General features: G+C 48.2%; 9 protein-coding genes, 1 long non-coding RNA gene and 2 other non-coding genes across 32 annotated transcripts in view; 8 read left to right on the plus strand and 4 right to left on the minus strand.

Moving 5' to 3' along the window:
• The window catches only part of Usp19 (ubiquitin specific peptidase 19), a 12,077-nt gene extending 6,650 nt beyond the window's left edge, over positions 1–5,427 (plus strand). For 4 of the 10 annotated variants that reach the window (XM_027414575.2, XM_027414577.2, XM_027414576.2 and 1 more), the window contains exons 18-27: positions 999–1,139; positions 1,227–1,345; positions 1,576–1,713; positions 1,811–2,124; positions 2,227–2,337; positions 2,426–2,642; positions 2,722–2,874; positions 2,969–3,129; positions 3,210–3,388; positions 4,943–5,427. In XM_027414575.2, coding sequence (XP_027270376.1) covers positions 999–1,139; positions 1,227–1,345; positions 1,576–1,713; positions 1,811–2,124; positions 2,227–2,337; positions 2,426–2,642; positions 2,722–2,874; positions 2,969–3,129; positions 3,210–3,388; positions 4,943–5,059 — 1,650 coding nt within the window. In that variant the 3' untranslated portion in view covers positions 5,060–5,427. Of the gene's footprint in view, positions 1–998; positions 1,140–1,226; positions 1,346–1,575; positions 1,714–1,810; positions 2,125–2,226; positions 2,338–2,425; positions 2,643–2,721; positions 2,875–2,968; positions 3,130–3,209; positions 3,389–4,291; positions 4,799–4,942 lie in introns of those variants that run through there. The other 6 variants (XM_027414570.1, XM_027414573.2, XM_027414572.2 and 3 more) reach the window with 3 other exon arrangements.
• Positions 5,428–10,093: 4,666 nt separating this feature from the next.
• Positions 10,094–17,676, plus strand: Qars1 (glutaminyl-tRNA synthetase 1). The gene is made up of 24 exons (XM_027414579.2): positions 10,094–10,252; positions 10,414–10,561; positions 10,877–10,986; positions 11,138–11,213; positions 11,442–11,506; positions 12,102–12,155; positions 12,298–12,358; positions 12,689–12,760; positions 12,872–12,957; positions 13,108–13,194; positions 14,405–14,504; positions 14,617–14,695; positions 14,777–14,885; positions 14,984–15,114; positions 15,206–15,298; positions 15,586–15,723; positions 15,813–15,900; positions 15,984–16,127; positions 16,231–16,335; positions 16,490–16,582; positions 16,697–16,824; positions 16,921–16,987; positions 17,061–17,186; positions 17,537–17,676. The coding sequence occupies exons 1-24, from the start codon at positions 10,136–10,138 to the stop codon at positions 17,585–17,587; spliced, it is 2,328 nt and encodes a 775-aa protein (XP_027270380.1). The 5' UTR covers positions 10,094–10,135; the 3' UTR covers positions 17,588–17,676.
• Positions 17,677–19,472: 1,796 nt separating this feature from the next.
• On the plus strand, positions 19,473–55,322 carry Qrich1 (glutamine rich 1). The gene is made up of 11 exons (XM_027414582.2): positions 19,473–19,667; positions 20,423–20,482; positions 31,326–31,655; positions 34,421–35,452; positions 41,990–42,167; positions 42,715–42,869; positions 43,744–43,858; positions 51,345–51,453; positions 51,801–51,952; positions 52,409–52,499; positions 54,349–55,322. Exons 3-11 carry the CDS (start codon positions 31,347–31,349, stop codon positions 54,539–54,541), a joined length of 2,334 nt encoding a protein of 777 aa, XP_027270383.1. The 5' UTR covers positions 19,473–19,667; positions 20,423–20,482; positions 31,326–31,346; the 3' UTR covers positions 54,542–55,322.
• A 319-nt stretch (positions 55,323–55,641) lies between these two features.
• On the plus strand, positions 55,642–60,619 carry Impdh2 (inosine monophosphate dehydrogenase 2). Its single transcript, NM_001246822.1, has 14 exons — positions 55,642–55,764; positions 56,193–56,241; positions 56,741–56,842; positions 56,943–57,017; positions 57,474–57,680; positions 58,053–58,140; positions 58,211–58,410; positions 58,495–58,585; positions 58,670–58,765; positions 59,688–59,831; positions 59,917–60,061; positions 60,152–60,295; positions 60,380–60,463; positions 60,554–60,619. Exons 1-14 carry the CDS (start codon positions 55,667–55,669, stop codon positions 60,573–60,575), a joined length of 1,545 nt encoding a protein of 514 aa, NP_001233751.1. The 5' UTR covers positions 55,642–55,666; the 3' UTR covers positions 60,576–60,619.
• Positions 60,620–60,651: 32 nt separating this feature from the next.
• Positions 60,652–62,404, minus strand: Ndufaf3 (NADH:ubiquinone oxidoreductase complex assembly factor 3). The gene is made up of 5 exons (XM_027414584.2): positions 61,862–62,404; positions 61,580–61,775; positions 61,373–61,439; positions 61,169–61,269; positions 60,652–61,088 (listed from the first exon to the last, which is right to left on the minus strand). Exons 1-5 carry the CDS (start codon positions 62,068–62,070, stop codon positions 60,975–60,977), a joined length of 687 nt encoding a protein of 228 aa, XP_027270385.1. The 5' UTR covers positions 62,071–62,404; the 3' UTR covers positions 60,652–60,974.
• A 965-nt stretch (positions 62,405–63,369) lies between these two features.
• Mir191 (microRNA mir-191) lies at positions 63,370–63,452 on the plus strand. Its single transcript, NR_105154.1, has one exon. It is a non-coding gene; the product is annotated as a microRNA mir-191 (primary transcript).
• A 360-nt stretch (positions 63,453–63,812) lies between these two features.
• Mir425 (microRNA mir-425) lies at positions 63,813–63,892 on the plus strand. The gene has a single exon (NR_105238.1). It is a non-coding gene; the product is annotated as a microRNA mir-425 (primary transcript).
• A 998-nt stretch (positions 63,893–64,890) lies between these two features.
• Positions 64,891–67,820, plus strand: Dalrd3 (DALR anticodon binding domain containing 3). Of its 3 annotated transcripts, XM_027414583.2 has the most exons (12): positions 64,892–65,080; positions 65,158–65,453; positions 65,568–65,821; positions 65,900–65,979; positions 66,056–66,184; positions 66,460–66,533; positions 66,630–66,691; positions 66,802–66,884; positions 66,968–67,144; positions 67,220–67,330; positions 67,429–67,497; positions 67,593–67,820. In XM_027414583.2, the coding sequence occupies exons 1-12, from the start codon at positions 64,916–64,918 to the stop codon at positions 67,710–67,712; spliced, it is 1,620 nt and encodes a 539-aa protein (XP_027270384.1). In that variant the 5' UTR covers positions 64,892–64,915; the 3' UTR covers positions 67,713–67,820. The 3 variants fall into 3 exon arrangements, with proteins under 3 accessions (XP_035299858.1, XP_035299859.1, XP_027270384.1); XM_035443967.1 differs by having other exon boundaries at positions 64,891–65,080; positions 67,429–67,820; XM_035443968.1 differs by having other exon boundaries at positions 64,891–65,080; positions 67,061–67,144; positions 67,429–67,820.
• Positions 67,344–73,720, minus strand: Wdr6 (WD repeat domain 6). The gene is made up of 6 exons (XM_027414580.2): positions 73,511–73,720; positions 69,133–71,614; positions 68,949–69,038; positions 68,744–68,860; positions 68,537–68,655; positions 67,344–68,457 (listed from the first exon to the last, which is right to left on the minus strand). The coding sequence occupies exons 1-6, from the start codon at positions 73,608–73,610 to the stop codon at positions 67,994–67,996; spliced, it is 3,372 nt and encodes a 1,123-aa protein (XP_027270381.1). The 5' UTR covers positions 73,611–73,720; the 3' UTR covers positions 67,344–67,993.
• Positions 73,721–73,907: 187 nt separating this feature from the next.
• Positions 73,908–90,544, minus strand: P4htm (prolyl 4-hydroxylase, transmembrane). Of its 2 annotated transcripts, XM_027414593.2 has the most exons (9): positions 90,163–90,544; positions 89,856–89,937; positions 79,216–79,406; positions 78,338–78,434; positions 77,134–77,296; positions 75,723–75,908; positions 75,020–75,110; positions 74,723–74,846; positions 73,908–74,334 (listed from the first exon to the last, which is right to left on the minus strand). In XM_027414593.2, the coding sequence occupies exons 1-9, from the start codon at positions 90,526–90,528 to the stop codon at positions 74,114–74,116; spliced, it is 1,521 nt and encodes a 506-aa protein (XP_027270394.1). In that variant the 5' UTR covers positions 90,529–90,544; the 3' UTR covers positions 73,908–74,113. The 2 variants fall into 2 exon arrangements, 1 of the variants encoding a protein (XP_027270394.1); XR_003485136.2 differs by lacking the exons at positions 73,908–74,334; positions 74,723–74,846; positions 75,020–75,110; positions 75,723–75,908 and adding an exon at positions 77,375–77,477 and having other exon boundaries at positions 77,157–77,296.
• A 2,450-nt stretch (positions 90,545–92,994) lies between these two features.
• LOC103163071 lies at positions 92,995–97,544 on the plus strand. The gene is made up of 2 exons (XR_004769761.1): positions 92,995–93,793; positions 95,536–97,544. It is a non-coding gene; the product is annotated as an uncharacterized LOC103163071 (long non-coding RNA).
• Arih2 (ariadne RBR E3 ubiquitin protein ligase 2) overlaps positions 97,393–105,113 on the minus strand; it is a 54,133-nt gene continuing 46,412 nt past the window's right edge. For 8 of the 9 annotated variants that reach the window (XM_035443969.1, XM_027414588.2, XM_027414587.2 and 5 more), the window contains 5 exons: positions 102,293–102,444; positions 101,815–101,958; positions 101,251–101,319; positions 98,082–98,165; positions 97,393–97,868 (listed from right to left, as the gene is read on the minus strand). In XM_035443969.1, coding sequence (XP_035299860.1) covers positions 97,797–97,868; positions 98,082–98,165; positions 101,251–101,319; positions 101,815–101,958; positions 102,293–102,444 — 521 coding nt within the window. In that variant the 3' untranslated portion in view covers positions 97,393–97,796. Of the gene's footprint in view, positions 97,869–98,081; positions 98,221–101,250; positions 101,320–101,814; positions 101,959–102,292; positions 102,445–105,113 lie in introns of those variants that run through there. The other variant, XM_027414590.2, reaches the window with a different exon arrangement.

Below are 105,113 nucleotides of genomic sequence, written 5' to 3' on the forward strand. Positions count from 1 at the left end.
GTGTGTGTGTGTGTGTGTGTGTGTGTGTGTGTGTGTGTGTGTGTATACCATGTTATGTATCTGGTACCCATAGAGGCCAGGAGATAGGAAGTTGGATGTCTTGGGAAAGGAATTATGGATGGTTGTGAGCTGCCAAGTATGTGCTGGGAATGGACACTGCCTTCACCCCACCCCGCCCTTCTTGAAGAGCAGCCTTAACTGCTGAGCCATTTCTCCAGCCCCACATATGTATTGAAGCACTGACAGACATGTACCATTAGTGGCATCTAAACACATGTATATGAATATAAATACTTCTGCAGAAACTTAGATTGTGTGTTTTTATTTGAGACATTATTGAAACCAGGCATTGGTCTATGTAACATAGGTTCCCTGAGTTCTCAGCTACCGTTAGTCCCTCCCCTCCCTCCCTCCCTCCTTCCCTCTTTTTGATTTTTCAAGACTGGGTTTCTCAGTAGCATTGGAACCTGTCCTGGAACTTGCTCTGTAGATCAGGCTGGCCTGGACTCACAGAGATCCCCCTGCCTCTGTCTCCTGAGTGCTGGGATTAAAGGCGTGCTCCACCAACGCCCAGCTTATTTTCTCCATTCTTTCTCTGTTTTCTCTCATTTCATCCCAGATCTGCATGCCAGTCTTCCCTGAAAGTTCTTAGCCTTTCAGCAGTTCCCATATTTCCTCTGAGTGTGAGTGTGGAAGTGGCTCTTTGAAACGTGGACCTTCCCTGATAACACCTTGTAGTCTTAGGGACTTGTTAGTTATCATAGGGGTAGAGGCCCTCAGTATGGAGGGTCAGTGGAGTTGACTCTTGCTCAGGCACTGTCTCTCAAGTACTCTAATGTACTCTCTGCCACTGGGCAAGCGTATTCCTCTTTTAGGCCATAGGTCCTGTTCTTCCTCATCCCAGTAGACTCCATTACAGGACTAAGCTCTTCCTGGGCTGAGAAGCAGGCCTAGGGAAAAGGCTTATCTCATGGCATCTTTATGGTCTTTATCACTAGGTAATTAAGAATCGTTTCCATCGTGTTTTCTTACCCTCCCACTCACTGGACGCTGTGTCCCCAACTGACATGCTCCTCTGCTTTGAGCTGCTCTCCCCAGAATTGGCTAAGGAGCGGGTAGTGGTGCTGGAGGTGCAGCAGGTGAGTGGGGCCAGCCTGATGCCACAGGGCCCTGGTGGGGGCTGGTCACTCCTGCCTGGCTTTGCTGAGCCAGATGACCCACCCTAGCGCCCCCAGGTACCCAGCATCCCTATCTCCAAGTGTGCAGCCTGCCAGCGGAAGCAGCAATCAGAAGATGAAAAACTGAAGCGTTGTACCCGTTGCTACCGTGTGGGCTACTGCAACCAGTGAGGAACCCCATGGCCTTCCCTTCCCATTTTCTCCACCTGTTACTTGCTGCTCTGCCCTCCTCTCCACACAGGCACACATTTTAAGCCCTCCACCACTTGTCCATTTTATCAGACCTTGGGGGAGGCAGGGCTGGCATACTTAACTCCCAGAGCTCCAGATAAGCCCCTAATATATAGTTATAGCACTTAGGGGTAAAGCCCTAGTCTTACCTTCTCCTTCCCTCCAGGTTCTGCCAGAAAACCCATTGGCCTGACCACAAAGGCCTCTGCCGCCCTGAGAACATTGGCTACCCCTTCCTGGTCAGTGTTCCTGCCTCACGCCTCACTTACTCCCGTCTTGCCCAGCTACTAGAAGGCTATGCCCGGTAAGAGCTCAGAGGACTAGTAAGGGTGGGGAGCAGAGGTGCCCAGGTGTCAGCCCAGCAGGTCAGAATTCTTATTTGCCTTGTTGTCTGCTGCCAGATACTCCGTGAGTGTATTCCAGCCACCCTTCCAGCCTGGCCGTATGGCCTTGGAATCACAGAGCCCTGGCTGTACCACATTGCTTTCAAACAGCTCCCTGGAGGCTGGAGATAGTGAGAGAGAACCCATTCAGCCTTCTGAGCTCCAGTTGGTTTCTCCTGTGGCTGAGGGGGATACAGGGGCTCTCCGTATATGGGCACCCCCTGATCGGGGTCCTGTACCTAGCACCAGTGGAATTTCTTCTGAGATGCTGGCCAGTGGGCCTATTGAAGGTTGTTCGTTGCTTGCTAGTGAGAGGGTGTCCCGGCCTGAAGGTAAGATCTGCTGAAATGTTTTGGATGCTGCAGTAAAAAGTTGGGGAAGGTTGTTTAGATCGTAGTGGACAGATAAGCATCGATTATCATGCTTTGTCTTAGCTGCTGTGCCTGGATACCAACACTCAAGTGAAGCCATGAATACCCACACACCCCAGTTTTTCATCTATAAAATTGATGCATCAAACCGAGAGCAGCGGCTTGAGGACAAAGGTGTCTGGTGCTGTGGGTGGAAATTGTAGGGTAGCTTGGGTTGGCTGCTATGCACAGCTGCATGACTCCTGTCTCTGCTCATCCTCAGGGGAAACACCACTGGAGCTAGGTGATGATTGTAGCCTGGCTCTTGTGTGGCGCAACAATGAGCGCCTACAGGAGTTTGTGTTAGTAGCCTCCAAGGAGCTGGAGTGTGCTGAAGATCCAGGCTCTGCCGGAGAGGCTGCCCGTGCTGGCCACTTTACCCTGGACCAGTGCCTCAACCTCTTTACTCGGCCTGAAGTGCTAGCACCTGAGGAGGCCTGGTGAGGATGGGGCAGCAAGCAGGTAGTGGGGCAGGGTGGAGGAAAACTTGTGGTTCTGACTTTTTCTGTCCCCTACCAGGTACTGCCCACAGTGCAAACAGCATCGTGAGGCTTCCAAACAGCTGTTGCTATGGCGCCTACCAAATGTACTCATTGTGCAGCTAAAGCGCTTCTCCTTTCGTAGTTTCATTTGGCGTGACAAGATCAATGACTTGGTGGAGTTTCCTGTTCGGTGAGCAATGAGTGAGCCCTGGTGACTGTGGACAGGGAATGGGGACCACATGGGGCATACTAAGTGCCTCACCCTTCTCTGACTGGGACTACAGGAACCTGGACTTGAGCAAGTTCTGTATTGGCCAGAAAGAGGAGCAGCTGCCTAGCTATGACCTGTATGCTGTCATCAACCATTATGGAGGCATGATTGGTGGCCACTATACTGCCTGTGCACGCCTGCCCAACGACCGCAGTAGCCAGCGCAGTGACGTGGGTGAGGGCACACACAACCAGGAGGATAGGTGGTGGGGTGGTGGTGCAGGCTGTGTTCATACTCTTCCCGCCCTACTGTAGGCTGGCGCTTGTTTGATGACAGCACAGTGACAACGGTAGACGAGAGCCAGGTGGTGACACGGTATGCTTATGTGCTCTTCTACCGTCGGCGGAACTCTCCTGTGGAGAGACCCCCCAGGGCAGGCCACTCTGAACACCACCCAGACCTAGGCCCTGCAGCTGAAGCTGCTGCCAGCCAGGTGAGGCACGGGGGAGGCCTTACAGGCTAGTTGGGGACAGGGCTGGAGAACATAGCTTTCTTTCCTTGAGTTATAAACCCTTCAAGCATACAGAAGTTAGAGATGGGGTTCCTTGACATTCGGGCCTCACCTAGGGGCATCCTGGAAGATACCCTAGGAACACAGTCAAAGGTGTACATATAAAAACATGTTGCCACCAGTGTGCACAAAATTACAGGTCAGAGACCTGCCCTGAACCTCAGCAGGCATGGTACTAAACATGACTTCTAGCTCTTCCCCACATTCTTCATGTGCCAGCCTCGAGACTCTCCTGTGTGATCACCCTTGTGCTGTGTGTACTCAAGACACACATCCCTGTCAGAGATGGCTGTCATCTCCAGTGGCTGTCAACTTCCTGTGGTGACAGCTGTCCCCACTGAACCTTCAGAGTCTTCTGTCTCATTTGCTGGCAGTGTTCATAGGTCCATGAGACGGTCACTTCACTTTCTAGACCATCAACCTCCTTTCTGTCACCTATACTCCCTTGAGACCTCTCTGTCAGGCTCGAGAGACACCACACAGTGGTCAGGATCTGGACATGGGTAATCCTGAGGAGAATGCCATGGGTTGGCTACTTATCCTCTGTAAGCTGGTCCCTTCTGTGGGAGGTTTGAACTAAAGTCTGACCAGGTAACTCCACTCCCTTGCCTGTGAAAAGCTAAATGTGGATGGAAAGCCGTCTGGAGGAAGTCAAAGGTTGTCAGGATTCTCATACCTAATGCTCTGCCTACTTCCTGCTACTTGATCTGGAACGTGGGGGCTTAGGCCCAGTCACCTTGACGTGACTGTCTTGGCTAGGGGGTCTCAGGGAAACTGGGGCCTCCCCATCCTCTGGGTGCTGATGGCCCTTTCCACATACCATAGGCTTCCCGGATTTGGCAGGAGCTCGAGGCCGAGGAGGAGATGGTGCCCGAGGGGCCTGGGCCTCTGGGTCCTTGGGGGCCCCAAGACTGGGTGGGGCCCCCGCCACGTGGCTCTACCACACCAGACGAGGGCTGTCTGCGATACTTTGTCCTGGGTACCGTGGCGGCTTTGGTGGCCCTTGTGCTCAACGTATTCTATCCTCTGGTATCTCAGAGTCGCTGGAGATGAGCTCACCTGCAGGCACCTCTTGTGAGCTGGCCTACCTGCCTGCTCACCAGGCCATGCCTACCTTTGTGGTGGGGAACAACTCTGGGCTCTGGGCCTCAGTGTATGTATGTGATGGGAGATCTGTGGGGACTCCAGCCTCTGCAGGGGCAGAATATCCTAGGGTATGTGTCCATCCAGTTGTCTGTTCCTCCTGTTTCTCTGACCCTTGTCCTAGGGCTTGGCCCTGCTGGAACTATTTCCTGTATTTAAAGTGTTAATAAAGTGAGTATTCAGGCCCGATCTCGTCTCTCTGTCTAAACGCCGCTGCTGTCTGCGCCTGCCTAGGGGCCCTCCCTTGGGTGCCGGGGCTCTGAGCCAGCACCCCCGGGATGCCAGGCAGTATGCTGGGCAACCCCCAACCCCTGTCCTCGTATTCTGTTGCAGGGACTAGGCCCTGGCCAGGCCCCCGAGGTGGCCCCCACGCGGACAGCCCCTGAACGCTTCGCCCCCTCTGTGGACCGCCCAGCCCCCACGTACAGCAACATGGAGGAGGTCGATTAGCAGGTCCCTGGCTGATGGAGGGACTGGGTTTGGGGATCCCCTTCAGAAGGCCATCTCTTTGCCACTTTTCCTTCTGTCACTCAGAGGACACTGGTTCCACCAATGGGAAGTTGGGGGGCGTGATTTGGGGGTGGGAACCTCACAAATTGTGACCATGTCAACTTGGTCCCCAGATTAGTGGGCCTTGGCTTTTTCAGCTGCCTTCAGTGCTGCGTGTTTCTGAGTTGTACCTTTGATTCTTTCTGACCTGCATTATAAACATTATAATTTTATTCTAAAAATTGTAATTTTTTTGCATTTTGGAAGTGATTGCTGCTGTTTAAATATATTTTAAAAATAAATAATAAATAAGCAGACTTAGTGACTGATCCACAACATGTGGCTCCCCCCCTCCCTCCCTCATTATCTGGAATATGTGTGTGTTTGTATTCCTCATTATCTGGAATATGTGTGTGTTTGTATTCCTCATTATCTGGTATATGTGTGTGTTTGTATTCAAGATCCTGACCTTCTCTGATCTGATCACAGCTCATTTTCTCTGGGTCATTGTAGGACTTTAATTGTTGCTATGACAAACTGTCTGCCAAAAGCAACTTAAGGAAGAAAAAGTTTATTGAGGCTCATCATTTGAGGGTACAGTGGTCATGGTAGAAAAGGCATGATACAGTTGGTTTCATTACCTCTGATGTAAGGAAGCAGAGAGCAATGAGTGCTGGCAGCTCAGCTCACCTTCCTTTTTATTCAGACCCTAGCCTAGGGGGTAAACAGTGCTGCCCATACTTACACGGTGAGTCTCCTAGGTGATTCTAGATTGTGTCAAGTTGACAGTGTTAGCCATCACAATGATGGAAGTGCTCCCCCACGCCCCCCCACACACACACACACACTACAATCTGTGGTATCCTATCCCTGGAGGCTGCCTGCTACCTGGCATCCCATTGGTTCTGGCTCCCATGTTGCAGTGGCTGTAATTGGCATTAGTTAAGATTGTACGGCATCCAGAAAGAGAGGAGATGTAGGGCTTACAACATGGGTTAAAAGATGCAAATCCAGTCGGGGAGTGGTAGTGCATGCCCTGAATTCCAGCGCTAACCCAGTCGGGCAGTGGTAGTTCATGCCCTGAATTCCAGCGCTTAGAGGAGGCAAAAGCAGGCAGATCTCTAAGTTTCAGGCTAGCCTGGTCTACAGTGAGTTCAGGACAGCCAGGGCTGTTAACACAGAGAAACCATGTTTGGGGGGTAGAGAGGAAGATACAAACCCTGGAGCACGCTGGGGATAACCAAACAGCAGGTTAGAGACTACCTGCAGGGTAGGAGACCCACCCCCCAGGGGAGCTCTCACTCCTTTCTTCTCTAGGCCCTACAGTTTAAAAACACCTTCATCCCTTGAGAGAAAAGACGAGGAACATCCTGCTTGGAAAAGAGGATAAGCAGAGGACCAGAACAACCATATTTGACTTCCTAGAGGGGTTCTGGGCTCTCAGACCATAGCTTTGCCAGTTGCCCAAGTTACTCACCCATAGGCCAGCAGGCATACCTGACTTCAAGGTCTCCACCCTTGTACACTTTCTTCCAGTACCAGGGATTTGTGTAGTCAAATGCTCTACCACTGAGCTAAGTCCCCAACTCCTGTACAAACACAAGAAACGGCCGGGTGTTGGTGGCACACGCCTTTAATCCCAGCACTCTGCTGAGAGGCAGAGGCAGGTGGATCTCTCTGAGTTAGAGGCCAACCAGGTCTACAAAGCAAGTGCCAGGATAGGCTCCAAAGCTACACAGAGACCTTGCTTCTGTCTGGATCATACTGTCCCTCTGAAACTTCCAATTACTTGAAAGTAGAATGGGCCTCTTTACAGAATGGTGGGGAGCAAAGGTAGGAAGCAGGTATTTGGGAACAGAGCTGGAGAGATGGCTCAGTGGTTAAGTGCTTGCTTGCCAGGCTTTCTGAGGACCCAAGTCTGATTTCCAACACCCAGCACACATTAGGTATCTCACAACTGCTTAAAACTCCAGCTTCAGGGAATCTGACCCTTCCTGTCCTCCTTGGGCACCAATTGCCCACCTCCTACCCCCACCCCTGCATGAAGTTAGACCTAGAGAAGCCAGAAACAGACAAGAGGCCACGGTGTGAATGAGCCAGCAGCATCCTCAAGCCCATAGAGCCAGTTACATGAAGCTCAGTCTACAGATCTCACTAGTTCTCCCCTTAGAGTTGGGAGTTTGGGGTAGCAGCGAGCTACTCGAGAACCTTATCACATGATCACAATTGGCTTTTCCCAGTGGGGACCCTTTGTCTGTGCTGTCAGCTATGACTGCTGGAGGACCTGGTAGGTATAACAGGATTGTATTGGGTCTGTAGTGTGTGCAGCACTGTTACTCTTGAACCCATGACACTGCCATTCTGTGGCCTCTCATACCTGTATGAGAGTCTATGCTATTTAGACTTGTTTATGCACCTGGCTGCCACATAGCTTTTGTTTTTTGTTTTTTTAAGACAGGGTTTCTCTGTATAGCTTTGGAGCCTATCCTGGCTCTTGCTCTGTAGACCAGGCTGGCCTTGAACTCACAGAGATCCGACTGCTTCTGCCCCCCACCCCCCACCCCAGTGCTGGGATTAAAGGCGTGTCACCAATGTCCGTCGATATGTAGCTTTTCTACTTGGCCATTTCATGAGTGAGCTCTTCTTGCAGGAAGGGTACCAAATAGGCTAGGGCCATATAACTGCTTCTCATTTCTGCTCTGTGTAAGTCATGGTTCCTGAGGTCTGTTGCCACTTATCACTTATGACATGGCACTGGTGGAGCTACTATCTCATGCTGTTACTCTGAGGTATTGAACCCATGGGGTGTCATGACCCTCTTCAGGAGGCCATTGCCAGGCCTGCAGGGTTTAGTGATGGCAGCAACTGAGTTGTAATGATAATTCTTGGGGTGGCATCAGGTATTAGCAAACATTGGCAGTGGCAAGTTATTTGCTTTTTGTTTTGAGACAGGGTCTTGCTACGCAGTTGAGGCTTGCCTTAATCCCATGGAAATTCTGTCTTGGCCTCTTAAATGCTAGGATAACAGGCGATGCCTGGCAAGGTGGTCTGTATGGCTTTGCTCATTGTGGGCACCTTTGTGTTGTGTTGGCTGGGTCTCTGCAGCTGCACACTTTGTCACAGTGCTGGTGCCTGTCTGCTATCACTGTCCGGCATCATTTATCCAGCTTCTAAACCTGGCCTTTCACATGAATGCACTCTAGGGTAAGATGGTGGCCTCAAGACACAGGATTGGATCTAGACAGCAGTTTAACGTGTGACTGGTGAGAACCTGGCAAGGCGGTCATTATGTGAGGCTCATATATAAACTCAGACATGAAATTTGGTCATTGGTGGAATTTCAGCACAAAGCAGGTCACAGGATGTGGTTACAGCCTGTCAGACTCCTGTCCAGCCCTTGATTCAGAACGTCAAGGCTGAACTCCAGGTCTGAATTTGGGAATTCCTTCATCATTCAAGGCCTGTGCTTCCACAAATGCTGATTTATTTTTACTGTATGTGTGTTTGCAGAGGAGGCCAGAAGAGGGCGTTAGGTGTCCTGGAACTGGAGTAATAGGTAGTTGTGAGCCATCATGTGAACCCAAACCTTGATCTTACAGAAGCAAGACCATGAAAGTGCTATCAATTCAATTTAAAAAAATTAAGTGTGTGTGTGTGTATGCAGTACTCTGTCTGAGTCAGTTCTCCAATGCCACTGTGAGGGGTTTGAGAATCTAGAACTCAGTTTGTCAGACTTTTGCACAGGCCTGTATCTACATGCTGACCCACTCACTCACTGACTATGCTTTGAGACCGGTCTCCTTGTGTTGCCCAGGTTAGCTTCTGTTAGTATTCTAGCCTCAGTTTTCAGGGGAATCGTGGATTACAGGCGCAGGTCACAACACCTGGCACAAGGTTTTTGTTTGTTTTTTTGTTTTTTTATTTTTCAAAAATAGACTCTTATTTTTAGTGTTATTTTTTTCATTTAAAATTTTATATTATGTATATAGGTATTTTGCCTTTATGTGTGTGGTGCCTGTGGAGGCCAGAAAAGGGCATTAGATCCCCTGCAACTGGAGATATAAATGCTTAACAGGTAGCAATGAGGGTGCTAGGAATCCAACCCAGGTCTTTTGGAAGAGCATTGAGTGTTCTTAACTGCTGAGACATCTCCCCAGCCCCCAGATTATCTTCTATTTATTCCTTGACAATTTCAAACATGTAAACAATGTATCTTTTTGTTTTCTTATTTCTTGAGACAGTTTCACTGTGTAACCCTGGCTGGCTTTGAACTCACATGGAATCCATCTGCCTCTGCCTCTGGTATTAAAGGTGTGTATGCAGCCTCTCCCAGCAACAATGTATCCCACTCCCCAACTCCCCCTCCCTCTTACTATCCCCAGGAGCGTCAACACGGTTGTTGTTTTGGTAACCCAAAGGATTCAATGCTGCCTGTGGCATGTTGATGGATCTTGTTGGCATGAGATTTAAGAACTCGTTTAAGAACTTGCTAGGAAGTCGCGCCTGGTCTTTCTTTCCCTTCCCTCTCTGTGCTATGTCCCAGTAGGCACCTAAAAAATGCTAGGTTTATGTGGCCCCAAATAGGCCATTTTACACATTTTCTGCAGAGATTTGGACTAGGAAATTAAGGGAAGTCACTTTATCATGTTTCCATGACAACTCAAAAGCTGTGACGTTGAAAAACGCGACCGGAACTCACTTTTGCTCTCTGAGAACAGGATGGGGTTGCATTCCTAGGGTTGGGAGAGAAGAGGCCAAGGCTGAGTCTCCCAAGGGCTTTGTTTCTAATCACTTTCACTATCCCGCCCGAGGCAGATTTTCTAAGTCGCGGGGACCCCACCCTGCCAGCTGTCCGGAAAAGCCGGTCGGGACGCTCTCCGGCTCCTAAAGGGCGGTGACTAGCTGTTGGGCCCGCCCCTCCCTCTGAGGAAGGCCACCATTGGTTCTCTTCCAGGCTTCTCATTCTGATTGGTTAGTGAGCGAAGGTCGCTGTGCAGATGCGGCCTAAAGTTTCTTTTGGTTTCCGGTGTCCCTGCTATGGCTACTCCGGATTCGCTGGCGCTGTTCACCGGCCTCGGCCTGAGCGAAAACAAGGCGCGCGAGACGCTCAAGAACGCGGCTCTGAGCACTCAGCTGCGGGAGGCGGCCACGCAGGTGCCTCTCCCTTTCCCCGTGGCCTCCGCTGCCTCCCGTGCGGGGTCCGCATCTCCATTTGCTCCGGGTTTCCCGCTGTAGTGTGGGGCGAGGAAACTGAGCGTCACAGTAAAGGGATTCTTCCTAACTCGCTGGGCATGGGGCTTTTTCTCTGACTCCAGGCTCAGCGGACTCTGGGCTCCGCCATTGACAAGGCTACTGGGACTCTGCTATACGGTTTGGCCTCTCGACTCAGGGATACCCGGCGTCTGTCTTTCCTTGTGAGCTATATAGCCAATAAGAAGATCCACACTGAGCTCCAGCTGAGCGGTGAGACCCCCGCCCGTTGCACCTTCAATCCCTTCCTTCTGCCAAGACTCCTGTTTGCTTTTTCTGTCAAGTTGCTTTCCGGACATCAGGTTCTGGACAGGCACTGGGGCATGGAGGGAGAGACCTGGTATGGACAGGAGAATTCTCACAGAGAGAGAGGCCTGCTTCAGAACACATGCTTCTCTTTCCTGTGGCCTCAGGGCTTAACCTCTTAAGCACCCAAATAGCCAAAATAGTTGCAGTTTCGAGGCATTAAAGCCCTATCTATCCGCTTCTCACTCGAATCTGCGATGTCCAATTGCCTTTCGTTTTTAGCTGCTCTTGAATACGTGCGGAGTCATCCCCTGGATCCCATTGACACTGAGGACTTCGAGCAGGAATGTGGCGTGAATGTGGTGCTGACACCAGAACAGATTGAGGAAGCTGTGAGTCCTTTCCCCCAGGCTCCAGGTGTCTCCGGGTTCTGGCCCCTGGGAAAGAGTGCTGTAGCTTCTCTGCCCAGACCTAGAGTGCGGGTCTCTAGAGTGTTTCTGAAGAGAGAGGCATTCCTGAACCATATGGTTTGACCTTCTGCAGGTGGAGGCCACCATAAATAGACATCGTTCCCAGCTCCTGGTGGAACGGTACCATTTCAATATGGGGCTGTTGATGGGTGAGTACAATCTAAGGCAGGGAGTTACTTACAGGTTGACTGTTCTGGTCCATATATGTCTTCTGTTTGGGGCATATATGAAAGGGAGTTGGGAGGATGAGCAAGGGCACATTAAGTGTTCTGACTGGGCCAAGGTTCTGATCCCTGTGTCAGCTAGGACTTCCTTGGGGAGGAGGGGAAGAAGTACCCCCTTTGCCTCCTTGCAGCTTCTTGTGCCCATACTCTTAGGAGAGGCTCGGGCTGCACTCAAATGGGCAGATGGCAAAATGATCAAGCACGAAGTGGATATGCAGGTGGGTACCTCCCTAAGTGAGGGGGGGAGGGGGAGGAAACAGAGATAGTGGAGCCCAGTGTGGAGGGGATAGCACCTGAGTTGGGCCTCTGAGTTAGCATAAATCACTTTCTGTGAAGCTGTTTCCTCAGCCCACAAATGGGTGATGTGGCTTTCATCTTGATACATTGGCAAAGAACCACGAGAGGTTGATGACTGAGGTAGACTGTTTATCTTGATGCTGGGCCCACATTATTCCTCTGTAAATGGTAACATTTGTTACCTGATTCCAGGATAAGTCTTCAGAAAGGGTAAAGCATTCAAGACCAGTAGAAACGCATGAGGAAGCCTCATGGGTAGAGGCAGGTGGGTCTTTATGAGTTCAAGGAAAGCCTGGTCAACAAAGTGAGGCCAGCCAAGGCTACATAATGAGATCCTATCTCAAATAAGAACAAAAGAAACACATGAGGAGATAAGGTAGGATGGGTTATATAGTATATGGGCTCTTGTGGTGGTGCTGGCAGAGGCCAGGAAGCCCTTGATTAGGTGGGAAGGACTCCATCAGGAGATTCTTGAGAGGCCACTTCTGTCTACGCTTGACTCTGCTGTATGCTCAGGTCCTCCACCTTCTGGGTCCCAAGATGGAAGCTGATCTGGAGAAGAAGCCCAAGGTGAGGCTATGCACCTCTCAGGATCCCTGAGGGTGAAGTAGAAACAGAGTGAGACTTTTGGCTGCAGAAGGGAGTGCCTGAATCCATTTCATCAGCAGATTTCTCCAGACAGAGTCTGACACAATTTCTGTGCTTCTCTTAGGCAGCAAAGGCTCGGCTGGAAGACACACACCGGAAGACAGCAAAAGATGTGGTAGAGAATGGTGAGAAGCCTGAGGCTCCTGTGGTACAGCTTCTGACTTGTGGACATTCTGTCTGAAGGACCTTACTGCATAGGCTTCTCAGGCCCTTGTCTTATTTATCCACCTCTTTTTTTTTTTTTTTTAAGACTGTGATTCCTGGAGTTTCCGTTATTCCCTTTGCCCAGAGACTGGCATTAAAGACCTGAAGAGTTTGGCTCTATAGCTCTTGTCTCTGGAGAAGAGGTGCCTGCTCAGATCTGGTTTCAGGATGTTGATAGCAGCCATGGATATTTTCCTGAGTTGGGTATGGTAGTTATGTAATAGGCAAGGTTCTTGATTTCTTCCCTGTAGGTGAGGTTGCTGGCCAGACCCTGTCTCTAATGGAGCAGCTCCGGGGGGAGGCTCTTAAGTTTCATAAACCAGGTAAGAGGCTACCTTGAAACTCTGGGGTGGGCTGGTGATTAGCATTATAGCGAGTAGAATCAGGATCCTTAGCCGACAGCCTAGTCATCAGATTTGTTTTGATCCTGGCAGGTGAGAACTATAAGACTCCAGGCTATGTAACCACTCCATATACTATGGATCTGCTGAGACAACACCTGGAGATCACTGGGGGACAGGTGTGTGTGTGGAGGGATGTGGCCAGGCAAACACTGGCTTGAGTGCCAAGCTGCCTCTACTCTGCCATGACCTCCCTAGGAAGGGGCGTCTGTTTCTGCAGGGTGGTCTGAGCTCTTAGTCTGTTCTTCTGTCCTGTTCCCTTCACTCAGGTACGCACACGATTCCCCCCAGAGCCCAATGGAATCCTGCATATTGGACATGCCAAAGCCATCAATTTCAACTTTGGTTATGCCAAGGTAAGTATGTGTCTATGTCCCTGGCAAGTAGTATGATTACTGGTTACTCTTACTACTGGATTCTAGAAAGCTATATTTCTGTCTTGCCTTTTGTACCCGATGACAGAGGCCATAGAGGGAAGGCATATGTAACAGGTATCCTCAGGAAATGCTGGGTTCATTGGGAAAAAAACTAAAATGATTTTTTTTTTTTTTTCCTGTTTTTTCAAGACAGGGTTTCTCTGTGGCTTTGGAGGCTATCCTAGAACTAGTGCTTGTAGACCAGGCTGGTCTTGAACTCACAGATATCCGCCTGCCTCTGCCTCCTGAGTGCTGGGGTTAAAGGCATTCGCCACCAACGCCCTACTAAAATGGTTCTTTAGATAGGGCTTTTACTATATATAGCTCTGGCTGTTTTTGAACTCACAGAGATCCACTTGCCTCTGCTTCTCAAGTGCTGGGATTAAAAATGTGTGTCACTATGCCCTTTGGATAGTGGGAGAATTTCTTGAATTCCTTTTAACTTTTTAATTTTTTTAGTGCTGATCATCAAAAGAAGACACTAATTAAAAAATATTCTTTGAGCCAGGCATTGCTGGCGCACGCCTTTAATCCCAGGAAGAAAAACCAAAGGAAAAAAAATATATATTCTTTGGCTAGGTGGTCATGGTGCATTGCCTTTAATCCCAGCACTCGAGAGGCAGAGTCAGGTGGATCTCTGTGAGTTTGAGGCCAGCTTGGTCTACAAAGCTATCCAGAGAAACCCTGTCTCAAAAAACAAAAAACAAAAACAAACAATTCTTCGGTCTGGGAGATGGTGGCATATACCTTTAATTCCAGCACTCAGGAGGCAGAGACAGGCAGATCTCTGGGTTTGTGCCAGCCTGGTCTAAGAGTAAGTTCCCAGGACATTCAGCGCTGTTACACAGAAAGAACTAATTGTGTATGTGTGTCCACATACCTGTACTCATGCATGCACTCAGGCACACTGAGGCTATTGCACATATGTGGATGCCAAAGAAAAGACTGAGTGAGTTCTTCCCATCATGATTTTTCAGATCAAACTCAGGTCCTAAGGATTGTGTAGCAACTGCTTTTGTCTGCTGAACTATCTCTCTGGCTATATTTTACGTTTTGATAAGCTCGAGCTCTGAGTGTGTCGGAGTTTGATGATGTGGACTGTAGGGGCTGATGGCTATGTGGGAGCTCACAGATGCTCCAACTCTTCTAGGCCAACAATGGTATCTGTTTTCTGCGCTTTGATGACACCAACCCTGAGAAGGAAGAAGCAAAATTCTTCACTGCTATTTATGACATGGTGACCTGGCTGGGTATGGACTGGGTGAGGCCTGGACAGGGCTGGTGGTGAGTGGACTTTTTTGTGGGCCATGGCTTTGCTAGTTACTGTTTCTTGCTGGCCATACTATGTCTCTGCTATTCCAGGTTACACACCTTACAAAGTGACATACGCCTCTGACTATTTTGACCAGCTGTATGCTTGGGCTGTGGAACTCATCCACAGGTGAGGCCAGGCCCACAATGTTGAGCCAGGTAAGCTGACCAGGTCATGGGCCACCTGCACATTCGTGTCCCTTTTTCACAGGGGTCAAGCTTATGTGTGTCACCAGAGAGTGGAGGAGCTTAAAGGCCACAACTCTTTACCTTCACCATGGAGGGAACGGCCTATTGAGGAATCACTGCTGCTCTTTGAGGTGGTGTCCCAGAAGGGCAGCTTGGTTTGGGTAGGCCAGTGTGCCAAGGACGAGATGCTCCTGTGTTTAGAGGTAGCCTGAGCTCTTGTTCTCCTCAGGCCATGCGCAAAGGCAAGTTTGCAGAGGGTGAGGCCACACTTCGAATGAAGTTGGTGATGGAGGATGGCAAGATGGACCCTGTGGCCTATCGAGTCAAGTATACACCGCACCATCGCACAGGGGACAAATGGTACACATTGGCGTGGGGGTGTGGATAGGGCCATAGCCAATGGGAGAGGGCAGGGCACTGGCTGGTGGGATTCACTGCCTCTGTTCCACAGGTGCATCTATCCCACCTACGACTACACGCACTGTCTTTGTGACTCCATTGAGCACATCACCCACTCACTGTGTACCAAGGAATTCCAGGCTCGGTGAGGAGGCTGAGGTGATGGGGTGGGTAGGGTCAAGGGGTTCCTTTTTTGTTTAGAGTGTGTATGTGCATGTGAGTGGTTATGTGTGTTCAGATCAGAGGACAACTTGTGAGAGTCAGCTCTCTTCTTCCATTAAGTAGGTTCCAGGGATACAACTCAGTTCTTCAGACTTGGCTGGCATTCAGTGTCTTTACCCGTCGAACCCTCTCACTGGCTTCTAGTGCCTTTTCTATGGTCTCTTCCTGGCCACACAGGTGGCCAGTTCTAACCCTACTCTTCCATCCTAGACGGTCTTCCTACTTTTGGTTATGTAATGCGCTGGATGTCTATTGCCCTGTTCAGTGGGAATATGGCCGTCTCAACTTGCACTACGCTGTTGTTTCAAAGCGGAAGATTCTCCAGCTTGTAGCAGCTGGTGCTGTTCGGTAGGTATGGACTCTGGGTTCACCAGAGGTTGTAGTACTAGTGACTTGTGCTGTTTAAGGTCTTCTGACTATCCTCTGACTATTTATAGGGACTGGGATGATCCACGACTCTTCACACTTACAGCCCTACGACGCAGGGGTTTTCCACCTGAGGCCATCAATAACTTCTGTGCTCGGGTATAATCCAGTGGACTGACTGGGTACAAAGAGGCTAAGTGTGGCTTTGTGGTGTGGCTATGACTGATGAGTTTTCCTGGCAGGTGGGCGTGACAGTGGCACAGACCACAATGGAACCACATCTTCTGGAAGCCTGTGTGCGTGATGTGCTGAATAACACAGCTCCACGAGCCATGGCTGTGCTAGAGCCACTAAAAGTTGTCATCACTAACTTTCCTGCTCCCAAGGTGGGCCTACTTCAGTGTAAGCGTGAGTGCACGGGCATGTGAATGCCTGGACATGGGGGGTCCTAGTATCTGGGATGACTCAGAGACTTATCTCCCGCTATAGCCCTTGGACATCCAAGTGCCAAACTTCCCAGCTGATGAGACCAAGGGCTTCCACCAGGTTCCTTTTGCTTCCACTGTCTTCATTGAGAGAACAGACTTCAAGGAGGTAAATAGGGGTTTACTACTATGTCTGTTTTTGGCATCTTTTAGTATCCTCATCCCTTCTGTAAGTCCATCCCCTTCCTGCTCTACCATGACCCAATCCCTAACAGACATGGGGTTGGGAGAAGCCTTGTATCTTCTATGCTTCTTTTCTCCAGGAGTCAGAACCAGGCTATAAGCGCCTGGCTTTGGGCCAGCCTGTGGGCCTGAGACATACTGGCTACGTCATTGAGCTGCAGCATGTTGTCAAGGTAAGAGGCAGCTGCAGTGTTTCTGGACTGTGTCTGCTAGGGCCAAGATTGATTTGTGTGTAGACAGGAGTCTTAGTCCTAGTCCCTGGTCTGATTGCATCTTCTTACTTCTAGGGTTCTAGTGGCTGTGTGGAATGCTTGGAGGTGACCTGTAGAAGAGCTGATTCTGGAGAGAAGCCCAAGGCCTTTATTCACTGGGTGTCACAACCTCTGGTGTGTGAGATACGCCTCTATGAGCGACTGTGAGTGACATAACTGGCATTGGGGCAGTCACAAGGTGGACTTGCATGCTGTGGTTTGATTCTTGTGTTGCGGTCTGATTCCCACTCTGGCCGCAGATTCCAGCACAAGAACCCTGAAGACCCTGTTGAAGTGCCTGGTGGATTCCTAAGTGACCTGAACCCGGTAGGCTCATGGAGTAGTTGTTGAGGGTGGTGGCTCCCTGAGCTGGATAGCTACTTGAATTCTTTGTCTGCAGGCATCGCTACAGGTGGTGGAAGGAGCATTAGTGGACCGCTCTGTGGTGTTGGCAAAGTCTTTTGACAAGTTTCAGTTTGAGCGCCTTGGATACTTCTCTGTAGATCCCGACAGCCAACAAGGACAGGTGCTTAACTGTACCCCCTACACCGCTACTACAGTGTGCCCTGCAGCTGTGCCCTGTCGTCAACTCCCTACATTCCTTTAGCTTTCACCAGTTAAGGGATGGGATTCATGAGGAATACCATCTAGAGGAAACTGGCTCAGAGGGTTGTTAGGTCCAAGCGCAAAATTTTATAGGGACCCTAACTTTTTTACTCTTCAAAGTAGCATGCGTGCATTGTTATAATCATCATGAAACTAAGGCACCGCACAGTTGTCTAGCCCCTTATCCAGTATTACAGTTATTCAGAACCATACAGGAGGGAGAGTAAGGGGCCTGGTTCTGGGCTGTTGGTCATTTTTCTTGCCTTTCAGCTTGTCTTCAACCGAACTGTCACACTGAAGGAAGATCCAGGAAAGGTGTGAACTGAAAACATGTGGACCTACCTCATCCTGGAGGCTGGGGGTGCCTCACCACCCCATACTCCATTTCAATAAAGAGTACTAAATCTCCATGGAGTCCAGTGTGCTATTTACCTTTCTAGTATTTGAGGCCCCTGGAGACATGCTGTGTGCGTTGGTGGTGATGGTGTGTGCACATGTGATCTGGAAGACTGGGCATCCCCCACAACAGAGGACAGAGGTGGTGACAGAACCACTAGTGCACTTCTTGGTTCTCAAGGGCAGGTGCAGGCCTGCACTTAGTGTGATAACCCTGAGGGCTCCAGAGAGGCTGCTCCACAGTTGTCAGCCCGAGGGAGGGATTTGTGTTTGCGCCTGTGGGGCAGGCAGATCAAGAAAGGCATGACCCCAGGATGATCATTCAGAAAAAAGGCAGCTACTGCTGGAGAACAGTGAGATCAAGCATAAGTGCTGCTGTGGCCTTGTAAGTTTAGAAACCCAAGTCTCCCTGGATGTCTATGCGGGGCTGAGTGAGGTTCCTGACCAGGCTGGACTTCAGCTCAGAAAATGACTTGTGAGGAGTGTTAGGTTGGAGTTTGCCGGGTCAGGGACAAGTGCAGAAGGCAGAAAGGATCGACCACAGGCTGACTGTTGCCTGGGTTGGTGCGAGCTGCTGGTGAGGCTGTAGGTGAGCGCCTGCAGCTTTAAAGCTTTCCACATTTTCCCTGTATACAAACACGAGGCTGCCCAGGGCCCGCTTTAAGGTGGACCTGACTGTGGCAGACTGATGGCAGATGGGAGCCGACGGTGCGCGTTCCAGAAGCTGTTTTCTCCAGAGCAGCAGCAGCCCCGAGCGTTTTCCAGGGGCGGCACAACTGTTAAGCCTGGGCCCAGCCTTGCGGTTTGGGGGGCCACCTTAACCACGAGGCCGAGGTAGGCCGGGCCACGCCTCGCGCGGAACCGTGCGGCCAGGGGAGGCGCACGCGGGACGCCGTAGGTGTGTTCAAGAAGCGCGCTCCTAGACCTCGGGCAGGAGCAAAATAACCCCGGGGCGTCGAACCCCGGGCCTAAGCCCCTCCCCGCCATGCAGGGGCGTCCGTGGGCGTGGCGCTCCTTCGGACAATCAGGGATGCACGCTCCGCGCCACCAGCCTCCCTCTCGGGCAGAAGCGTTCCCTTTAAGTCCGACCGGCAACTCTCGCGGGATCCGACGCCTAGATTCTCGCGAGAGGGGCACTCAGCTCCCATTGGTTGTGAGGGTTGAATGTAAGATGGCGCCCAGGGAGCTGTGAGGAGAAAATCCTGTCGGTCTTGGAGCGGCGACGGCAGAACCGAGGCCCCGGGCGGTGGAGCGGGGCCGGCGGGTAGCGCGGAGGCGGCGGGCGGTGGCGTCGTGGCGGGTGAGGGCTCTGGCGGGGCGGGGAAGCAGGGAGGGCTGTGGCCCGGGGCGGCGGGCCCACTCCACACAACGGCGAGCGGGCGGCGGGCGAGCGGGCGGGCGGGCGGCGCTGCCGCTGGCCCCGGCGGCTTGGGAAGAGAGCGTCCGGGCTCGCGCGCGGGCGGGGGCGGGGAGGCGCGCGCACGAGAGCGCGCGGCGGCGGCGGGCGAGCGGGCGCGCGCACGAGAGCGCGTGTGGTTTTTTTTTTTTGCTCGCGGTAACGCGCGCGCTGTGCGGTCCTCCCGTTGCGCGTAGCCGCTCGACGTGCGCGTCCCCGCTGACTCTCCGCCGCGGCCCGTGGGCTAGAGCGGCTTCCGGGGCGCGCGCGCGCGTCTTGGCGACCCCCGGCTGTGCGGCGCGCGCCCTGCTGTTGGTCGGTCGCGCTGTCCCGTCCGGGGCCCCGGGTGCGCGCAGGGCAGGGCGCCCCTTGTGAAGCGAGGGCCGGCCGGCCGGCAGGCAGCCTGGGGGACGACCGACTCGCTGCGCGGGGAAGGCGGAGGGCCGGGCCCTTCCCGCTCTGGTGACGTCCGGGGCAGCCGCGGCCGAGGTCTGCAGAGGGACGTAGCGGCTTCGCCGTCCGGCTCGCGGCTCCGCGCCGCTGTGAGGCTGACGAGACCGCTCGTACCAACCGAAGAATGCGCCTGTCTAAGCGAGGCCCGTGTACTGGGTGGGCGCTCGGGGAGGGTGCCGCCCGGCTTCGGAAGCCCAGTCCTGCGGGTCCCCTCGGGGTTTCACCTTGTGCTGGTGCCTTGTGCCAAGCAGAGAAGGGGGACCTCACAGGGCCCCTCGTTAGTACCTGCTTCTCTTCCCTCAGAAACCCACTCGTCCATAAGCGCAGTTGATACACGTCACCTCTGCGTGCTCCTGAAAGAGATCTTGTAATGTGTGTGGTACCAAACTCTCTGAGCTCTAAAAAATTCCGCTTTAGACCCTTAGATGCTGCCCCCCACGCCCCCGCCCGGGTGGGAGGGCCTTGCTTTTCAGTGTGGAATAAGGGCCGCTTCTTCACATTGATAAACTCGATCAATGATCTGCCTTTTTTTTTTCTTTTTAATTTCTAAAGTATCCGGCAGAAATTACTAAAATCTGCCCGTGTCACGGTAAAAACCAAGTGACCGTTATAACTCCTTAGCTTTTCTTTTTTTTTTTTTTTTTTTGTCCCAGCGCTGTGATCTGGTGTCAAGGAAATTCTAGGTTTGTGAAGGAGAAATATGCACCTCTTTTCCAACACAAAACATCTGCTAGTTTATTAGACAGCTTTGCTCTGCTAAGGTAGAGGAAAAGCAAGCTAAAGGGAGTAATAGTAGAAATCAAATTTGATAGTAATGTTTTTTTTTAATACAATGTATTTTTTTAAGAACAAAGTTAAAACTTAAAAAGAGGCTGAGGATGGAAGGAACTTCTTTGTTCTGTCTTCTTCAGAATGTTAGAAGTCTTAAGAACTCAGGACAAGCTGCAGACATACATGCAACATGGTGACTGGTGAGTTAAAATCATTCATATGCTGGAAGTATGTGTGCAGTCCGTTACCCCTTCCTCCCTTGGTAATACTGCAGCTTTACAAATCCTGTCATTCATTCTTGGTGTTGTCTGCTAGAAACCACTAGCTAGCTACTAGAGGGCTGCAGATGTGGGAAACTGTTGCTTGGACGATGGTCCCTTAAAAATCTAAATAGACGAGCATGCAGGATTAACATTACATTACAAAGCATCAAGTAAGAACCTAAATTTTTGGGGGTTTTTGTCTTTTTTTTTTTTTTTTTTTTTTTTTTTTTTTTGTTTTGTTTTTTGAGACAGGGTTTCTCTGTTTATTTCTGGCTGTCCTGGAACTCGTTCTGTAGACCAGGCTGGCCTGGAACTCAGCGATTCTCCTGTGTCTTCGTGTGTGCTGGGATTAAAGGCACGCTTTGTCTGCAAGTACATCCGCACATCAGAAGAGGATATTAGACAGTTGTGAGCTGCTATGCCGGTGCTGGGAATTGAACTCAGGATCTTAGGAAGAGCAATGAGTACTCTTAACCACTGAGCTATCTTTCCAGCTCCCTAAATGGTTTTTCAAACAAAAAACAAAACAAAACCAAAAATTGTCTGATTTATTGAGGATGTGTTTATAAACTTTTTGTACCTTTTAAGCTTACTTACTCTGGATTATCTTTTTTAAAATTCCATCAACTATTATTACCTGGTAGATACCTTTTAGTCCTCTGGGATAAGCTTTTCTATTTCTCCAAGAACTTACACAGTTCTGTATCTCCTTACAAAAGCTTATGTTGATGTTGTAGCTCCAAACAAAAGCTCAAAAAGTGGTTGAATTCTGCTGTGAATTTAAGTTACTTGCAAAAACAAAAACAACACAAATCAAAACCCAGTTAGGGACTTTGGGTGGGGCTGTTCTTTTTTAACAGCAGCTTCAAAATCAAGGGTGTCTTCTGTGAGCTTGCATGCTTTTAGTCAATAGTGGTTTGTACTTGATGTGCCATGCTTCTTACTTCTCTGCTGTTTAAATGGCCATGCTTTATCTCTCTGACTTAGAATGAGGTATTACCTTTTCTTTGCCCCTCCTGCATTTGGTCCCAGGTGTAAGTCCTCTGAGCTTCAAATTTTCCCCTATAAGATTTGATTGTGATTTCTGTTTTTTAGTAGGCTTTTGTCTGTCTGTTTTCGTTGTTTGGTGCAGGGGCTTGAACCTAGAGTCTGCATATGCTGAGCACGCACTTAACACTAAACTACTTCTCTGGCTCTGGGTTGTGATTTGTCTTACTAAGCTGACTTGACTGCATGAAGAGAGAAGATGTGAATTTTTGTTTCCTTTAAACGGGAAAGGAATGGTTCTTTGGACCCACTTAGAAAGTTGATCTTTTTCTCTTTGAGACGGGGTTTTAGGAATTTGGGGCTGACCTGTTGCTGTAGAACAAGATCTTGACCTTCTGATCCTCTTGTCTCTGCCTCCCAGGTGCTGCGATTATAAGTATGTTAACACCAAACCCATTCTATGTGGGTTGGAGAGCAAACCCTGGGCTTTGTACATACTAGACAAGCACATTCTCTCTTAAGGTTGTGAAATATTTATGCACTGTTTACAGATCAGATTAGTGTAACTACATCTAAGAAGTAGAATGCCATCATCCCTGTATCCATTCCTCCTCATAGCATCTCAGTTTTTGGAGACAGCTAAACTCAATCTCATATTTTAAAAATGTGTATGGGTGTTTTGTCTGCATGTATGTCTGTGCACTATTTACATGCAGTGTCATCAGAACCAGAATAGGGTAGGGTGTTAGATCCCCTGGGACTGGAGTTAGAGACAATTATGAGATGCTATTTGGGTGCCAGGAATCAAACCCGGGGCTTCTGGAAGAGCAGCCAATGTGATTAGCTACTGTTAAACCATTTCTTCAGCTTGATAATCTTGTTTTTTTGTCTTTATATTTACCACCTTTGTATCCCTACACACATTTTTAAAAAATCTGTGTATACACATGATTATTTATGATTATTATTGTTTTCAAGACAGGGTATCACTATGTACTCTGGCTGCTGTTGAATTTACCGTGTAGACCAGGCTGGCTTTGAACTCACAGAGATGCACCTGTCTCTGCCTCCCGAGCTTATTTTATTATTGTTTAATGTGTGCAACTCTGGTAATTGATGTCCATTTCTGTATTGTTTTGTTGATACTCCATAATTTTCTGTCTCATGCTGGTAAATATCTGAATTGCTTCTAGTTTATAGATATTAGTGCAAATAATTTGCATGTATTTGGCTGTCATATACATTTAAGGTTAGGGTTGCTTGGTTTTATGGACAGGGTATTTTCAACTTTACTAGTCAATGTTGGTGGTTGTACCAATTTACGGCCAATCGGTATTTGGTAAAAATATGGATTTTAAAAGTGTGTGTTGTTTAAAAATGTAACAATGATGAAAATGCCCTTAAATCTCAGTAAAGGCGTGGGATGGATGAGTGGCCCCAGGCCACTCATGTATGACAAACTTTGTGTGGTGGGTTACTATCTGTAATAAAAGAAATAGGTTTTCCACTGTGCTTCTTTGGCAGTTAATGCCTTGCCTTATTTAGAATAAATAGGATTGTCGTCTTAAAAATTATTTTTTTAACGTGAAGATGCAATTTATTTATTTATTGGTTTTTCGAGACAGGGTTTCTCTGTGGTTTTGGATGCTGTCCTGGAACTAGCTCTTGTAGACCAGTCAGGCTGGTCTCGAACTCACAGAGATCCATCCACCTGCCTCTGCCTCCTGAGTGCTGGGATTAAAGGTGTGCGCCGCCAATGCCCGGCTGTGAAAATGCAATTTTTAAATCAGACTAAGCTATGAGGAACCATTGTCAGAGTTAGGTACCGTGAGAGAGGTTTGGGTCTCAAGAAAGAGGCAAGACTGAGGCAACTTGGGCTGTCTTCTCTTAGAATTTCAGAACCTCAAAAAAACTTGGCTATTTCAAAGGTAGTGAGTTACATTGATTGTTGCAGTCAGTCATGGGTTGACCTCCTTGTTATACGATTCCCCCTTTACTGCTGTACTGACTAATACAAACAAATCCTAAACAGCAGAAATAAATGGCTCAAGAAGGGGTGAGTTTGGGGAGTACTAGAATCATCTCCTCTTGGTTTTTTGAGACAGGGTTTCTTTGTGTGACAACCCTAGTTGTCCTGGAGCTCACTCTGTGTAGACCAGGCTGGCCTCGAACTCACAGAGATCCATCTTCATCTGCCTTTGGTGTACTGGAATTAAAGGTGTGGCACCACCACCTCCTGGCTAGAATCCTCTCTTAATGCATAAATGGAAAGAAAGAAATGAATTGGGGAAAGCACCCTTGGAAATGTTTTTTGAGTAATTGTTTCTGTGAGTACTGTTGTGTTCTAGTAATGATATAACAGCTTGTATATTAAACTTCAGTCAGGTGCCCTGTTAATAGTTCTGCTAAACCAAGTAGAGTGAGGCAAATAACTAGCCTAGAAAAAGTGAGTGAGTGCCTTGGATCTATTGGTGGGAGCTGGTTTGTCTTTATTGTTCTTCAAAGCCCCTGTTTATAGTCTCTACCTATTGGGAGCGCTACTGTGTTTTCTCTTTCCATTGTTCATCTCACCTGATTGCAGATACTGGGGGTACTCAATATATTTCCACAGCTTTGTGTTTTTTACAAGTCTTACAATTTCTCTGCTGCTTTTCATCTTGGCTTTGGCTTGGCACTAATTAGGAGTCTTTTGTCTCTGAGTATTGTGGTGGGTGGTTTATCTATTATGGAGACTCAGCCTTTGTGTCTTGTAAGCAACATCTTGAAGATTTTAACACCCCTCATTATGTAAATTTTGGTGTTTGATGATTTTGTTAGTAAGAGTTGAAGATTTTTAGGGAAAAGCATACTACTCACAGAAAGAATTGTTTCTGTCTTACTGTTGCAATATAACCATGGGGATAGGGGATGATGACTTGTTAAGTATGTTGCTTGTTAATGCAACTTGTGAAGTAGAGCATTGCATAAAGGAAACCTACATTTATCATCTAATTGGTAGTGTCCTGATATTTGGACTTTTTTTCTCTTAATATATAAATTATTAGCTATTGTTTTGTTTTGTATTTACACATCTAATGTATGTTTCTGTGTCATGAAATATTTTCATAATTGTATGTGGCATTGGGGTAAGAAACAACTTCCTCATTCCTTTTTTGGATTTGTTTTGTTTTTTTCTTTTTCTTTTTTTTTTTTTTTTTTCCTTTGAGACGGGGTTTCTTTGTGTAGCCCTGGCTGTTTTGGAACTTGCTCTGTAGACCAGGCTGGTCTAACTCAGAGATCCCCCTGCCTCTGCCTCCAGAGTGGTGTGTGCACCACCACTACCTGGCTTCCTCATTTCATTTTTTTTAAAGATTTTATTTATTTGTTATGTATACAACATTCTGCTTCCGTGTATAAATGCACACCAGAAGAGGGCACCAGATCTCATAACAACAGATGGTTGTGAGCCACTATGTGGTTGCTGGGAATTGAACTCAGGACCTCTGGAAGAGCAGTCAGTGCTCTTAACTTCTCAGCCATCTCTCCAGCCCTCATTTCATTTTTGACAGACCTTTTTCTTAGTTTAATTAATTTTTTTGTTTGTTTGTTTAGCCAGGCTGGTGTAACCTAGGCTTGCTTCAAACTTGCTATGTAGATTTGTAGACCAGGTTGGCCTTGAATTCACAGAGATCAACCTGTTTCTCTACCTCTGGAGTGCTGGGAATCCGGCTGTGTAAGACATTTTTTAAAATGAAGTTCTCCCTTGAATCTATTTGTTAAAAGTGTTTTAGCTTCCTTTGATTCTTTGTTTTATTTTATTTCATTTGTGTGTTTTTGTTTTGTTTTGTTTTGTTTCAAGGTAGTTTCTCTGTGTAGCCCTAGCTGTACTGGAACTTGTTCTGAACTGGATCAGGCTGACCTTGAACTCAGAGATCCTTCTGTCTCTACCTCCTATGAGTTCTGGGATTAAAGATGTACACCACCACGCCCTGCTGGGTTCTCTGATTTTATTTGTAGTGAATTAGCCTAGAACGTTATTATCATTGGGGATCTGAGTGTCCTATTTTAAGCTATATCCCCCATATAATGGAGATGAAAAACTGATACTTCAGCATTGTAGAAGACATGCTAATAGGTTCTTATGTAACCTCACTCTAGTCCCCTTTAGAGTAGAAGGTTGTTTGTGATTAGATAACAGTCCTACATGTTGTGAACTTTATAATATTGAGGTATTGAGGGTTTTTGGTTGGTTGGGTTTTCAAGACAGGGTTTCTCTGTATAGCCCTGGTTGTCCTGGAACTCACAGAGAGCTGCCTGCCTCTGCCTTTTCTGAGTGCTGAGACTATTAAAGATGTATGCTCCCACTGTGAGATACTGAGTATTTTTGAGACAAGGTTTCCTGTATCCCAAATTTCTTTGTAGTTGAGGATGACCTTGTGCTTCTGATTTTCCTGCTTTATACCTCCCTAATGAACCACTGTGTCCGGTTTATGAAATTTTGGAGATTGAACCCCTGAAAGACAAGCACTTTACCAACATGCCTAGCCCTGCTATTGGGTTTTTATTATGAGAGACATCTTAAGGAAATTCCAGGATTGATAGATTTTGGGTCTCTAGAGTGAGTCAGTAAATTTGGGTCAGTCACACTGAAAACCTGCTTTGAATCTAATGAAGCTGGGCATGGACATTTTAATCCCAGCACCTAGAAAGGAGATACAAGAGGGAGGCAGAGGCAGATGTATCTCTGTGAGTTCCAGTACAGCCAGAGCAACACAGAGGAACCCTGTCTCGGAAAAAAAAAACCAAAACCAACCATACAAAAAAGATGTGTAAGAAGGGCAAAAGAGTAATTTTCAGGGCAGGTGTGGTATCCCATGCCTTTAATCCCACTCCTAAGGGTAGTGGCCTGGAAATGTTGAGTTTCTATAGGATAAAGGCATATCTATTCTTGTGTTGTTTTTCTCCTTCTATTTTTCTTTTTTAAATTAAGGGCCAGGTATGATAGTGTATACCTTTGATTCCAACACATGGACTACAGAGACAGGCAAATCTCCAGCTTGCTCTACATAGTGAGTTCCATGCCAGCCAAGGCTACGTAGTGAGACCCTGTCTCAACATTTTTTTTTCTTTTAAATGTTTATATGTTTATGTGCTTCTCTTTGGTTTCACTGTTGGCACTGGATATGTAGTTTTTATTCCTCCCAAGATGTGTACCAACAATTTGAGAAAAGTAGTACACTTCTTAGTGTATTCAACTAGATCGTTCAATTTGTGGTCATGAGTTAAAGATGTAACAAGAAGAAAGAATCTTTCATTTTATTCATGTGTGTATGTGTCTGCCAGTGTCAGTAGGGGGTCAGAAGACAGCATTGAATCTCCTGAAGCTGGAATTGCAAGCGGTTGTAAGCTGCCTCACGTGGGTGCTGGGATCTGAAACTGCATTCTCTGGAAGAGCAACAAGTGCTGTTAATCACTCAGCCATCTCTCCAGCCCCAGAAGAGTTTTAATTCTCCCGCTTACACCTTGAATTATAAATATAAAATGTATATGTGCACCTGTCAAAAGTGAACTATTTAAAGAGGAGTGGAACACAGTTTTGTCTTCCAGGAGTTTTAAAGTCAGATGGAAGAAAGTAGATGATTATACCCACAAACATGAAATCTGTAACATAAGGTCGAACGTCTCAGTAGTAAAAGAGAGACTAGTGTTTATTGCTTGACAGCTCAGGGGAATAAATCACTTTTCCAGACATTTGAGATCAACTGAGAGCCCTTTTTGGCAAGAAGCTTCACTTGGCTTGTGTTACTCTTTCACCTGTGGCTGCTTTTGATGGGACTTAAGATGGGGCTACCTAAAAGAGGACACTGCAGATAGTGTTGACAGTCAACTTAGTGTCCATAGGTCATTGTGCTTTTTGTTCTTGTTAGCTTGTTTTTAAACTTTCATTCATTCATTCATTCATTCATTCATTGTGTGCATGCGTATGGAGGTCAGAGGATGATTTGTGGGAGCTGGTTCCTTTCTTCAATAGTATATGTTGTGGGGATTGAACTCAGGTCACAGGTCTTGAATTTTACTCTTTAGCCATTGTTGGCTCTTTTGTTTTGAAAGTCTTGTTGGTTGATTTTGCTGGTCTTGCAGATGACCTTGAACTTCTGGTTCCCTGGATTCTCCTGAGTGCTGAAAGTAACATGGCAGACCTGAAACTTTCTGTCATTCTTTTTAGTGTTGAGGACTAAACCCTGGGCTTTGTGCATGCTAGGCAAACAAGCATCTGCCAACTGAGTTACATCCCCATCCCTTATTTTTGTTTTTGGAGGCAGAGTCGAATGATGTAGTCCAACCTGGCCTTAAACTTGTGATCCTCCTGATTTGGCTTCCCGAGTACTGGATTGTGGCTCTGCCTGGACCCAGGTCATTTTTGTCTTAGATACTTGATGAAAAAAATGTACAAAATTGATTTCTGAATTTTAGTAGTAACTTAGTTATTTAAGGTACTAATCAATTCCTCTCAGTTATTTTAAACTTATTTTTATTTTATGTGGATATGAGTGTTTTGCCTACACGTACCACATGCATGCCTCCTGCCTGCCACACAGGCTAGAAGGGGTGTCATTGTCGGATCCCCTGGAAGTGGAGTTACAGATGCTTGTGAGCTATCATGTGGGGGCTGGGAATTGAACCCTGGCCCTCTGCAAGTGCTTTTAACCACTGAGCCATCTCACCAGCCCCACTTAACAGTTATTTTAATAAAATTAGTTAATATTACATGGTACTACTGCCTGTTTCTCAAGTATTTTTCCAAGCACTACACACGCATATATTCTCTCTCATGTTAACTCTGAGGTAAGTGCTATTTTATTCATTTAATAGAAAGAAAAAAATGAGTTTAACAGGTTTGCCTAGAGTTGACACATTTGATGTCAAGATGCAATATGGAATCAAGTAATATTGCTCCAGAGACAATGTTTTTTAGCCAAACTGCAAAGGATATGAGCAGTGGGTGGCAAAATGAGATTTGGTCTTTCCTTTTTCTTTTCCTTTCCTTTGCTCTTTTCTTAATGGTGTGTGGGTATATGAAGTATGTAGTTCTCACTGCCCTCTGACTTGGCCATTCTCTTGGCTCACTCAGCTGGGATTACATGTGAATAGGTGAACAAGAAGTGCACTAAGTCCAGCAGATTTTTGGTGTTTTTCTTGTGTATTTGTTTGTGTGTTTTCAAGGCAGGGTTTCTCTGTGTAACAGTCCTAGAACTCACTCTGTAGACCAGGCTGGCCTTTAACTCAGAGATCCACCTGTCTCTGCCTCCTGAGTGCTGAGATGAAAGGTGTGTGCCACTATAGCTCAGTGATTTTTGGTGTTTTTAGATTTTATTTATTTATTATGTACACAGTCTTCTGCCTGCACTCCAGCAGAGGGCACCAGATCTCATTCAAGGTTGTCGGGAATTGAACTCAGGACCTCTGGAAGAACAGTCAGTGCTCTTAACCGTTGAGCCATCTTTCTGTCCCGATTTTTGGTGTTTATAATGGGAGATAAAAAGGTGTACACCTTTAATCCTAACACTCCGGGAGGCACAGGCATGTGGATCACTGAGTTCAAGGGCAGCCTAGTCTACCAAGTGAGTTCCAGGACAGGCTCTAAAACAATACAGAGAAACTCTGTCTCAAAATAAATAAATAAAATAAAATAAAAATAAAAAACATGCCCCTGGCTCTTTGTTCTTGCTAGATGGTATACATAACTAACTCTGTACGATACCTAGTAGTGGAAATAAAACATTAATAGGGCCAAGTGGCCAGCTTAAGTTACATAGTGAGACCCTGTCTCAAAAAGCAAAGAAAGACATGTCAATAAGTATCTGCTCCTTACTCCCCTCCCCTTGTTTGGTAGTCTTTTTTGTGATGATAAGAGAAGCAGAGTCTCACTCTGTAGACCTGACTGGCCTGTAATTTCCTATGTAGACTACATTGGTCTGGCTCCCAAGTTCTGAGACTAAGAAAGGTATGTGCCACCAGGCATGGCAGTGAGTGACTTTGCTTGCCACATGACTGTCCTAATTCTTGTTGTAGAAGGGATGTGATTGGCCTGGTACTGGATGGAAAATGTCATTTCAGCCTGTTCTGTCTAGTACTTAAAGAATGTGTTTTGAGTTTTGTTTTAGTGTGATAGTTTGGTTTAAGAAATGTGGAAGGGAGCTGAAGAGATGGCTCAGTGGTTAAGAGCACTGGCTGTTCTTCCAGAGATCCTGAGTTCAATTTCTAGCACCTACATGGTGGCTCACAGCCATCTGTAATGAGATCTGGCCTGCAGGGATACATGCAGGCAGAACACTATATACATAAAACATAAATAAAACTTAAGGGAAAAGAAAAGAAATGCTGAAGAAAGGCATATTACACTGGCTTATACTTGTAATCCCAGCACAGTGGTTAAGAGCACTGGCTGTTCTTCCAGAGATCCTGAGTTCAATTTCTAGCACCTACATGGTGGCTCACAGCCATCTGTAATGAGATCTGGCCTGCAGGGATACATGCAGGCAGAACACTATATACATAAAACATAAATAAAACTTAAGGGAAAAGAAAAGAAATGCTGAAGAAAGGCATATTACACTGGCTTATACTTGTAATCCCAGCACTCAGAAAGCTGGAGGAGGAAGACTACCTTAAATTCAAAACCAGCCCAGCTACATAGAATTGTAGATGTGTCTATACATTATCTTGTATGTATACTACTGATAATAATGAGAAATCTAAACATTAAAAACAATACCGCCAGGCGTTGGTGGCACATGGCTTTAATCCCAGCACTCGGGAGGCAGAGGCAGGTGGATCTCTGTGAGTTCGAGACCAGCCTGGTCTACAAGAGCTAGTTCCAAGACAGCCTCCAAAGCAATACAGAGAAACCCTGTCTCGAAAAACCAAAAATAAAAAAATAAAATAAAAACAAAAATACCTCACAGAGGCCAGGCATAGCACTCTCAAGGCAGATGTAGGTGAATCTCTCTGTGGGTTTAAGGCCAACCAAAACCAAAGGTTCATGGTGAGATCTTACCTTTTTTTTTTTTTGAGTTTTCAAGACAGGGTTTCTCTGTAGCTTTTTAGACCAGGCTAATTTTTTGTTTTGTTTTTTGAGACAGGGTTTCTCTGTAACAGCCCTAGCTGTCCTGGAATTAGCTCTGTAGAGCAGGTTGTCCTCGGACTCACAGAGATCCACCTGCTTCTGCTTCCCAAGTGCTAGAACTAAAGGCGTTTGCCTCCACTGCCTGGTATAAGATCCTATCTTGTAAACAAACAAAAAACCCTACAGTTTATTTTGGGGGTAGGGAAAGATGGTATAATAAAACATTTATTTGGAATATACACACATTCCATTTTCACTGTCATTGTGTCTGTGCATTTCAAGACACATAAACAGTGGGGTTTGCCTGGCATTGGTGACACATGCTTTTAAGCCCAGAACTCGGGAGGCAGAGACAGGCGGAACTCTGTGGTTTCAAGGTCAATCTGGTATTCAAAGAGTTCCAGGACAATCTCTAAACCTTCAGAGAAACTCTTGTCTGGAAAAAACAAAAAACAGTAGAATGGTTGGTAAGATGGCTCAACAGATAAAGCCATCTATTGCAAACCCGATGACCTGAGTTTGATCCCTGAGATCCACATGGTGGAGAGAACCAACTCCAGTGGGTTATCCTCTGACCTCTACACGCATGCCTTGGCATGTGCATGCTCCCCTCCCAATAAATCAATGTTAAAAAAAAATCAGCAATGTTAACAATAGCAAAATGTTGACTGTCCATTTTAATTCTAGGAACCCTAAGGACTCTGCAATATGAATAATTCTCTGGAGAACACCATCTCGTTTGAAGAGTACATCCGAGTGAAGGCGAGGTCTGTCCCGCAACACAGGATGAAGGAATTTCTGGACTCACTGGCTTCTAAGGGACCAGAAGCTCTTCAGGAGTTCCAGCAGACTGCTACCACCACCATGGTGTACCAACAGGGTGGGAACTGCATTTACACAGACAGTACTGAAGTAGCTGGGTCTTTGCTTGAACTTGCTTGTCCAGTCACAACCAGTGTTCAGCCACAAACTCAGCAAGAGCAGCAGATCCAGGTTCAGCAGCCACAACAGGTTCAGGTAAGAGAAAATATTTAGTTGAAGCCTGTTAGTAAACTTTTCTCTCACAGGTTTTGGTAATTACAATATACCTATACAGATATTAGAAATGTTGGAAGTTATTTAACCAAATGGGGAATTCTCCCCCCTCCCCCCAGGGTTTCTCTTTGTAGCTTTGGAGGCTGTCCTGGAACTAGCTCTGTAGACAGGCTGGCCTCAAACTCACAGAGATCCGCCTGCTTCTGCCTCCCAAGTGCTGAAATTAAAGGTGTGTACCACTGCCCAATGGGGAGAATCATTCATATTTAATGTGGATTGATGATATCTTTGGTCACAGTAAACTATAAAAACTGCACAGTAAACTAAAAACTGTAGGTACTTGCTGTTTGCTTTAGAGAGCACAAACTACAGAAAGTAGAGGCTAGCAATGAATTTGGATGTGACAACTTCTGTGATTGGGTCTTTCTTTCTTTCTGTGGACAGTCTGAGCAAAAAGCACAGAAAAGCTAGTTTTGGCTCATTGTGGAAAGTGGCATTTGGAACTTGCTTTAAAATTAAAACTGATATGGTGATCTTAATTTAGCTTATACATCTCAAATAACCTATAGATTTCTAGGTTGGCATTTTTTAAATATTTATTTATTATGTATACAATATTCTGCTTCCACTAGAAGAGGGCACCAGATCAGATGGTTGTGAGCCACCATGTGGTTGCTGGGAATTGAACTCAGGACCTATGGAAGAGCAGTCAGTGCTCTTAACCTCTGAGCCATCTCTCCAGCCCCTAGGTTGGCATTTTCTACCTGTTAGCCTCAGATAATGCTAACATTAAGCTTACTCAGAATGGAGGAATGAGCTGGGCGTTGGTGGCGCACGCCTTTAGTCCCAGCACTTGTAGGCAGAGGCAGGTGGATCTCTGTGAGTTTGAGACCAGCCTGGTCTACAAGAGCTAGTTCCAGGACAGGCTCCAAAGCCACAGAGAAACCCTGTCTCAAAAAAAAAAAAAAAAAAAAAAAAAAAAAAAAAAAAAAAAACAGAATGGAGGAATGAATACAATGGCTGATGAGACAAAGTTTTTCTTTTTGGGGATCTCTAGATGAAACAGTAGTCTCCTCCGAGTAGTTTTCTTGGCATTGTATTGTGGCAGGGTTTCATTTTACTTGGGATGCATGAGTGTGAGGGTGTCAGATCTCCTGGAACTGGAATTATAGACGGTTGTGAGCCCCCATGTGGTGCTGGGAGTTGAACTTGTGTCCCCTGGAAGAATAGTCAGTGCTCTTAACTGCCTAACCATCTCTTCAGCTCCACCCCCCCCCTTTTTTTTTTTCTTTCACTTTTTAATTTTAGAGAAACTAAGTTTCCTGAGGAAGCCAAGCTGGATGGGTCTGCTTACTTCAGGTTCCTGAGTAGCTAGCATTACAGATCTGAGACAAAATACAGCTTTAGGGACTGGGTACCTACTACTTCCGGATGTGTGCCATGTGTTTATGCACTCCTCTCCCCCACATCATATACTCAGGATAATAATTTTATTTATTTTTTTGTTGTTTTTTGAGACAGTGTTTCTCCGTGTAACAATCCAACTGTCCTGGCACTCGCTCTGTAGACCAGGCTGGCTTTGAACTCAGAGATCTGCCTGCCTCTACCTCCCAAGTGCTGGGTGCACACCACCACACATGACGATAATAATATTTTTTAATTTAAATAACTTTTCACTTATTTTACATACCGACCACAATTTCCCCTCCCGTCCTCACCACCCAGTCACCCCCCCATAATTTTTTTAAAATTAATATTGTATATAAATACTTGAAGACATATGTTTTGTTTTTGTTTTGTTTTGTTTTTGTTTTTCCGAGACAGGGTTTCTCTGTGGCTTTGGAGACTATCCTGGAACTAGCTCTTTAGACAGGCTGGCTTCAAACTTACTGAGATTCGACTGCTTCTGCCTCCCTGAGTGTTGGGATTAAAAGGCGTGCACCACCACCACCCGCTTTGAAGATATAATTTTATTTAGTTTTGTTTATGAATGACATCAGATTCAAACATTGGCTAGTAGTATAACAGTTATTGTGTACTTGCTAATTTCTGTTCTTTGGTGATGGTAATCATGTTTATTTATTTTGTTTTTTTTTTTTTTTTTTTGGTTCTTTTTTTTAACTAATTATTTATTGGGGGGGGGGTTCTCTGTGTAGCTTTGGAAGTCTGTCCTGGAACTTGCTCAGTAGACCCGCCTGGCCTCAAACTTACAGAGATCTGCCTGCCTCTGCCCGTCAGATTTTTACTCACGCTGTACATAAAATTTTAATTTATAAGATTTAATGTTTTTTAATTCATGTATGTAGGTGTTTTGCCTACATGTATGTCTGTGTAACGTGTGTGTGGTGCTCTCAGAGTACAGAAGAGGGCGTCACATCTGGAACTGGTTATAAAGGGTTGTGAGCCGCCATGTGGGTACTAGGAATAGAACTTAGATCCTGAAAGAGGAGCCCATGCTTTTAAACTACTGAGTCAACACTCCAACCTTAATAAAAATGTTTAAATACATTCTTAAGTATATCCTTATACACTCTACTCTTAGGCAAAAACCAAAGGGGCACATTTTCAAAGAAAAAAAGTTAAAAGTTGAACAAAGTTCTAATGTTTTGTTCTTGGGGGCACTATGACTGCAGATGCCTTGACTGATGCAGTTCCCTTTGCTCACATTATACAGGGCCCTGCCTAAAAATTGTCTTTGAGATCTGGATGTTGCTTGCGTTACTCACTGGTGAATCTTGTTCCTGCAGGTACAGGTGCAGGTACAGCAGTCTCCACAGCAGGTCTCGGCTCAGCAACTTTCTCCTCAGTTTACTGTTCACCAGCCTGCTGAGCAACCCATCCAGGTCCAAGTGCAGATCCAGGGCCAACCACCGCAGTCAGCAGCCCCTTCCATCCAGACCCCATCTCTGCAGAGCCCCAGCCCTTCACAGCTGCAGGCAGCCCAGATCCAAGTGCAGCACGTGCAGGCAGCCCAACAGATCCAGGCTGCAGAAATCCCAGAGGATCATATCCCACATCAACAAATCCAGGCTCAGCTGGTGGCTGGCCAGTCTCTTGCTGGGGGCCAGCAAATTCAAATCCAGACCGTGGGTGCCCTTTCCCCACCACCATCCCAGCAGGGCTCACCCCGGGAAGGGGAACGGCGGGTTGGCACAGCCAGTGTCCTTCAACCAGTGAAGAAACGCAAAGTGGACATGCCCATCACCGTGTCCTATGCCATCTCAGGGCAGCCAGTGGCCACTGTGCTGGCCATTCCACAGGGCCAGCAACAGAGTTACGTGTCTTTGAGGCCAGATTTACTGACAGTAGACAGTGCCCACCTGTACAGTGCCACTGGGACCATAACTAGCCCTACAGGAGAAACTTGGACCATCCCTGTTTATTCTGCCCAGCCCCGGGGGGACCCTCAGCAGCAGAGCATTACCCACATTGCCATTCCCCAGGAAGCCTACAATGCAGTTCATGTCAGTGGCTCACCCACAGCTCTGGCTGCTGTAAAACTGGAGGATGACAAGGAGAAGATGGTGGGCGCCACATCTGTAGTGAAAAACTCCCATGAAGAGGTGGTGCAGACCCTTGCAAACTCTCTGTTTCCAGCACAGTTCATGAATGGCAACATCCATATTCCAGTGGCTGTGCAGGCCGTTGCAGGCACATACCAGAATACGGCTCAGACTGTACATATATGGGACCCACAGCAGCAGCCACAACAGCAAACTGCACAAGAACAGACACCACCACCACCCCAACAGCAACAGCAGCTCCAGGTTACTTGTTCAGTAAGTGAGACTTAATTTGTAGGGCATTTTCCTTCCTTGGTTTCTAGTGTACCATAGAACTTACCTATAGTGTGTGGATTGTTTAATTCCCTCCTGTTTGTCTTAACAGTGACAGTATTGAGGGAAGGAAGAGAAGCAGCAGATGAGACTGGATAAGCAGACAGGAAGTTTATCATTCTTGGAATTCAAAAAAATGATCAGTAATTCTTTTGTAGTTTTAGAGAGTATTTGGGGTGGGATGCCTGTAATATTTCTTTGTAATTTCTTTTTATGATGAGTAAAGTTAATGCTATGATGAGTGGAAGACCCCAAAGTGTGTGTGTGTGTATTGGGGGGGGGGTCTTTGGGCTACTTATATAAACAGCTGCAGTTGAACCGTTAACGTAGCACATAGGTTGTAAATTCATGGTGGAGAGCTTGTGAGATAGATTTTTCTTTGAGTATAGTGTAAAAAGTTTAAAAACCTAAAATACCTCTTAGTAGATCTATTGAAACGTTCTGGATGTGGGGGTACACGCTTGTAATGCTGGCACTTGGGAGGAAGAGGCCAGTGGATCTCTGAGTTCAAAGGCAGCTTGTTCGATATAGCAAGTTTCAGGCCATCCAGCACTACGAAATGATACCTTGTCTCAGAAAACAAAGGAAGAAAGAAATGGCAAAAATAAGAAAATTATCAAACTGGTCTGTTGTACATATCTGTTGAAACCAGAAACTGAGGCTGTAAGGATTCAGGCATTATGCTGGCCGGCCCCTGTCACCTGGCAGAATACATTTAGGCAGTACCCTGGTCAGCCCAGGATTCCATGACTACTGTAGCATGCATGCAGGTGCAAAGGATCCCTTTAAAAGAGAGACCCCTGCCCACTATTCTCTCTCTGCCTATCTTTCCTGCTGTTCCCCTGGGTCAGACAGGACTTTTCCTGTCTCCCTCTTCTCTCTGTCTCTGTCTCTTTACCTCTTCCACCCTCCCCTTTCTAAATAAAACCTCTCACTAAATTCTGTCTGGCAGAAACCTTACTCCTTTGATCTCTCTCTTTTTGGGGGGGGGCTCGAGACAGGGTTTCTCTGTGTAGCTTTGGAGCCTATCCTGGCACTCGCTCTGGAGACCAGGCTGGCCTCAAACTCACAGAGATCAGCCTCCCGAGTGCTGGGATTAAAGACGTGCGCCACCAATGCCCGACTCTTTGATCTCATTTTCGTCTCCATCTGTTTTATTCTCAGTACTTTGAAGACATTATCTGTAGAAATTAGCTCTGCTTTTATCTAGTAGAGAGATCGACCTGCCTCTGTCTCCCCAAGTGCTGGGATTAAAGGAAGAGCACCATCATCACCCCTTGCTTATCTAGTTTTCTTTTTTTTTTTTTTTTTAAGAATTTATTTATTTATTGTGTATACAACATTCTGTTTCCATATATATCTGCACACCAGAAGAGGGCACCAGATCTCATTGTAGATGGTTGTGATCCACCATGTGGTTGCTGGGAATTGAACTCAGGACCTTTGGAAGAGCAGCCAGTGCTCTGAGCCATCTCTCCAGCCCTTATCTAATTTTCTTTTGAGGTAGGAGTGTTACTGGTTGCCTAGGCTGATTTAATGTGTTTACCTTGTTCTCTGCCTCAGCCTCTCACGTAGTTGGAAACAGATGTGTGTACCACTGCATGTATCTGGTTCAGTTATGGGTTTCTATTCTTAAATCACATCCGATTATTTTTTGTTTGTGTTTTGAGGCACAGTTTCTCTAGGTGGCCCTGACTGTCCTGGAACTTGCTCTTAGATCAGGCTGGCCTCCAGATCTGCCTCACAAGTGCTGGGATTAAAGAAAGGCATGGTCCACTTTGGCACAACTGTTTGGTTTATTTTATGTGTATGGGTATAGGTGTTTTGCCAGTATATCTGTCTATGCATCATGTGTGTGTGTTGCCTGTAGAGACCAGAAGAGGGTGTGTATAATCCTCTGAACCTGGAATTATATGGTTATTAGTTTTGTTGTTTTGTTTTGTTTTTTTATGGTTTTTCAAGACAATGTCTCTGTGAAAGTCCTTGCTGTCCTGGAACTTGCTTTGTAAACCAGGCTGGCCTGGAACTCACTGAGATTCACCTGCCTCTTCCTCCCAAATGTCTTTCTTTTTTAATAAAGATTTATTTATTATGTATGCAGTGTTCTGCTTGCATATATACCTTCAGGCCAGAAGAGGGCACCAGATCTCATTATAGATGGCTGTGAGCCACCATGTGGTTCCTGGGAATTGAACTCAGGACTTCTGGAAGACCAGCCAGTGCTCTTAACCTCTGAGCCATCTCTCCAGCCCCTTTACCACAGTTCTTTTTCTTTTCTTCTCCCTCCCTTCTGTCTGTCCATGTAGCCCTGGCTGTCCTGGAACTCACTCTGTAGACCAAGCTGGCCATAAACTCATGAGATCCACCCTCCTCTGCCTCTCTAGTGTTGGGATTAAAGGTGTGCACCACCACTGTCTGACTCCACAGTTATTAATTTGGGATAAAAAGAACATTTGTGAACTATTCCATTACAGGAATTTTGATTTTTTGTTTTTGTTCTTTTGTTTTTCAAGACAGGATTTCTCTGTAGCTTTGGAGGCTGTCTTGGAACTATCCTCTGCATCCTGAGTGCTGGGACTAAGGCATGTGCCAACACTGCCTGGTCCTTACAGGAATGTTAGAAAAACACAAAAAGGATGATGGGTGTGGTAGAGCAGAGGCAGAAGTCTGAGTTTAAGTAGTGTTGAAGATTGGGCTAGATATATACCTCAGCAGTTAAGAGCACTGCTCTCCCAGAGGACTTAGGTTCAATTCCTCGCACTCTCATGTGTGGCTCACAGTTGTCTGCAACTCCATATCTAGGGAAACTGACCACCTCTTAATGGCCTCCAAGGGCACCTTCATTCATAAGCACATATAAATACACAGACATATACACATAATTATTTTTGAATAAAGAAAAAGGTCTGGAGAATGGCTCAGCAGTTAAGAGCCCTGGTTGCCTTTCCAAAGGACCCTGGGTTTGATTCTTAGTACACACATGGTAGTTCACAACTGTCTATAATTTGCATTCCATGGTGTCCATGCCCTCTTCTGCCTCCTTTCACCACCCCTTATTTTTGTTTTTGTTTATTTGAGACAGGGTCTCTCTATATAGTTCTGACTATCCTGGAACTTGGTATGTAGACCAGGCTGGCTTTAACTCACAGGTCCTCCTGCCACTGCCTTCTGGGTGCTGGAATTAAAGGTCTGGCCTCTCTTCAAGCCTCTCGAGGGTACCAGGCACATACATAGTGTGTGTGCAGACATGCATACAAGCAGAGCACCCATATGCATAAAATTAAATTTAAATTAAAAAGAGGTGTTGGAGATTGCCTAGCACTCACATAAAAATACCAGGCATGGCAAAGACATGTCACTGGGATCAGAGACAAAGTGAATTCTAGGAATTCATTGGCTGACCAGCCTAGCAGAAACTGATGAACTTGAAGTTCAGTGAGAGAACCTGTCACAAGGGAGTGATGATAAGATTAGAACCCTCTCTTTTTCCCTGTCCTCCTAAGGTATGCACATAGGTGTGTGTTCCTGTGTGAGCACACACACAAAATGATTTGAGCCAGGCAAGGTGGTGCATGCCTTTAATTCCAGCACTGGGGAGGCAGAGACAGGCAGATCTCTGAGTTTGTGGCTAGCCAGGTATACAGAGCAAGTTCTAGGACAGTCAGTGTGGTCACACAGAGAAACTGTGTCCGAAAAAAAAAAGAAAAGAAAACACAGTATCTTGTCAAAGCTAATAGAATTGTGTGTGAGCAAATTTTCAAGCATGTAGAAACAATTTTGCCTTCAACTGAAATTATTTGATATTGGGGCTGGAGAGAATTTGAGCAGTTAAGATCACTGTCTGCTCTTCCAGGGAACCTAGAGTTCAATTCCCAGCACTCAGAACTGCCTGTGACTCTAGCTCCAGGGGACCTGGCATTCTCACACAGAAATGCATGCAGACAAAACAACAATACATAAAAAATTTTAAAAAATTATAAAGAAAAATAAATCACTTGATATCCTTCAGATTTTAGAGGTGTTTAGGGGTAAGGGTCTGATAGGGTTGCTTCAGGAGCATTGTTCAGACTTGGATATGTTGTAACATCTAAGAGCCTATATTAGGGATCTGTTTTGAGGTTGTTTAACCTTTTGGAAATTGTAACTAATGCTCACAGATGTCGTCACTTCTCCTACATGGCTTACCTTCAAGACCATGATGATGGACCCATTCTTTAGTGGTGATGCATGCCCCTAATCCCAGCCCTGCTGGGGGAGGCAGAGGCAGGAGGTCAGCCTGGTCTATAGAGCAAGTTCCAGGACAGCTAGGACAACACAGAGAAACACTGTCTCATAGAAAAGAGAAAATTGATTATATTCTTATGGGTAAGAGTATTACTTGAGAAGAATCATAAAAAGTATAACTTGAAGCTGGCATGGTGTCACATGCCTGTAGTTCCAGCATACTTAGGATGCTAAAGCGGGAAGATCAAGGGATTGAAGCCAGCCTTAAACTGTCTGAAAAAATAACAAAAATCTTATAAACTGGAAATAGCATGAAGATTCTCAAGTCTTACTCTGATTTTACAGTGGCAACAGAATCTTCACTATTGCTTTACTATTCTTTGTCTTATGAAAAACTGATGTAGACTGGAATCATCAGGGGAACATTGCTTCCTCACTCCCTGAATGCTGGGATTATATGCATGGGTCATGCCCACCCCACCAGGCAAACTTCTTTTTGGATGGGTTTTTTCTGGAACTTGATCTGTAGTTATTGAAAGCCTGTCTATTCTTGCAGGTTTCACTTTTGCACTTACAAGCAGGATTATACTTTTGTTGTTGTTTGAGACAGGGTTTCTCTGTGTAGCTTTGAAGCCTGTCCTGGAACTTGCTCTGTAGACCAGGTTGGCCTTAATTCACAGAGATCCACCTGCCTCTGCCTCCCAAGTGTTGGGATTAAAGGCGTGCACCACTGTCCAGCAGGATTATACTTCTACATATCCAGTCTCCTAAAGTACTGGACACTGACTCTAGGTCTTTATATGACTAGTAAACCAGCACTCTCTCCCTACTGCTCCAGCCTCCAGTGCTGATTCCAGTCCTTCATCATAAAAGACAACTCAGATTACAGCCTGGGAACAGGGCACAGACATGGGTATTTTTCTACCGGTTTACTTGATTTTTTTTAAGGGAGAACAAAGGTTTTTTTGTTATTGGTTGATATTGGGTCTTATGTAACATACTTGGCCTTGAAGTCATAATGTAGCTAAGTGTTTCCTTGACCTCTTTATTTCCCCTCATCCCCCCTTTCTTTTCCTGTCTTCCAGCTGTTGGAATTACTGATTTTTACCACTAGGTTTGCAACTAAATTTTAAGAATCCCTACTGTGCACCTTTGAAATTGGATATGTAATCTACGGTTTAGCAACCTTGTTTCTACTTGGGAGCTTTTGAGATGTGTGGTCTTCTCAGATCCCAACCCAGAAGTCTTCAGTCACTTTATAAGCATTTAATAAAATGCCTAGGTGTTTTATTTGCAGTGAATTTTGAAGCAGTGCTTGAAAATAAACCTTTTAACTTAGAAAGTTTTTAAAAGACTGAAATGTGGGCCCTACCCTTTGGAGAGATTCTAGGGCAATTTGGGGTATTGGCATTGCAGGTTTTTGGGTGTGTGTGTGTGTGTGTGTGTGTGTGTGTGTGTGTGTGTGTGTGTGTGTGTGTGTTTCTTTCTTTTTCCTTTGGGAGGGAAGGTTGGTACAGGGCTTCTCTATGTATGTTTCTTTAGGTTTCTCCTTGGTTGTCCTAGAACTCACTCTGCAGATCAGGCTAGCCTTGAAATCAGAGATCTTCCTGCCTCTGTCTTGGGTGCTGGGATTAAAGGTGTGTGCCACCACTACCCACTTTTCTTTTTTGGTGGATTTGGTTTTTGGAGACTATGTCCTACTTACAGCCCTGGCTGGCCTTGCATTTGCCATAAAGGTGGGGTTGGTCCAAACTTTTGTGACCCTGCAACCCTGCCTCACACTCCTAAGTACTGGCATTACAATCATGTATTATCATGCTTGGTTTATACTATTGTTTTTAATGAGAATTAGAAACTAGCAAAGTGGCTTAGTGGGTTACAGTGCTTGTTCCAAGCGTGTCATCCTGAATTCAGTCCCTCAGAACCCCATGGTAGAAAACCAACTCCCACAACTTGTTTTCTGCCCTCCACAGGCACACCAATGGCACATATGCAAGAATACAATTTAAAAATCTATTCAAATATTAAATAAGAACTGGTGTAGTCAGAGCTGAGAAACATTGCATTGGCCCAGTTATATTCCTGCCTTTGCTGTCCTTCCAGTAAGATAAGCTCTCCAAAGTGTGAAAATAGGATAGCAAGAAGAGCTGGTTTTTGTTTTTCCCAGTTGAATGAGTGGTGAAGTTTCATTTCTAGCCTTTATATTAAACTGATGAAAACCAATACTGACATATTCTGATGGTTTCTATCTCCTAGGCACAAACTGTTCAGGTTGCTGAAGTTGAGCCACAGTCACAACCACAGCCTTCACCAGAACTTTTGCTTCCAAATTCTTTGAAGCCAGAAGAAGGGCTTGAAGTATGGAAAAACTGGGCTCAGACCAAGAATGCTGAACTAGAGAAGGATGCTCAGAACAGATTGGCCCCCATTGGGAGTGAGTGTTTGGGAAGGAGGGAAGGCTTGGATGTGTCTAAACTTTTAAGTAGAAGAAAAACAGAGTGTCAGGCAGGTAGGCTCTGAGGACTCGAGAATATACTTCAAAGTGTACTTTGTGTAGCCATGCAGAGGATGTAGTCTTCACCCTGTGAAATGAGCAGAGTTAATGGGAATTGCCTAAGACCAGATTTTCAGATCTGTGGGTTTCTAGAGTCAACAAAAGACTAAGGAAGGATGACTTTTGGGAAGAACTGGGAAGTGATTTGGGCTCATTAACTTGCTCGTATCACATAGTGTGGTTTCTGGTTTCTGGGCTTTTCTGCTTTAAGTTCTTGGCCCTTAGGGAAAGGAAACCTATTGGTGTAATAGCATAGTAACATATGTTACTGCATTAATTGAGAATTCCGATCACAGATGCAAATGGGCATTCCAAGGCCAAACTCTGGGCAGTATCCTCTCTGTGCCCTCCTTTCAACAATGTAAGCAGCCAGTTAAGACATCACTATTGCCAGAACTCGCATTCACCATTAGGACTTGTGTCACAGGGCGACAGTTGCTACGATTCCAAGAAGATCTAATCTCCTCTGCTGTGGCTGAATTGAATTATGGCCTCTGTTTAATGACACGGGAAGCTCGAAATGGAGAAGGTGAACCCTATGACCCAGATGTACTCTACTACATTTTCTTGTGTATACAAAAGGTAGGAAGCGGATCTTCACAGGAGCATGTTTGAACTGTTTTCCCATTGGATGCTTTTACATTACTCTAAGTTAGGAAAATGACAAAAGGGGGGGGACTGTAGTGGTACACCTTTAATCCTAGGACGTGGGAGGCAGAGATAGGCTGATTTTTATGAGTTCCTGCTGGCCAAAGTTACATTGATGCTGCCTGGTTTTTTATATATTCACTTTAGAAAAGAATAAATGCAAATAACTGTATAATTCTACCTAGAAAACCATGTTTAATGAGGGCCAGTGAAAGGGCTCAACTCATGAAAGTGCTTGCTCTCCAAACCTAGTGACCCAAATCTGATCCCCAGAAATAATAGTGGAAAGTATTTAATGATTAACTTTTCTTTCTTTCTTTCTTTCTTTCTTTCTTTTTTTTTTTTTAAGATTTTATTTATTATGTATACAAGATTCTGCTTCCATGTATATCTGCACACCAGAAGAGGGCAGTAGATCTCATAACGGATGGTTGTGAGCCACCATGTGGTTGCTGGGAATTGAACTCAGGACCTCTGGGAGAGCAGTTGGTGCTCTTAACCTCTGAGCCATCTCTCCAGCCCTATCTTTTTGGTTTTTCAAGACAGGGTTTCTCTGTAATTTTGGAGGCTGTTCTGGACTCGCTCTGTAGACCAGACTGGCCTCGAACTCACAGAGATCCACCTGCCCCTGCCCCCTGGGTGCTGGGATTAAAGCAGTGTGCCACCACCACCTGGCCCTAGACAATTCTTTTGTAATACATTTTTTTTGTTGGACAGAATGGGTAGGGTAAGGAAATAGTGAAAAAAAAAATGTTTTGTTTTTTTCAAAGGGATTACCAGTAACATTTGTCAATTACTTTTCTTTTAGTACCTTTTTGAAAATGGAAGAGTAGATGACATATTTTCTGATCTTTACTATGTTCGTTTCACTGAGTGGTTACATGAAGTTCTGAAGGATGTACAGCCCAGAGTCACTCCACTTGGTAAGAGTTTCCTTGTCTTTGACTTTCTTTTTCACTTGAATTTCTTTCTTTTCTCCTTCTCCCTCCCTACCTCCCTCCCTCCCTCTCTCCCAAGTACATTGGTGTTTTGCCTGCATGTGTATCTGTGTGAGGATATTATAAGCAGAGAATTGTGAGCTGTCACATGGGTTCTGGGAATTGAACCCAGGTCCTTCAGAAGAGCAGCCCATGTTTTTAACCACTGAGGTCTCTGTCCTTAAAGCCTCTACTTGGGCTTTAAGAAAGATGGGTAGCTTAGCCGATGTGGTGAAACCAGAACTCAGGAGGCAGAGTCAGGTGGATCTCTCTCTGAGTTCCAGGCTAGCCAAGGCTACAGAGAAAGATCTTGTCTCAAAAACTAAAACAACTACAAGAAACCCTAACAAAAACAAAAACATGGACAGAATCTTTGGTTGTGAAGGGAACGGGACTATGATTTACAAGCAACAGTTTGAGCCTCTGAGACTTTCCCTAATAAGAAAGGAACCCTGGCATGGCATTGGTGGCGCACGCCTTTAATCCCAGCACTCGGGAGGCAGAGGCAGGCGGATCTCTGTGAGTTCGAGGCCAGACTGGTCTCCAGAGTGAGTGCCAGGATAGGCTCCAAAGCTTCACAGAGAAACCCTGTCTCTAACCCACCACCCACCACCCCCAAAAAAAGAAAGGAACCCTGTTCACCAGGCATGCACAACTGGTGGTGATATGATTACTAACAACTTTTCTTCTTGTTTAAATTTATTAATCAAAATAAGAATCATAGCCAGGAGTAATAGAATGTACTTGTCATCCCAACGAGTAGGGAAGCTAAAACAGAAAGTTTGCTTGAGTCAAAAACTGTAAGGCCAGCGTTGGCAAAATTGTAACTCTTTGACAAAAACCTAAGTGAATGAAATAAACTTGGAATCACCATTACCTACTAATAAAATATATTTTTCAGGGGCTGGAGAGATGGCTCAGTGGTTAAGAGTATTTGTTCTTGGAAAGAACTGAGATTTTATTTTTGGCACCCACATGGTAACTCACAACCATTTGTAACTCAATTTCTAGGGAATCCAGTGCCTTCTTCTGTCTTGGGAACTGAAATTACAAATGGTTGTCAACCATGTGGGTGCTGGACATTGATTACAGACAGGTCTACTGCTCTGAACCACCAAACCATCTCTTCCTGCCTCTATGGTTTATTTTGTTTGGGTGTGTGTGTGTGTGCAACGCGTTCTTTTTTTCAGATAGGCATGCTATAGTCCTAGCAATTGGGAGGCAGAGGCATGCTGATTTTTGTGAGTTCCAACAACAAACTATCTTCACTGTTTGGAACATCAGATCCTGTTGACCTATTTAGTCAAGGCCCTTCCTTCAAGGCTATGAATTATTTAATTAAAAGCAAGCCAGTTGGTAATGGCACAAATCTTTAGTCATAGCTCTCCAAAGGCAGAGGTGGGCAGATCTCTGTGAGTTCCAGGACTATACAGAGAAATGGTCTTAAAAAAAAATAATTAAGCTGGCATAGTGATTCATTGTCTTCTGAATATTCAGGATGCTAGCCAGGCATAGGTGACTCATGCCTTTAATCCCAGCACTCGGGAGGCAGAAGCAGGCGGATCTCTGTGAGTTCGAGGACAGCATAGTTTCCAGAGTGAGTGCCAGGATAGGCTCCAAAGCTACACAGAGAAACCCTGTCTCAAAAAAACAAAAACAAACAAACAAAAAAAATTCAGGATGCCGGTGTTTTGCCTATATATGCACTCTATATGAGTGTTGGGTCTCCTGAACTGGAGTTAGATGGTTGTGAACTTTCATGTGAATGCTGGGAATTGAACCTGGGTTCTCTAGAAGAGTGCTGTTAACCACTAAGCCAACTCTCCAGCCCTGATAGGATGACCTTGAATTCAAAGCCTGCTTGAGCTACGTATGAAGACCCTGATTGAAAAGAAAGAGCTATGGACCATTGTTCCTGTGGAATATAGCTGGATTTATTCAAAGCCAGCATCCTGAATAATATTTATGTCAAAAGAATGCAAGTTTTCAGTGGATTTTTTGTTTGTTTGTTTGTTTGTTTTGTTTTTTCGAGACAGGGTTTCTCTGTGTAGCTTTGGAGCCTATCCTGGCATTCACTCTGGAGACCAGGCTGGCCTCGAACTCACAGAGATTCGCCTGCCTTTGCCCGAGTGCTGGGATTAAAGGTGTGTGCCACCAACGCCCGGCCTCAGTGGAATATCTTAATGTTTATTTTCCCTGGGTAGTTTTTGAGGTCCAGCACCTCCTGAGTACTTTGCAGGTAGATTTAGGAGATCACAAAATCTTCAAGCCAACCTGAACAACCTAACTCAGTGACAGAGTATTCATTTGCCTACTTGCACTTAGCCTTGTGTTAAATGATTCCCCCCTCCCCAATTAGTAACTATTTAATGCAGACATCAGAGAGATGGTTCAGTGGTTACGAGTGCTTACTGCTGTTGCAGGGGATCTGAATCCCTCTTCTGAATTCTGGGATACTAGGCATGCATGTGCCACATAAACATAGATGCAGACAAACTCCCATACATATAAAGTAAAATTTATATATGTGAAATATATAAAAACTTAATACACACACATACAATATATCTCAGACTTGGGGGTGAGGTCTTTGTAGTGATGTAGGGATAACATAGTTGGTAAACCATTTACCTTAGAAGTACAAGGACATGATTTTGTTCCTCCAGAACCCATGTAAAAGTTTCAGGGCATGACAGTGTGTGCTTGCTGGCTACTCTTTCTAGCCTAATTGGTAACCTCTAGGCCAATGAGAGGTACTGTTAGAAAAGAGGTAAACAGTGTTCCCAAGGAAAGCTCCAGAGATGATCTTCTGCATCCCACAAAATATGCACATGCATACCCACACACACATGAACATACACACTACATACATGCATTTTAAGGAAAAAAATATTTGTAAGCTGGTATGGTAGTACACTTAGGAGTCGGGTGGATCTCTTAAGTTCAAGTCCAGCATGGTCTCTGTAGCCAGTTCCAGGACAGCCGTCGCTACATAGTGAGACCCTGTCTCAAAATAAAGGAAGGGGAAATGAATGAGAGAGAGAGAGAGAGAGAGAGAGAGAGAGAGAGAGAGAGAGAGAGAGAGAGAGAGAGAGAGAGAGAGAGAGAATTTTTCTAAACATGCATTAGTTTTCTTATATTCATGGGGTTCTGGGGATTCAACTTGTCTTCATGCATATCACCAAGTAAATGGTTTACTGTGGAGCTACCCGAACCTCTACAAAGTGTTTATTTTTGCGACAGGGTTTCTCTATATAGCCCTCAAACTCACTCTGTAGACCAAATTGGGATTAAAGCTGTGTGCCACCACTGACCAGCCAAGAATTTTTTTTTTTAAGATTTATTTATGGGCTGGAGAGATGGCTCAGCAGTTAAGAGCACTGATTGCTCTTCCAGAGGACCTGAGTTCATGGTGGCTCACAACCATCTGTAATGAGATCGGGTGCCCTCTTCTGGTATGGATGAAAACAAAGCACTCATATACATAAAATATTTTTTTTTAAGATTTATTTATTTATTTATTTATTTATTTATTTATTTATTTATTTATTTGCAAGACCTACTTCCAGGACAGCCTCCAAAGCCATGGAGAAGCCTGTCACGAAAAACAAAAGCAAACAAAAAAAAGATTTATTTATTATGTATACAGTGTTCTGCTTGCATGTATCCCTGCAGGCCAGAAGAGGGCACCAGATCTCATTAGAGGTAGTTGTGAGCCACCATGTGGTTGCTGGGAATTGAACTCAGGATCTATGGAAGCACAGCCAGTGCTTTTAACCTCCAGCCACCTCTCCAGCCCCAGCCAAGAAATGTTTTAATATTCATGATAAGAAAGTACAATTTTTTTTATAAGTCTAGGTTGTGTGCTTTAATCCAGGCAGTTAGGAGACAGAGGCAGGCAGATCTCTTGAGTTTGAGGACAGCCTGGTCTACAGTCCATTTTTTATTTTTAGTTCATTAGCAGTTAAAAGAATGAGTCAGGGCAGGCAGTGGTGGTACATGCGTTCAATACCATCAATCAGCAAGACAGAGGCAGGTGGATTTCTGTGAGTTCGAGACCAGCCTGATCTACAGAGTGAGTTCCCAGACAGCAGGGGCTTTCACAGAGCAGCCCTGTCTCAAAAAACCAAAGAAAGAGAAGAAAGATTTATTGTTGGGGGCATGCCCCTATTCCCAGCACTCCTAGGAGAAGAAGGCAGGTGAATCCTTATAAATCTGAGGCCTCCAGCTGTACATAATGACTTCCTGTGAACTACTATACTGTGTATAAGTTCCAGACCAGCCAGAGCTACATGATGAGACCCTGTCTCAAAATGTAAAAGTAAATAAATAAAATTTCCACACCAAAAATAACAAAATGGTCTTTTTTTTTTCTTTTAAATAGGTCTTCTTTTTTAATGTAAAGGAATTTTATTTATTTTTATTTTCTGTACATTGGTATTTTTCCTTTGGTGTCAGGTCCCCTGGAACTGGAGTTACAAACAGTTGTGAGCTGGCTTGTGGGTGCTGGCTATTGAACCCTGTTTGTCAGTGCTCTTAACTACCAAGCCATCTTTCCAGCCCCAACAAAATGATCTTTAAAAAGAATAATTGTAGCCTTGGTTGGTGGCGCACTGCTTTAATCATAGCACTCGGGAGGCAGAGGCAGACAATCTCTGTGACTTCCAGACCATCCTGGTCTACAAGAGCTAGTTCCAGGACAGCCTCCAAAGCCACAGAGAAACCCTATCTCGAAAAATCAAAGTGGGGGGCAGACATTGTGAGGGTCAAATGTGGTGGTGTACGCCTTTAATCCCAGTAGAGGCAGGTGATCTCTGGAGTTCAAGCCTAGCCTAGTCTACATAATGAGTTCCAGGACAACCAAAGCTACATATGACACACAAAATAGAATCAGTGTGAACTGTGGAATATAACATTTGATAAGATTCAGACCTTGCGTACTGGCTATCTGATCTTTGGACATTTGGAACTTTTTTTTAAGATTTATTTATTTATTATGTACACAGTGTTCTGCCTGCATGTATGTCTGCAGGCCAGAAGAGAGTACCAGATTTCACTACAGATGGTTGTGAGCCACCATGTGGTTGCTGGGAATTGAACTCAGGACCTTTGGAAGAGCAGACAAGCGCTCTTAACCACTGAGCCAGCTCTAGCCCACTTTTTTTTTTTTTTTTAAGACACCTTATTATGTATACAGTGTGCTATCTGCATGCCAGAGGAGGACACCAGGTCTCATTATAGGTGGTGTCAGCCAACATGTGGTTGCTGGGAATTGAACTAAGGAACAACAGACAGTGCTCTTAGCCTCTATGCCATCTCTCCAGTCCCCCATCGTCCCGGTTTTTGACCTTTTAATATTATAATGGTCTGTGGTAGCTCCCTTGACCTGATTTAGCCAAATATTACTGTTTCATCTGTGGCGTTTCTCTCATTATAGAGTCTGTCAGTTCTACTTATAGTGGGAGGTGGTATTTTATCAGTGTGATCAGATGCTGTGGGTGATAATTTCTTCTCAATTAAATTTGAATCTCCTTTCTACTATGCTGGGAAGTCCTGGTTCTTAGCCATTAAATTCCTTTTTTGGTTTTTCAACTCAGTGATTTTCTTTGTAGCCTTGGCTGTGCTGGAGCTGACTCTGTAGACTAGGCTGACATGGAACTCACAGAGATCAGCCTGCCTCTGCCTATTGAGTGCTTCTGGGAGTGTAGACATGCACTACCACCACCCTTAATTGCCTAGATGAGAATAAAGTTAGGGGGGAACAAAAAAACTAAATTGTTGAGGCAGGTGGCAGAGTAACCAAGAAGAGTAAAATATGCTGTGGTTTCCCTGAGGAGAAGGCTGTGTTGTGCCACTCATCTTGTGTGACGGGGACATCTGATATGGTGAGAAGAAAGCACTTCCGTTGCTGCTTTACTGTAGTATAGACAGTAAATAGACCAGAATGAAGCCAGAGGTAGTCATAGTTGTACACTGTGATTCCTGTACTCCTGTAGTGGTAAAGTTTTAATTTCCATGTCAGCCTGGGGTACATACTGAGTTGCAGGGTAGTCTAGGCATCAGGGAGAGACACTGCCTTGAATGAATCAAAGAAACTTATGAGCCACAAATGCCTTCAAGAAACAGAAATGCGTTAAAAAATAATAGCTGGGCAGTGTGGTGCACACCTTTAATTCCAGCACTCAGGCAGAGGCGGGTGGATCTCTGTGAGTTCCTGGAGAGCTGTTACACTGACAATCCCGTCTCACAAACCAAAAGAAAAGAGGACTGTATAGGGCACAGTGTAGTCCCACCTTTACTTCCTGACATTTGCTTCTTGAAAGTCTTGAAGTAGGTGGTGTCAGCTCATCTGCTAGGCATGTCCCCAGTATACAAATACTCGCACATCTCTAAAGGACTTGAGAACGTAGGTGCCATAGTGCTCAAATCAAATAGCACCTTACTACTTATCCATGTTCAGACTGTTGGCCTTTTGAACCCTGTAGCTATATGTTTACTTCAGTATGAGAGTAATAACCTGGTGTTTTGGAGGAAATGTGTACTAATTCAAGTGTCAGCCTCCCGTTTTTGTTCATGAAATTGCCTTGCTTTCCGAAGATGGTGGATTTTTATGTTCCATGTCTCTATCCCCTAAACACCCTGAAAATAAAAATCTAAGGGGGATACAGATGATTCTGGGTTTTAAAGCACTTGTTGCTTTTGCAGAGGACCTGGGTTCAATTTCCAACACCCACATGATGGTTCATACCCATCCATAACTCCCATTTCTTGGGGATCAGATACCTTCTGACCTTTACAGGTACTAGGCATTCACACAGTGCATATACATACAAGGAAAACACTCAAATGCATAAAAACAATCTAAAAGGCAAAATATGGGGGCTGGATAGATCGCTCAGCAGTTAAGAGCACTGGCTGCTCTTCCAGAGGTCCTGAGTTCAATTCCCAGCAACCACATTGTGGCTCACAACCATCTATAATGAGACCTGGTGCCCTCTTCTGACCTGGGCAGAACACTGTATACATAATTAATTAATTAATAAAAGGAAAATGTGAATCTGTAAGTTTTCTTAGAGTATATAAGCAGGGTTGGGTTACAGCTTTATGTAGTTTATTTTCCTTAAGCACACTCCTTTTACCCTAATCATTTTGATGGGGGTAGGGAGATCAAATGTCAACAGTCATAGAAACTTGTGGCTCTTCATAGCAGCAGCAACAAAGGTATCACCTTGAAGCTTAATGAGAAACAAATAGTCATTTTCAGGTTTTGCAACCCAAGGGCCTGTGCTTTAACTAGCTCTAGATTATTTAGCCGTGGCCTAGGGATAGCCCCCGTTAGGATTGTGTTCCTGTGTTGTCCTTGTCACTTCTGGTCCTAGTGTTTGTGGACCTCTGTCATCCGGTTGCTGCAGTGGTATTCTATTCCACCTAGGCTATGTCCTGCCCAGCCACGTGACTGAAGAGATGCTGTGGGAATGCAAGCAGCTTGGGGCACACTCCCCTTCCACACTGCTGACCACACTCATGTTCTTCAACACCAAGTAAGTGCTCTAGCAACTACACACTTCCTACTGCTATCTACCCAGTTCAGGGGGTGGAAAGACCAGGAGGACTTCTGTGTTCCTTTGCTACATTTCAGAAATTTTCAGCTAGTTTGGGTTCCATCTGGCTATATTTTTGTATAGTTAATGGTAAAGTGCAAACAGCCTTGTTGGACCCCTTCAGTCCATTTTAACATGGCCCTTTCTCTGGACAATGTGCTTAGACGTGGCCTTGCCCAGGTCTTGGGAGTGGGGAATGGTTCGTCTGAGTCACCAGTGGGCTTGAAGGTAAGTCATCATATCCTCCTGGCATCCCTCTTTTTGCCTTGCTTGTGCTTGTGGTCCAGGTACTTCCTGTTGAAGACAGTAGATCAGCACATGAAGCTGGCTTTCTCCAAGGTTCTTCGACAGACAAAGAAGAACCCCTCAAATCCTAAGGATAAAAGCACGAGTATCCGCTATCTGAAGGCCCTCGGGATCCATCAGACTGGCCAGAAAGGTAGTAAAAGGAACTAGGAATGACAGCAACCAGTGCTGCTTATCATGCTGATTTTGTCCTTATGGGGATGGGTCTAAGTTGAGGTTGTTTGGACAGAAATTGTCTACTTCCTTCTCCTTGCCTAAAAACTCTGAACATTTCTCACACAATTAGGGATGCTATGGAGAACAAGAACATAGCTGTTTCCCTTTTTGTCAGTGTCCTTGCCTTGTGCCCCTTTCCTCTTACCCAGTATTTCCTTGTTGGGGTGGTTACTGATCTAGGCTTACACTAGTGCCAGGTCTGTCCTGTGTGTGTGCGTTTCTGATTATTTGTGTGTGCATACATGTGCGTGTTTATGCCCATGTGCGCGTTCTTGCACAGGTGCCACCTTGTAAGTGATCAAAGGACAGCTTGAAGAAGTCAGTTTTCTCTTTCTGTTGAGTCCTGTTGACTGAACTCATAATTGTTTAATAGTTACAGATGACATGTATGCAGAACAGACAGAGAATCCAGAGAATCCATTGAGGTGTCCCATCAAGCTATACGATTTCTACCTCTTCAAATGGTGAGGAGGCTTTGTATACTAACCATTCTTGTGAATGTGTGTGTTGTGTGTTAATAGGATGGGAATGAACTCCTCCCAAGCGCTGGAATTATAGGTGTGTACTACTAAGTCTCACTTTCATATTTAGCTTTTGTAAATGATTTGCTCTCAGACCAGAACCACAAAATGCCATGACAAGATGGATATTCAAAATAGGCATGCACACAGATACTGAAAGGGAAGTTTGGTGGGGAGGAAGGGGGGAGGTTGCTCAGGGTTAGCGTGCTTGTCTGGTTTGCCCTGAATTGAATCCTCAGTACTGCCAAAGACATAACTGTCTGTCGGTCTGTCTGTCTGCTTTTAAACAGAGTCTCTTTGTAACCCAGGCTGTCCTGGAATTCACTTAGACTAGATTGGCCCCAAACTTGATCTCAGCAATCTATCTGCCACTTGAATGCTGGGAGTGGTGTGTGCCACCACACCTGGCCAAAGAAATAACTTGTTTGCTTTTACAAAATGTGTGATATACACAACACTGATATACAAGGGGTCACTCTGACAGCCACTTTTTTGGACCCAGTGTCTCTCCATGTAGCTTTGGCTGCCTAGAATTTAGTAAACCAGGCTGGCCTTCCACTCATAAGAGATCTGTGCCTTTGATCTACGGGTGCTTGGATTAAATGTGTGCACCACCATGTTGGACTCTGATAGTGACTGTTCATAGAGGAGGTATACAAATACAAAGCCTATTTTTTTCCTATCACGTAGTGAACATAGTACCTTTCTCTCTCTCATTTGGTTGCTGCTGCCATCAACAGCAGGTGTTGATGATCATTTTAGCTTTTTTTTTTTTTTTTCTCCTTGTCCCAGCAATTTGGCATATCCTCTTCATTATCAGTGTCAAAAGGAGCTTTTGTGGTTAGTGGTGTTTCTATTACCTTAGATTAAAACCCTGACAGGAGCCAGGCGTTGGTAGCACTCGCCTTTAATCCCAGCACTTGGGAGGCAGAGGCAGGCAGATCTCTGTGAGTTCAAGGCCAGCCTGGTCTACACAGTGAGTGCCAGGATAGGCTCCAATGCTACACAGAGAAGCCCTGTCTCGAAAAACAAAAAAATAAAATAAAATACAATAAAATAAAATAAAAAAAAAAACACAACCCTGACTGGTTTCTCACTACTCTACAAATAATCTTGTATCGTGAATAGTACCTCTATCTAGTGCACGCCCGTTGCTGGTTGGAGTCTGCTGCTTTGGCCGGTTACCCCACACTTTGCTCCTAGAGCATTAAGCTTTCTCTTCTCGACTGGACACTTCAGGGAAGTGTTGTCTTTGCCCCTGACTAAATCCTCTGTAGCACTCAACTTGTAGCAGTTGTTGGGTATTTGTGTAACTTTGTTAGTCAGGAACTATCTAGTAATTTTTCCTGCTCACATCTTTAACATCTGAGCTCAATATAGATCTAGTACACAAAGCCCTTCCATCTGGAATGGATGGATAAACAATTGTTTGATGAAGGAGTGTGGGGGGGTAGATAGAGAACACTGTTTAAAGGGAGATCTAGGTGGTGAAGCCTGCTGAAAGTGGGACGTAAATAGATGTAAGTAGTCGAGCCTGTGGTGTAGGTAAGAACAGCCAGGGATTTAATCACAGTGTGTTCATATAAAGGACGAAAAAGAAACCTTGTTACTGGCATTTACAGTGGCCCCGATTGGGTTCCTGGTGTGGTATGTGGTGTTTGTGGGACTCTACCTATGTTACACCTTCAGATCTCCTACCTCAAGGGCTTTTCATAGAATGTGTGTTTTGGAAGCTCAAGCTGGAAGAGTTAAAATTATGCTATTATCCATTGTTTACTGATTTATTTTTCAGCCCCCAGAGTGTGAAAGGCCGAAATGACACCTTTTATCTGACACCTGAGCCGGTGGTGGCTCCCAACAGCCCAATTTGGTACTCAGTCCAGCCTATCAGCAGAGAGCAGATGGGACAAATGCTGACCCGGATCTTGGTTATACGGGAAATTCAAGAAGCCATTGCCGTGGCCAGCGCAACCACCATGCACTGAGGTGCCTCAGCCACAGCAAACGAATCCAGGAAAAACCAGACAGACTTTTACACTAAAGAAGAGGCCTCCATTTTTTTCTTTTTCTTTTTTTCCTTTCTTTTTTTTCCCCCCTAATTTTAGTTATGATGCTTTTCAGGCTACTTCTGTTAAAAATGTAAAAGACAATGTTGGGGCTTTGCATCTTCATAGACCTGAACAGACCCCTTGGTTCATGGGGCTCTCTCTGGGTTTTCTGAGAGCCAGATGTTCTAGGAAGTGGCTGGCTTTTTCTTTCTCTTTTTTTCTTTTGTCTGGGGCATGGGGAAAGAGGCTTGGACTGTTGGGACAAGTATGGGCCCTTCCCTTTCTCAAGGAAAATGGAGCTGCTGATGGATGAATCCTCCTGGTTTTCTCCAGCTGACCTTCACTTTGGACTGGCAGGCTTTACTGACTACATGGAGCCACGATTTTTTCTTCATGCTCAGACATAAGCTTAGCATCTTAATGAAAGAAAAATGAGGGGAACTTCAATTATGATTTTATTAAAGACAATTTCTATTCCACCCTCCTTTATGACAAGTGACATAGATATTAAAGTAAAAACTTTACCATGCCTTTTTTTTTTTCCTTTTTTCTTTTTTTCTTTTTTTCGGCCTGACATTGAGGCCTTAACCTTGAGGCTCCTGTGCCTGACGGAACTCTTGTAACATACACTTGTGTATCATATAAAGATACCACTCTTTCTCTTATGTATTCTTATTCTAGTTGTTTATTAAGAATGACAAGCACGTCTTTTCAACACGCTAGTGGATAACGTGTCTTTATTTGGGGGAGGAGCTTCTCGGGCAAGTGGAAATAAAACTGTTAATTGAATGGGCCAAGATCCTGCGGGGCGGGGCGCAGGGAGGGATGGGGCGGGAAACAGCTCTCCATTATAAGGCCCTGTGAATGCTGTGAGCATGGGGTCCTTCCTCCCAGCTAACTCCGCCTTCTTGTGGGCGTGTCTCTAGTACGCGCGCCTACGCTCTGGCGTCAGCGACGCACGGCGTAGTGACGAAATCGTGTGGTTTATATTGGCGCGGTCCTGACGGCAGAGGCCTCTGCGGCGCGGTCCTCGGAGGCACGCGTCCGTGCTCCTCGTTGGCCATGGCGGACTACCTGATTAGCGGAGGCACATCTTACGTGCCCGACGACGGGCTCACAGCGCAGCAGCTCTTCAACTGCGGGGATGGCCTCACCTACAAGTGCGGGTCTGGGGCACCCATCTGGGCGCGGGGCGGCGGCGAGGGGCCGCACGCTGGGCGAGGGGGCCGGATGCGGGATTCCTTGAGCTCCTGGGAGCGGACTTGGGGAACGGGTCAGGGGATGAATGGCCTGTCTCTGGAGAATAACTTTGACAGGTGTGGAGCCAGGCCGGCCTGGAAAGGGTAGTTTCAACCGTACTGAGTCTTAGCCTTTCTCTGGACATACGGGATTGTCAGTGTGCAGGAGCACTAATGACAGCTAGCTCGTTGGCAGAAAGACCCCCTGTCCCTAATCCACCCAGTGCCATCTTGCCTGGGGCACACGCGCTCAGTACAACTCCCAGCCCAGAGCTTTATGGGATATATGGAGTCGGAGTCTCTTGGTGTTAGAGGGAAGCCTGAGCGTTCTGCCTAATTCCCTCCTACAGCGATTTTCTCATTCTTCCTGGGTATATCGACTTCACTGCCGACCAAGTGGTGAGTGTAATAACGGACTGGGTTTTTCTACTTTGTTTTTGATATCGTCTCATATGTCTTTGTGGCGCGTCTGGAACTAGTTATGTTGACCAGGCTGACCCCAAACTGCGCTGGCTTCTTGTGAGTGCTGAGAGTACTGTAGACGTGTGCCACTATGCCCACTCTATGAACTGGGTTGTGAACACAAGGAGTGGGGAAGGTGTTGCTGGTTGCTACTTTGTTTTCGAGACAGGATTTTTCTGTAGCACTGACTGTTGGCCTCAAACTCGGAGATCCACCTGCCTCTGCATCCCAAGTGGGGAGATTATAGGTGTGTGGTCATCACTCCCAGCTGGTGCTGGTATTTGTTGATGTCAGCTCCAAGAGAATTAGCTTTGGGAAGTGGGGTAGAGTCGATGGAATGATCTTTCTGGTGAACTTACAGGTCAGCCAGGGCCATTTTATGGACTCTGAGGAATAAGCTGTGTTTTTCCTTTAGTGTGGTCCTTTATCTCCTCAGGATTTGACCTCTGCTCTAACTAAGAAGATCACCCTGAAGACCCCACTGGTTTCCTCACCTATGGACACTGTCACAGAGGCTGGAATGGCCATTGCAATGGCGGTGAGCCTAGAGGGTCATGGGAGGACAAGGCAGGTTGCCATCTCTGCCAAATGTTGTGTCTTGTAGTCATCACTTACTGACTTGTGTGTTCATCTTGTAGCTTACAGGAGGTATTGGCTTCATCCACCACAACTGTACACCTGAATTCCAGGCCAATGAAGTTCGGAAAGTAAAGGTCAGAAGGACAAGCCATGGCTAGAGTCTCCTGGGAATTACAGAGGTGGAGTGGGTTGGGAGTGGAGGATTTGTTCTGCTAAGGGTCCTTTCTTACCACTGCCGGGTTCAGTTACTGAGAAGAAAGAGTCAAGCTTTTTTTTTTTTTAATTGTTTCTATTTTTATGTGCATTGTTGTTGGACCCTGCCTGGAGTTGCAGACAGTTGTGAGCTGCCATGTGGGTGCTGGGAATTGAACCCAGGTCCTCTGGAAGAGCAGTCATTGCTCTTAACAGCTGAGCCATCTCTCCAGCCCCAAAAACCCTGTTTCTTAAGCTAGTGCACAGTGCTTCCAGGCCACCCATGTCATTATTAGAAGGGTTGGTTTGGTTCTGGATACTGCTATGCAGGACACTTAGGCATGGACGTTGATAAAAGTGATTCCAAAGATGCAATGACCTTTCCCCATCTCTTCCAGAAATATGAACAGGGATTCATAACTGATCCTGTAGTCCTTAGCCCCAAGGATCGTGTGAGGGATGTTTTTGAAGCCAAAGCCAGGCATGGCTTCTGTGGTATCCCCATCACAGATACAGGCCGGATGGGGAGTCGACTGGTGGGCATCATTTCTTCAAGGGATATTGATTTTCTCAAGGAGGAAGAGCATGACCGTTTCTTGGAGGAGGTATGTGCCAATAGCGTCTAACAACCCAGGCTCAAGGCCTTTTTTTTAACCAGTGTGAATTACTGATGATCTCCCCGCCATGTTTCTTCATGCCTTCTACCTGTAGGGACCCTGATGAGAAAATGCCTGCTGTGTGCTAGCATCCATGCTTTCAAGTGGGGGCTAGCTCTGGAGGGTTTTTCTGCTCATGTGTGGTTTTTCCTTCTTTGAGAGGTTTCTCCCTATTCCGTGTTCCTACTCAAATTTCACTAATTTGAATGGTATAAGGGCTACTGAGTGCCTGTCTGGAGGGGTGGTTGTGACTCTTGGATGATGATGCCTGTGGGGAAGGTAGGTCCTGGTCTGACTCTTCTGTCCTCATGACCCATCTAGATCATGACAAAGAGGGAAGATTTGGTGGTGGCCCCTGCAGGCATCACTCTGAAGGAGGCAAATGAAATTCTGCAGCGCAGTAAAAAGGGTAAGTCCTGGAGGTGGGAAGGGGCACAGAAACATTCAGGGTCCTGATTCACATCCTGGCTTGTCTTCAGGAAAGTTGCCCATTGTGAATGAAAATGATGAGCTGGTAGCCATCATTGCTCGGACAGACCTGAAGAAGAATCGTGATTACCCATTGGCTTCCAAAGATGCCAAAAAGCAGCTACTATGTGGGGCAGCCATTGGTACTCATGAGGATGACAAGTATAGGCTGGACTTACTGGCTCTTGCTGGTGTGGATGTAGTGGTTTTGGTAAGCTACAACATGAAGCAGGATGGGCCTGTAGGGGTGATTGCCATATCATGATGTAGCTGGCTAAACTTCTTCCTGTCCTAGGACTCTTCCCAGGGAAACTCCATTTTCCAAATCAATATGATCAAATACATGAAAGAGAAATACCCCAATCTCCAAGTCATTGGAGGCAATGGTAAGAGAAGACAGCACTCTGGTGGGTAAGAATTTTTGTGCTCTCACCACCTGAGCCCTCATTATCTTTTCTGTTTCACTGTAGTAGTCACTGCTGCTCAAGCCAAGAACCTCATAGACGCAGGTGTGGATGCTCTGCGAGTTGGCATGGGGTGTGGTTCCATCTGCATTACTCAGGAAGGTAAAAATACGCTTTGATTGGGGCCAACGGCTCTTAGGGGAACTTGAGTTCTACATGGGCAATTCTAGGGCCAAACAGGCCTTTTGGATGGGTGACATGGCTGGAAGCAAGACAAGTTCTTGTCACCCCTCACCTGCCACTCTTTGCCTAGCCTGGCCTCCTTGCTCCTGCTCTGTGCCCTCTCTAAACTCTGGTCTGTTTGTTTTATTTAGCGGCTCCCAAGATCCCACCAGACATAAAGTCCCACAGCCCCAAATGCCCTTCTACTGTCACGGGCTGCTATAGTAAGTCCGGCCCGGCGCACTGGCCCGGCCTAGCTGCCCACTGCCCGGCTGCTTGGTTGACTGTAGCTGTAGCTCCCAGGGTTGTGGTGCTGTTGGGTGGGCAGGGCAAAAAGATGTACAGACCATGGTTTGGGGGCTGCTTGACATCACAGCTCCTTCCTAGGGTGCTCATAGAGCAGGACCTCCTTCCTGAGGTAGGCCCTGCTCTGCCCACAATTCTCTGCAGTAGGCGTGGCTCAACAACCAATTCTTGAGTCTCTCTTCTCCATTCCCACTGCCCCAATCTTGCCTGAGCTGCCCACTATGCAGGAAGGGCTAGGCCTGACTTGGTGCCTCTGAATACTACTAACTGCACGGGTACTCTTTCCCCATCTGATACCAGCTGGGCGGGGCTTCCCGGTTGCAATAAACTGCATGTGCCTGAGGCTGCATTGGGCCCTGCGCACGTGCACTCAGTAGAGGCGAAGCAGTCACAGCTATTTGTACTATTCAAAGCAGATGAGTAGCAGCCATCCCAGACACTTCTCTTTCAGCTACTGACTTGGTATAGGTGTCTTTCAGAGCTCCTGGGTCCTGTAAGTGACCCCTTGTATCCCATCTCAACACCACACATCATCTGTTGTTCCATCTCTCAACAGTGTTGGCCTGTGGTCGGCCCCAAGCAACAGCAGTGTACAAGGTTTCTGAGTATGCTCGGCGCTTTGGTGTTCCTGTTATTGCTGATGGAGGAATCCAAAATGTGGGTCATATTGCCAAAGCTTTGGCTCTTGGAGCTTCTACAGGTGAGGCCTAGTCACCTGAGGGCCAAGTGGCGTCCCCTTTTTTGTACTGCTCAGATTCAGCCCTAGCTCACTTATCTGTCCACAGTCATGATGGGCTCCCTCTTGGCTGCCACCACCGAAGCCCCTGGTGAGTACTTCTTCTCAGATGGGATCCGGCTAAAAAAGTACCGTGGTATGGGTTCTCTTGATGCCATGGACAAGCATCTCAGCAGCCAGAACCGATATTTCAGGTAGGACAGGCAAACAAGTCGCCCCACCAAACCCTGCTTTTAGTCTTATCCCTGTGGTAACTTTGCCTATTTCTTTGCCTATTCCAACAGTGAAGCTGACAAAATCAAAGTGGCCCAAGGAGTTTCAGGAGCTGTGCAGGACAAAGGGTCTATCCACAAGTTCGTCCCTTATTTGATTGCTGGCATCCAGCATTCCTGTCAGGACATTGGTGCCAAGAGTTTAACCCAAGTCAGGTGAGCTTGGGTAGCTGGGGCATGAGTAGAGGGGGGTGGGACTGGCCAGCTCCGACCCTTTGCATCTAACCTGCCCTTCTGCAGAGCCATGATGTACTCTGGGGAACTCAAGTTTGAGAAGAGAACATCCTCAGCTCAGGTGGAAGGTGGTGTCCACAGCCTTCATTCGTAAGTAGCCCTGTGCTGGGGTGGGAATCTCAGCCAGCCTCAGACCACCTCTTTTCTGCCCTGAACTCACAGATGGGTCTCTGCCTACAGGTATGAGAAGCGGCTTTTCTGAAAAGAGATCCAGTATATGCCTTGAATTTTTCAATAAAAGTTTTGAAAAAAAAAAAAAATGACAACTGATCTTTGAGTTCAATAGATACACGTAATTTTACACCAATCACACCATAAAAAGTATAGTCCTTGTTAGGTCAGGACAGCTATTGGGGTCTCCTTGAATCTGCATATGAGCAAGTAAGAACCCTGCTTCCCACCCTGTCAGAGGGCAAGAAACCCTACACTGTGTGGAAGACAATTAACCCTTGCATTTCCAAACTCCCAGTCCACAGCCACATCAGCTATTGATACTTGTAAGCTATTATCCTGGTAAACATGACAGGTGTTGAAAGTGCCAACAGGCAGGGGGCTGGGAAAGCACTGGAGCCCCTGCACTCTGCAAAGTGTTCCTGCTGTTTCATTCTGCAGTCTCACTCAGAGTGGGCATGGTCTCTCCAGGAGGGGGAATAAGGGCGGCTCCTGTCACTCGACCTTCGTGGCACAGGAAGTTGAAAGTGGCACAGGCATTGGGCTGCAAGGAAAACACCACAATTAGCATGCCTGGGCTAAGTAGGCCTGAACTGGGTAGGATTTCCATGTCTTTAGACCTACCGTATCCTGCACCTCCACAGCGATGCCTCGCTGCCTCATGGCCTGTAGCACTTGGGGGTGAAGCCGCTCAGTCTTGTTTCCAGTGCCCACCACAACAATCTCTAAGGAAGGGGGAGAAGGTTAACTAAGTGTTGGTTTGCAACCCAGTGTTGAGGGTCTGAGGCAGGTGGCTAGTAGGACCCAGCGCTACCCACTCCCCCATACCTATTCTAGGCTCCAGCATCCAGAAAAGGGAGAAGCTCTCTTCGGTGATATCCCGATGGGATCCCACCTGCATGGGAGCAGAGGCCGTTCAACATGTCAAATCCACACAGTCTACCCACAGAGATACTAAACAGGCCACAAAATAAAGCTAAATTTGCTAGGAGGGAATGGCTTTTGGCTTAAATTTCACTGCAGGGTGGGGCTCACATTCCACTGGACCACCGTCTGCGGGAGCAGCGCGCACGGGCCAAGCACGCGGTTTCCGTTGATCGTGAAGCCTCTGCTGTTGTAGCTGTCGATGTACACAGCCTGAGGGAACTCGTTTTGGAGCAGAGAGATGCGCGTCCGCTGGTACAGCTCGTCATCCGCGGGAGAGAGCCGGTGGCCCCGTCGAGGTGTCCTCCTGCGGAGGGCTAAGGTCAGGGACTCGTGGCTAGGCCGCACGACTGGGGGAGACGGAAAGGTGAGGGGCGAGGCAGGGGCGCTCACCACAGCAGATCCACGCGCCGACAGAGACGGGAAGGTAGCGCTCGGCACAGGTGGCGAAACGCAAGAGCGGTGGCCATGGCTGCCCCGCGCGTAGTAACCGGGTCGCAGGCGTGATGGGATCGCAGCGTCGTCCGTGTCAGCGCAGCCGCAGCGCCCCTGGCGGCCCGGAGGACGCCGCGCAGCTCGGCCCGCACAGAGGGCGCTGACATCTGTCCGGGTAGACTTTGTCCCCCGGTGCGGCTCCTGTGTCAGCACCTGTTGCCCACCCCGCCCCAGGCCTGCACCGACTGTCCCTGGGGGAGGGTGGGGAGACACCTGCCAGCTCGGGTGCCCTCCCGGTATTGTTTAGGCACAGCTGCGGCCGGCTCCTCGCGCTCTCGGCCATTATTCAGGGCTCCCGGGGCCGGGGCGGGGCAGCGGCGCACCTGGCCCTGGTAGGAACACCTGGCCGGGGTGTGGTGCCAGCCTCCAGGGCCCTAATCCCAGGCTTTGGAGAGCGGGCTCCGTGGGCGGGGCGGACGGCTAAGGTTTCCCTCGCTGCTCTCGAAATCGCTGCCCTCCCCAACCGTCACCCGCGCGACCGTTGGCGGCGGCGCGGCGCCCCACCAGAGGCGTGGCCGGGCGTGGATTGGCTTCCCGGGAGCGCGAGGGGGTGTGGCCAGACGGCTTCTCCTTAAAATGGCTCCAAGTCCGCGGACAGCTAGAGCCAGCGGAAGGGCACGCCGTGGCCGTGCTCGAGCAGCCGTTCGGGCGGGACCGACCGGGCCGAGCCGGACCCGACGTGCAGGAGCCAGCGCCCGGAGCCTCGCCCCGTCCTCGCGCGCTCTCGTGCGCGCGCCGAGCCTCCCTCCCCTGTCCAGAGCCGCGTCTAGGGCCTACTGGCCGGGCAAGGGTGGCCGAGGGCGCGCGGCTTGGGCATCTGTGCGCGCCGGCCGGGCCCGGCCCCGGCCCCGACCCCGGCCCCGGCCCGGGGGAACTTTGTCGCGGTGTCTGTCCGCTGGACTAGACGGGCGGGATGCTCGACAGCCTCGGGGCTGGGGCTGTGGGGCTCGAGCAGGGCCGGCTGCAGCGGGTTGTTTGTGGCGGAGGCTGTCCTGCCGCTGCTGTGCGGGCCGGTTTGGCCCCTGGCACTTCGTGAGCTGGCGGCGTCACCGGACAAAGAGCCCCGAGCCTTGGGGTGTCCCAGAAGTGGACGCGAGGGTTCACTTCCTCTCGGGTCCCACGGGGCCGCTGCCCTCTGGGCAGATTCCGAAGCCCGCCCGTCACGGAACCAGTGGCCCCTGCTGCCTGGGACTCGGGCTAATCCTGCCTTCTGATCTAATCCGGATCGGGACTGGTCCCGGGGGCGGCCCCCTCCTTCTCCTATTGTTGTGGGGCCCAGGTGAGCTCCTCACTCTCCCGAGGCTGGATTACACCTCAGACTTGTCGGCCCACTGCAAAGGGATGGGCGGGTTCCGGTTGGGCCCCAGGGCGAGTGACCAGGGGCAGGAGCCCTCCTCCAACGGCTGGACAGCGGGCAACGGAATCCCAAAAGCAGCTGTTGTCTCGAGAGCATTCCAGCTGCGCTTGGATTTCGTTCCCTGCTCTCCTGCCTGAGCAGCGCCCTGGCCCACATGAGGTGGTCTCTACCCTCAGGACAGCTGGGCGTTCCAACCTCCGTGTCTCAGGTGCACCCTCAGGCTGATGGTGGCAGGCAGAGACGACGAAAGAGTCGGGCTGGTGGCCCCCTGGGATCCCGGAGAACACTGACGAGGGAGGTCCCGGTCCTCTGTGCAGGGCCGCCATGGCGGTGAGTCCCGCAGGGCCGCCCAGCCCGCCGCTCGCTAAAGATAGCGCTTCACTTCCTGGGGAAAAACCACCCAACCGTCTTGCCGGAGGGAGAGAGTAACCCACATCGCCAACTCGCCGGTGGGTCCCAGCCCGGCGAGCAGCCATGCCCACAGCATGGAAAGTGCTTTGGAATGACACGATCACTCCCGTTGAGTGGGCACCCAAGAAGCCATCGGGAATGTCGTGTCCGCCCAGTGCTCTTTCTGCACCTCCCGAGCAGAGCAGGGCCTCAGAGAGGAGCCTGGCCAGACCTTCTTATTCCTAGATTTCACTCTTCTCCGGAGCAAAGTCCACTAGGTGGATTCATTCATTCCTGTGGGAAATGGAGACTTACGTTAAATTGAAATGAAAGCGTTTGGACAGAGGAAGGCTTTCCAAGCAGCGTGCTCCACCTGAGATCTCTGATTGGTTGGGTCTTCTCATGATCACATGTAATTGTCTCAAGCTGGCCAGTTATCTAAAGAACAATCAAAGGTGCCGGCAACACCAGGATTGGAAATTATGATGACTAATTCCTCAGGTATCAAGAGGTGCAATTCTATCAGATTGATTGGACTTTTATTGCAAATAAAGACATCACATAGCGCAATCAAGGAGAGGTGTGCAAATGATGGGAAAGAACTCAAGGGTTTTTGTTTTGTTTTTTTTAAGTGGGCAGTAAAGTGTCTTTAGTGAAAGATGGGCGTGGTGGCCAAGGCTTAATCCCCGCACTCAGAGGCAGAGGCTGCGATCTCTGAGCAACTCCCCAGTCTGGCCTACTGGGCCAAGCTAGTTCCGGGACAACCAAGGCTGTTACACAGAGAAACCCTGTCTTAAAAAACCAAATAAAACCAGTGTTTTTAATGATACAGCCTTATTCCATTGCCAATTTGTCTGTCGTTTTAATCTTGTTTAAATGGGGCAAAAAATTGAAACATCAAATAAGCACAAAGATGTGAAACTTTGATGACAAAGTGTCTAGCCTGGTGACAAAGACCCAGTACCAAATTAATAATTCAGGGTGACGATGAAAAAAAAACCCTTGGCGCAAAAATGAGCCCTAGATTTTGGGTCTAGGGCTGACGAATGCAGGAAAGACTGTCGGGAGGGAACCCTCGGCGTGCTCCAGCGCTTGGTCCACTCCGGAGGGTCCGCAGCCGGATCTCCGCCCCTGCCAGGCCAGGCGGACCTCCCGGAAGCTCTACGGTTAATTTACTTCCTGTTCCTCTCACTCTTCCGGTCGTCATGGCGACAGGGCGCCTTGGCGTGGGGGAGACGCTGGAGGCCCTTAACGCCGCGGTGGGTCCTGGCAGCCCCGTGTGGTTCAAGGAAACGAACGCCCGGCACCTGCGTGTCCGAGACTTCTTGGCGCCGCGGAGCGCGCTACAGGCGCGCTTCAGGGACGGGCAGGTGGGTGCCGGCTGGCCGGGGACCTGCAGCCTGCTCCAGGCGCACCCCGGTCCGCCCACACGCCCATCTGCCCGCAGGTGCCGGAACGCGTGTTCAGTGCGGTCACCTGCCTGCAGGGCCCCGGGGTGGCCCCCGTGCTGCGCTGCGCGCCAACACCCGCGGGTTTATCGCTCCAGTTACAGCGCCCCGCTGTCTTCGAGCGTGTGCTCGGGGCCCTGGCCTCCTACGCTACTCCCGCCAAGCCCGCCTCGCCAGGCCCGCGACTTGTTCTGCATTGCCCCGCACTGCGCTGCAACCCGAGCGCACTCCGCCTGAGCCAGCTGCGTGCTGTGCTCGTGGCCGATCACCTAACGCGGACGCTGCGAGCTCACGGGTGAGCGCGTTGGCAGTGGCGAAAGACTGACCTTCGGGGACAGACACAGAAGGTGGTAAGTCATGGTGATCTGGGCCTGGTTCGCAGGCTGAGACAGCCACCCTTGCTTTGTAGGGTATGTGTGCGCTCAGTGCCCTCGGTGCGGGACCCGCACATGGCAACTTTCCTTCAGAAACTTCGGGTGGACTGGCCCACCGCCTCGAAGAGCACCTCGACTGAAACCCTGAGGACCTGTGTGCTTGCAGAACTTAATTCTGTTTCTGAGGAGGAGACACTGCCCCCTGGCGTCCTGGGCCGGCTGTGTCTGAAGGAACTAGTACAGCGGAGACCTGTCGCGGGCTATGACCCCGGCATAGACAACTGTTTGGGTAGGTAGGACAGAGGCCAGGATGGGTGGGGGATCTCTCTGCACTGCCGAGCTCCTGACATCTCTCTGTTTTCTGTAGTGACTGAGGATATGCTCTCTGTGCTATCAGAGCTGCAGGAGGCTGTGCACCATTGGCCAGAGGGCGGCTACCCAGGCCTGGTTAGTGGCTCCAGTCTTGAACTCTGCCCAAACTGGTTTTCTGCATCTTTGTAGTAACTGTCCTGTCTCTCCTCAGGATGGGGATCCAGACTCTGGTGTAGAGGGCTGCATGGTTGTTCATGTGGTGAGTTGTGAGGAGGCATTCCAGCAACAAAAATTGGATCTGCTTTGGCAAAAGTTGGATGACCAGGCTCCTCACAAGCAGGTTGGTGTCAAAGGTAAACCACTTGGAAGGTTTTCAGAAGGCCCTTGAAAACCCAAAGGGCCTGTGAGACTATGGGTTCAAACTGACCTTAGGGGCCTGTGTCACAGGTGCAGAGGTCCTATGAAGGTGAACTGTGTCTTGAGGGCCTAGGCTTGGGGAGACACTAAAACTGATGGGTACAGATTGAGAGAACCCAGACAGAGAAGTAACAGATGCAGGATCTTGGAGGCTGGAGGGTAGTACCAACTGGGCTGAGCCCTTGCCCTGTTTCACAGAAGCACCTGGTCTGTGGCCCAGTGAAAGTAGCTGGTGTACCTGGCACCCAGATGACTGCCCCCGAGTACTACGAGTGAGTGAGTTGGCAGACAGACCAACCAAAGCCAGGGGCAGCTGAGATATGGGAAGGGCTCCCCCTAGGGCCTTGCTCACTGGCTTTCTCTTCTAGGCTCAGATATGCTCAGGTGTGTAAGGCCTCAGCACTGAAACATGGAGGGGACCTGGCACAAGGTACACCTGGAAGACCCCGCTTGTGCCCTCAAGTACGAGCAGGTCATTTATACTTTTACTCCTTGTTCCTTGTCTGCATACACTGACCAACCTGTATCTCTTACCCCCAGATCCAGCATGGACCAAGAACTTTGATGTCCTGTCTGTGGCCACCATCAAATTTGAGATGCTAAGCACAGCTCCACAGAACCAGGTAAGCCTGGGTGCTTCTGAGTACTAAGACTGAGGAGGACAGTGTCATGCCCATGCCCTCCACAGCTGGATTCCCCTTCCTAGCTCCTCCTGGCCGACAGCACCATCTCCACAAAGGGCACAAAGAGTGGCACTTTTGTCATGTATAACTGTGCCCGCCTTGCCACACTCTTCGAGGGTTACAAACAGGGGATGGAACGAGGTCTGTATCCCGCTTTTCCACTTGTGAGCAGCCTGGACTTCTCACTGCTCCATGATGAGGTGAGTGTCCGTCCTGAGAAACAGCCACAGGCAGAAGGCTTGGACTGGCCCTCCTAGCACCCTTGTCTCCCACAGGGAGAGTGGCTGCTGCTTTTCAACAGTGTCCTTCCCTTCCTGGACCTGCTGAGCCAGTCTGTGAGCCTGGCCAGCACCCCAGGGCTCCACATCACTGTCCGCACGGAAATGGTGAGGCACAGACTAGGCAGACACTACACACTATTCTTTATTCTGGGTTATGACACAAGAACAGGACAACAACTCAGTGATTCAACCTCTGTCTCTAGGTGTGCAAGTTCCTGGTGCAACTCAGCATGGATTTCAGCTCATACTATAACCGAGTGCACATTCTAGGGGTGAGTATACAGCAAAAGGGTGTCTGTGGGGAATGTGGGGGACACAGGATAAAGACAGGGAGACAAGAGGATAAGCCTGGTTCCTTTTCTTTCAGGAACCTCGGCCACACCTCTTTGGTCAGATGTTTGCCCGCCTACAGCTACTAAGGGCGGTACGTGAAGTGTTCCACACAGGCTTGGCTCTGCTGGGCCTCCCTCCACTGAGCCACATCTAAGGGCCCAGTAACTGGGAATGTTTACAAAATCATCAACCGGGGAAAAAAAACAAAACCTCACAGATGTTGGGCACTTAAAACCAAAATAAATAGTTTTATCCCACTGAAGAGAGTGAGGCATATTCTTGGTCCGCCTATGCGGCACCCTACTGATGCGTTGCACGTCAATATGGTACTGCCTCATTCCTCAGAGCACACTGGGCATATACGTAGACAGCAGATCCCTGCTCCACCGTCTACAAGCAGGCCCCACGCTCAGTTCTTCAACCACCTGTGGTAACTCAGTCATACCAGTTGTAAACCTCGAGTCCCTGGCCCCCAAGAGCACAGCGGTGGCCAAACTCAGGGCTCACAGGCCAGCAGTCCATGTCAGCAACATCCGGAACATGGTACACAGTGCTGTTCATGAAGGTGGGCTCACCTTGCCCCAGACGCCAGAAGGTCAGCCGTTGGTCTATGGAGGCTGAGACCATGAGGCTGGGACTTAAGATCTTGAGGCCTGTCACATGGGCAGCATGCGCGCAGGGGACAGAATATTCCTCTAGGACGCATAGCTGGGGTACCAGCTTAGCCTCCCCGTCAGTCTCCTCCAGCTCTGGCATCTTCACAGCAAGAATGAAGACATGGAGAGACCCATCTTCACTGCCACTGGCCACAAGATGGTGGCCCTCAGGTGTAGGCAGGGTGTGCAGGCTGTTGACCCCACAGCTATGGGCCTGGACGGTCAAGCAGGGAGTGCCCAGCTCTGAAGGAAGAGAGTGGCTATTAGGGCCCTGCTTCTTTCACCTTGTGTGAGAGATGGTGACAGATGTCACGGTACTTACTGTAGGGAAGCCCAGGGTGTGCTGGAGACTCCAGGGTAGTGGAGCCACGGTCCATCGCAGTGGTGAGATCCCAGAAGGCCAGGCTACCGTCTGTAGCTGCACTGCACAGGATCAGCCTCCTGTGCCAGCAGAGGGCAGCCAGATGAGTGAATGGGGTGGGAAGACAACAGGAGCCCTTACCCAATCATAGAGGACTGCCTCGCTCACCGCCGCTGGTTAGGTGCCTCATGTGTGAAGGAATGGACTTTGAGAACACACCGCTTATGGTGGAAAGTCTCAGCAAGCAGATGCAGAATTCGCCCAGAGTCCTGCAAGAGAAAAAGCCTGGGGGCGGGGAGGCATCTCAGAACCCACCCTGAAGAGCTCATACATACCCTTTTTGTCTCCTCATTCACTGGCCCCAAGTGCTCACCTCACTGCTCCATCACTACAGGCTGCAGCCACAAGGGGGCCATAGCCAGGCTTGTCGGAGTCAAACTCACAAATAGCAAGAGACATGTACCTACAGGAAGAACACAGCTGTCAGGTGGAGCCTGCAAGCCAGGAGACACCTGCCTGTAGCTTCTTCCATGGCCACGACAGGGAGTGCACATTACCTGGTCTCAGGGTCCACCTTGACCTTCCGATGCCGATTGCGCTGCCGGTCCCAGTACTCATCCAGCCGGTGGGATGAAAGGTGCATAACATGGCAGGTGAGGCGGCTTGGGGTGCTGGGGTCAGGAGTGACCATGAGGCTGAAACAGTGCATCTCAGCCCGACCCCCTGCAGACACTACATGAGCAGTAAGACCTGGTCGAGAATCCTGTGGGCCACCTGGAGAACCAATGCCCCACACTGCCAGAGCACGCACCGAAGAGATATGGTTACAAACAGCTGTGAGTGCGTGGGCTGAGCCTGTGGTTGTGGGAAGCGCTAGGACACAGACAGTAGTGTCCTCACTGCATGTAATCACAATGTCAATCAGACCAGGCCCCTCACTGCCGGGCTCCAGGTAGTCAGGAGGCTCCAAGCAGGGTATATCAAATTCAGGGCCTAGGGTTACAGTGCCCACACGCTTTACACAGGTGATTTCACGGCCATGCAGACCCTCTCGGAGAATCACGTTTGGCCGAGTGCAGCCACCTAGAGCCCGATAGAGCATGACATCACCATCCTTAAGGTAGGCAAAGGCTATGGCTGCCTCAGTATCAGAAAAGGCCCAGGAGCGGTGTCCTCCACCACAGTTGACCATATGAAGCTTCTCATGGGACCGGGGGCTCCACACTACAAATTCATTGGCATGGAAACCCAAGATGACCATGCTTCCATCAGGCACCATGCGAAGCCCAGCTACCCAGTTCATGCCTCGACAGGCCTTCTGCCTTAGGACTGGCTGGAGCTGGCCACCATGTACAAAGAGCTGGTAGTAGGTGCCATCACGCCCTGTGCTGTATACATAGCCACCGTGACAGGTAATTGAGGTTACGCCCTGTTTCCCATGCAGAGAATGAAGGGTAGATACTGGGACTAACCTTGTTGGAACATTCTCAGACCCACCACTGCTATCACCAGCTCCAGGGGCCTCAGCTTCAGTAATAGCCTTGTTTCTAAGCCCAGGATTTTTGAACAGACTTGGTCTGGCAGGGAATAGCAGCACAGAGCCACGGCGGTCTCCACAGACCAGGAAGTCACCTGGGGGCAGGAAGGCACTACATGTGTGCCATCTCTGCTTGCTTGGGGGAAGCAGGTACCGGCAACGTTCCTTGACAAAGATGGCCTTGCCAGTGGGTGCAGCTGAGATCTCCAAGCAAGCTACTACCCCACCAGGGCCTGATGCCAACAACAAAAGCTCCTCATAGCCACGGAGGGCCCAACTCAGGCTGTGTACCTTCCCACTGAACAGGTTCTGGTCCACAGCAGCAGTGGGAGTGTTGATGGGGACAACCTTGACAAGACCCTCCCCATTGGCCAAGGCACAGAGTCCAAAGCCTTCAGGACCAGGAGCTGCTTCCAGCAGGGAGTAAGACTGAAAGCGATTGTCCTCCAGCAGCTGCTCCCAGCATTTGACCTCAAGGTCGTAGAGGTACAGGGCCCCTGTATCAGTCACTGCCAGTACTCTCCAAGAACCAGCCAGAGTCACAGCCTTGAGGGCACCTGGCCGGCTGGGAGACTTGAAGCACAGAGCTGAGATGCCCAAGCCTGGGTACCCACGACCTACCAGGTGCCAGAGCCGAATGCCTGAGTCATCACCCCCAGTGATCACCCAGGCTTGCCTCTCATGAGCAGCTAGGGCCCGGATACCGCGGCCCTGGTGGCCCCGAAAGGCTTGAAGGATCTCACCTTCATGGCTCCACACCAAGCAGACACAGTCCTCTCCTGCACTAATGAGATAATTCTCTAAGAGCTTCACCTGCCATACACGGGCACTATGTCCAAAGCAGTGACCAATGTTCTGCACCCGACCCCCAGGTACCCGGAGGTCGCCCACCTTCCAGATACGGACACTTCGGTCTTCTGAAGCAGTTGCCAGCAGGCCCTTGCTTTCCAGGTATGACATGCTGAAGATGACACCCACGTGTCCACTAACCCGACGGTCAGGTGCCACAGGTTTGTTGTCTGTCAAAGCAGTTGCTGGATACCAGACCAGGAGCTGGTTGGAAACGGCCCCTGCCACTATGGTCAGTTCCTTCCAAGTGTCTCCAATCAGGCAGGCTGAGGAGAGGGTGCACCTGTCTGTGCAGGGTACGTCCTGTAGCATGCACCCTATCACAGGGTCATACAGCACCACTGAGTTGTGGCCCAAGGCCAAGGCTATGTTGCCTTCAAGCCAACGTACATCCCAGATCCAGTCGGACATGTTCCACAGGCCAGAGCGCCAGAGCTCTCGAAGATGGCTTTGACCCCAGCTAATTTTGACAATTCTGAGTCCCTTACTCCCAAACACAGCTATCATGGCCTCAGAGTCAAGGTCTCCTTTGGGCTCTGGTCGCACTCGGAAACCATGGATAAGAAAGTGGCCAAGCAGGTTCTGTACTCGCTTCACCATCTGGAGATGCCCACCAAAGTCCAAGTTGTACACCAGTAAGTCAGGCCCCTCACCTAGACAGAGGTAGAAAGCCACATCAGAGCCACTCCCCTAACGCTGTGGTCCATGACAAGATGGGAGCACAGCACTTGTTAACATATAACTTAATATATCAAGGACACAAAATCCTACTAAACCTAGGACGTCCTGACCTCAGCTTCAGCGAGACTTCTACTTCAAATGTATGTGTTTCTCAGGTACTTGTTTTTGTGGTGAGGTTCTCCCACACAGCCCAAGTTGACTTTGAATTCAAAATCCTCTTGTCTCAGCCTCCCAGCTGCTGAGATTATAGCACGGTGCCATTGTGCCTGGCTATCCATCACCCTTTACGTATATTCACTAGGAATTCTCCCATCATTGTTACATTTCAGATGGGAAAGCCAACTCTGCTCTATTCCCCAAATTCTCAGCTTCATCTGTCTCTACATGACTCTCCCTCCCTCAGGGAAAAGGCTGTGTCAACCTTTCCACACCTTAAGCCTATAACCAGCAACCCTCCCTCCTCAACCGATAACCCTGTGCATATTCAGAGGCACTGGCAGGAGTGGAGGCAGGAGCAGCCCACACCTCACAGGCAGGGGAGCTCTGGCCTCACCACTAGACAGCGGTGAACCCTTGTGTGAGACTCAGGCTTAGAAGGCCTCAACAGCACCAGACAGCAGAGAACCCTTGGAAGGTAGAATGAGGTACAGTTAGCAAGAGAGACGGCTCAGCAGTTAAGAGCACTGCTCTTCTGGTGGCCTCGAGTTCAATTCCCAGCACCCACATGGCAGCTCACAGCTGTCTGCAACTCCAAGGTCTGAGAGGGTTAAACCTAGACAGCATCTACTGTGTTACCCACACTCCTAACTTACGCTCAGAGGCTTGTCCAGTGCCTCCCTCTATACAAACTCACACTTCCTGGGCAATCTCTTACACCCCTTTTGTGTTAGAGCCCACAGACCCAGATCAACAGACATTCCCAGAATTGGCCTGGCAGCTTCCTTTTGGCCACGCTGCAGCCATTTCCCGCTATCTCATCCGCATCCCAGCAAACATCCCCAGCCACTGCCCACCCCAGCCCAAACCCAGAGGCCGCAACATTACTCCTCTCTTAATGCTCCATATCTTCTCTTTCTCCAGCTTCTACAGATTTCACTTCCAGAAGAGTTTGCTGGCCCCACCTCACTGGAGCAAACCAATATTTGCACCCACACACTCCCCCCACCCTCCGCTTATCAACTCTCCATTATACCCTCGACACAACCTTGTTGGGCTGACGATGGCTGACCAGAGGCATAGTAGTCAGTGCTAGGGAGCTTTATGAATCCCCCGCCGCCACCATCACCAAGGCTAGTGGCTTCGAGTTAGGTTCTTTACCACCAGACACTGGGTCATGTGATTACTGACCCGGCTGGCCTAGAGCCCCAACCGTTGCAGGAGGGACCTGAGCCCGGCCCCTCCCAATACTGCTCTACTCGGAGAAGTCTCAGACTCAATTTTTGGCGACCATACCCTCCTTCAGGCCCCTCATCTTTGGGGGCGGAGCCTCACCCTCCCCAGAGGCCAACCTCGTGCCACGCCCCCTGGGGCCGTCGTTCTCTACCTCATCTGATTCCTTCAGGAGTGCAATGCCCTCCCCCCCCCCCCGTAGGGAGCGACGGCACCCCACCCGCCCTCCCCACGCCCTCCCCACGCCGGCTGCAGCTGAGGAGGAGCTGCCACGACGGCCTCAGCCCTGTCTCCCGAGCCCCGCCCCCCTCGGGCTGGCCCGCGTTCCCGCCACCTCCCAACCGGCCTCATCCCACGGCCAGGGCCCAGCCCGCTGCCCGTCCCCGTCCCGGGGCATCCTTTGTCCCGACGCCACCGCCCCGGGGGACCGGCTACGTCTTCGCCCGCCAGCACGACGAGAGCGGGCCAAGCCTCCTCACCCGCCAGCAGCCGGTCCCCAACGCACTCCAGACCCGTGACCGGGAGGAGTATGAGCTCCGAGGTCGCCTGCGGCCAGACGAAGTCCCCGACAGCGTCCATGACGTTCGTCAAGCTGCCGCAGCCGCCACAGCCGAGAAGAGAGCGGCGTTCTCGCGAGAACCAGCCGTCTGAGAGCCGCGTCGCCGAGCTCCCGATCCCCTAGCTACAGGTAGCGGAGCCCCGGCGCCCGGCCGCGGACGTCCAATGACGACCCTCGGCCCCACGCGATCCGGCTGGCGATTGGCCCAGCAAGGGAGCCGCCCCGCCCCCCGCCCCGCCCCCGCCCCCCGGGAAGCTGGCGGGGAGAGCGGCGGGCCTCCCCTCCCCCAGGCGGCGCGGAGCTGGCCTGCACCCGGCTCGAAGCCCTGTCGTTTTATTTGATGGAGCAGCATGGAGGCCGCTGTACACCAGTAAATAACGTGAACGTAGGAACAACTGCGCCCCTCATCGCGGCTGCAGGCGGGAAGGGGCAGGGCAAGATCGGCCAGATCTTTAGTCTGCAGTACAACAGAGGACCTGCAGGGTCTTTGACGATGGGCAGTGACTTGCATCTTGGCCTCGCGTCAGAGCTCCACGCGGGCATCACTGTAGGCCCTGTCCAAGGCCCATTCGGGCTGCGGGTCGGAGCCGCCTTCACGCGCCAGACGAGCCATCTCCTGCTGGAACAAAGCTTGCCGTGCCCGGCTGGGGTCCACATTGATCCAGTTGTTAGCGATCCACTTGGTGCCACGGGTGACCAGGCAGCCGCCATGCAAGGAGTAGTCGTCCACTTCACCCACCCAACCTAGGGGACGAAGGTGGCATGAACAAAGGGACACGTGGGAGGGAACCCTAGGCTGGACCCTCCTGAGCTGTGGAAACTCCTAATCCCCATGGAAGGACTCGGCATCTCACCCACTAAGGCATGGCCAATACACTGGCCCTCTGCCCGGCTTCCTTGTTGCTGAGCCAGCCACTCCATAGCTCTTCCCGGCCTGGGTTGTTGAGAGTATTTCCCTAGCCCCAGAGTACAGAAAGGCTGATGCGTGAGGGCAATGGATGGAGATACCCCAAGAGGCTGCGCTGTGGCCTAATGAAATCACTGGTTATGGCAGAAGGCTATTTGGAGAGCAGACAGAAACAGCCCTCAGGTGGCAGAAGGGAGAGATAAGTTCCCTCAGAGAAGCCCTCACCTTGCCCATCAGGCAGGTAGTTGTACCAAAAGACTGCAGTTCCTTGCTGGGGCTTGACACGAAGGTTCCCCTTGTCACAGTGCCTTCGAGTGTCTCGGAGATCAACATCATCCTGAATTAGACTCTGTGGGCAACAAGGAGTTGATGTTTGTGGACTGCCTGCCTCTGTACAGTCAGGCAGCCAAAGTTGGCTAGAGGGAAAACAGACATGTGCCCTCACCCCAGGTCTGGAAGGGTGTGTGTGCACTTGCCCAAGGCCCTGCCAACCCACAGAAGTAATAGCCCATTGGCCCTTACCATTTCATCATAGGTCCTGTTGTCTGCTACAGGGAAGACAGTCTCGCCCCCACCGGTGACGTTGTTCAAATAAAACAGCACCGTCATGTAACTGTAAGGCGGAGGGGAGGGGCTGCTGAGCGGATCCCCAACTGAGGATATTCCCACTTGTGGGCAGGGTTACTCAGGGGCCACAGGGTCAGGTTAGGAGGGCCAAGACATTTCTAGCCCTTTACCCCCACAGAGCCACTCTTCTTGTGTGGCTGAGATGACAGGTGTACTTAGGTAAGTTACGTGACCTTGACCAAAGACCTGGTTGGAAAAGGTAAGCTTGTAGAAGCAGGAATAACATGCAAAGTCTGCTGGCAACTGGCAGGACTGAGCCAGAACAGCCACATGAAACCCTAACTTTGTGCAGGGGTGGGGGGCACAGCTGTAGAAGTCAGCCTGACATCCCCACCAGTGGGGTCAAGATCCATGTTTATGAGGGCAAGTGTCAGTACCTGTGGGTATCTGGGTCTGTTCTCATTTGAGTAGACACAATGGCCGGTAGCCACCACTTTCCTGCTACTCCATAAATAGTGAAGGAGAGGCTTGGGGGAAAAGCAGGGGCATGGCTGACCAGGGTGGCCCAGTGTACTCTTGGCCCCTAGCAGGCTATTCCTGCATCCTCAGTGCACCCAGTCTGTGAATTGAAGCCAACCCCCCGGTGGGAGGTACTTGCCGACAGGAGGTCTCAAAGGGCGCAGACTCATTGGCTACCAGCTTCGTATGGGAGCAGACGGTCTCTGGGTACACAGGTCCGCTGTCCACATGGGCATGGTAGTGACCACCCTCACCATATCGTACAACCTGCAGTGGCTCACTGAGCTCCACGATCTCCGGAGAAAGGCGTGTGAGGCGCAGCACCCTGGTAGGCAGCAGGCATTCAGGAGCTGACCAAGGTGGACGCACCTTGGGCCAGCCACAAGCTTATCCCTGTCCACCTCCCCTGGAAGTCCCAGGGACTTCTAAGAACAGGAGGCTGAGCTAGGACTGTAGTTTAATTGTAGTGTGCTTGCCTAATGTGTGCAAGGCTTGAGTTCAACCCCAGCACCACATCAACACCATGTAGTGTATGCTGGGAACCCCAGTATTCGGGAGGTGGAAGCAGGAAGGTTATCCTTGGCTAGACAGCAAGTGCAAGGTGAGCCTTGGGCACATAAGACACACACACACACACACACACACACACACACACACACACACGGGTCTGTGGTGGTGGCATGAGCTCTATGTCCCAGGCTGCCAGACATAGAGATATCCAATTAATAGGGAGAATTAAGTCAAGAGCCTCAACTCTCCTCGCTGGAACAAAGTTGTTCATTCAAAACCGCTGTCTTTATTTTTTGTTTTCTTTCTGCTGTTTGTTAGATGGGGTCTGATGTAGCCTGGTGTTGGAACTCTGGAGCCTAGAACAATCTTAGACTCCTGATACTTCTGCCTCCCCTCCTAAATTCTGGGAGTGTAGATGTGCACAGCAATGCCTAGTTTTATGCAGTGCTGTGATCTTCACTTTTTGTGTGCTAGGCAAGGGCTTGACCAGTTAACCACCTTAGCCTCATCTTTCTGGGCTTTTGAGACAGTTTCAGTGTCAAGGCCAGGCCTGCTGCAGACTGCCTCATCACAGGTGAAACACCAGCCCAGTTTAGGAAGCCTCTCTGTTCAAGGATGGATGCATCTCTGAGCAGAATTAACTCCTTGTTTTCTTAACTAATAGAAAATAGACATCTGATTTATTTCTAATACCAGTTCTTTGCCCCACATCGAGGGCTAACACACCTTCAGTAGTCAACTGTTTTCAATGGATTGAATTCCTGTTCAAACAACTGGAATTTTTTTTTTTTCAGGACAGGGTTTCTCTGTGGCTTTGGAGGCTGTCCTGGAACTTGCTCTGTAGACCAGGCTGGTCTCAAACTCACAGAGATCCGCCTGCCTCTGCCTCCCAAGTGCTGGGATTAAAGGCGTGTGCCACCACTGCCTGGCAACCACTGGAATTTAATGCCAATTACTTCATCAGTTCCATTCCTTTGGTTCTGGCAAAGGACTTGTGTAGAGACCCTGCCCTGAAGGAGTGATCTCAGGTACTCACTCACCTCTGGCGGATGGCACGCATGACATGATGAGCGCCCTCACCCTGGTGGAGCCAAGTGTGGTGGCTGTTCCTCACCAGCTCATTGGATTCTGCCTTATGGCTCCTCATGTACTTGTGGAAGTCCCGAAGGTCCACGTTGGAAAACTCCTGCAGACTCAGCACGCCTGCACAGAGGACACTCATCAGGGCCTGCCAGGCCCTCGTGGAGCGAGCACAGCGGCAGGCAGCACCTCCCTACCTACCCCAAAGGTAGCAGCAGCCCCTGGCCTCAGGCACTGGGGGCCATGTGCACTTGTCCCCACCTGGACTCGGGTCAGATGAACCTGGTTTCTGTCACATCGGGCCCTGAGGGAAGACCCAGAGAAGTTTGTTTTCTGTTTAAGTCTCGATTTGGTCCCGAAAAGGAAGAAGCCCAACCCATATTAAAGAACCAGCACCGGGCTCCATAAAACACCAGCTGTATGGCCAGGATGGCCCCAGGCTCTGCAGCCTGCCCTGTAGGAATGTAAGAGCAATGCTCCAAACCTACAGAGGGCAAGGAGAGGGAGAGGACCCCTTGTGCTGGGTATCCTCCAGGACCTTCCACACTGTAGTGTGAAAGCAGGACTAGTTCCCAGAGGTTCCCTCAAGTCCCATCCTGGGTGGAACTCTGTTGGCCAGTCCTTCCTGCTATAATACCAGTCATCCTAGCAAAAACTGTTGACCCCCCCCCATGAGACAGACTCCTCTGTTCCTGCCCAACCCACTAAGCAGGGGAACCTCATGCAGGGCTCGCTCTGGGAGAGTTGGTGGCTTTGCTGCGATTCTGACAACCCAAGGGAGACACCTTCCACCCCTTATCCCAGATTCCACTAAAGGTGAGGGTGTGAACTTGACATCGTGTTAAAGGGATGTACTAGTCCTCCAGCCGCAGGTTACAGCTAAATTTTCCACCCTAGGTTCACTAGACTCTGCCTCATACAGCCAAAATGATCTCCAGGAGTTGGTCATGTAGACTGCCACCGAGGAGAATGGGAGGGGGCGTCTGGCTGTCCACCTGCTTCCCAGGGGTTAAAGCAAAGCTGGACCCTCTCCTCCCTATGTCTGTCCACTTTAAAAGCAAGGTGTAGAAGCTGCCTGCTGCAGGGGAAGTCCCAAGCTCTCCGAGGCAAGCTCCTGGGAGGACACAGCTCACAAGCACAGAACTGTGGGGTGTGTGAGCTCACCGTCACCATCAGGGTCTGCCTTGATCGCAGAGTACATCTCTTGAATGTTTTCTGGAGTCATCCATCGTCCATTCCCTAGGCGAGTCTGGGCTAGGACCTAAAGCACAGAAAGGTCCTTCAGCGAAGGGTTTCCCCTATTAGTAAGGGATCAGCACAATAAATAAGGCCCAAGTCCTGCTGTAGAGCTAAAGGCTCCAATGATAGGCATGGGTGAAGACACAGGATATCATGAGGTCTCTGTGCAGAAGGAGGGGAGCAGACGTTGTATGACATCCGTGAAAGCCACCAGAAAGCAGGTGCGCATGCCTCAGAGCCACGTCCATTCCCAGACCTGCTGGCTTTGTGGCCTTCGGGAAGCACGGTTGACTGCTTAGAGGCAGAATAAGAACAGGCCTGTGTCACCCTCAGATACTCCAGGTGAGGATGGGGGAAGGCAAAGGCCTGGTTACCAAGACAGGACAGGAAGCAAGATATCCAGCTGGGACCTAACTACCGGGACCCTCAGGCAAAGCAGGTTCAGTGCCACACCACGGCAGGCTTTCCTCTCAGAAGTCCTTGTGTGAGGAGTGAGTGTTGGGGGACAGAGATGCAAGCTGATGGGCACTTCAGGGCTTGCACTCATCATCATCTTTAGACATGGTAGCAAGGGACCCAGAACACAGAAGACACATGGCTGAAAAAGTAGTGGAAACCCCCCCCCGCCCCCCCACACACACAAAGGGATTTTCTTGCCATCCACAGTTTCTAGGGCAGTAAGGGACTTGGCCTGGGGTAGCATGTGACTGCAATGGCCAGGATTAACCTACACCAGTGGCACGGCAACCAGAAGGTAATTCTGGGTGTTCTCTCTAGTATGTGTTCAGACCTGGGATCCTAACCTCTCGGAGCTGCAGGCGACCATCATGGTTCTGGTCCAACAGCTGGAAAAGGTCCAGCTGGCTGAGCTGCATGGTGCTCATTGCCTCCTCATACTCTTCAGTGGGCAGGATCTGGCTCCGCTGTAACCCTTTCATCTGTGCCAGGTGGATGATGAGGCGACACTCCTCGTCACTCAGGAAGCCCGGGATTTCTACCAGAAGAGGAGGTGGGTAATGCTGATGACTCAGCTGAAGTACTAGGCACCAAGTACTCCCCACCCCCTACACACACACAAGATTCTTGGGTATTTTTGTTCCTTGGTGGCCGTCAGAGCTGGAGGACTCTACAACCATCTGGATTTTTTATTTTGTTTTGATTTTTGAGACTGGGTTTCTCTGTGTAGCCCTAGATGTCCTGGAACTAGTTCTGTTGACCAGTTGGACTCGAACTCACAGAGATCCATACACTTGCCTCTGCCTCCCTAGTGCTGGGATTAAAGGTGTGCATCACCACCACCTGTCTTGATGATGTTTTGAGAACGTGTTCTTACTATGTAGTCCTGGCTGGCCTGGAACTTGCTGTGTAGACCAAGCTGGCCTCAAACTCAAAGAGATCCACCTGCCTCTGACCTCCAGAGTGCTGGGATTGAGAGGGTGTGTGCCTTGAAGGACTGTAAGTTATGGTTGAGTTGTCCTGCAAGGTTTTTACCAGTGTTTGGGATGAGGGGGTCTCTTGTCCTGTCCCATTGGTAACAACACACATTTTCAGGGGGGTGGGGCACTCATGGGAGTGAGCCGAGGCTGAGATAGAGAACATTCCATTCATCTACCTCAACATGAAACCTGAAAGTCACGGGTGAATCGAATGGCAAAGGGTTGACTTTTTGTTTTTCCTTAAACCGTAAGCTAGGGATGTCTGAAACGGTAGCACTTCTACTGATCTTTCAAGTCTTTCAGTCTTCTGGTGGCTGACATGACCACAGAAGTGATGGTGGAGGTAGGTCAAGGCCCTGCCAGTCGCTATTTCCATGCAGCAACCAAGACGCTAGGCGCCCACGGCCTTCTCTTTACCTGGGTTTTGCCGCAGAAGGAGCAGATATTCTTGGTGTGCTGGCTGATTTCAATTTAGTCACTATTTTCTGGAGGGGAACCATAACAGGTCCCATATTTATGAAAAGTTTCATTGTTTTCAGCACATTTAGCCATGTTCCTGTTGTCTGGACATGAGCCCAGACAGCTTTTTTTGTTGTTGCTATTGTTTCAGACAGTGTCTGAGTCCAGGATGACCTCGAACTTGGTATGTAGCCAAGGATGTCCTAGAACTCCTAATCCTTCAACCTTGACCTCCTAAGTGCTGGGATTACAGGTGTGCATCACCATATTTAACTTGGCTGCTTCCTGGGTATGTATATACAAGGGGGAGTTGGTCTTTTTGAGACATGGTCATACTATATAGTTCTGACTTGGAACTTGCTATGTAGACCAGGATGGTTTCAAACTCAGAGATCCGCCTGCCTCTGTCTCCCAAGTGCTGGGACTAAAGGTGTGTGCCACCACACTTGGCTGAATTTTTATTTTAAGGTCAGAGACATAGTGACTGCTTCTTGCTTTCAGTTTTCCTTTCAGCATTGCTCAATCCAATACTCTAGGGTAGTGGTTCCCAACCTTCCTAATGCTGCGACTCTTCAATAATACTGTTCCTCGTGTCTTGGTGACCCCCAACCATAAAGTTATTGTTTTTTGTTTGCTTTGTTTTTTTGAGACAGGGATTTTTGTGTGTGTGTGTGTATCTTTGGAGCCTGTCCTGGAACTCGCTCTGCCGCCGGGCTTTGTTTCTGCTTTATAACTGTAATTTTGCTACTGTTATGAATAATAAGGTTCTGATATTTCTGATGGCTATAAAGGGTCATGACCCACAGACTGAGAACCAGTGTTTTAAGCAGATCCAAGGCCTTACCCTTGTTCTCCTGCGCACGTGGTTGTGGTCTGTGTGCCAAAGGCTGAGTTACCAGTACTGGGAAGTCAGTGGGATCACTTAGCTTGCACCAGCCCTCTATGCCTCTAGTAAAGGCTGTTAGCCCTGGGACTTTGCTGTCTGGCTACATATCCACAGACCACCAGCCACAGCTGACAGGTGCCTGAAAGAGCTGTGCCTCAAATGTGGACAACCCACATCTCACATCCTAAGGGCTTCCAGGGCAGAAGCTGAGTCCTGCACCCTCCAAACCTTTCATGTTAAGGAAAGAATTCCTTGAGAGACAAGAAGTCAGCTAAGAATAGGGCTGTACTGTGGCCTGCAGAGTTGCTTGCTGTTTCTCCCAGTCATACTTCTAGCATGATAAAGCAGTCACAGCCAAGAGGGAAACTGGCCCTACAGCAAGGATGGGAGCCATTTTCACTGACGACCACAGCTGATCACACTGTGCCAAGGATGGGAGCCATTTTCACTGATGACCACAGCTGATCACACTGTGCCAAGGATGGGAGCCATTTTTGCTGATGACCACAGCTGATCACTCTGCCAAAGGCGCTCTAAGCATTGCTTACAGCTCTTGAATTTCTCCACTCTTGTTAGAAACCAAGCCTGCCCAGGCAGTGGTGGCACATGCCTTTAATCCTAGCACTTGGTCAGCAGGGGCAGTTGGCTCTCTGTGAGTTTGAGGCCAACTTGGTCTACACAGGGAGTTCCAGGACAGCCAGAGCTACACAGAGAGACCTTGTCTTGAAAAACCAAAACAACGACAAAAAACCCTTAACCTCAGCTCATTAAGACCAGGGCAATGGGAACTGATTAGAGGACTATGGCTTCTGTTGACACTGGTGGTAGTGGACAGTGGTAAGGCACCCAGGACCCAACAAAGTGCATGACCATTCCCCAAGCCATGGCCCTGTTTCATGTACACAGGACACCCAGAGGTGTATCTGACCTACTTTCTGGCCCATGACATAGTAGCCAAGCCATTCAGTAGCAGATTAACTGTGGCCCCAACTTGCTCAAGGGATTCCTTCCCAGTGCTCTGTTGTCTTCCTCTAATCCCTCTTGGCCTCTGTGTGCCTTTACAAGAAGGGCAGCGTCTTCCAGGTGGAGAGAGTGGGTAACTGCGGTGCCCCAGCCAGGGTCTGTTCTGGAAGCTCAGCTCTTCATTGATCCTTTAACCACCTGTCAATATTGGGTGCTGATGTGGGGAAGGAAGAAAATGAAGTTTTGCTTTTTGTTTTTGTTTTCTCGAGATAGGGTTTCTCTGTATTGCTTTGGAGCCTATCCTGGAATTCGCTCTGGCCTCAAACTCACAGAGCTCCACCTGCCTCTGCCTCCCCAGTGCTGGGATCAAAGGCGTGTGCCCCCAACTCTAGCAAAGATTTGTTTTTGTTAGTGTTCCTAGCAGAGGTAAGCAAATACCCTGGGAGAGCTGATGTAGGTCAGAGGTCACCGGTGGGGTTTCAGTTCTTGGTTCGTAACCACAAACTATGAAAGTCTCTTGAAAATCAAGATTGGACAAGAGGCAGTCCATGTTAAAATGGAGACCAGGGCTCCTTTCCAGTGGGGATGTGACAACTCTGTCTACCCAAGGGATGCTGGCAAGAGATGAAGCCAAAAGGTCACAAAGCTGATTGTTCTCTCCCAGCCTAACTTCGCCTCTGAACAGCATTTCCTCAGTTCCCTCTGGGCAGAGAAAGCCCCTCCCAGAGCCGGAGCCTCTGGATTGTCAGTAGCTGCAAGAATGGATTCTTTCAGAACTCAAAGGCAAGGGCGCTGTATGCTATGCCAGCTCCTGCCTTGGCCAGAAGCTGCAGTGTCTAAAGGGCTTTCGGGGAGGAGGCGGGCGTGGGGGTGGGGAAGTGCTGCGTGTTCCTTCTGGGTTGGAGGTGAAGATCCAGGGTGTGAGCCCCACCTCAGCCCTCTCGGGATGGGGCGGTGCACTGGGAGGCTGGTGGGGGAGGTGCACTGGGAGGCTGAAGCCTGAGTTAGCAGGAGGAGGCAGCAGACAAGGGGGGTGGGGCTGAGGTATGAGATGTGGCCCAAGCAGAAAGCCAGGCTGCAGAGCGGTTGCTAGGTGACCAGAGTGTTGTTGCTCAGCAACCACAGAGTATTCCCTGCTACAAGGCAGTGCTAGGATCATGAGAGGCTCCACTTGGTCACCCTGTTTCTCCCACACCACAGGGTCATTACCGTGTGGCAGCCAGTGACAGGTCTTGTAAGCCAGCTGTGTGCCCATCATAGCCTGCTGTGGCTTTTCCTGACCAATTATCATGCATAGAGACTTCCCTGTGGGTTACAATCCGTGCCACAGCACAGGTCAAGGGCTCCCACCCAGAGTACCCTATGTGCAAGGCTTGGCACACTGTCTTCACTACACTCAATGCCATGGTCAAACCACACCTTTCAAATCAATCCTGAAGGGACCAAGAAAACTGGACTCCGGCTGGGGAGGAGACCCCTACAGCAGGCAGCTGTCTGGAAAAAAGGCAGAAAGGTGGAAGGTGGGGTTGTGCTCCCTGCCCCATGCACCTCTGCAGCACGGCAGCTAGCTCTAGGTCTGTGACTTGCAGGTTCATCCAAGGGGTCCTTGGACACGTGTACCGGTGACTTTGGAGAGTTCTGAGTGTGTGGCAGCCTCTACACGTTATATGTGTGTATGTATATGAATGTTATATGTGTGGATGTGTATGAATGTTATATATGTGTGTGTATGTGTATGAATGTTATATATATGTGTGTATGTGTATGAATGTTACATGTGTGTGGATGTGTATGAATGTTACATGTGTGTGTGGATGTGTATGAATGTTACATGTGTGTGTGGATGTGTATGACTATGGAGGTCAGAGGACAAAGCCAGGCTTTTGTGCTTGCTTGAGACAGACCTCATTTTTAGCTGTTCTTCATTGCATATACAATAGGCCAGGGCTCCTACTGGCTTCCAGAATTCTCCTGTTTCCACCCCTTATCTTGCCATAGGAACCCTGGAATTGCCGGTGTGTGCTATTGTAGCTAACTTTTACGTGGCTCTGTGAATTTGTGTGGTGATCACTTTCTGACTGAGTCATTGAGCAGTCGACCCCTTCATACCTTATACACGTGGATGTGAACCATGACACCTGTAAGAGGGACACCCAGATTCTATGCCTGATTAGTATAGAAAGTAAATTTCTTTACAATCATGCTAGAGCATCAAGAGAAACAAACCATAGCAAGCTGGGATGATGAATGCCTGCCAAGCCAGCACCTGAAATATAGAGGATCAGGAGGTCAAAGTCATCCCTGACTACATAAAGAGTTCCTGGGCTTCATGACATCCTAAAAAAAAAACAAAAATTCTGTATGGAGAATGCATCCCTAGGAGCCTGATTCCAAGGGCAGAGCATCAGACAGGAAGACCTTAATTAGGTAAGTGGAGGGGATGGGTGTGACGACACTAGAGACCGACCTAGCTTGTCACTTAGTTCTGTTCTATCTATTCTATTCTATCTATTCTACAGTAAAAGGCAGAATGGCACAACATACAACCTCTGGCCAAGGGCACAGTGATTTGGACTCAAGACTGCAATTGTTGAATTTGGGTTCTCTGCCCTCACCAGAGATGATGCTGACTATGACATTGCTGAACCTAGAGTATGCAAGCTCCTTCCATATATAGTGTTAGCTGGAAGGTGCAGGGGGCCACCTGTTGGTAACTACAGTTTATGCCTAGAGCTGAGGCTATCAAATTCTGCAGCCAGCTGTCAGTAGCGTGGACCAGTGCCAAGAATAGAAGCTAGAAATTCTGCAATGCACCAGGCTCACACCTTTAATCCCAGCACTAAGGAGGCAGAGGCAGGTGGATCTCAGTGAGTCCCAGGACAGGCTCGAAAGCTACAAAGAGGAATCCTGCTTTTTTTTGTTTTGTTTTGTTTTTTTAAAAGGATTTTTATTTTTATTTGTTTGCTTGTTTTGAGACAGTAAGACCCTGTCTGGAACAGCTCAGGGTGGCCTCTGCCTCTAAAGTGCTGGGATTAAATGTTGCAAACCATGCACCACTTAGAGGATCAGAGTTCAGATCTGCAGCACCCAAGTTAAAGAGTATGCAGGGATGACCCTAGTTGCCTACTGGCCAGCCAGTCTAACCTCATCAGTGAGTTACAGGTTTAGTGAGGTGGCACTTGCCACAGAAGCCTGAAGGCCTGAGGTCAATACCTGGAACCAATGGTAGCAGCAGAGAACTGACTCCTGAAAGCTGTCTTCAGACCTCCACAGGTGTGTTCTGGCATGTGTGCCTGCATTCATATTCATACACACATACAACAATAATAAATAAAAATTGACATGTTCTGTATACACATGTACACACACACACACACACACACACACACACTGCGCACGCGCATCGCCAGATGTGGTGTGTCATACCTGAAATCCCAGCTTTTGGAAGGGAAGAGCAAGAGGATTATCAAGTTCATAGTGAGTTCTGGGGCAGCCTGAGCTGCAGTGTGAGAGTCTATCCTAGAAGATAGACTCTTCTATCCTGGAGAGATGGCTCAGTAGTTAAGATCACTGGCTGCTCTTCCAGAGGTCCTGAGTTCAATTCCCAGCACCCACATGGTGGCTCACAAACATCTGTATAGTGTGTTCTAAAACCCTCTTCTGTCATAAAGGCACACACGTGCAGATAGAGCACTCATATACATGAAATAAAATAAATAAAATCTTTGAAGATAAAACAGAGCTGCTGTAGGACAGCAATGTCCCCAAGGACGTGACAGTGAATTAGAATGGTTCTTTCTCAGCAGGGCATGGTGACACACACTTTTAATCCCAGAACTCTGGAGGCAGAGGCATGAGGCCAGCCTGGGCTACATAACAAGCTCTAGGACAGCCAGGCCTCCCCTGTCTGGAAACAACATCAAAGGTTTAGTTTATTTCTCAACTCACAGGGCAGCTGGCCCCCAATGTTCCAGATCTTTTGGAAACACTGACCCCAGCCATGGTCTACTTTTCAAAGGCTTAGACTAGGGCTGTTGTCACCTTAATCTCACTTGCCAAGTGTCTTTAGGAACAAAGACAGGAAAAGGAAGTGCTCCCTAAAGAGAGAGACAGGACATGGACATACAGGCCTGTTACTCCTGAACTTGGGAGAAAGAGGCAACAGGGAAGCTGACTTTGGGGCCAACCTGGGCTACATAGCAAATTCTAAGTCCATGCCAGGGCTGCATATCAGGAGTAGATATAAATAAGTAAAATAAAAGCAGTAGGAAAGGAGAGGCCAGAGGCTGTGTGGTCTCTCTGTCCTGACAGGGTTTCCTCCCAAGGAGATGGAGGCACCTTGCCCAGTTCACATCCCTTAGGCATCTGGTTTATCAAGGGTTGGGAGCTAAGAGCCGCAGGGGGTAGAGGGAACAGAGTTCACCAGCAGGCCCATCTTCCTAGCTCTGCCTACCTCTTGAGGATAACAGTGGACATGAGACCAATGGACAGGCAAGAACAGAAGCCTGGCACACACACTGCTCCTTCTTGGGATGAGGCATTCTTTAGATCATCTAACAGCATAGCACTCTGTAACTGCTCTGGACCATTCTCCCCCGTGACTTCCCTTTTTCAAAACTAGATTTCTTTTTGTATAAAACAGGGTCTCCCCACCCCACCCCATACAGGGTTTCTATGTATAGCCCTGGCTGTCCTGGAACTCACTCTGTAGACCAGGCTGACCTCAAATTCAGAGATTCACCAGCCTGTCTCCCAGTGCTGGAGTTAAAGGAGTGCACCACCACCTGACACTGAAACAGGGTCTTATGTAGCCCAGTGTGCTGCTCTAAGTTAGAATGGCTCCCATAGGTTCATGTTTGAATAGTTGGTTCCTAGTGGGGAAAACTGTTTGGAAATGAATAGGAGGTATGGCCTTGTTGAAGGTGTCTCACTGGGACTGGGCTTTGAGACTTCAAAAGCCCAGGCCAATCCCCAGTTAGCTCTCTCTCTGCCTTGAGCTTGTAGGTGAGTTGTAATCTCCAGACTGCTCTATCACCGTGCCTGCTTGCTGCCACAATCCCCACCTGGAAGGTCATGGACTTAACCTCTGAAACTGTAAGTCCCAATAAACTCTTTCTGCTATATGTTGCCTTGGCCGTGGTGTTTCTTCACAGTAAAAGTAACTGAGACATCAAGGCTGGCTTTGAACTACTGATCCTCTTATATCTACCTCCCAAGACTAGGATAGCATTCTCAGCTGTAAGTGGACTTCTTGTACAATTCTTACACTTCTCCCTTAATCCTCGCGACTGACCAAGCCCCAGGGCTTTCATGGGAAAACAGGAGCTATCTGCCACCAACCAACCAACCAACCAACAGCTAAGTGTCTGGGAAATGAGGACTCAAACAGGAAGTCTGTACTATATCAGCCTGAGGTCCCCATTCCTAACCCCTCACTACAGCCTTATGTAGCCCAGGCTGGCCTCCAGCTTGCTAAGGGTGACAGGCCTACATCACCACCCCAAGTTGTGTTGTGTTTGGTGCTGGGGATTGACTTCAGGGCTGCATATCAGATAGACAGGTGAGCACGCTCCCAACTGGTCCCCACCCCCATCCACCCCCTGCTTTCTTAAAGTTTGATTTCTAAAAAAATATTTGTTTAATTATGGTTTTTCAAGACAGGGTTTCTCTGTGTATGCCTGGCTGTCCTAGAACTCACTCTGTAGACCAGGCTGGCCTCAAACTCACAGGTCTGCCTGCCTCTGTCTCACAGTGCTGGGATTAAAGATGCCCAACAGCTTCCACTGTCTCTTTTTATTCCCATGCTGTTTTGCTTGTTAATCTACTCCTGATGTGTAGCCAAAGTATGGACTCAAATTCAGGATCCTCTTGCCTCTTCCTCCCAAGTTCAGGAGTTAGCACATGGCCAAGTCCAGTAACTGTGTCGTTTGAGACAGAAACAGGGACCCAATTTGATGGCCTCCCCAGAGCAGCTTTCTGTTCTCACATCTCTTCGTTTCTTGTAGTTTACTCTTGGGGATTTCAAATCTGGGTCTTTAATTATCTTCATAGGACAAGCTGCAAATTAAGAGGACTCTAGCCTGTGGCTCACCTATGCTAATGTAGACTTAAATTAGATATATGCAGACTGGGTGGTTAACAAAAGGGAACCCAACTGTCTGTCCCTAGGCCTGGGGCTCCCTTCCGTGACAGCCCACAGGCTGTCCTTCATGTCTCTGCTCAGTTATTTCTCCAGGGAGGCCCATTGGTTCCTCTGCTTAGAGTTTGTTTCCGTCACTGCCTGAGGCACCGCTTCACACACAGTTCATTGCTTATCCTGCTCCCTCCTCATCTCAATGTCAGCTTCAGAAAAAGCTGTTTCTAATACCTGCATCGGGACCTCACATGGGCCGCCATGTTATTCAACAGGAATATTGATAATAACAGCTCACGACTGTGTACAGCCCTTCTCACAATGCATACATGTGACATTGTTATTTATAGCTCTCTGTAACACCAGGCAGAGCCTTCTCGGCTCTATGACAGGCACACACTGGGTTTTGCTCAGGCCCTTTCTTCTAAGATAAGATTACATTTATTTGTGTGTGTGTGTGTGTGTGTGTGTGTGTGTGTGTGTGCGCGCACGCGTGCGCGTGCATGCATGCATGAGGGGCGCTCAGAGGACAACGAATGGGAATTTGTTCTTCCTTTTCACTATGTGGTCCAGGGGTTAAATTTAGAGGGTCAGGCTTGGTGGTAAACACCTTTATCTGCTGAGTCATTATTTCCCCAAATGTCCCCAGCCCAAAGATCTTTGTTTTTTGTTTTTGTTTTTGTTTCTTTTTGTTCCCAGACAGGGTTTCTCTGTGTAGCCTTGGCTGTCCTGGAACTGTAGACCAGGCTGGCCTCAAACTCAGAGATCCAACTGCCTCTGCCTCCTGGGTGCTGGGATTAAAGGTGTGTGCCACCATTGTCCAGCTGGGGCTGCACAAATTTAACCTTGGCAAGGTCCATGAGTGTGGTGCCCTCGCCTTATTGACATCGGTAGTCTTCGGAGGCCTTTGGGGTCGTCACAGCTTTGTGTCAGGTTAAATGAGACAACATTTAAAGCCTATCATTTCCTAAGAGCTCAGAAAGCAGGAGCTGTGTGTGATATCTCTAAACAGGTCACCCTGAAGGGCTCTGCTCATGAAGGATGAGAGACAAGAATCCTAAAAATCTCAAACTCTGGAAGCAAGAAGCTGGGCCTCTGGCTTGGGGGGAAGGGAGGTTGACTGAGGGAATCAGTTTGTTCCAGTCTAGACAGTGTGATTCTCATTTGGCCACAGGATCAACTTTAGGAATGATTCCCCCCTCCTTCCCCAGAAGCCCCAGGTCAGCTGGCAGCTGGTTATCAGTCTCCCGCCCTGCTTCGATTCTGGAATGTGGCAGATTAGTAGCATAGTCTGTCCAGAGATAATCTCAATAAACTGTTTGGACACTTGTCTCAGGGTCATGCTGCCCAGCCTATGACTGTGGGGGGCATGGTGCTGGGAGGGGAGTGTGGAAAGGGCACCTCTGTCCTGTCACGGAGAAGGGAGCTCTGCTTTAGTGATCCTCGGAATGCAGAAAGCGCTTCTGCAAAGCAGCCGTGTTCAAAATAGAAAACACGTGGTCAAAAGAAGCCTCAGGGTGAACATTGCAGCCCCTGGCCCTTTCCAGAAGTGTCTGGCAGACTTACCAAAGAGCAATGGCTTGAGGCTGAGGGTTCTGATGAAGTGATCCCTGCCTGCGACCAGCTGGACTTTCCGCTCATACCCCACCTAAAGGAAAAGTAATAGAGAGCAGCTGGTGTGCCAGGCCGCACTGCTCAAGGTCCCGTGTCAGGGCGCGACAGTGGGAAGTAAGTAGGCGCGCGTGACCGGCACACAGTGATGCATGGAGCCCTGTTGTGGGGGTCACGGCCGAGGCACGGTCCGGTGCAGCTTGGCTGGGCGATGCCCGGAGCAGCGGAGCGCGTCGCAGCGCAGCGCGGGAGATGTTCTTACCTTGATGCCCTCCAGCCGAGTGAGGGGACCCAAGGTTGGCACTGACGGGGGGCTCTGCTCGCGGCGCTGAGGTCTGGGGTCTGTGCTCGCATCCCCGTTGCTGTAGTGGACGAAGAGCAGCAGTGCTAGGACGTTGCCCAGGTACAGGTGCACGAACACCATCAGCACCAAGAAGTAGGCTCGGGAACAGATGCCCCGTGGCTTGCACAGTGGCCGCACCGGCGCCTCCTCTCCATCGCCTGGCCGGGTCGCCGGCACGGAAGGGCGATGCTCTGGCGGCAGAGGCCACTGCGGGTTTGAGGCCTTCTCGACCGTCTCAGTCTCAGGCCGCTGCACGGTTGCCGCCGCCGCCGCCGCCGCCGCCATGGCGCCCAGGTCGCGCGCGCGCCCAGGGGAGGGGCCGCGGGGTGCTCGCGCTGCGCAGTCGCCGGGACCAGGACGCTGGAGTCCGCGCAGCGCGCACTCCGGTCACTAGGAGACCGAGCGCGCTCCGGGATGCTGTGCCTGCACACAGCCGAGCCCGTCGGCCCACTCTGAGATGCCGGGACCTCGCGGGCGCCGGGGTTGCACCGCTGGGACTGATCCCATTGCTATTAGCAGTTTTTTTGTTCCCGGGCGAAGGCGCCCTTCCAGAAAAGTATAGCGGGCATTTTCTCGCTCCTGGGAGAAGGGAGTTGGGAAGTGACAGAAAGGGGAGGCCGCGCTTTATGAGGAGTTAGGTGCTGCGGCAATGACTGCGCACCAGATGATCAGTTTACAGAGCATGGGCTTCTTTTGCTTTATTTAATTAAAATTTTTATGTATATGTGAGTGGCTGCACATGCGTTTGTGCACTCCATGGGTGCCTGTGTTTGCGGAGGACAGAGGGGCGCTGGAGCTGGGGCTACAGGCGTTTGAGGAGCCAAGTGGGTGCTGGGAACGATCTTGGGTCCTCTCCAAGTGCTTTAAGTGCTCTTTAACCCAACAGTCATCTTTCCAGCTTCCGGGCTTGTCTTTTTCCTTTCTCTTTCCTTCCTTCCTTCCTTCCTCTCCCCTCCTCCCTTGCTTTTTTCTCCAGAACAAGACAGAGTCGCATATAGCTCAGTCTGGCATATCAAACTGTCAAGGAGCTGAGATGACCTGAATCTCCTGCCTCACCAGATCTCTGTGGTTTCCCAAAGTCTTCTTGCAGATACTATTGAAGGCCCTTCTGGGGTCAGGCTGGACCAAGGGAGTCGTGCAAGTCACGCTTTAGGAAGAAGCTGTCCAGTGTGCAGCATTGCACAGCGGTTGAGACCCACAGTAGGACGCTTCCAGAAGGAGTCCCTGGAACCAGGAAAGTTGCGCCCCACCCCCACCGCACCCAAGTAGCCCTCAGAATGAAGCAGGTGCTCAGGTTATGGGAACACTTGTCTCAAAGCCACTGGGTGGGAAGAGGGAGGAAGAAAGGGCTTTTCCCTTATCGGGACACTCTGGCCTCAGTAGAAAATAAAACTCAGATTATAAGAGCATCTTCCAAGGGCCAAAAGCATTTCTAAACTCTGCTTTTCTAAGGCTGGCTTACCCTCAGGAGATGTACACACCCTAGGGCAGCTGACTCACCCCACTCCCCAGTGCAATAAAGAACTGTATTATTTGGTTTTTCAAGACAGGTTTTCTCTATGGCTTTGGAGACTGTCCTGGAACTAGCTCTTGTAGACCAGGATGGTCTCGAACTCACAGAGATCCGCCTGTGTCTGCCTCCTGAGTGTTGGGATTAAAGGCATGTGCCACCAACGCCCGGCTAAGAACTGTATTATTAAGGCAGTTCTGGTCCCAGGTCCCTTCGTTCCAACATTCTACAATGCAGGCTTCACCAGTGCCCTAAATGCCAGAGCTTAACTAATCTAGTCAACCTAATCTTCCTAGCTCACAAGAGGATAGATTCTGGGCTTTTCCGGGTCAGAGGGGAACAGGCAGCAATGAGAAAGATGACTTAGTCAAAGCATGTTGTTCTGAGGATGTATTAAGGCTTTGTTAGCAGCAGGGGAATCCGTCTCTGATGGACTGGACTGAACTACAAGTAGCATTGCAGAAGACCCCCCCCTCCTTTTTTTTTTTTTTTTAAAGACAGGGTCTCTCTGTAGCTTTGGAGCCTGGCCTGGAACTCAGAGATCCACTTGCTTCTGCCTCTCAAGTTCTGGAATTAAAGGTGTGCATCACCACTGCCCAGCACAGAAGCTCTTTTATCGATTGTTAAACAAAAGGAATTTTAGCACTGGGTGGTGGTGGAGCACACCTTTACTCCCAGCACTCCAGAGGCAGGGCAGGTGAGCCTCAGTGAGTTTGAGGCCAGGCAGCCTGGTCTAGAGAGCACAGTTAGGGCTACATAGAGAAAGTCCCCCCTGCCCCCGCCCCAAAAGCCTTTAGCAAGTCATTTCCAGCATAACAAAACCTCTTATCTGATCTAGTTGTCCGAGGAAACCCCTCAGTATTTGTAAGAATTCCAGGTTTGCCAGGAATCTTTTAAGACTTAATATGTATGCAGCATTCTGTCTACATGTCTGTCTGCAGGCCAGAGGAAGGCACCAGATCTTACTAAAGATAGTTGCTAGGAATCGAACTCAGGACCTTTGTAAGTGGGGCCTGTGCTCTTAACCTCTGGCCCCCTTCCAGGAATGTCTTATCAGTCATGCTAAGACTGAAATTCCCAAGGAAGAACCCCCATAAATCTCAGATAACAATGATTATTTACAAGAGATCACTTGAAGGCCTAAATACCATCACTCCAGAGTAAATGCCAGGTGCATTGGCTCTTCTAATTTTACTACAGAAGCAGGGATGCAGCCTGGTGGTGGTGCACTCGGGAGGCACAGGCAGGTGAGTCTCTGAGTTCGAGACCAGCCTGGTCTACAAGAGCTAGTTCCAGGACAGCCTCCAAAGTCACAGAGAAACCCTGTCTCCAACCCTTCTCCTGCCTCCCCAACAACAACACCTGGGATGCTATGGGAACAGTCACCACCAGAGTTCCTCCATCTTCCTAAGGAGTGGGAGCAGAGAACTCTAGTGGCATGCCTGGTTGTCCCTACACCTTAGCAGAGGCAGTAAGAATATGGTCTCCACTCCCAGAATTTATTTTAATGTGTGTGCATGTGTATATGCAGTGGCTGAAGACCGATAGTAATGCCTTCTTCCATTGCTCTCCACCATATTCAGCAAAACAGGGTTTCTCATTGGAACCCAGAGTTCACCAACTCAGCTGATCAAGCTAGCCACTTGCTCTGAGGATCCCATTTCCACCTCCCCAGTATTGGGATTATAGAAGACTGCAATGCCTACTCTGGACCTCAAGCTCGTGAGGCAATCACTTTACCCACTGACCTATCTTCCCCAGCCACCTAAAATTAATTCATGAATGAGTGTTAACTGCTGCTACCATGTCTTAGTCTTGAATCTGGGCCACATCTATAATCTCAGTACTCGGAGGTGACTGCCAGCCTAGGCTACGTGGCAAGGTCCTGTCTCAAAAAAATTATGGTTTAAACAAACAAATCTCTACTGCTAATACAAGAATATTCAAATTTCTTAGCTTGGGTGTGGTAGAACACGCCTGTAATCTCAGAGTGAAGAACTCCAGAGCCTGAAACTCCAAGTCCAAGGTCTGGTCTACATGGTAAGTTCCGAGTTTTCCCCACTGTAGTTGTCTTCCAATTATTCTACTCAGGCCCACAACTTTTTCTTTAGAAACAATTTTTATTTTCTGTACATTGGTGTTTTGTCTTCGTGTGTATCTCTGTAAGGGTGTCAGATTTTGGAGTTATAGACAGTTGTGAGCTGCCATGTGGGTGCTGGGAGTTCAATCTGGCTCCTCTGGAAGAACAGTCAGTTCTTTTTTTTTTTTTTTAGTAGATTTATTTATTTATGTATGTATACAGTCTTCTGCCTGCATGCCAGCAGAGGGCACCAGATCTCATTCAAGGTGGCTTGTATGAGGCTCTGGGCTTACAGGTATGTGTGCGTGCCTCACCACCTGGAATTTTACCAACAACACCGTGACTTTCAGACAGTAATACGCTGTATCCTTCTAGCCTTTAAAAATTTTCTAGAAAAATTTGAGTGTGTGTTTTGCCTGTATGCATTTTTGTACAATGTATGAAAACCTTCAGTGACCAGAAAAGGGTGGTAGATACCCTAGAACTGGAGTTACTGACAGTTGTGAGCCAACATGTGGTTGGTGGGAATTGAACCCAGGTCCTGTGCAAGAATAACAAGTGCTCTAAACTGCTGAGCCATCTCTCCAATTCCTTAAAAGACATTTTTTAACATTTCAATGTATGTGTATGTTTGTGCTATGGAAGAGTGTGGAGGTCAGAGACAACCTGCAGTTTTCTCCTCCTGCCACAAGGATCTTATCCAGCCATGAGTGAACTAAATCCTTTACCCACTGAACCACCTCTCCAGAGACACTGTGTGTGTGAATCTCAGGGTCACGGAGGAGTCATGTGTCAGGGTCACCTGGGTGTGTGTGTGTGTGTGTTTTGGTTTTTCGAGACAGGGTTTCTCTGTGGCTTTGGAACCTGTCCTGGAACTGGCTCTGTAGAAATCCACCTACCTCTGCCTCCCAAGTGCTGGGATTAAAGGCCTGCTGTGCCACCACTGCCGGGCTGGGACATTCTTGTATAAAGATCACTCATAGTGTCAATGCCATGGTACTTTGATGGCACTGATTTTTTCAAGGACTGCCCTGTGCTTCACTGGTCCTGGGTCTTGCTGCCCACTAAGCATATTCACTAGTAGGGCTGGAAAGTTGGCTCAAGTTGTTAAGAGCACTTGCCCTTGCAGAGGACCTGGGTTTGATTCCCAGCACCCACATGCCTCCTCAGGCTCCAGGCATGTACATAGTATACAGACAGTACACACACACACACACACACACACACACACACACACACACACACACACCCAAGAAAACACTAGTGACAATTCCTTTTGTATCTTGTGAACTAACGGCACTTCTTGGGTAAACTTCATGTCCTTTCACTCCCCACTGTGTACCCAGTACAGAGCACAAGGGCAGCATACTTGAGACCAAGACAGCCCACCAGATGCTACTGTCCCTCTTACCCTGCAGTCCCTCTCACTAATGCTGTTCATATTCCTGATAACACACATCAGGACACAATCCCATTTCCAGTCTTCTTCGCCAGTCTTGTCCTCTGCCACATGGTCTGGTCTGCATCATCTTTGGAGGGACCCTGGGGTCTTTAATGGCAGGGCTTAGGGTGCGCTCCTACCTCCATCCCAAGATGACTGTAGGTAATGGCTCAATCTGTCCCCAAGGAGAGGAGAACTAACACTTCCAAGTTACTTCTTTTCCTTCTGCAGGAAGGCACTCAAAGCTGTTTTTTCCCCTAGAAGAAAAGCAGTGCTAAGTCTGGCTGGGCCTTCACAGCCCCTGGAGGAAGGTGAAGCAAAAAAGGCAACTACCTGGATACTTTGAAGGAAGACTCCACACATTTCTATAATCAGAAACTTAGTTTATTTTGAATAAACCACTCAACTTGGAGCAGATGACATCGCCTCAACTTTTCTTTGAAGAAAAACAAGGATTCTGGTCAGTTCATGAAAACACATCTTACTCTACCCCTTGCAGGGCAAAACACCAAACCAAACCAAACAAACAAAACAAAACAAAAAAACCCAAAAAACAAAGAAACCACCTCTGCCTGACCTTTAAGATGTTCCTGATAATGTTAACAAAGGATGGCCTCCACAGGTGAAGCACGGCCAGCTCTGGCTGCCAGAGCCTCCTGCAGTGCCAATGGTCAGGATCACAGCCCATGTATAGGAGCATGGCAGCTGTGCAGTTCAGATAGTACCCAAGGGGGTTTAGGCTGCAGAGCTGCAACTCTGGTTCTGTGCGTGTCATGGCCGCTGAAAGGACTTGATGGAGAAGTCTGTGCACCAACACAGAATTCACATGCCACCCCTGGGCCTGCAGCAGGAATGAATACTCCTTGTTTACAATGAGCTCCCACTTTTATCTTGGGTTCAATTACTGTATACCAAATTACTTCTCCCAATCCACCCCACCATCTCTCATTTGTCGGGGACAACATGAAGAGACAAAACCTGAGAGGTGAAAGAATGTGCAGCTGGCCAACTACCCCAGCAGTCACAGCTGTCACCTGTCTTAAAGAACAACTCAATTTTACAGCTTTACATGGTACCTAGGTAATTGCTGACTGGAGGTGAAATGTATGAATATCAAAGAGTCTGCATCATAATATTCACAGATTTTTCTCTATGGGCTCTCCCAGGAGTCCAAGGAGGCCCTGTCAAGTATTGACAGCTCTGCCAGTCTCAGAGGGGAGGCACTGAACAAAGCCACAGAAACCCCAGAGATCACAGATCTAACTTTTCAAAGGCCCACAGGACCAGGTTCAAGACAGGAAGGACAGCAGGCAAGCTGCTTGACTGTACAAGAGCTGGTCCTTTCCTCTGGCCAGCCCCTTCTTGTATAGGAACTGCCACCCCAAACCAGGATTCTCCTGGGTTTAGACTCCCAGACCTTAGAGATGGGGTTCTCTGACTGCTGCAACTAGGCAAAGGGGACACACCCCACCCCAGAGCCAGCTTCTGACCGCACTCCAGGTTAACATAATAGCTTGTGCAAACCTAGCTGTTGAGCCACAAGGCCCGTGCCCTTAGAAGGGCCATGCTGAACTCTGACCTTGATGTTCACAAGATGCAGTAAGACAGTGTCAAACATGGCCACATGTGACACTGGTCAGAGTACACCACTTAAATACCGGATCAAAAGAAACGACCAAAGAAAAGGAAACTTATTTGGGGGAACAATTCCTTTCAAATGTGGATCTCTCATCTTTACAGGACAAAAGGAAGCACCAGTCTCCCAGTCCGGAGGTTCGAATGCCAACCTCTGCACTGCCGTGGGTTCTGGATTGGTGGCCCAACTCACTAAGTCTCACATTCAATAAAAGCAAGCCCATAGTGAAACCCTGCTATGCTCCGTGCCCTTGCTGCTCAGCTACGGCAGAAGGTACTTGACTCTCTGTGCTCCATGCCTGTTATGCAGGCCAACTCAGTTCCTTACCATCTGCCACACATACTCTTCCCTTGGGACTCCAGGTAACGTCAAAGAGGATGCTGGAAAGCAGGGACCACCCCAGGAACCCCGGCAGCACAGACATTCTGAGGCTCGGTGGGTGGGCAGCATCAAGTTACATTCTAAGTAAAGTAGCTAGAGGGTAAACACTCCAATGCCAATTTATTTTCAAAAGGGCTCTGTGTTATCCTATGGTTTGCCTTTCTTTCAAATCGTACAACCTTTGAAAATTACATAAGTTGTAATGATCTAATACTATTAATAGCCATTCAGGAAAAAAAAAAGTTCCCTCCCTCCCAACAACCATCCAGGGAGAATTTAAAAGTCCTTACTAGAGGCCAGTTCAACATGGCCTCTACCCTGGTAGAAACAAAAAGCAAAAAGATAAGGAGAAAACAAATTGACTAAGAGGTGTGTTGCCAGTGTCTCTCAGGAGTGGGCCTGGCTGTTGCCTGGGGTCGTGAAAGGCAGAGCCTGCAGCATGCAGTGTGGTAGCCGGAAGGCCTCACAGCTACGTCTTCCTCACCCCGGCACATCCACAGCCTGCCTAGGTGTCGTGAAAGTCCTTCAGCAGGGTTCTTCTCCGCTGCTCGGCAATGTGCATTTGGTTTTCCAAGTCCTGTATAAGGGACACACAGCAGGTGTTTACAAGTCCCAATGCTAGGAGCAGAGAGTAACCAAAGCCACAGCCATCGTTATTAGGGGCTCCAAGTAGTCTAAAAAAAAATCAATCTTCCACCCTCGACTGCAGCAGCGTAAGTCCCATCCCCAGTACAACCCCCTAGTAGTATGAGTGCCTTTCCTTACCTGCAATAGGGCAAAAGGTACTTACCCCTCTATCATAGCTGTCTGCACGCTCAACTTTCCACGAAAGGTTTTCAATCTCAGCCTCCAGCTGAGCCTGCTGGTATTCAAACTGTATGGGCAGAGCAGGAGGGTCAAAAGGAGAGGGGGCTGTAGCCGGGCAGGGCCTGCAGATGGAGGGTACATGCAGCACCTCAGGCTCGAAATAGCAACTGACAAGCCTGTCACTGTCCTGAGAGTGCCTACTACTCGTTATGCCTGAGCTGGAAAACATCCAAAGAGGTCCAGAAGAGAGGGGCAAACAGCAAGAAAATATTTGTCTTCCACCACCAATGGAAGGTGAGAAACTTAAAGCCAAAGGAAAAGATATTCTCAAAATAATGGGACACAGATGCTGCAAAAGTGAAGTTAAAAGGGATATTCTCAAGACACGGTATTCATTCAACATTTTAACTTTCCCCCAGTCATCTAGCCTATCAAACCCTCAAAATCAGGGCTAGGGATGCATCTCAGTTGGTGAAATACCTACCAAAATGTACAAAGCCTTGGGTTCAGTTCCCAACATTGTAAATTGTGTATGGTGGTTCATCCCTGCAATCCTAATACTAAGGATAAAAGCTCTAGGTCCTCCTTGGTTACTTTGCAAGTTTGAGGCCAGCCTGAGCTATATGAAACCCTAACTCTATGCATAAAGACTTTTCTTGGTCTTATTTGTGACAGTGAAAATAGAAACAACTGTCATTTCAAATGATGATACAATAAGGCAATACAGATGGAACATTTACATAGCCATTAAAAAAAAAAATCAGCCTTTGGGGGTGCACACCTTTGATCCCAGCACTCTCGAGGCAGAGGCGGGCGAATCTCTGTGAGTTCGAGGTCAGCCTGATCTACTGAGAGAGTTCCAAGACAGGCTCCAAAACAATACACAGAAACCCTGTCTGGGGGGAGGGGGCGGGGGACAAAACAAAATTCAGCATAATTAGCGACAGCTATAACAATGATAAACTTGTAACAATAAGGCCGGGTGTGGGCGTTAATCCCAGCACTCGGGAGGCAGAGGTAGGTGGATCTCTGAGTTCGAGGCCATTCTGGTCTCCAGAGTGAGTGCCAGGACAGGCTCCAAAGCTACACAGAGAAACCCTGTCTTGAAAAACCAAAAAGTAACAATAAAATGTACACATGCATCTGAGATAAGAGTTTCTCTATATAATAGCCCTGGCTGTCCTCAACTTTTCTTTGTAGAGCAGGCTGGCCTTGAACTCAAGAGATTTGCCTGATTCCGCTTCCTGAGTGCAGAGATTAAAGTATTGAGTGCCACCACTGCACGAGGTCATATTTTTTAAAAAAGATTTATTTATTATGTATATAGTGTTCTGCCTCCATGCCAGAAGAGTTACATCAGATCATTATAGATGGTTGTGAGCTTCCATGTGGTTGCTGGGAATTGAACTCAGGACCTCTGGAAGAGCAGCCAATGCTCTTTACCTCTAAGTCATCTCTTCAGCCAGGCCCCTGATTGTTTGAGACAAGGTATTGCTATGTTGTCGAATATTGTTGTAAGGTGTATTACATTTGTTTATATGCTGTGGAACATTTGTTTTAATAATGCAAAGATGTATTGCATTCCTTTATGTTGCACTTGTTTAGCTTGGTGAAGCCGTGATTCTTTGCCTGTCTAAAACACCTGATGGTCTAATAAAGAGCTGAATAGCCAACAGCAAGGCAGGAGAAAATAGGTGGGGCTGACAGGCAGAGAGAATAAATAGGAGAAATCTGGGAGAAGAAGGAGCAAAATAGAACGAGGAGATGAGGGCTTCAGGGGCCAGCAACCTAGCCAGCCACAGGCATAAGAGTGAAAGTAAGATACACAGAGGAAAAGGAAAAAGCCCAGAGACTAAAGGTAGTTAGGGATAATTTAAACTAAGAATAACTGGCAAGAAACAAGCCAAGCTGGGTGGTGTGCACACGCCTTTACTTCTAGCACTTGGGAGGCAGTGGCAGGTGGATCTCTGAGTTTGAGACTAGCTTGGTCTATAAGAGCTAGTTCCAAGCCAGACTCTAAAGCTACACAGGGAAAACCTGACAAAATAAAACAGAAAGAGAGAAAGGAAGAAAGGAAGAAAGGAAGAAAGAAAGAAAGGAAGGAAGGAAGGAAGGAAGGAAGGAAGGAAGGAAGGAAAAGAAAAGAAAAGAAAAGAAAAGAAAAGAAAAGAAAAGAAAAGAAAAGAAAAGAAACAAGCCAAGCTGCTGGACCATGGTGGTGCATTGCATGCCTTTAATCCCAGCACTGGGGAGGCAGAGGCAGGTGGATCATCTTTGTGTGTTTGAGGCCAGCCTGGTCAACAAAGTGAGTTCCAGGACAGCCATGTCTCGAGAAACCCTGTCTCGAAAAACAAACCAAATAAAAAAGAAAGGAGCCGGGCTGGAGGGATAGCTCAGCCATTAAAGGCTAGGCTCACAACCAAAAAAAGAAAGGAGCCAAGCTAAGTAAAAGACTTCATATATGACTTATTTGGGAGCTGGGTGACAGGCCCCCTAAGAACAAAGAGCAAAAGAATAAAAAAAATGACATTTTGGTATTCCAATGTGGGGCTAGAGTAAAAGAAAATCCAACTATACTATGTAGTCTAGGCTGGACCAACACAATCCTTTGTATCTGTACTGCTAGGATTATAGGTGTGTGCAACCAGGCCTGACACTGTTTTATTGGTGCTGGGATGGAATCCAGGACCCTCATATATGATAGGCAGGGACTCTCCCATGAAGCCGTACTTCCCAAAACAATTTTAAAGGCTAGAAAATGATAACTGTGACCTTGTGCCCCTCCCACCCCCACTGTAGGATAATGAATAATATAAATGCTACGTTTTCCACTTTTAAGTGATATATAACAATACTTTATCACCATCAGAAACAACCATATCTAAGAGGAAGAACTAAAGGAATAAAACAGCAAATATAATGTAAGGATGTGCATGGCATGGCCACTGGCTATCCAAGTGGTCATAGACTTTTGAGCCTATTGCATGTGAGGTCTAATTATAGATGCTCCAGGCAGAAATGGAATTTTACAGTAAGACAGTTTGACTATATTCTCCCAGTGATCTGGTCAGAGCCCTGTTCACTTGCCAAGTACTGGTTAAGAATGGGCCCCTCTAAAAGCTGCAGAAGACAGAAAGGCAACTTTGGCTTACCAGCTTCTTCCTGGGACCAGACTCCATGTAGTACGCATAGGGATAGGTGTATTGCAGGGTGTATCGACACTGTAAGAAAAAAAAAAAAAAAAAAAGAAAAAAAAAAGGACCTGTATCTTTCTAACTGACCCACGGCCCAGATGGCTCTTACAATTCGTATTCAACCATGCGAACGGCTGACTGTAGGCATGTGGACCTTAAAGCAAACTATAGAGATGATGTACTAGAGAAGACAGGGAAAACTGAAACAAGAATGGGCACAGATGGTCAAACTGATTCATTACCATCAGTTACCTCATGATTTTTCCATCTTTAGTTGGACATTCGGGTTTTCTCAGTGTTGGCAGGGGGCAGTAAAACCGCTCAAATAAACTCTTGGACATTTAGCAAAGGCTGGGACTTCTGGTGTATTCAGCACAGGGAAATGTGCACCCATAGATGTGCATGCAGAGCGATGCAGGACACAAACTCCACCTCCTTTCAGAGGAGGCTTCTCAACCCTAATGTTTGCAGCAAGCAGGGACAGGGCTGGGACTTGTGCTGGAAGAGTGAGATGGTAGATACCTTGGCCAAGAGTTTAGCAGCATTCTGCAGATACTGCCAGTCAATCCACGTTCCCAAATTGTTCATAACCCTCTCTTGAATCTTTTCATGAATCCGCTGGTAAGTTTGTGCCTCTAGCTGTAAACTTTTGTTGTGGTTTTCCCACTACAAAGCAGAAGAAAGAAAAATGTACAGCAGTCCCAGTACTGCATAGAGATCAACACAGAAGTTTAGGACAAACACCCCGTGGGCCATGCCCACAGATGGAAAAGACTGACCATGATCCATCATTCAAATAAGGTAATACCAGGTCCTTTTCCATTCAGCTGTGGTTGTCCAGCACAACTGAAAAGCCACAATTGCAAGAGGCAATACTCAGGCAGGGACAGAGCTCCATTCACTGACTTCCACACGTACATGGCATCCCAATGATCTCACCTCAGCAGGGCAAGTGCAAGAAACCTACTCTGGAGGGGCAGGTATATGATAAGACACCTACCCTCTCAAAGTAGAACAAGTACTTCTTGAGGGCCTCCCTGGCCTGGGCTTGCTGGCTCTGGTTGACAATGTCGGGATTCTCCTTGTACCGACTACACTCATAGTACTCACTGCCATGTGTCTTCCAATCTCCTAGACACATCCAGCAGAAGTCTGCACAGAACAGAGGGCGAGTCATTTACCTTCACACACTCCTCTAAGGCAGAGGGGCAATGGAATAGGATGAAGGGTTAACCTGAGCACAAAGTCCCAAGGATGCCTCTTTGCAGAGGGTTGTGCAATTCTCAATCTTGTCACAACTGACTGTCCCCAGAGCTTATCAGGATAGCCAATGGCCATGAGCACACATGCTGTGCGTCTTACTGCTGACTGTACAAAGTTACTGGTCAGCTTGGTCAATGCATTGTTAAGAGGCAAAAAAATACCCACATGAGGCTACTCTGGTCATCTAGAACACATGCTGCCCATATAAACTACTGCCCTAATTACTTACCTTACAATTCCTACTTATCCTAAGATCTTATATACAAACTGGAAACAAAAGCTTTTTCCTTTTTTGGTGCGTGCGTAACTACACATATGTACACAGATGGAAGACAGGTTAATTCTGAGTGTTGTTCCTCAGTTGCTACTTATCACTTTATTTCTTCCTTTTTCTCTCGAGACAAGGTTTAGGATTCACGTAGCCAGCAAGTTCCAGAGTTTACCTGTCTCTGCCTATCCAACATTGAGATTACAAGTATATGTCAGCACACTGGCTTTGTTACTTGGGTTCTGGGGACTGAACTCAGATTGCCATGTTTGTGTGCGTATTAGTAAAAAAATCTATCTACTCAATAGTTCACAGGCAGAATTACAATTAGAATTCTATTTCCACACTGAGGAAGGCAAGAAGAAAAAAATCTAAAATTGTTATGTAGGGCTGGAAAGGTGGCTCAACAGTTAAGAGCATGGACTGCTCTTCCACAGGTCCTGGACTCAATTCCCAGCATACACATGGCAGCTCACAATTACCTGTAACTCCAAGATCTGATACCCTCACACAGACATACTCTCAGGAAAACAATAATGTGCATAAAAATGAATAAATTCTAAAAAAAATTCTCTGCTTAAAAAAAGTATGCTATGTATCCAAATAATTGTCATTTAATAGAGAGGTCACCCACAATTTTGTTAGATGTCCAAGATTTAGTCTGTTATGTTCTGTTTCTTCCAGAGAACCTATCAGTGGTAAATCCTGTTCCCCAGGATTTACACTTTAACCTGGGTACTGACTTTCCAAAAGGAGTTTTTAGGACATTTTGGAGAAAGAAAAATCAAATGCAGGCAGACACATTTATTCAACTTCTGTTTCCTGGAAGCCCTTGCCTAACAGTGGGTTACATGGTCCCTTTCTTAATCAGTTAGGTTGTTTTAAGGGATAATACATTGCTTAGGGTTGTTCTAGTGATAGAATTATATAGCAAACTCTGGCTGTGGAGAGACAAGGAGATGAGGCTTCTTAGCCACTAGAAATGTCTGATAGAGTTTCTGTACTTTTCTTCCTTTTCTTTTAGGTTTTCAAAACAGGGTTTCTCCATGTAGATCAGGCTGTCCTCAAACTCAAAGATCTGCCTGCTTCTGCCTCCCAAGTGCTGGGATTAAAGATGTGCACCACCAGGCCTGTCTTCCTCTTCTTTTTATGCACCAGGGTAACTGTTATGAGACCCACACTTGCCTCAAATATTTGTACTCAACCAATTCTACTGCCCAGTTTCCCAAGTAGCTGGGACTACAGGGCACCTAACACACAACTGTTCCCTGCAAAAAGCAGCAAGCACAGCAGGGAGCCTGACTACCATTCTTCTTCAAACAATATGCATGGCGATGCCCTGCTCTAAGTGTGTGACAGGAGACTTCTCCCTCTAACAAGAACCACTGTCCATAGCTTTACCACAGACACTCTTAATTACAGAAGGCTTGTGGGAATAGCACCAGCATGGGCCCTAACAAATAGGAAATTACCAAGTGTGGTGGTACTAACCTTTAATCACCACTTGGGAGGCAGAGGCAGGTGGATCTCAGTGAGTTCAAGGCCAGCCTGGTCATATAGTTAAAAGTTCTAGGCCAGCCAAGGCTACATAGTAAGACTGGTCTCAAAATAACCAATCAATGAAGACCCCCATTTTCAAAGAAATGGTCAGTCTCTTGCTCAGCAATGAAGAAATTGTAGGAACACATTTACTATCTGTAGGAACTTGATCTGGTAGGAAGGAAAGGGAAACTAGCGATCTATTGCTAGGTAAACTGGTCCTGATGGACGGAGACCCAATCAAAAGTCCTTCTGTAAACTGCTTGAGGAACTGGTTTTATAGCACCATGGCAAAACTATGGACAGCCTTTTCTAAAAGACACCTCTTATGGTGTCTCAGATAATCCTCTTGATATTTGTTTTGACAAAAAGAATAAGATACCCTAAAACCTTGAACTGAGTGTGTTGGTACATGTCTGTAATCCAACCACCTGGGAGATAGGGTCAGAGGACTGCTGCAAGTATGAGGCCAGCTAGGACCTGTTCATAAAAGTAAGATAAGGAAAAAGTAGTTTGGATGGCTGAGGAGCATGAGGGTCACATCAAACTTGACTTTTAACTACACAACAGCAAGATGGCAGTTGAATTATAAAAGGATGCTTTGCGGGCTGGAGAGATGGCTCAGAGGTTAAGAGCACCGACTGCTCTTCCAGAGGTCCTGAGTTCAATTCCCAGCAACCACATGGTGGCTCACAACCATCCGTTATGAGATCTGGTGCCCTCTTCTGATGTGCAGATATACATGGAAGCA

The sequence above is a fragment of the Cricetulus griseus genome, chromosome 4, assembly GCF_003668045.3.
Source record: "Cricetulus griseus strain 17A/GY chromosome 4, alternate assembly CriGri-PICRH-1.0, whole genome shotgun sequence".
Taxonomy (NCBI): Eukaryota; Metazoa; Chordata; class Mammalia; order Rodentia; family Cricetidae; genus Cricetulus; species Cricetulus griseus.

What these genes read in the sequence shown, in the direction of transcription:
- Qars1 (XM_027414579.2), top strand. Translation starts at nt 10,136, where the DNA reads ATGGCTACTCCGGATTCGCTGGCGCTGTTCACCGGCCTCGGCCTGAGC. An exon ending in TGACATGGTGACCTGGCTGG is followed by an intron (nt 14,505 to 14,616) that starts GTATGGACTGGG and finishes CTGCTATTCCAG; the next exon opens with GTTACACACCTTACAAAGTG. An exon ending in CATCGCACAGGGGACAAATG is followed by an intron (nt 15,115 to 15,205) that starts GTACACATTGGC and finishes TCTGTTCCACAG; the next exon opens with GTGCATCTATCCCACCTACG.
- Qrich1 (XM_027414582.2), top strand. Translation starts at nt 31,347, where the DNA reads ATGAATAATTCTCTGGAGAACACCATCTCGTTTGAAGAGTACATCCGA. An exon ending in CAGATTGGCCCCCATTGGGA is followed by an intron (nt 42,168 to 42,714) that starts GTGAGTGTTTGG and finishes CTTGTGTCACAG; the next exon opens with GGCGACAGTTGCTACGATTC. An exon ending in CTCATGTTCTTCAACACCAA is followed by an intron (nt 51,454 to 51,800) that starts GTAAGTGCTCTA and finishes CTTGTGGTCCAG; the next exon opens with GTACTTCCTGTTGAAGACAG.
- Ndufaf3 (XM_027414584.2), bottom strand. Translation starts at nt 62,070, where the DNA reads ATGTCAGCGCCCTCTGTGCGGGCCGAGCTGCGCGGCGTCCTCCGGGCC. An exon ending in AGACGGTGGTCCAGTGGAAT is followed by an intron (nt 61,440 to 61,579) that starts GTGAGCCCCACC and finishes GCTCCCATGCAG; the next exon opens with GTGGGATCCCATCGGGATAT. An exon ending in GATGCTGGAGCCTAGAATAG is followed by an intron (nt 61,270 to 61,372) that starts GTATGGGGGAGT and finishes CCCCTTCCTTAG; the next exon opens with AGATTGTTGTGGTGGGCACT.
- Impdh2 (NM_001246822.1), top strand. Translation starts at nt 55,667, where the DNA reads ATGGCGGACTACCTGATTAGCGGAGGCACATCTTACGTGCCCGACGAC. An exon ending in GGGGATGGCCTCACCTACAA is followed by an intron (nt 55,765 to 56,192) that starts GTGCGGGTCTGG and finishes TCCCTCCTACAG; the next exon opens with CGATTTTCTCATTCTTCCTG. An exon ending in AAGAGTTTAACCCAAGTCAG is followed by an intron (nt 60,296 to 60,379) that starts GTGAGCTTGGGT and finishes GCCCTTCTGCAG; the next exon opens with AGCCATGATGTACTCTGGGG.
- Wdr6 (XM_027414580.2), bottom strand. Translation starts at nt 73,610, where the DNA reads ATGGACGCTGTCGGGGACTTCGTCTGGCCGCAGGCGACCTCGGAGCTC. An exon ending in AAGGTGGACCCTGAGACCAG is followed by an intron (nt 69,039 to 69,132) that starts GTAATGTGCACT and finishes TTCTTCCTGTAG; the next exon opens with GTACATGTCTCTTGCTATTT. An exon ending in TGTAGTGATGGAGCAGTGAG is followed by an intron (nt 68,861 to 68,948) that starts GTGAGCACTTGG and finishes CCCCGCCCCCAG; the next exon opens with GCTTTTTCTCTTGCAGGACT.
- Dalrd3 (XM_035443967.1), top strand. Translation starts at nt 64,916, where the DNA reads ATGGCGACAGGGCGCCTTGGCGTGGGGGAGACGCTGGAGGCCCTTAAC. An exon ending in CGGACGCTGCGAGCTCACGG is followed by an intron (nt 65,454 to 65,567) that starts GTGAGCGCGTTG and finishes CTTGCTTTGTAG; the next exon opens with GGTATGTGTGCGCTCAGTGC. An exon ending in TCACTGTCCGCACGGAAATG is followed by an intron (nt 67,331 to 67,428) that starts GTGAGGCACAGA and finishes CTCTGTCTCTAG; the next exon opens with GTGTGCAAGTTCCTGGTGCA.
- P4htm (XM_027414593.2), bottom strand. Translation starts at nt 90,528, where the DNA reads ATGGCGGCGGCGGCGGCGGCGGCGGCAACCGTGCAGCGGCCTGAGACT. An exon ending in CCTCAAGCCATTGCTCTTTG is followed by an intron (nt 79,407 to 89,855) that starts GTAAGTCTGCCA and finishes CTCTTCTGGTAG; the next exon opens with AAATCCCGGGCTTCCTGAGT. An exon ending in CCCTTTGAGACCTCCTGTCG is followed by an intron (nt 75,111 to 75,722) that starts GCAAGTACCTCC and finishes TCCGCCTTACAG; the next exon opens with TTACATGACGGTGCTGTTTT.